This window comes from Microcaecilia unicolor, chromosome 2, assembly GCF_901765095.1.
Source record: "Microcaecilia unicolor chromosome 2, aMicUni1.1, whole genome shotgun sequence".
Lineage (NCBI taxonomy): Eukaryota > Metazoa > Chordata > Amphibia > Gymnophiona > Siphonopidae > Microcaecilia > Microcaecilia unicolor.
The window spans coordinates 281,798,567-281,942,745 of record NC_044032.1 but is presented as its reverse complement, the minus strand read 5'-3'; the positions used below and the strand labels follow the sequence as shown (position 1 = coordinate 281,942,745).

At 43.0% G+C, this 144,179-nt stretch overlaps 1 protein-coding gene across 5 annotated transcripts; it reads left to right on the top strand.

Moving 5' to 3' along the window:
• The first annotated feature begins 31,395 nt into the window (after window positions 1–31,395).
• On the top strand, window positions 31,396–142,971 carry HACD4 (3-hydroxyacyl-CoA dehydratase 4). 5 transcript variants are annotated; one of them, XM_030194213.1, is made up of 8 exons: window positions 31,396–31,445; window positions 87,402–88,075; window positions 111,038–111,144; window positions 124,506–124,633; window positions 130,771–130,883; window positions 133,653–133,759; window positions 139,418–139,549; window positions 142,158–142,971. In XM_030194213.1, the coding sequence occupies exons 2-8, from the start codon at window positions 87,933–87,935 to the stop codon at window positions 142,232–142,234; spliced, it is 807 nt and encodes a 268-aa protein (XP_030050073.1). In that variant the 5' UTR covers window positions 31,396–31,445; window positions 87,402–87,932; the 3' UTR covers window positions 142,235–142,971. The 5 variants fall into 5 exon arrangements, with proteins under 5 accessions (XP_030050073.1, XP_030050076.1, XP_030050078.1 ...); XM_030194216.1 differs by lacking the exons at window positions 31,396–31,445; window positions 87,402–88,075 and adding an exon at window positions 103,695–103,833; XM_030194218.1 differs by lacking the exons at window positions 31,396–31,445; window positions 87,402–88,075 and adding an exon at window positions 104,270–104,289.
• The last annotated feature ends 1,208 nt before the right edge of the window (window positions 142,972–144,179 follow it).

Here is a 144,179-nt window from a genome sequence, read left to right as displayed (position 1 = left end):
TTTTCTTTCTAGCAGGATGTATGGGTTGTGGCTCCCTCCCAGGGAAAACCCTTTCTTCCCTCTACCTCTAGGAACTTTTCTTCATAACAACAAAAGCGTTGCCATAATGGGACAGACCAAAGGTCCATCAAGCCTAGTATCCTGTTTTCAACAGTGGCCAATCTAGGTTACAAGTACCTGGCACGATCCCAAAACAGTACAATACATTTTATGCTGCTTATCCTACAAATAACAAAAGATATGCACAGAGTGTATGAATGCAAATATAATAACCCTAAGGGCTATTGGCTAAGGTGAGGTAGAGTCTCATATATAATTCACGATAGTATTTCTTTCACTCAACAGGTGAATCTCTTATTCGTGTTCATTTCTTAATCATTGACTCAGCCTCCACCATCCTAAATCTGCTAGACAAAATGATATATAACTAGTGACTTATACAACACTCTTAATACGATAATGCACACTGCACTTATCTTAGGCAGGTTGGTGCGCTCTTAAACCCTGACAGGTCCAATTTTGGGTTCACTTTGTCAAGGGGGAGTGCCACCAAATCCGATTACTGCCTCGAACGTCTGTGTGTGCTTGCTTGCTCATATTCAATTATATATGAGACTCTACCTCACCTTAGTCAATAGCCCTTAGGGTTATTATATTTGCATTCATACACTCTGTGCATATCTTTTGTTATTTTGTGTAATTGGACAGAGTGACGGTCCATAATTGTTTGACAGTATCCTACAAATAAGCAGTGGATTTTCCCCAAGTCCATTTTAAATAATGGCTTATGGACTTTTCTTTTAGGAAAATACCCAAACCTTCTTTTTTTCAACCCCACTAAGCTAACTGCTTTTACCACATTCTCTGGCAACAAATTACAGAGTTTAATTACTTGTTGAGTGAAAAAATATTTTTTCCGATTTGGTTTAAATTTACTACTTTGTAGCTTCATTGCATCCCCTCTAGTCCTAGTATTTTGGAAAGAGTATAAAAGTGATTCACATCTATCCATTCCACTCCACTCATTATTTTAAGTACCTCTCCCCTCAGTCGGCTTTTCTCCAAGTTGAAGAGCCTTATCCACTTCATCCTTCCCTCATAGGGAAGTCATCCCATCCCCTATTGCCCTTCTCTGTAACTTTTCTAATTCCACTATATCTTTTCTGAGATGTGGGTGACCAGAATTGCACATAATATTCAAAGTGTGGTCACACCATGGCGCGATACAAAGGCATTATAACATCCTCATTTTTGTTTTCCATTCCTTTCCTAACATTCTATTTGCTTTCTTCTCCGCCACTGCACACTCGGCAAAGAGCTTCAATGTATTGTAAACGATGACACCTAGATCCTTTTCTGGTTAGTGACCCCTAATGTGGAACCTTGCATCACAGAGCTATAGTTCAGGTTCCTCTTTCCCATATGTATCACTTTGCACTTTCTCACATTAAACGTCATCTGCCATTTGGATGCCCAGTCTCCCAGTCTCGTAAGGTCCTCTTGTAATTTTTCACAATCCTCTTGCGATTTAACAACTTTGAATAATGTTTTGTGTTGTCAGCAAATTTAGTTACCTCGCTATTTATTCACATATCTAGATCATTTATAAATATGTTAAAAAGCAGTGGCCCCAGCACAGACTCCTGCGGAACCCCACAATCAACCCTTCTCCATTGAGAATACTGACCATTTAATCATACTCTGTTTTATATCTTTTAACCAGTATTTAATCCACAATAGAACATTACCTCTTATCCCATGATTTTCCAATTTCCTCTGGAGTCTTTCATGAGGTACTTTGTCAAATGCCTTTTGAAAATCCAGATACACAATATCATCAGGCTCACCTTTATCCACATGTTTGTTCACCCCTTCAAAGAAATGTAGTAGATAAGTACATAAGTACATAAGTAATGCCATACTGGGAAAAGACCAAGGGTCCATCGAGCCCAGCATCCTGTCCACGACAGCGGCCAATCCAGGCCAAGGGCACCTGGCAAGCTTCCCAAATGTACAAACATTCTATACATGTTATTCCCAGAATTGTGGATTTTTCCCAAGTCCATTTAGTAGCGGTTTATGGACTTGTCCTTTAGGAAACCGTCCAACCCCTTTTTAAACTCTGCTAAGCTAACCGCCTTCACCACTTTCTCCGGCAACGAATTCCAGAGTTTAGTTATATGTTGGGTGAAGAAAGATTTTCTCCGATTTGCTTTAAATTTACTACACTGTAGTTTCATCGCATGCCCCCTAGTCCTAGTATTTTTGGAAAGCGTGAACAGATGCTTCACATCCACCTGTTCCACTCCACTCATTATTTTATATACCTCTATCATGTCTCCCCTCAGCTGTCTCTTCTCCAAGCTGAATATCCCTAGCCTTCTTAATCTTTCTTCATAGGGAAGTCGTCCCATCCCCGCTATCATTTTAGTCGCCCTTCTCTGCACCTTTTCCAATTCTACTATATCTTTCTTGAGATGCGGCGACCAGAATTGAACACAATACTCAAGGTGCAGTCACACCATGGAGCGATACAACGGCATTATAACATCCTCACACCTGTTTTCCATACCTTTCCTAATAATACCCAACATTCTATTCACTTTCCTAGCCGCAGCAGCACACTGAGCAGAAGGTTTCAGCGTATTATTGACGACGACACCCAGATCCCTTTCTTGGTCCGTAACTCCTAACGTGAAACCTTGCATGACGTAGCTATAATTCGGGTTCTTTTTTCCCCACATGCATCACCTTGCACTTGCTCACATTAAACGTCATCTGCCATTTAGCCGTCCAGTCTCCCAGTCTCGTAAGGTCCTCTTGTAATTTTTCACAATCCTGTCGCGATTTAACAAGGTTAGGCAAGGTTTATTTATTTATTGCATTTGTATCCCACATTTTCCCACCTCTTTGTAGGCTCAATGTGGCTTCCCTTCATTAAATCCATGTTGGTTTTGTCTCATTAATCCGTGCTTATGTATATGCTCTCTAATTTTGTCCTTTATAATAGTCTCTACCATTTTGCCTGGCACCAACTTCAGGCTCACCAGTCTGTAATTTCCTGGCTCACTCCTAGAAACTTTAAAAAAAAATCAGTGATACACTGGCCACCCTCCAATCTTTCAGTACCATGCTTGATTTTAAAGATAAATTACATATTACTAACAATAGTTCTGCAAGTTCATTTTTCATTTCTGTAAATACTCTAGGATGTATACCATCCAGTCCAGGTGATTTGCTATGCTTCAATTTGTCAAATTTCCTCATTACATCATCCAGGTTTACAGAGATTTGATTCAGTTTCTCTGACTCATCAGCACTGAATACAGTCCATCCAGTCTGCCCAACAAGATAAACTCATTGTAAATGATATGTGATACTTTATATGTATACCTGAGTTTGATTTGTCCTTGCCATTCTCAAGGCACAGACCATAGAAGTCTGCCCAGCACTCTTCTTGTAAACATAAAGTATCCCTATCTAGCAAGATGATGGGATCAAAGCAAAAGAAATGACATAGAAGTGAATAACCTGCATGGAATGGCAGGTACCATCCTAAACAAAGGCACAGATCATCGACTTCAACTCTAGCCACCTTGCTAGGCAGACTGGATGGCCCATGCTAGTCTTTATCTGCCTTCTTTTTCTGTTACTATACAACATCACAGCCTAAAAATAAATGTTGTCCATATGTTTCCCCATAAGATGGAGATTTTTAAAAATGCTCTGCCTGAAACTGAAGCACAGAAGCAGTTCATAGCACTTATAGGCCTTGTCTCCCAGGCTATACAGTCTGCATTTTACAGTTAGGCTAGTCTCTCCAATCCTTAAACTGGCCTTCTGTATCCTCCACTTTCTCTTTCTATACAGTAGATTCTAAGCCTGAGGAGGAAGGGAAGGGAAGGGGAATGTTTATGGCAGTGCCTGTAGCACAATTATATCTTCTGCATTATCTTTTCCTAAGGATTAGACAGTAACTGGGAAAGCAAATAGACTTGCATCGGTTTTACAGTATGTAAGCAGATCTCCTAATCAGTTCTTTTCTCTTACAAGTTATACTAAGGTGTTGAGCCAGAGTTCTTCCCCTTGTGGTCTTTTGTCTGGCTCATCAGTGGAATCAATATAGAGATTCCGCTAGCTTATTATTCCCAACACTCACCTCCTTCACAGTTCCCTAGCCAGCAGATGAAAAGGAGTGGCCTAGTGGTTAGAGCACTGGTCTTGCAATCCAGAGGTGGCCAGTTCAAACCCCACTGCTGCTCCTTGTGATCTTGGGCAAGTCACTTAACCCTCCATTGCCTCAGGTACAAACTTAGATTGTGAGTCCTCCTGGGACAGAGAAATATCCAGTGTACCTGAATATAACTCATCTTGCGCTACTACTGAAAAAGGTGTGAGCAAGATCTAAATAAATAAATGGTTAGTGCTCCTACAGTATGATACACCTTAGCAGAAACAACAAAAGGAGATAAAGCAACCACATCCCTCTAGTGAAAAGGTAAAATAACCAACCAACTCAAAGTGCTTAGTCTATCCCAAAAGATAGACTGAAGGGTTAAAGAAAACCAACATTTATTCATTCATTCTTCTTCTACCAATCCAAAAAAGTGCTCTGTGGTGAACTGCTATTACAGTGTAAAATAAGTACATCACTAAAAAAAAACCACCCCCAAAACAAATATCAAACACAAATCTAAAATAATCAATGGTAAAAGCCCCTGATCATTAGGTCATCAATTTAAAAATCAACAATGAAAACTCTACCCTAACAGGAATCAATTATCCATCATAGTCCTTGCACTAAAGGCCAACAGTTTCCTGTATGGGAATCCTTTTCATTTTTACAAAATGATAAATAATTCTTCTCTAAGGCCTAGGGAAACAGGTCTGTGGAGTCTCTGACATCCAGGCTAATTTAAAGGTTGAAAGAACAAGAAGAGATTGCCTTGAGGAATGCAAAGAGCACGACTTATGCAATCCTCCAAAAGCTCTTTGTGAAAATCGCAGCTATTGTCTGTGAATGGAATTAAAAACTAAAATAAGTATTTTAAATTTAATATGGAAAATAGCAGCTAACCAAAGAAAACCTTTTAGTGTTCTAACAGTGGCAGCTAGCAATTACATGGGCAGTAGCATTCTGAATGAGTTAATACTATACACCTTAATCGATGAGTCAGCTAATTGCAGTATTTAATTCCTGTTAGAACTATGCCTGTATCAAAGACCTTATTTTAAATGGTGGGAGCAGATATGTCAATCTCCTCACCAAATGAAGTTGTAAAAACTCTTAAGGGTCATGTGATATGGTGAACAAGGAAAGGACATGCTTTTCTGTTGCTCCTTGAGTCCCGGCGCCATCCATCCCCACTGGCTAAAATTCTAAGTTGCAATTCATCAGTTTGAACTTTAATGATGTCTTGCTTCATCCTAGGTAACTTTTGAGGTGTGTTTCCCTAGAGTTATAGAAACAGAGAGAATGATAGCAGATTAAAAAAAAACATATGGTCTATCCATATCTATACAAATTACTAAGTTCTACAATTGCTTTCTCTCCATGCAGATCCTGTGTACTTGTCCCATGCTTTCCACACATCCATCACTCCGGGTAAAAAAACATTTCCTTAGATTACAATTGAGTCTGTCCCCTTTCACCTTCACCCTATGTCCCCTTATTCCAGAGCTTCCTTTCAATTGAAAGAGACTTACCTCCTATGCATTTATGCCATGAACATAAGAATAACCATATTGGGTCAGACCAATGGTCCATCCAGCCCAGTATCCTGTTAACAACAGTGGCCAATCCAGGTCACAAGTGCCTGGCAGAAACCCAAATAGTAGCAACATTCCATGATACCAATCCCAGGGGAAGCAGTGGCTTCCCCACGGAGGTATTTAAACATTTGTATCATATCTCCCCCTCCCCCCCTACTGCTTTTCTTCCAAAGTATACATATTGAGTTATTTGTCTGTCCCCATTTTCTTTATGACGAAGACTACTGACCATTTTAATAGCGAACCTCTGGACCAATTCCATCCTGTTTATATCTCTTTGAATGTGTGGTCTCAGAATTAAACTCAGGATTCCAAATGAAGTTTCATTAGATAGACTTAGAGGCATTATCACCTCCTTTTTCCTGCTGGCCATTCCTCTTGCTATGCACCCAAGAATCCTTCTAGCTTTTACTGTAGCCTTTTCTACCTGATTGGTACCTTAAGATCATCAGATATAATCAACCTCAAGACCCACACACCATGCACAGAAGTACTTCACCCCATATACTGTATTCTTAAGTTGTTGTTGTTTTTTTTTTTTGCAGTCCAAATAAAGTGACCTTTCATTTTTTAGCATTAAATTGTTGCTGACAAATTCTAGATCATTTTCAATCCTTACTCATGTTATCCACACCATCCAGGGTATCTACCCCCATCCCACTGTCTGTTGGAGTTCCCCAGGGATCTGTCCTTGGACCCCTTCTTTTCTCAATCTACACCTCTTCCCTGGGCTCATTGATCTCATCTCATGGTTTCCAGTATCATCTTTATGCTGCTGACACCCAGCTGTATCTCTCCACACCAGACATCACTGCGGAGACCCAGGCCAAAGTATCGGCCTGCTTATCCGACATTGCTGCCTGGATGTCCAACCACCACCTGAAACTGAACATGGCCAAGACCGAGCTTATCGTCTTTCCACCAAAACCCACTTCTCCTCTTTCTCCACTCTCTATCTCAGTCGATAACACCCTCATCCTCCCCGTCTCATCTGCCCGCAACCTCGGAGTCATCTTCGATTCCTCCCTCTCTTCTCTGCGCATATCCAGCAGATTGCCAAGACTTGTCGCTTCTTTCTCTTTAACATCAGCAAAATTCGCCCTTTCCTCTCTGAGCACACCACCCGAACTCTCATCCACTCAATCATTACCTCTCGCCTTGACTACTGCAACCTACTCCTCACTGGCCTCCCACTTAACCATCTATCCCCTCTTCAATCCGTTCAGAACTCTGCTGCACATCTTATATTCCGCCTGGACCGATATGCTCATATCGCCCCTCTCCTCAGGTCACTTCACTGGCTTCCGATCAGATACCACATACAGTTTAAGCTTCTCCTTCTTACCTACAAATGCACTCAGTCTGCAGCCCCTCATTACCTCTCTACCCTCATCTCCCCTTACGTTCCCACCCGAAACCTCTGCTCACAGGACAAATCTCTCCTCTCAGTACCCTTCTCCACCACCACCAACTCCAGGCTCCGCCCTTTCTGCCTCACCTCACCCTATGCTTGGAATAAACTTCCTGAGCCCTTACGCCAAGCCCCCTCCCTACCCATCTTCAAATCCTTGCTCAAAGCCCACTTCTTCAATGTTGCTTTCGGCACCTAACCTTTATACCTATTCAGGAAATCTAGACTGCCCCAATTTGACTGCCCTATTTGACTGACTGTACATTTGTCCTTTAGATTGTAAGCTCCTTGAGCAGGGACTGTCCTTCTATGTTAAACTGTACAGTGCTGTGTAACCCTAGTAGCGCTTTAGAAATGTTAAGTAGTAGTAGTACCCTATTTCAGAGGCAAAACTTACCAGACACCCCTTCCGTAATATCTCTTACAAAAATAATAAAAAGAATCCAACCAAGGACCAATTCCTATGGCACATTATTGGTAAAACCTTTACCCTCAGAGTAAACTCATTTATTGCCTTCCACTCGACCAGTTTCTAACCTAGTCAGTCAAAGCCCCTACAAGAGAAACTACACTGGTTACCACTCAAAGAACGCATCACATTGAAAGTATGTACCCTAGTACATAAAATCATCCACAGCGAGGCCCCAGCCTACATGTCTGACCTGATAGACCTACCACCCAGGAATGCTAAAAGATCATCTCGCACATTCCTTAATCTTCATTTCCCCAACTGCAAAGGCCTAAAATATAAACAAATGCATGCATCAACCTTTTCCTATATGAGCACGCAATTCTGGAACGCTCTGCCACGTAACCTAAAAGCGACCTATGAACTGACCAACTTCTGCAAACTGCTGAAGACCCATCTCTTCGACAAAATATACCACAAAGACCAATACATGTGAAACCCCCACACATATCTAGCCATGTTAAGAATGCCTATATCATATTACTATCATGATTTCCATTACCACGCAACTCAAAACACTTCTGTAACACTAAATGTCAATTCTCCTATCATTTCCACTACCCATGATATATTGTAAGCCACATTGAGCCTGCAAAGAGGTGGGATAATGTGGGATACAAATACAATAAATAAAAATAAATAAATAAATAATTTGGGGCCCATACTGAAGTCACTCAGCTTATTTATATTGTCTATTTGGAAGATAAGTCCATAAGTATCGTCATACTGGGACAGACCGAAGGTCCATCAAGCTCAGTATCTTGCTTCCTGTAGTGGCCAATCCAGGTAACAAGTACCTGGTGAGACCCCAAAAGAGTAAAATAAATTTCATGCTGTTTTTCCAGAATAAGCGTGGATTTTCCCAAGTCTACGGGCTTTTCTTTTAAGAACTTGGCCAAACCTTTTTTTAAACCCTGCTATGCTAATCAATTTTAATACATTCTCTGGCAATGAATTCCAGAGCTTAATTACACATTGAGTAAAGAAATATGTTCTTGGATTTGTTTTAAATGTACTATTTAGTAGCTTCATTGCTTGCCCTAGTCCTTGTACTTTTGGAAAGAGTAAACGATTCACATCTACCTGTTCCACTCCACATCATATCTCCTCTCATTCGTCTCTTCTCCAAACTGAAAAGCCCTATCCTCTTTACCTTTCCTCATAGGGATGTCATCCATCCCCTTATTATTTTGGTCACTTTTCTCTGTACCTTTTCTAATTCTGTTATATGTTTTTTGAGATGTGGTGCCCAAATTTGCACACAATATTCAAGGTGCAGTTGCACCATGGAACAATACAAAGGCAAAATAATATTTTTTGTTTTGTCCTCCATGCCTTTCCTCATAATTCTTAACATTCTATTTGCATTCTTTGCCACTGCTGCAGAGCAGAAAATTAATCATCAATAATGACACCTAGATTCTTTTCCCTGGGCGGTGACTCCCAATGTGGAACATTGCATCATGCAGCTATAGTTTAGGTTCCTCTTCCCTGGTGCATCACTTAACACTTGCTCACATTAAATGTCTTAAACCATTTGAATGCTCAGTCATAAAGTCCTCCTGCAATTTCTCACAATCCTCTTGTGATTTAATAACTTTGAATAACTTTGTGTAGTCAGCAAATTTGATCACCTCATTCATTATTCCCGTTTCCAGCAGTCCTAGCATAGATCCATGAAGAACCCTAGTATTTATCCTTTTCCGCTGAGAAAATTAACCCTTCTCTGTTTTCTATCATTTAACCAGTTCTTAATCCACAATAAGATACTGCCTCCTACCGCATGGCTTTTTAATTTCCTCAGGAGTCATTCATGAGGTACTATATCAAATGCCTTCTGAAAATCCAGATGTACAGTCAGTATCAACTGGCTCACCTTTATCAACATGATCTGATCACTTGTCTAACATCAATTCAAGAATGGGCTAAACACAACAAACTTTGCCTGAACCCAAGTAAAAACGAGCTTCTCTGGGTCCCTAACACAAGTGGATACATACCTAACATCAAAATCCCTTTTGGGAAGTATGAACTCCCCCTCAAATCACAAGTCAGGAACCTTGGAATACAGTTAGGTTCAACACTTACTATGATCCTCCAAATCCAATCAACCTTCAAGAGCTGCTTCTACTATTTGCGACAGCTACGCTGCCTCTCTCCTTACATCGAGAAGGTAAATCTTATCCCAGTTGTGCATTCCATGGTAACATCAAGACTGGATTACTGCAATGCACTATACAATGGTCTGACTACAAAGGGCCTGCACCAGCTCCACTTGATTCAGAATGCAGCAGCAAGACTCATAGAAGGTTGGAAGCGACGTGACCACATCATACCATTTTTGCAAAAACTTCATTGGCTACCAGTACAAGACAAGGCTAAATTTAAAACTCTGTCTGATCTTCAAGGCCCTGAAAGGAAATGGCCCTGAGTATCTGAAGAATAGGATGATCCTCCACACACCGCCAAGGACACTAAGGTCCTCCCAAGGACTTTCACTAACTACACCCTCTCCAAAAGACATTACATGATGTGATACCCGCAAGCGAGCCTTCTCCGGAGTAGCCCCCCACACTCTGGAATGCATTGCCTGAAAGGCTCCGCTTAACACAAGACTACCTCTACTTCAGGAAGCAGGTGAAAGCTTGGCTCTTCAACCAAGCCTTTAACGGAAGAAGTAACTAACTTGTTAGTCTCACTCACACACTCAAGGATTGACTCAGGCTGCACATACTGCAGCGGAACATGTTTATCCACTCTTACCCTAGCTGAGATAATATTTAACCATCTCTCTGACTTCACGTGCAACTTTCTTCAAATCAATCACCTTACTTTCTAATTCTTCCTACTTTCTTTCTCATCTATATGTTACAACTTTGCCTTGCCCTTCACTACCAATTATAATGGTCTAGTACATATTGTGTTGTCATTGCAAGTAGTATACCATGCCATACTTTGTATTGTTCGAATATTTTTACTGCTCTAATTGCCTCCTGTTCATGTTTGATCTACTCTTACTGTACACCACCTTGAGTGAATTCCTTCAAAAAGGCGGTAAATAAATCCAAATAAATAAATAAACATATTTATTCACTCTTTCAAAGAAATGTAGCAGATGGGGAGGCAACTTTTCCCTTGTCTAAATCCATTTTGGCTTTGTCCTATTGTTGTTTATCAACATTTGCTTATTTCTGATCTGATGAAGAAGGGTTACCTTTGAAAGCTAATCAAAAAATGTATTGTTTGTCCAATATAAAAGGTATCATCTTATGTTTTATTTTCTTTTATTTCTATTGATTACCTTCAAAAGTGGACTAACATGGCTACCACATCTCTCTACTCAAAAAGACTGAAACCAGGGAAGCACTAATCCAGAAATACATTATTCCTGCAGTAGTAATAGAAATTTAGGCGCTAGGACAAATTTCTGCTGAAACCAGGTGAGGTTCCCAGCACTCAATTTGGGCACACACCCCCAGTATTCTATAACACTGTGCACAAATTTTAGAAACCCTCCCTGATCCACCTGTGCACTTCCCATCACCATGCCCCCTTTTGGGTTCTACACTACTGTATTTGGTTGCACATTGTTATAGAATATCTAGTAGCAAAGTGTGCACTCATTTCCACATTGGTGCCAATTAGCACCCAATTGTTGGCACAAATTAGCTCCTTTGCATATTTTATTGGGCCCACATCTTGGTTTGATGCCCAAATATCAACATTGGGTGCCATATATAGAATATAAGGTTTAATGCACAACTCAAAAGAGTTTTATTTTACTTTTCACTGTGGCTTGGCTACATCTATGGAAGGCCCATGCCTCATGAGTGCTCACGTTATCACACCTGTGTAACCCCAGCCCTGAGGAAAACTCAATCTGGGCCTTACCTTGTGGCCCAATTGAGCAATAAGGTGGCCGGGGTCATAATTCCATTATAGTTCCGGACGCATCTGAGGCTGGAGTAGTCTTTTCGGTAGACTGAAGGGGCACTCGCCTGCCAGATAATGTCTACCAGAATAAGTAATCAATTCCACACTCAAAAGTATTAATCCAATGAACTTTTACTGAACAGTTCAATGTGGTTGCAAATGTCCATGGACGCTCAGAAAAGGACAACTTTGTGTATTATTTACAGGGTTTTTTTCTGTTTTAAATCACATTCTGTCTTCACACTTAATGTCTTCCCCAACTTTCTTTATGGTCCCATCCCAGACCTCAAAGACCCTCGGTAATCTGAGATCAGGACCTTCCACTTGTATGCTGCACAACTGTTCCTCTCAGATGGGATCATTTCTGACCCCTCCACTCACCATACTCCAGTCTCCTGCTCTTCCCCCCCCCCCCCCCCCTCCCAGGTGTCTTCCCCTCTGGCCTTACTTCATAGTCTCTCCCTTCCCTTCTTGTGAGGCGAGTTACTGATTCTTGCTTCTGCTCTGAGGCAGAAGGTGGCTACCATCTCTCTTCTGATTCAGTTCTTGAGTTCTGGGACTTCCTTGGCTCTCTAGGGTCTTGGCAGGAAGTTGGGTAATCAAAGACCCTTTCACTCCCTTTTCTTTATCTGCTGCTCGCCCCACCCCTTTATGCCAGGCTGAGTTGAAGCTCCTCCTTCTGGCACCTTCTCCCCAGAAACTATAGCCATCACTGGAGGCTCATGACACACAGGAAATTCCCAAACCTAAGAACCAGAAGGGGAGGAATTTCCTGGGTGTTAACCTCATTGTCTGCCAATTACATGTGTATCTAAATTTTCATTTTTCAAAATAGGTCTAATTACTATCATCTTCCAGAGCAAAGGTACTTCTCCTGTTAGGAGGTTTGAATTAAGCACAGAAAGAACAAAAGGATTTTTCGACAGCTTGGAAGGTATAGGGTCTAGGATAGAGGTTGTTGGATTAGTTTGGGAGAAAAAGGTTCTCTAAAGTAAAGGAAATCACTGGATTAAATTTTGACTAATGGGGAAGTTAGTTCACACTAATCTTCTGATCAGATGGTAGATAACACTAGTTCAGTATTTTAGGGTATTCCAAAGGACATTTGTTGTTTATCAGGGTCAGCAGACAGACTACTGTGAAGTCCCAGCTCCTCATCAATATTGTCAAATGGATTATATTACAGGAATTTTGGAAAATATTTCTGTAACCCAGAAACTGTAGTAGCAAAAAAAGAAGACTGGAAGGCCTTCCAATCAGCTGAAGGTACCTGGTCCATATTCTTTAAATGGGGAGGGCTTTAGCAATTTGAGAAGAGACGTAAGAACAGATAAAGAAGGCTTCTTTGCTTGCCTTCTAAAGAGTCTCAAGCCTGTATGGTACCATGGGTGATTATACCTGGCAGGATAGGTATGGTTCCTTAAAGGTGCCAAAGTGTATAGGGAACAGGAAAGCAACAAATTCCAATTCAAAGACTGTTCAGAGAGTGACTATAATGGAAATCACCAGGATATGAACATTCTGCAACAAACAGTTCAGGCTGTAGATCTTTCAGATTTCTCAGGCAATACGAATAAGGCAGTATGGTCCTCGAGGGTGAAAAAGATGGTCACTAGCATTTGGTCAGATCAAGGAAGGACTCTAGTAAAGATATTGAAAAAAATCTGTCTAATGTATTTGATTTGTAACCTGATATACCGACTTTAACTGACAAACAGAGCAAGGCAGTTCACAATAAAATAAAAATAAAAGCATAGAAAAAGAACTACAAAGTTTTAACAGGAAAGGTAATCAAACACTCCACTAGAGACAGACATAACTCTTCCCTGTCACAGGTAGTAGATGACCATAACAATGATATTCTATAATGTACAAGGTCAAATGTATATCCTAGGTGTCCTTATTTACACACATTACACACAAAAATACAGACTGCTAGCACTTATCTACGCATGTGTGCATGTAAAGTACTAGCACAGTGCCTAACCTTTTTTTGTAAGAAAAAAAGTACCAGTACTCATACGGAGCCAACCTTAAGGGCATGGTCACTATCTATGGCTCCACCCTCTATAGTAGCCTTTCAGGCAATGCATTTCACAGTGTGGGATCTACTCCAGAGAAGGCTCGCTTGCGGGTTACACATCGTGTAATGTCTTTTGGAGAGGGTGTAGTTAGTGAAAGTCCTTGGGAGGACCTTAGTGTCCTTGGCAGTGTGTGGAGGATCATCCTATTCTTCAGATACTCCCTCGGGGCCATTTCCTTTCAGGGCCTTGAAAATCAGACATAGAGTTTTAAATTTAGCCCTGTATTGTACAGTAAAACAAGTACTGCATTTCATCCTGGGCATAATTTTCATTTAAAAGCATTTTTGGCAAACATATCCCTGAGACCTTACATATGACACTGAAATAAACTTCTTATAGTTATTATATCTTGTGGCTATTTCTAATGTGAAAAAGAGTGGCTTAATGTTTTCCAGTGTGAGAACCCAGGGCTGGCTTATAACCAGGGCTTTTTTTGAGGGGGTACTTGGGGGTACTGAGTACCGGCACCTTTTCCATTGGCTGTTAAAATTGACCCATGGTCCCCAAGTTTTAATGAAAGAGCTCAGGCTCAACACACCAATTCTGCCTTGTCATAGGTTCTGTGACTGGTTGCAGGGGGCCTGGCTATTGTGGGGAGGGTCCCTCAGTGATTACCCCCACCCCTGAAGGGTGGCCTAGCATTTGAGTACCGGCACCTTTTTCACTAGAAAATGTGCACTGCTTATAACTAGGTGGTTGTCAAAGGCAGTACGAAAGCGGCTGTATTCAAAGCAAAAAAAAAAACCCAGATCCTGACAGCCCCAAAGGCTCAAATAACCGCCCGCATGCACACACATTTAAAAGCACTCTGTTCAGCCCGACTGGCCTGAAGATTCAAGAGTACATGAAGCAGAAGATCAGGGTGCCCAGCGCCTTCCACAATAACAGTGATGCAGAGGACTGGAAAAAGAAATGGCGTGACATGCATCACCCAGTCAAAGCCAAAGACAGTAGCAGGTCCCAACGTGCACAACAGCATGAGTTGCTGTTACAGGAAGAGTGGCAGGCTTTGGCAACCTTTGACAAGACATCACTGCAGAAAGTGAGCTGGCTGAATATGTCACCTCCTACACAGACAACACCTAAGTGCTGGTTATTAATCGATGCCCTTTGATCTCTGATTCATGCCTCTTTATGCCCTTTATTTCGGGCTCTTTTCTCTGCCTTACAGCCATTCGCTTTTGCTGTCCCTTTTACACCCCTTTTCTTGTGCTGCCTACAACTGGCTGCCCTAACAGCATCCATCTCCAGCTGCCTGACTGCTGCCTACCCTGCTTGCAGTGGCAGCAGAAAAGGGGCAATGGATCCATACACACAAGGCAAAGACAAAAACTAAGCCAACCCAAAATAACTAATTCCATAGTTGGAATACTAGAATTATGGGTCCAATATTCAGCTGGCAGCAGTCATTATTTTGCTGACCACTGAACCCCTGCGTTCCTCATACCTGTCCGGTCGGTCGCCGGACGAGGAAAGCAAATCCCAGAACTATGCCCTGCATGATCATATTCTCCCATCATGATCAGAATCGTTCAGACCCCCAGCCCTCTCACACTGAGGGCGCCAAAGAAAAGCAATACCAACACTGCATTGAACAAACTGATCCCAGAAGTAGAGCATTTCACATCATGGCCCCTATACAAAACTGAATATATATCGAGAGGGGATGACCCTCTAGACCCCGCGAGAAGCAGACCAACCTTGTCCCTCCGCATGCTGCAGACAAGGAAATCTGATAGCAGCTGACCCCAACTAAAGTCGACTGAAAGGAGAAACCGCACATAGCACTGGCCCACCGCTCTTTGAGTGCCACTGCCCGTGCCACCAACAACCATACAAGCAGCACCAGCCACGCCCCACAGACCCCAACTGTTGTACCACACCAGAATATTCCTGTGACATGACCTAGCGGACTGCGTCTCCCCAGAATGACCAAAGGATGCAGGTCCCAGAAGCGATGTACTGCGAAAAGCCAAAGAACATCCAAACTCAGGCCATGGTGCCACACACCAAAAGCCGGTACATGAAACACTGAACTCCCAGTTGCCCCACCGCACCTGTAAAAACATCTCCAGGGCTACCACAGACACTCAGTGCTCTGAAAAATCAATGTGATGAAAGCACAAAAACACCCCCAAAACTCTGCCACAGGCAAAGAGTCATCGGAACACCAGCAGACCGACCTGCGATAGAGACTAAGCATCGGGACAAGGCAAGGCCCATCGGAATGACATAGCCGGCACGATTAAGACCAGCCGAGAGCCACTGAACCATACACAATAGGGCCCCTCCAATTCCGCAGACACACTATTGCACACCGACCACTCAAACATGGCTCTAAGCAACCTACTACTACTACTACTACTTAACATTTCTAGAGCGCTACTAGGGTTACGCAGCGCTGTACAATTTAACAAAGAGAGACAGTCCCTGCTCAAAGAGCTTACAATCTAATAGACAAGTGAACGGTCGGTCCGATCGGGGCAGTCAAATTGGGCAGTCTGGATTCACTGAACGGTAAGGGTTAGGTGCCGAACGCAGCATTGAAGAGGTGGGCTTTAAGCAAAGACTTGAAGATGGGCAGGGAGGGGGCTTGGCGTAAGGGTTCAGGAAGGTTGTTCCAAGCATAGGGTGAGGCGAGGCAGAATGAGCGGAGCCTGGAGTTGGCGGTGGTGGAGAAGGGTACTGAGAGGAGGGATTTATCCTGTGAACGGAGGTTACGGGCGGGAACGTAAGGGGAGATGAGGGTAGAGAGGTAGTGAGGGGCAGCAGACTGAGTGCATTTGTAGGTAAGAAGGAGAAGCTTGAATTGAATGCGGTATCTGATCGGAAGCCAGTGAAGTGACCTGAGGAGAGGGGTGATATGAGTATAGCGGTTCTGGCGGAATATGAGACGTGCAGCAGAGTTCTGAACAGACTGAAGGGGGGATAGATGGCTAAGTGGGAGGCCGGTGAGGAGTAAGTTGCAGTAGTCCAGGCGAGAGGTAATGAGAGCGTGGACGAGAGTTCGGGTGGTGTGTTCAGAGAGGAAAGGGCGAATTTTGCTGATGTTAAAGAGGAAGAAGCGACAGGTCTTGGCTATCTGCTGGATATGCGCAGAGAAGGAAAGAGAGGAGTCAAAGATGACTCCGAGGTTGCGGGCAGATGAGACGGGGAGGATGAGGGTGTTATCAACTGAGATAGAAAGTGGAGGAAGAGGAGAAGTGGGTTTTGGTGGAAAGACGATAAGCTCGGTCTTGGACATGTTCAGTTTCAGGTGGCGGTTGGACATCCAGGCAGCAATGTCGGATAAGCAGGCCGATACCTTTGCCTGGGTCTCCGCGGTGATGTCTGGTGTGGAGAGATACAGTTGGGTGTCATCAGCATAGAGATGATACTGGAAACCATGAGATGAGATCAGGGAGCCCAGGGAAGAGGTGTAGATTGAGAAGAGAAGGGGTCCAAGGACCGATCCCTGGGGAACACCAACAGATAAGGGGATGGGGGTGGAGGAAGATCCATGAGAGTGAACTTTGAAGGTGCGGTGGGAGAGATAGGAGGAGAACCAGGAGAGGACAGAGCCCTGGAACCCAAATGAGGACAGTGTGGCAAGAAGTAAGTCATGATTGACAGTGTCAAAAGCAGCGGATAGATCCAGGAGGATGAGGATGGAGTAGTGGCCTCTGGATTTGGCAAGGAACAGGTCATTACAGACTTTAGAAAGTGCTGTTTCTGTCGAGTGAAGAGGGCGAAAACCGGATTGAAGCGGATCAAGGATGGCATGAGAGGAGAGAAAATCAAGGCAGCGGCTGTGGACTGCGCGCTCAAGTGTCTTGGAGAGGAAGGGTAGGAGGGAGATGGGGCGGTAGTTGGAGGGACAGGTAGGGTCTAGTGATGGTTTTTTTGAGGAGTGGCGTGACTACAGCATGCTTGAAGGTGTCGGGGACAGTTGCAGTGGAGAGAGAGAGGTTGAGGATATGACAGATGGAGGGGGTGATAGTAGGAGAGATGGTGTTAAGTAAGTTGGTGGGGATGGATCAGAGGAACAAGTGGTGCATTTTGAGGAGGAAAGAAGGCGGGCGGTTTCCTCCTCGGAGATATCAGGAAAGGAGGAGAAAGAGGTCTGGGTTGGTTGGTTGAGGGAGAGGGTTGAAGGGTGAAGAGGAGGAGGTGGCTTGGTAGTGAACTCAAGGTTGATCTTTTGCACCTTGTCGCGGAAGTAGTCAGCCAGTGATTGAGGAGAGAGTGACGGGGGGGTGGGAGCGGAGGGCACTTTGAGGAGGGAGTTAAGGGTGGCGAAGAGACGACGAGGGTTAGAGCTGAGAGAATTAGTCAGTTGGGTGTAATAGTCCTGTTTGGCAAGGAATAGTGAGGACTGGAAGGAGGATAGCATGAATTTGTAGTGAAGGAAATCTGAATGGGTGCGAGATTTCCTCCAGAGGCGTTCAGCAGATCGGGCGCAGGAGCGAAGGTAACGGATGCAAGGGGTCAGCCAGGGCTGGGGATTAGTACGCCTTGTGGGACGGGAGGTGGATGGTGCAAGGGTGTCCAGAGCAGAGGAGAGAGTGGCATTGTAAGCGGAGACAGCCTCGTCAACAGACTCGGAGGACATGATGGAGGACATGATGGGGGATTGGGATTCAATTCAATGCACAGCCAAAGTGGTACCAAAACAGGTCCTACAACCTGAACTGTGCCCAAGCGAATGCCCCCCCCCCCCCCCCGGCTACCTCCTGGAACTCCCAGCACGATGGCGAAGGCAGCACTCACAAACATGCCCATGAAGTGAAAGCCCCCCAAAAAGGGTGAGTCGAACCGGCTACGCCCGACCCCCCCCCCCGGGCAGAAAGGAGCTGAACTGTTCACAGGTGGCACAGGACAGTGAACCACCCAACGGTAGACACTCGACAGATAAAAGCCCCCCCCCCCCCCAACCCATAATCCCAAGGATGGGAAGGATGATGGGCGCACAGCCAACAACTGAAAGGCTGAGTCACTGCCCACTTCTGCCAAGTATCGTAACCACTCTGGTGTACCGGATACTCGTACAATCACCAGAATCGTACGCCACCAAACCAAGTTCCATGGGAATGCCTGCCGCAACTCACCCACCAAAATAGGTGAACAAGGTCATGGAGCCAGCCAGTATCCCGCAAGAGCGCGGCTAAGGGAAATGGAAGGATAAGCTGCCCGTCACCCCTGGCAGCTTATCCTTCCCTTTCCCATGCGCTCGCCCCCACCCCCCACAACTGAAGTACATCCATAATACCCTCCTCCGAACTTCCAGCAGCAATCGCCGACAACCTGCTCCCACAATTAAGAGGGGGCCACCAAAGCAGGTGAGCCTCTAGCCCATCCGAGAGGACAACAAGATACCGCCACAGAAAAACCCATTTCCTTTCCCCCACTACCTGAGCCTAAAACCCCGCACCTACCGAGAAGGATTTGTAAATCATGTACCACACCCAGATACGATAGCTCTAGCCGCCAAAGTCCCGGGGGGCCTGTACACCCTCAGCTGGCTGCTCAGCCCAATACCCGAAACACGTGAATACATGGATGCCCTCTGATCCTAGCATGTTATGTCCCAAGCTTTGGACCTGCGCCCATGATTCAGAAAGGGCCACGACATGAGCTGGCTGGTAGCCAAATCCCTCTCTAGCTGCACAGTCCCCGAAGGTGTGGACAAGACCCCCGAGGACAGGAAGAGAAGGAAGAAGTCAAAGAGGAGGAGAAAGAGCTAGGAGGAAGAATCCCTATGCCTCCTTCCCTTCCTCCTCATTTTTACCTAGCATCCTGCTCCTGCATAGGAGATTTTTTCATTACCAGCGCCTGAAGTTCCAGCACCTGCCATTGACATTCCTGGGCTGCAGCGGGGCCGACTCCAGCAGACCTCCCAGGATGCACTACTGTCACCATCACCGTAAGGGTTACTTCTTGAGCCTGTCCTGCGCTAGCCAGACCCCTGACATGGGTCGTCAATGGTCCAGGGTCCCCTCCTCCGGCTGACGGGGTGCTCCTCAATTTGCGTCAGGCAGCGCCCTCACCTGCTCCCGTTTCCTGCACCTGAAAAGACAAAAAGGGGACAGCAGCAACTCCTGCCCCCACCCTTGCCCCAGGGGATACCCCAATCCCCACTAGTGTACCCAGAGAGAGCCACCATCGAAATGCAAAAGGGGGGGGGGTGCGAACCATCTGGGCAGGGGTAGTGGCAGTGGCTGCCTACAGGGCCACAAACAAGTCTGCCATAGTCCCCACAAGAAAGGACCCCAACCCACAGGGGGCGCACCCAAAGCACTAGGGCTCCTTATTTACTTGCAATAAGGCATTTTTTACAGGATCTCCCTTCCAATCATCAGCAACAGGCAATCCTGATTAACTAGAAACAAACAGTCCTGACCCAGGACTTACTACTGCATAGCACTTCCAGGCAAATTAGCATGACTAGAGAGCACTTGAAAGATCCCCTCCCCTTTTCTAAGAGTGGGAATCAATCCCAGCAAGTGAAGGAGACAGGCCCCACACCTGATACTGCTGAAGAAACAACTGCCTCCAATTTCACAGAAGGATATGGCAGAAAACAGCAGGAGGAGGGAGAGAGCAGTGCAGCAGACCTGGAACCGTAGAGGAGGGAAGGAGTTCTTGCCTGCCCAAGAAGGTACCCACCTGCTCAGGACTCCACCCCCTCCCCCCAGATTCCTCCCCTGCAGCCTCAGTCCACCATTGAAGCTGCCTCTGAGAAACAGGAAACGCACTGATCCTCGGAGGGAGCTTGCTTTTCTGAGACAACATGTGAGCCATCTCCCTCCTGTGCCTGCCTAATCACCCAGCCAAAAGGCTCGCAGGCATCTGTCTCTACTCCACAGTGACCAATTGCTTCTGCCCGGAACCTATAAGCAACTCGCTTCCTGGACTGCCAACCAATGAGCTCGCCCTGGCAAGTTGTCCCAGCCTGCGGTTAATATGGCCCATTGAGACAGGCTCTCGGGATTGTCTTTTCTGGTGATTATTTTAGAAAGGTAACATATATGTCTGTAAAATTATCACAGTGAAAGCAATAACACACATCTACAGGTAGTCTAAGGCAGGAGCAGCTATGGGTGCAGGGCCGGCCATTATGCAACCTAGGCAGTCGCCTAGATCAGTAACTTCTTGGGGGCAGCCAAAAACAGCAGCAGCAGTCAAAGCAAAACAATAGATTCTGACAGTCACGCAAACTTAAACAATCACTTTAATTTGCATTTTTATAGGATGTTTGTGTGGTGGTCATGATTGTTGAATTTATCAAAATCTTTGGAGTGGAGGCTGCAGGCTGAGGACCTGACAGTTAATTGGGGGGGGGGGGGGGGGTAGGCTGACGATTCACCTAGGTGCCCACCACCCTTGCACTAGCTCTATATGTGTGTGTATGTGACAATACATGCACAAGTGCCAATCCTGTCCCCACTCAGCCTGCCCTCCTCAAAAAATGTCCACGCGTATATCCCATAATCGCAGTTAATGACTTCTCTGTATCCACTTGAGCAGCTAAAACCTTGGAAAGTGGAAAGCAGACTGCGGAGTACCACAAGGATCACTGCTATCACCAATCCTCTTCAACCTAATGATGACCCCACTAGCCAAGTCCTTATCCAACCAAGGCCTTAACCCTTTCATCTATGCAGACGATGTCACAATATTCATTCCTTACAAATCTAAACTGACAGACATCACCAACGAAATCAAGATCAGCTTGAACATCATGGACTCTTGGGCAAATGCATTTCAACTAAAACTAAACAAAGAAAAAACACACTGTCTCAACCTCTCATCCCTTCACAGCGCGGATAACCCCACAATTATCAGCACCCCAGATTACACCCTATCTCAGACAGCCTGACAATCCTTGGCGTTACAATGGACTGCAACTTAACACTAGAGAGCCAAGTGACATCCACAACAAAGAAAATGTACCACTCAATGTGGAAACTCAAACGCGTGAAACAATTCTTCCCGAGGGGAACATTTCGCAACCTGATACAATCAATGGTACTAAGCCATGTAGACTACTGCAATGGAATTTATGCGGGATGCAAAGAACAAACCTTAAAGAAACTTCAGACCGCTCAAAACACAGCAGCTAGGCTTATCTTCGGAAAAACATGATTTGAAAGTGCAAAACCCCTTCGCGAAAAACTACACTGGCTCCCAATCAAAGAACGCATTGCTTTCAAAATCTGCACTCCGGTTCACAAAATTATCTACGGTGAAGCTCCGGGATACATTACAGACTTGATCGACCTACCAACTAGAAACACATCCGAATCAACACGAACGTACCTAAATCTGCACTACCCAAGCTGCACAGGACTCAAATACAAATCAACTTAAGCGTCCAGTTTTTCCTACATAAGCACACAACTGTGGAACGCATTACCAAAAGCCTTGAAAACTATGAACAACCACCTAAACTTCTGGAAAACACTAAAAACTAACCTGTTTAAAAAGGCATACCCTACCGATCCAACATAAATGAATGATCTCTGCAACACAACAAAACTAAAGAACACAATGGACATAACACAACACTTCCGTTGTGCCACATGAACTTTATCTTACCACAACATCACTTTGTATTTGTTTACACCAGAGTCTGTAACACCTCTCTGGTACTATAAAAGCCACATTGAGCCTACAAATAGGTGGGAAAATGTGGGATATAAATGTAACAAACAAACAAACAAACAAATAAATAAATAAAACACTGTTCCACACGCTGAAGTCCATTATAAAATTACCTCTTAAATGTACAAGCATATAAAACTTTATTTTTTCATCTATAATAAATAACACATTTTGCACAAGGACCTAATTTCATGCAACTTTTGAAAGAAAAAAAACAGAGAAAAATTGTGAAGGTGAAATCTTCTTCAAATGATAATTTGAGGTGAAAGTGCTAAATGTAGGAAGGGTCAAAAATCCTACCCGGGTTTTGCTGCAGATTTTTTTTTTCTTTCCCCCTTGCAATTAAGCTGTTGATACACTATTTGTGCATCGAGTCTGCCCAGGCCCCCAACCCCACCCACCCATTTATGTCCTGCTTTAGCCCTAATGTTAAATCTGACCAGGACTGCTTCAGTATGTTTTTTAGCCTAATATAGATAAGTAAAGATCTTTTCCGAGAGCAAGTTCTGCCTGCAGAAATATGTTCCGTGCTTGAGTAGCAGGATGTAGATGAGGTCGGTCCAGTCTGGTGATGGGCCGCTATCACACTTGAACACTTTTCCTGGCCACTTGCTGCTCACGTGGGCTTTTGAAAGTTAATAAGCTGAGATCTGGTTAGTGCTCGTCGTCAACAGTCACCCGATGCCTTCAGGTTTGTAAAGCTGGATAAGCAGCCTTTCTGTAATCGCGGCTGCCTGTGTGCAGACATAGGGCAAAGAAACTTCCTGGTACCTTCAGACAGACATGCAGGCTAACAAATCAACATTTTTCTTTCATTTAATTTGGAACACGTTAATCCAAGTATGGATTGCTGCAGTAGATGTCCTGTGAAGCAAATAAAGTAAATCGTTTTCACTTTAGTGGTGTGAAAAGGGTCAAAAAGTCCTGCAGACCTCTACGTGTCTCTTCAGTGTCCCAGCTTTCCGAGGAGTACCTGAACTGGACCGGACCCCTTTACCCATCTGCCTCTTCTTCAACCAGTGCCCTAGGAAAGGGAAGCGAGCCATTCATTTCCAGCAGTCCATCTTATCCTGGGCACCCACCCGGCATGCTGTAAGTCCTGTTTCTCCTCTCCCCCCCCCCCCTTTTTACAGTCAGTGGGGGTGATGACCTTTGAGCCTGATAATAATGCCCCACCGAGGGGCCACGTGGTCAGCGTTCTGCTTACCTGCAGGTTCCGGTGGGCGTGTTACTACGCTTTCAGTTCGCCATGGGGGTGGTGGAAGGCGAGGAGGAGAATCAGTGTTAGACTTGGCCTTTCGCCTTCCTGCTAGAGATCTACTTCGCCCCAGATCCAGGGATCTGTACCAGCCCTCACCAGCAACCGCCGAAACCAGAGACAAGTGGATCTATGTTTGAAACTATCCCAGCAACGTACAGTTAGGTAATCTTGTGTTGGCTAGAAAACGATTTTAAAGAGTGCTCACTCGTTCAGGCATAAGAGGTTATTTTTTTTCTGTTATTTTTCTCTTTTTTTTTTATGTACTTGTAAAAAAAAAAAACATAGCTTCATTATCCACTGATTCGATCTTTATTCAAAGCAGAACAGCAAGTTTGCATCTGCCTAAGGGCTTCCTAAACAGAGATGGTACTTCAGGTTTCCTCAGTTTGTCACTGTGCAGGGGGTTGCACAGGTCAGACTGTGGAGACCTGACAAGATGACACTGTCTGTCAGATAAGCAAGGATCCCCCTCATCCTCGGAGGGAGGCATGAGGCACACTGGTCCTCCTTGGTTCACAACTGTTGCAAATTTATCAGGTCTTCATGTAAATAGGTAAAACAGATAACCTTGTTTGCTACTAAGATAGAAAGGACATGCATTACACAACAAATATTGGAGAATGGATTTAATTTAAGCAGTTTAAAAAGTGAGACATTATTTCTCTTATAGATATGATAGAGGTATATAAAATAATGAGTGGAGTGGAACAGGTGGATGTGAAGCGTCTGTTCACACTTTCCAAAAATACTAGGACTAGGGGGCATGCAATGAAACTACAGTGTAATAAATTTAAAACAAATCGGAGAAAGTTTTTCTTCACCCAACGCATAATTAAACTCTGGAATTCGTTGCCGGAGAACATGGTGAAGGCGGTTAGCTTAGCAGAGTTTAAAAAGGGGTTAGACTGTTTCCTAATGAACAAGTCCATAAACCGCTACTAAATGGACTTGGGAAAAATCCACAATTCCAGGAATAACATGTATAGAATGTTTGTACGTTTGGGAAGCTTGCCAGGTGCCCTTGGCCTGGATTGGCCGCTGTTGTGGACAGGATTGCGGGGCTCGATGGACCCTTGGTCTTTTCCCAGTGTGGCATTACTTATGTACTTATATAGATCTGGTTTTGTTTTTCATTTGACTGTTAGAATCAGGATTAGTACATTCGTAATTCTTTTTTAAGCACTGGAAAACCTTGCAAAAATTATTTTTTATACTCCGGGAAAAGAAATGAACTTTATTACCTAAGAATCCAAAGGCATTATAGTCCGATACAAATTGGAATTTATGATTAAGATCACCTAAATTGATATCATGCCTGGACTTCAATCATTGACATTTATTAATAACTAAACAAAAATGTGTAGAATTAATGTCAGCAAATAAGCTGCGGCTGAAACATTTTTTTTTGCTGTGGTGTTTTACACTCCTTAATTTGGGTCAGCGAATTTTATAATACTTGAAAGCTAGTAACTAAAGTGGTTAGGGTGGTGGACTTTGGTCCTGGGGAACTGAGGAACTGAGTTCAATTCACACTTCAGGCACCAGCAGCTCCTTGTGACTCTGGGCACGTCACTTAACCCTCCATTGCCCCATGTAAGCTGCATTGAGCATGCCATGAGTGGGAAAGCATGGGGTACAACTGTAATAAAAATAAATTATTAGTTTAGACCCCTGACAAGGTATCGCTTGCTGTTTCTTTGCTGATCGCTATCTGCATATTTCAGTGGACTGGCAGGATGGCCACACATCATTTCAGTCAAAACAGAATAAGGAAAGTGCCAGAATCTGCAAAGCACAGTCACACAACCTCCTTTTTTAAGTGACAAGATTTGTATCTAAATTGCTCTTTTTGTTGTTGTTAATGCTGTTCTGTAGAATTCTCTCCTGACATATGCTGACACAGGTTGCCTAGTTGAGCATTTCAGTCTTGTGCTGTACCCACCAGCTAGATTAGAATCAAACTTCAAATAGTAATATAACATAACATAATCCAGTATTTCTATACTAAGTGTTCACTGTGATTTACAAAATATAAAAATAGAAAAAACCTTCTATGAAATTAAAATAAGAATGCTGCTAGGACAGTATATGAAACCTTTTAAACCTTTGATTAATAGTCCTTAATCTGATGTAATTTCCAATGTTTTGCAGCCTGAAATGGCCAAATAGTTAACTATTCTCTTGTTTCTTTTTCCTTTAAAATTGGGAAATCAAAAAACAACTGCATTAGTAACATCAGAAATTTTGAGAGTAGAGAAATTTGAACCAAAGAATACATATATAGTGGTGCGTTTTCATTTAAAATCTTAAACAGGAGACAGTAAAAAAAATTGTAGCTTCAACCAGACATGTTCGATATGCAATAATTCTATCCTTCTTAGATAAAGAAAATATCAAACGTACAGAAGTATTTTGAATAATTTGCAGCCTTTTTGTTACTGCTTTTTGGACAGTCCAAGTAGATAATAACTTTACAGTAATCAGTTTGAGATAATAATAGTGCTTGAACCAGAAGTCAGAACGCCTGCTTCCTAAAACATTTGCAAATTCATCTCAGTTTCCCACTTTACCTTCCACCCCTCCCTCCAAAACTGTTTAATTTAGTAAACTTGGGATTGTTGAATATCTGAGGCCTGTTGTCCCCACAACACCCACGTCTTCAAATTTTTATTTAAAAAAACGCTTGCTCAACCCATTTCAGCCCAGGTGCTTTGACTGTACTAAAGTTAAATTTCCTGTGACACTTTGTTAGACCCTATATGTTGTTATGATTGTGTTTTATTTCTTCTGGTTTTGTTTGTTATTTGGTACTATTTTAGGATACACTGGAAATGTTGCTAGTATTTTTTACTGGTGTCGGCTAATAATATTACGACCAGATAGTTCCACTTCCACGTACTGCTGTCTTGATTTAGGTATATTAGAGAGACTTTACAGTGGGGATTGTTGGGAAGGAAGGACAGGATAAGTGAAAAGTACATTTATTACTTTCTGAATTAATTTCAGGAGAACCTATATTCACCTTTTCTCAAATACTTTCCATAAATAATGCAAGATTTTTCCTCCTAAATCGGCAGCAAGTATCACCCAGGCAGAAACCTAGCAAATGACAAAACTAAGAATTGTAGGCAATTATCTCAAAAAAATATCAGGCAAAACGTGTGCATTGAGAATATATTTCTAGGAGCTTAGTGTAAAACAATTTAGATAGGACTAGATATTTTGTGAATATTTCACAATATGCAAACAATCCAGTTTTTTGCACCATTTCAGGTCTGCTATGAATTTTCACATTTTTCTAGTGGGAATGTAAAATATAATTCCAATGGGAATTATGAAAATTCACCTCTAAACTGTACAAGAGTCGTAAGGATATGTACTTAGGTAGTATTGTGTCATTTGTGCTGGTCTCTTAAACATTACACAGGATTTAGAGGGGTGATTAAATCCTCCAGTCTTGCGCATCGTAGGATATTTAGAAATATTAACATTAATAATAAGTGTTTAGACTGATCTAGCATCTAGCGTCTTGTTTCCTACGATATCTTTGGAAGGAGAATTACCAAAAGCATTACCATAGTTAAAGCAGTGCTTTTTAGACAAAAAGAGCTCTAAATAATCCACCTAATATGCATGTGAATGTTTATATAGCTCACTTCTTAAAGTAGAATTCCCGAGAACAGAGTATGGAGAAGAGTTAGGAATTACATGCTTACTTCAGAAACTTCAAGTGTATGCCTGTAACTTAACAAATGTTAAATGTGCCTCCACTTAATACGGTGTCACCTCTAAGGTAAACTAACTCTGTGTGTATATCTATCTATCTATATATATATATGATATGAAGGAAAAACCTCAAAACTTCTTTTCAGCTTATTAAAAAAACTGTTTTTGCTTAATTCAACCAGTCATTGGCTAAAAAAAAAATCCTCTTAGAAGTTCTTTCACAGAATATTTGGATGGTCCATGATATTTCCTTGACAACACTTTGAGAACTGCCAAAACACTGACCAATGTCAAAGATAGACCGATTGTTTCAGAAAAATTGGATTAAAGATTTTGCTATAAAAGTAGATTTGCTGTCTGTCAAGAGGGAAGGTTTTTTAGCCAATGAATGGATTAGTCAAGCACAATTTTTTTTTGATTAATGTTGGAGAGAAGTTCTGAGGCTTTTCCTTCCTATAAATATTTATTTATTTATTTATACTACAAATAAATAGTAAATATTTATTAACACTTGGAGCTGGGACCAACTCGCCTGTGCACACCATACCCCCCCCCCCCCCCTTATACCCTTACACTCCTTTCCAGTATCCATATTACCCCAACAAGACAATTCTCACACATGTCAAATAACTTGATAACACACTTATTGGGAATAGCAGTAGGCTACAGCTTAGTTTATTAATCAACCTTTTACATTGCAACATCCTTCATAATACAAAACACCCCAAGCTACAGCCATATAGGAATATCCAAAACCCCCACCGCTGCTCGCCATGTCATCAAAACAGCCAATCCGCTTCCAGTCCATTGCTGTCAATCAACTTCTTTCAGCTCCGCCTTGTCACCAAGAGCCCTGCTGCAGGTGTGGACCTCCACACCCGTGAACCGGGTCTCCTGACCGTCCAATAGCCTGGCTCATCCCCTGATGAGCCACCAGCCCTGTAGCTTGAGTTTTTCCTCACAGGGGACTTTGACGCCCATCAAAGACTCCCCCCTCCCCCACAAAGAACCAAGCTGGGGCCTACATCAGCCCAGCCAGACCATGTCATACAAACCACCCTTAGATATCATGTAAAATTGTGCCACCCAATGCCAGGGAAATGCCACCGTCCACATTGAACAGGCCAATACCAACTTGTTCTTGTAGAAGCTGACTGCTGCTCCCTTCAAGCAACAAGACTCGACTGCGTCCACCTCATCAGGAGTAATATACAAATTGGAGAGAGAGCCCAAGCAAGGCCAACGAACACCTGGAGCCAATCCCCCACCAGTCAAAAGGCCCCGAAGTAGCCCAAGGTGAAAAGTAAAATTACCTAGAGCTGGGCCAGCTGCAATCAGTCATTCCCCAGAGAGAAGACAAAGGAATTCCCAACCTGACTCCAGCAAAAGTAAGAGGGCAAATACAGCTGGAAAAAGGCCCTACCTGCCAAGCTCTGCCTTGGCTGATTAACCTACAGCCGACCATGCAAGCATCAGTTACCGCCCCCAACGCGGAAATAGTGGGATTTTCCCCGATATGTCAGGTCACAACACAAAAATACAACAAACCAATATTCCGGCAGTACCCTCAATCCACCCACCAAGCAGAAACCAGGGGGGCTACAGAACCCCCAACCAGAGAAACCACAGGCCAGGCTACCACGCAGGAGGCCATCCCCAGCATTCCATCAAGAACCACTGCGGCCCTCATGCCTGCCTGGTCGGTCGCCGGACAAAGCAAGCAAATCCCAGAACTACGCCCTGCATGATCATATTCTCCCACAATGATCAGAATCGTTCAGACCCCAGACCCCCCCCCCCCCCATCCCCCTCACACTGAGTACCTGAAAGTTAATTGCAGGGGAGGGGGTGTAAGGCTGACGATTCACCTAGGTGCTTACCACCCTTGCACTAGCTCTATATGTGTGTGTATATGTGACAGTGAGAAAAGTGCATAACAGATGCACAATTGCCAATCCTGTCCCCACTCGGCTGCCATCCTCCCCCCCCCCCCCCAAAATGTCCAAGCGTATATCCCATAATGGCAGTTAATGACTCCTCTGTATCCAATTGAGCAGCTAAAACACTGTTCGACATGCTCAAGTCCATTATAAAATTACCTCTTAAATGTACAAGCATATAAATCTTTATTTTTTCATTTATAATAAATAACACATTTTGCCCAGTGTAGGAAGGGACAAAACCCTACCCGGGTTTTGCTGCAGATCTTTTTTCTTTTCCACTTGCAATTAATCTGTTGATACACTATTTGTGCATCGTATCTGCCCCACCCCACCCACACATTTTATGTCCTGCTTTGGCCCTAATGTTAAATCTGACCAGGACTGCTTCAGTATGTTTTTTAGCCTTGTGGATCACTGAAGGTAAAAAAATAAAATAAATAAAATATAGATAAGTAAAGATCTTTTCCGAGAGCAAGTTCTGCCTGCAGAAATATGTTCCCGTGCTTGAGTAGCAGGATGTAGATGAGGTCGGTCCAGTCTGGTGATGGGCCGCTATCACACTTGTAGACTTTTCCTGGCCACTTGTTGCTCACGTGGGCTTTTGAAAGTTAATAAGCTGAGATCTGGTTAGTGCTCGACGTTGCCAGGGCTGTGGGTTTCCCGCACAATTGGGCGGCTTCCCGCGACCGGTTGCAGGCAATTTTTTGATGACTGCGTGTTGCAGGAAATTGGGCGGCATTTTCGCGGCTGCTGTGCGGGTTTGGGTGCTTTTCCCGGCCGCCGGGCAGCAGGTTTTTTATTGGTCCAGAAGCCCAGTATTCCCTAATTTCCCTCCCCTCTTCAGCCTGCAGCCCACCTCCGCGGGGCTTCTATTGGTCCAATTTGGACCAATAGAAGCCCCGCGGAAGCAGGCTGCAGGCTTTTCTTAAATGCCTGCAGCAGCGGCCCACCCGCCTTTATCTACCTGTTGCCGTCTCCTCCTCACCAGCCCGCGGTTCACACGCCTCCTGCTCCCGTTCCTCCTCCTCTTGCGCCGCCAGCGGCTTCTCCCCGGAGCCACCGAACCAGAACCAGGCAAAGATGGCAACCAAGATCCCCAGCACTAGGGCAGGCCAAATGCTATTCAGCGCTGTCACCAAAGAGCCCCGACTCCCCGGGGGCTGAACCGGAGACTCCCCGGTCGCTGCCATCACGCTGCCAAAACGCACTACCAGCATGGATGTAGCGAGAAGGTATTTTATGTACGGGGGAAGGGAGAAGTGGGCAAAGAATATGGGGTGATTAGGAAGGAGCTTTCTGTGTTTGCGCCGCGCTCAGCAGTCTGGAAGCAAATGTGCCATATGGAGCTGGGGCGGTGGGGAATGAGTCAGGCTATGGGACTCTCTCCTCTCTCTCTCCACGGTCTCCTCCATCCCTCTTGTGGCCACTGCGGTCGCCATCTCTCCCGCGCCCTACACCTCTTCCCCCCTTCACCCGGAAATGCACCGCTATCCAGCCCCTCCCTCATCGCTAGACAACCTCCCATAATGGAGTCCCATTCTCCAAAGAAAGTTTAATAAACACAGGAGGAGATAGCAGGAGGCCGCCGCATGATGACGTTGGAGCCCGAGGCGACGTCGGGGGCGGGGAGTCGGGGACGTTAATGACGTCGGAGGCGATGTCGGGGGCGGGGATGTTAATGATGTTGGGGGTGGGGTTGATGATGTCGGGGGCGGGTTTTGATTTTGTGTGGTTTGGGGCTGGTTTTGGGCGGGGAAAATTTTTTAAACCTGGCAACCCTGAAGTAAAGCTGGATAAGCAGTCTCTCTGTAGCTGCGGCTGCCTGTGTGCAGACATAGGGCAAAGAAACTTCCTGGTACCTTCAGACAGACATGCAGGCTAACAAATCAACATTTTTCTTTCATTTAATTTTGAACACGCTAATCCTTAAAAAAAAAAAAAAAGTATGGATTGCTGCAGTAGATGTCCTGTGAAGCAAATACGTTTAGTCAGTAAATCGTTTTCACTTTAGTGGTGTGTAAAAGGTCAAAAAGTCCTGCAGACCTCTACATGTCTCTTCAGTGTCCCAGCTTTCCGAGGAGTACCTGACCTGGACCGGACCCCTCTACTCATCTGCCTCTTCTTCAACCAGTGCCCGAGGAAAGGGAAGCGACCCATTCATTTCCAGCAGTCCATCTTATCCTGGGCACCCACCCGGCATGCTGTAAGTCCTGTTCTCCTCTCTCTCTCTCTCCCCCCCCCCCCCCCCCCCCCCTTTACTGCAACATACAGTTAGATAATCTTGTGTTGGCGAGAATACACTTTAAAAGAGTTATCACTCGTCCAGGCTTAAGAGATTCATTTTTCTGTTATTTTCTCTTTTTTTATGTACTTAAAAAAAAAACAGTTTCATCATCCATTGATTCGATCTTTATTCAAAGCAGAACAGCAAGTTTGCATCTGCCTAAGGGCTTCCTAAACAGAGATGGTACTTCAGGTTTCCTCAGTTTGTCACTGTGCAGGGGGTTGCACAGGTCAGACTGTGGAGACCTGACAAGATGACACTGTCTGTCAGATAAGCAAGGATCCCCCTCATCCTCGGAGGGAGGCATGAGGCACACTGGTCCTCCTTGGTTCACAACTGTTGCAAATTTATCAGGTCTTCATGTAAATAGGTAAAACAGATAACCTTGTTTGCTACTAAGATAGAAAGGACATGCATTACACAACAAATATTGGAGAATGGATTTAATTTAAGCAGTTTTAAAAAAACAAGAGACGTTTTTTCTGTTATTAATTATTAAACAAAAATGTGTAGAATAAATGTCAGCAAATAAGCTGCGGCTGAAACATTTTTTTTTTGCTGTGGAGTTTTACACTCCTTAATTTGGGTCAGCGAACTTTATAATACTTGAAAGCTAGTAACTAAAGTATTATTAGTTTAGACCCCTGACAAGGTATCGCTTGCTGTTTCTTTGCTGATCGCTATCTGCATATTTCAGTGGACTGGCAGGGTGGCCACACATCATTTCAGTCAAAACAGAATAAGGAAAGTGCCAGAATCTGCAAAGCACAGTCACACAACCTCCTTTTTTAAGTGACAAGATTTGTATCTAAATTGCTCTTTTTGTTGTTGTTAATGCTGTTCTGTAGAATTCTCTCCTGACATATGCTGACACAGGTTGCCTAGTTGAGCATTTCAGTCTTGTGCTGTACCCACCAGCTAGATTAGAATCAAACTTCAAATAGTAATATAACATAACATAATCCAGTATTTCTATACTAAGTGTTCACTGTGATTTACAAAATATAAAAATAGAAAAAACCTTCTATGAAATTAAAATAAGAATGCTGCTAGGACAGTATATGAAACCTTTTAAACCTTTGAATAATAGTCCTTAATCTGATGTAATTTCCAATGTTTTGCAGCCCGAAATGGCCAAATAGTTAACTATTCTCTTGTTTCTTTTTCCTTTAAAATTGGGGAAATCAAAAAACAACTGCATTAGTAACATCAGAAATTTTGAGAGTAGAGAAATTTGAACCAAAGAATACATATATAGTGGTGCGTTTTCATTTAAAATCTTAAACAGGAGACAGTAAAAAAAATTGTAGCTTCAACCAGACATGTTCGATATGCAATAATTCTATCCTTCTTAGATAAAGAAAATATCAAACGTACAGAAGTATTTTGAATAATTTGCAGCCTTTTTGTTACTGCTTTTGGACAGTCCAAGTAGATAATAACTTTACAGTAATCAGTTTGAGATAATAATAGTGCTTGAACCAGAAGTCAGAACGCCTGCTTCCTAAAACATTTGCAAATTCATCTCAGTTTCCCACTTTACCTTCCACCCCTCCCTCCAAAACTGTTTAATTTAGTAAACTTGGGATTGTTGAATATCTGAGGCCTGTTGTCCCCACAACACCCATGTCTTCAAATTTTTATAAAGAAACGCTTGCTCAACCCATTTCAGCCCAGGTGCTTTGACTGTACTAAAGTTAAATTTCCTGTGACACTTTGTTAGACCCTATATGTTGTTATGATTGTGTTTTATTTGTTCTGGTTTTGTTGTTTGGTACTATTTTTTGATACACTGGAAATGTTTCTAATATGTTTTACTGGTGTTGGCTAATAATATTCCAACCAGATAGTTCCACTTCCAGCGTACTGCTGTCTTGCTTTAGGTATATTAGAGAGACTTTACAGTGGGGATTGATGGGAAGGAAGGACAGGGTAATTGAAAAGTACATTTATTAATTTGTGAATTAATTTCAGGAGAACCTATATTCACCTTTTCTCAAACACTTTCCATAAATAATGCAAGATTTTTTCTCCTAAATAGCCAAATCAGCGGCAAGTAGCACCGAGGCAGAAACCTAGCAAATGAGAATTGTAGGAAATTATCTGAAAAAAATATCAGGCAAAACGTGTGCATTGAAAATATATTTCTAGGAAACAATCCAGTTTTTTTAAACCATTTCAGGTCTGATAATGAATTTTCACATTTTTCTAGTGGGAATATAAAGCATAATTCCAATGGGAATTATGAAAATTCACCTCTAAACTTGTACAAGAGTCGTAAGGATATATACTTAGGTAGTATCGTGTCATTTGTGTTGGTCTCTTCAACTTTACACAGGATTTAAAAGGGTGATTACATCCTCCAGACTTGCATATCGTAGGATATTTAGAAATATTAACATTAATAATGAGTGTTTAGACTGATCTAGCGTCTTGTTTCCTACGATATCTTTGGAATGAAAATTATCAAAAGCATAACCACAGTTAAAGCAGTGCTTTTTAGACAAAAAGAGCTTTTCTAAATTATCCACCCGATATGCATGTGAATGTACACATAGACCGAAGGGTTGGAAGGTAAAGTTTGCCTTTTTGGAGAGGATACTAAGATTTGTAACGGAGTGGACACACAGCAGAAGAAAGGAGGTGTTGATGCCCCTGTATAAGTCGTTGGTGAGGCCCCACCTGGAGTATTGTGTTCCGTTTTGGAGGCCTTATCTTGCTAAGGATGTAAAAAGAATTGAAGCGGTGCAAAGAAAAGCTACAAAAATGGTATGGGATTTGCGTTACAAGACGTATGAGGAGAGACTTGCTGACCTGAACATGTATACCCTGGAGGAAAGGAGAAACAGGGGTGATATGATACAGATGTTCAAATATTTGAAAGGTATTAATCAAACAATCCTTTTCCGTAGATGGGAAGGCGGTAGAACTAGAGGACATGAAATGAGATTGAAGGGGGGCAGACTCAAGAAAAATGTCAGGAAGTATTTTTTCATGGAGGGAGTGGTGGAATGCCCTCCCGCGGGAGGTGGTGGAGATGAAAACGGTAACGGAATTCAAAAATGCGTGGGATAAACATAAAGGAATCCTGTTCAGAAGGAACGGATCCTCAGAAGCTTAGCAGAGATTGGGTGGCAGAGCTGGTGGTGGGAGGCGGGGCTAGTGCTCGGCAGACTTCTACAGTCTGTGCCCTGAAAATGGCAGATAGAAATCAAGGTCAGGTATACACATGAAGTAGCACATATGAGTTTATCTTGTTGGGCAGACTGGATGGACAGTACAGGTCTTTCTCTGCCATAATCTACTATGTTACTATGTTCTTAAAGTGCCATTCCCAAGGACAGGGTATGGAGAAAAGATAGGAATAACACGCATACTTCAGAAAATTCAAGTGTACGCCTGTAACTTAACAAATGTCAAAACTGCCTCCACAAAACGGTATCCTCTCTAAGTTAAACTCTCTCTGTGTATGTATATGAAGGTAAAACCTCAAAACTTTTCTTGAGCATATTTAAAAAATTGTTTTTGCTTAATTCATCCAGTCATTGGCCAAAAAAAAAAAATCGTACTAGATGATAAGAATGATTTGTAAATCGTGTACCGCACCTGGATGCGACAGCTCTAGCCGCCAAGGTCACGGGGGGGGGGGGGGTTGTTCGGCCCACTACATATACTACCAGTGCCCCCGCCCCCAGTACCTGAAACATGTGAATACATGGATGCCCTCTGATCCTAGAATGTTTTGCCCCGAGCGCGGGATCTGCACCCATGATTCAGAAAGGGCCACCAACATGAGCTGGCCCGTAGCCGAATCCCCCTCGATCTGTGCGGCCTCCGGTGTGGACAAGACCCCTGAGGAGAGGAAGAGGATGTCAAAGGGGAGGAGAAAGAGCTAGAAGAGAAGGAAGAATCCCTATGCCTCCTTCCCTTCCTCCTCGTTTTTCCCTTGTGTCCTGTTCCCGCATAGCAGATTTTTTCATTACCAGCTCCTGAAGCTCCAGCACCTGCTATTGACATTCCCGGGCCACAGCGGGGCTGACTCCAGCTGACCTCCCAGGATGCACCACTGCTACCATTGCTGTAGTGGCTACCTGTGCTGGCCAGGCCCCTGGCAAGAGCCGTCGATGGTCCAGGGTCCCCTTTTCCAGCTGTGAGGGTGCTCCTCAAATTTGCGTCAAGCAGCGCCCTCGCCTGCTCCCCTGTTTCCTGCACCTGCAAAGACGAAAAGAGGACAGCAGCAGGACCCATCCCAATAACTGCAAAGAGGGGGCAAACCAGCCCGGTGTGGGGGGGGGGGGGGAGTGGTAGTGGCCAAGAACAAGTCTGCCATGGTCCCCATGCAATCAAAACACTAGGCCGCCTTATTTACTTGCAGTAAGGTTTTATACAGGATCTCCCTTCCAAGCCTCAACCAGCACCAATCCTGCTTATCTAGAGACAAACACACGCCTGACCAGGGCTTACTACTGCATAGCATTTCCTGGCAAATTAGAGTGACTGGAGAGCACTTGAAGGCTCCCTTCCCCCTGTCCCATGGCCAGAATCAATCCTGGGAAGTGAGGGAGACAGGCCCCACATCTGATACTGCCAAAGAAACGACGACTTCCAATTTCACAGAAGGACATGGCATAAAACAGGAGGAGGATAGCAGTGCAAGAGACCACCCACCCACAGAGGAGGGAAGGAATTCTTCCCTCCCCCCCCCCCCGGATTCCTCCCCTGCAGCCTCCAGTCCACCATTCCTGAAGCCGTCTCCGAGGAGAGGAAAGGCTCTGGGGCCTGTCTTTTATGTCTAAAGAGAGTTGAAAACACATTGGTAACTTATGGGTGACACTGTTTTAAGTAGACTAGTGTGGGTAAAATACCCCGCTTCCTATAATTGTTTGATTGCATGTAACGTAACCTAGAACCTTTTTTTCCCCCAAAGCGCAGGTGTTAAATGCAAGTGCAATGTTTTCCTGGGCTAATTTTCAAGGTATGTGTGTGCTTACATGTAGAAAATCCAGCAAGATCTATATTAGTTTGTACCTGGGTTGTTATAAAAATTTTCCCCATAAGTGTAGGGCTTTATCCCCCTTTTTAATAAAAGATGGTGTTGCATTATACTATACGCTGGTTTAAAAAAGGAATGAAATACTTCAGGCTCCATCTGAATGATTTTTGCCTTGGTATAATTTGTGATGGGCTGGAGAGATCTGCTAGAAGCCCCCCTTCTCAATGTACGTTATTAAAGTGAAACGCATCTTGGGGACCCTTGGTAACTGGCGGTACATCCTGGTTTCCTTGCGTAAAGGAATCAGTGCCAGAGGAGGCTGGTTTCAATATTTTTACAATGAATAAAGTTGTCTTCATAAACACAAACGTGATGTACCACCAGGTTTAAATCTGGCACCTAAAGAATTAATTGAGATTCCTAAAAATAAATGAAATGTCACCCTTAACTACTACTAACTGTGGGGGTCTTTTACTAGGACAGGGTAGCATTTTTAGCTTGTTGTAGAAATCAGCTGGTAGTAAATGTCGAGACACCCTGCTGATTTCTATTGCGAGCTTAAAGATCCCCTGTAGTAGTTAAGGGTGTACTAATAATGCCAGTATAAGTGAGAGTGGGATGTTTGACCATGGGAATACAAATCCTGGAGACAAGAATCTTAAAAAGTTTGTTTATTGATGAAAAGACTCGACACAACTGTTGTGTTTCGGCCGTCAGGTTTGCATCAGGAGTCTATAATGCCAGACCACAATCAAGGGCCTAAAGCATAAACCTTTTTACTTCTCACCCTGTTTCATAGATAGGAATTGACACTGTTTTGGCTCAATTTGTGTCCTAATAGGCAAATTCTTAGGCTGTATAATAGCTTTTAGCCACACAGCTTCATTCACTTTCATCCACTACTTAAAGTTAAGCTATTTTTCATTTATTTCATTTCTTTAGCTCACGCCTCTTCCAGTAGAGCTCAAGCTGAGTTACATTCAGGTCCACTAGGTATCTCCCTGCCCCTGGAGGATTCACAATCTGAGATTGTACCAAAGCAATGGAGGGTTAAGTGACTTGCCCAAGATCACGAGGACCCACAGTAGGATTTGAAGTGGGCTTGTCTGGTTCTCAACCCATTGCTCTAACCATTAGGCTACTCCCAACGTGTTCATCTGCCAAAGTTAATGTGTAATTATTTTAGCAATTAGTTATTTATACAGTCTAAATAGAATTCAGCAAGAAAAATCACAGGAGACGTTTTTTCAAAAAACTTCACTTAAGTTTGTGCTTCTATGTACATTGTCCCCTGAAAAATTCAACCTACAGAAGTCACATTTTCACGATGCATAGAAAAGTTAGAAACCAAAATAGTAAGTTCCCATGAGGAAATCTATGGATCTATCCAAAACTGAAAAAAAGCGCACAGCCTTTCCCATTAACTGTAGGGATCTAGCAATAAACTTATTTTTTTTTTTAGAAGAAAAATGCTTTCATGTTTTACCCTGCAATTGGTTTCTTTTTACTAAAATGACCATTACTTTTTTTTTTACCAGTCTTTTTGAGAGTTATACTCTCATCTTCACTGTATGATGCCTGAACACCACTCACACAAGTTGTCACTGTTGTAAAAACAAAATGGTATTACTTAACCATTTGCTGGCCTTTGTGCTATGTGATACAAGAAACAAAATATCCTTCCACCTTTCAAAGCCTATTCTGGCGGTGGGTGAAGGGATTCGACGAGATGCCAAGACTGAACATGATGGCTGATGAAACAAGACAAGGTCATTATCATGATGGGGGTCAAGTGACAGGGGAAATTTGCTTTAAGGAATGTGGAATGTAAAACCTGCACCGTCTATCCAGTCTACCCATTAAGTTAAACCTGGCTGATACTGGTAGATAGCGCCTGCCAGAAAGGGATTGCTTGTAGTGAGGGGTTAATATTGGGGAGAAACCATTCAAAAAATATTCACATACAGTATTGATCAGCATAGGAAGCACTTACGATGCTTACACACACAGGAAAAAGATGAGAGCGACTTGCTACTTCTTCCATTAAAGGCCTGGTTGAAGAGGCCAGCTTTCACCTGCTTCCAGAAGTAGAAATAGTCTTGTGTTAAGCAACGCTTTTCAGGGAGTGCATTCCAGAGCGCGGAGGCTACTCCGGAGAAGGTTCGCTTGCGGGTATCACATCGTGTGATGTCCTTTGGAGAGGGTGTGGTTAGGGATACTCCTTGGGAGGACCTTAATGACCTTGGAGGAATGTAGAGGGAGATCCTGTTCTTCAAGTAATCTGGGCCATTTCTTTTAAGGGCTTTAAGGATCAGATAGAGAGTTTTAAATTTAACCTTGTATTGTACTGGCAGCCAGTGAAGGTTTTATAAATATGGTACTTCCTAAAAGAGATTTTGGTGTCATGTGTGTCCACTTGTGCTAGGGACCCATAGCAGCTCGGTTTTACTTGGGCTTAGGCAAAGTTTGTTGGTTTTAGCCCATTCTTGATTAGATATACAGAAAAGGATGTCAATGCACTGGTTACGTGTGGCATGAAAATCCATTTTAGAAAAATAAAGATCTATTCGACACTATCAACGGGTCAAAGCAGGCACATAAATGTTGTGTACCTGAACATAAACATTTATCTTAATCATTTTAGAAACATAAATATGTATTTTCCTGAAACTGTCACAGAGCCCAGTATTTCATGCTTATCTGGCTTTTGGGGGGAAACATCAAACCAGTGGCGTTCCTAGGGGCGCTGACACCCGGGGCAGATCGCCGATGCGCCCCGCCCCCCGGGTGCAGCGCAACACCCCCCCCCCCCCCCGGCGAAAGAACCCCCCCCCCCGGGTGCATGCCGCTGGTGGGGGGGGGGGCCACGCGCCTGTCGGCTCTTCGTTTCTATGCTCCCTCTGCCCCGGAACAGGAAGTAACCTGTTCCGGGGCAGAGAGAGCATGAAAACGAAGAGCCGACAAGCGCGTGGCACCCCCCCAGCGGCGTGCACCCAGGGAGGACCGCCCCCCCCCCCCCCCCTTGGTACACGACTGCATCAAACACTGGGACAACTTCCCCTAATCCCTATAATAGAATGCTGCTCAATAGGATCTTTTTTTCTGTAAATTGATGTCACTCTGTTAGGACTTGGACGTCCATTTTCCCTAGCCGTTTGCACATTTCTCTGTTTTAGACATGCACATCCCAGGTTTTTATAATCACAGCTTAGAAGTTTTGTTTAAGGTAAACAGTTAAGTGCCGGTTTATGCATTTCTAAAATGAGAATGGAGCTTCTAAAATAAGCACCTCTATGAGTACTTTTTCCCATGACAAACAGAAGTGCTCCCAAAATCTGGGTTAGGAAGTATACTTGTGGATTTTCAGAAGTATGGGGAAGTAAAATTTTCCCAGAAAAACATTGCACAAATTATCAGGTGTAATTGCATGCAGGTACTGTAGTTTTGATAGTTTTTAATGATAAAATACATATGTATTTTCATATTGAAAACTGTTAAGTATGTGGGTAATGACTTACACATCTGAAAAGGAGAGCTGAGCACTGATCCCCGACAGGGTCCCAGGTTTTTATATTTATTACGGTTCAAAGAAATGTTTCGGTTTTATATGTACCGTAAAATGAGAGCTGTTTATTCATAGTATACCTCCAAAGCCATTAGGCGCAGTGTGGATGAACACAGACGAAGACCGAGGCAGCTGAGATACTGTGGAGCAGACTAAATCAAACCTGGAACAGTGTTAGGGGTGATTATTCAGCAACTTCTTTTAAGGTGCATATAAAGCTGAAGAGAAATAGGAACCAACAACAACAAAGGTGGTCTAAAGAAGAGGGAACAGCCTTGGGTATCTATGCGGGATGCAAGGATCAAATCATAGAGAAACTTCAGACCGCCCAAAACACAGCAGCCAGGCTTATATTTGGAAAAACACGTTTTGACAGCGCCAAACCACCGAGAGAAAAACTGCACTGGCTACCAATCAAAGAACGTATCACCTTCAAAATCTACATGACTGTTCATAAAATTATTATGGCGAGTCACCAGGACAGACCTCATAGACCTGCCAACCAGAAACACCACAAAATCTGCATGATCATACCTAAACCTCCACTACCCAAGCAGCAAAGGACTCAAATACAAATCCACCTAAGCAACCAGCTTTTCCTACCTAAGCACACAACTATGGAACGCATTACCAAAAGCAATAAAAACTACGCTCGACCACCTAGATTTTTGGAAAGCACTAAAGACAGACCTGTTCAGAAGAGCATACCCCACCGACCCAACATAAAAATGCCTGTTCACCTGCAACACAATGAAACCAAAGACCGTAACAAACATTACTTGACTCTTCTTCCCCCTTTTCCTCTCTAAGTTCCCCCAACTGTACCTACCATACATGTACTTCATTCTACCACAATATCACTTTGTATTCATTCATACCATGTATTTGTTCAGACCGTAATTGTTAACGGTTATATGTAAGCCACATTGAGCCTGCAAAAGGTGGGAAAATGTGGGATACAAATGTAACAAATAATAGTAATAAAAGTGCCTTTATTTGAGAGAGACCCTTGGCCAAGTTTCGACAAACTGCCTTCATCAGGGGTCTAAAATTGTATATAAAAATATAAAATTAAAAAAATTTGAAGACAAAAATGAAAACAGACCAAATATAGCATAGATAAAGGCCAGGTCGGGTATTTCTGCAATAAAGGCACCTTTGGATACCCAAGGCTGTTCCTTCTTCTTTAGACCAACTTTGCTACTGTTGGTTCCTGTGTTGGTTTCTGCGCAGTGTCTACTCCTTTGTTGCATATAAAACTGAAACATTTCTTTCGACTGCAATAAAAAGAAAAGAAAAAAGAGATAAAAGGTGATAGCGCTTTATTGGACTAAGCATACATATTTGGGCGGTACGCCCAACACAGGTTTGCCACATGCTAATCTTGAACTATTTCCAGCCTGAATGCGGGCACCGGTGATAGTTCCAGCCCTGGCATGTGCCATTTGCCTTGCTGTGGAAAATAGCTATTTTCCAGCATGGTGCTAACCTGGCGGTAATCGGGCAGCACCACGCACTGCCTGGTTACCACTGGGTTAGCTCAGGAGCCATTAACTCCATCTCAGTGGGTGGCATTAATTTCTCTCTTTCCCCCCCCCCCCCCCCCGGCATGGCTACGCAGTAAGTGAAATCTTACCGCACGGCTTTTGCCATTTTTTGGCCTTTTTACCTGCTGCAGTATAAAGGATTTCCGCAGCTAGTGCAGGGCCCTTTTTACTGCAGTTGGGAGGAGTGGCCTAGTGGTTAGTGCAGCGGACTTTGATCCTGGGGAACTGGGTTCAATTCCCACTGCAGCTCCTTGTGACTGTGGGCAAGTCACTTAACCCTCCATTGCCCCAGGTACAAAATAAGTACCTGAATATATGTAAACCGCTTTGAATGTAGTTGCAAAAAAACTCACCTACACCCTACACCCCCCCCCTCGGGTACTCCGTTCTGTTGATAAATCTCTCTTATCTGTCCCCTTCTCCTCTACTGCTAATTCCAGACTCCGTTCCTTTTATCTTGCTGCACCTCACGCCTGGAATAAACGTCCCAAGCCTGTACGTCTAGCCCTCTCTTTGGCCGTTTTCAAGTCCAAATTTAAAGTCCACCTCTTTACCACTGCTTTTGACTCCTAACCACTGCTCACTTGGCCTGTCCTTTTATCCTCACCTCTTTATTCCCTTACCCTTAATTGTTCTGTCTGTCTGCCTGTCTTATCTAGATTGTAAGCTCTTTGAGCAGGGACTGTCTCTTTTGTGTATGGTGTACAGCGCTGTGTGTGCCTTGTAGCGCTATAGAAATGATAAGTAGTAGTAGTAGTAGTATATCAAGTCCCATTTCCCTTTCCCTATTGGAGATTCTGTTGCTGCTATTGGAGATTCTACATGGATTGTTGCTATTCCACTTGCAACATTCCATGTAGAAGCCTGTCCTTGCAGATCAGCAATGCGGCCGCGCAGGCTTCTGTTTCTGTGAGTCTGACATCCTGCCAAGGACAGGCTTCTACATGGAATGCTGCTAGTGGAGGAGTAGCCTAGTGGTTAGTGCAGCGGACTTTGATCCTGGGGAACTGGGTTAATTCCCACTGCAGCTCCTTGTGACTGTGGGTAAGTCACTTAACCCTCTATTGCCCCAGGTACAAAATAAGTACCTGTATATATGTAAACCGCTTTGAATGTAGTTGCAAAGTACCATAGAAAGGCAGTATATCAAGTCCCATTTCCATTCCATTTCCAAAAGGACCCCTAACTAATTAAGTTGCACACAGATCTATGATCGGTGCACAAGTTTTCACACCCAACTTTGATTGACCTATATAGAATCGGGCGGGGCATGCTTTGAGGGGCACTTATACTAAGCTGTAGGGCCTACGCATGTGCCAGAACAAGACTACTGCCGGGCTAGCGTACCCCCCAGGCAGTAATTCTGGATTTGGCGTGCACTCATTCTGGAGGTAGAAATTTTTTTCTACCACGCACGGCATTTCTGGCAGTAATCAGCAGTTGGCACGCACCAAACAGTTACTGTACATGTAGCACATAAGCCCTTATTGCTAGCTCAGTGGGTGGTGGTAAGGCTCACGCCATAAATAGGCACACACTAGTTTCAATTTTAGCGCATGCCCATTTAAAAAATGCCCTTTTCCCCAAACACGGTACAAAATGGTCCAGCGTGCGCAAGAGCACGCGCCTACACTACTGCAGGCCATTTTTTTTTTACTGCAGCTTAGTAAAAGGACCCCTGAAGTATTAAATTTTGTTTGGTGTGTGTATCACACAGCACAAATAATGAGTTTCCAAAAGTCATTTACCTGGGTATATGGGCTATTTGAAAATTGCCCACTTTTTCTGCAGGTAACAGCATGCATTGATGGTTCTTTGAGGTTGTGTGATTGTCAGGATCTATAGTTTTCGTTTGACTGTAGTTGCGTTTTGCTGCCCCCGGAAGCAGATGCCCTAGGCGACTGTCTAGTCTTCCCTAATGATTGGACCAGCCCTGACTTGAGTTTATTTTTGGTGATTTTAAATATTGAGTTTTGCAAACAGTTTTAGAATAGGCACTCTAGCAGTTGATTTCAATCATTTTTAGTTAATGTTTTATTATATATTTATCACAGATGGTCTGTGGAGCTCTGTGCATTTCCTGTTCCGACAATGCTTATTGTTGCGGCCCGCTAGGGGTAGTACTGACATTCATGTGGCCCTCTGTGCAAAAAGATTGTTCATGCTTATATTAGCCACCATACTTTGCTTTTTGGTCGGGACAGCAGAAAAATAAAAATCAATCTTGTAACCAGTGTTGATGATTTACGTGCTGCCACCCTGTGAAAAGACCTTCATAGTATAGAACTACTGGTCAGCGCAATGTTGTATCTGCCATGTCAGTCCTTGTTAATGACGTTTTCTGTGTATACTTCCTATGGTCTCATGGGCCACATAAAATTCAATGGCACTTACTGATGTTTTTATGCTTCAGGTAACTATTGTTGGAGTGGAGGAGTGGCCTAGTGGTTAGAGCACTGGTCTTGCAATCCAGAGGTGGCCAGTTCAAATCCCACCACTGCTGCTCCTTGTGATCTTGGGCAAGTCACTTAACCCCAGGGGCGTAGCTAGACCTCGGTGGGAGGGGGGTCCAGAGCCTGAGGTGAGGGGGGCACATTTTACCCCCCCCCCCCCCCGGCGCCGCTGACCCCCCTCTGCCATTGCCGACCCGCAGCCACCTTTCATGACCTCTCGACCCCCCCCCCCCCTCCTGCCGCAAACCCTCCGCTGCCTACCTTTGCTTTTGCTGGGGGGGGACCCCAATCCCCGCCAGCCGACGTCCTCTTCGTCCTGCAGTCAGTGCAAAAAAGTCTTCGTTCTGTTGCATGCTGTCGTCGGGAGGGGGTCCAGGATGAAATCTATGGGGGCCCAGGCCCCACGTAGCTACGCCACTGCTTAACCCTCCATTGCCTCAGGTACAAACTTAGATTGTGAGCCCTCCTGGGAGAAATATCCAGTGTACCTGAATGTAACTCACCTTGAGCTACTACTGAAAAAGGTGTGAGCAAAATCCAAATAAATAAATGGCAGGCCACAGGTTCCACTGAGATCATCAGAGCTCCTAATATCTGCCCTGATGGCACACTGCAATTAAACTTCTTGGCTTCCAGTTTCAATCACCGTCCTTTCTAGGAGGTTCTCAAGCTCCTTCACATTGTATTTAGGGCTTCTGTTCTCAGGTGTGTGTATAAGTTGTACATTGAAGTATTTATTTTCCAGCTAATTAGTGGTTCTTTAGGGATCCAAAAAATCAGCACTTACTGATGTTTCATGCTTCAGGTAACTATTGTTGGGCACCTTTTCTGATGCAATCAGGTGTATTTGTGTCACTTCAGAATCATCAGTGCAGTAAAGGCACAAAACATTGGAGGATGCAAAACAAGCCAGGGAGGGGTCAGAGACTATTAGGGGGAATGGCGTTTTTCTGGTGTTTATCCAATAAACCTGACCTCTTTGCAGCAGGGTGTTTATTAGTTAAAACATTTAAAATCTGAAACCCTTATTCTGTTCTTATCTGGTGTCCGTTTGGCACATGCTCAAGTGGGTCCTTTTTTTTCCAGTACTAATAACCAACTTTTATATGGTTTTCTTTGCTTTATATTAGGGAGGAGTAGCCTAATGGTCGTGCAGTGGCCTGAGAACCAGAAGAACCGGGTTCCGTTCCCACTGCAGCTCCTCTTGATTCTGGGCAAGTTGCTTGGGGGCCCTTTTACTGAAGGGCGGTAGGGCTACCGCCACAGTGCATGGCAAATCGGCCCTACCACCAGGCTACCGCAGGAGCCCCGGCAGTGGTCTCTGCCTCTGCCATGCTTCAACTCTGGTGCTAGAAAATACATTTTTATTTTCTAGCACTTGGGGCATGCCCAGCTGTAATCGAGCAGCGCTGCTCACTGCCCGGTTACCACCAGGCTACCGCCAGAGCCTTTACTACTACCTAAATAGGAGGTAGTAAGGGCTCCCTCAGTAAACGGCTGAGCACCAATGCCTTGGCTTAGCACAAGGCCATTTACTAAAATTAAAAAAAACTTTTACTGGGCTGTGGTACAAGGGGGCCATGTCACATGGCAAACCTGAGCACCAGCCTCACTGCAGTTCTGACTGTGATTATTTGGCTTTTCTGTTAGAAAATTGCTTATAAAATCTGTGAAAATAGCACAACAAGCAGAAAAAGCACAAAGTATGTAACAAAATAGTGCTCTTAACAAGTGTACTGATATAGCAGAAAGCATCTATTTCGGAAGGTTTTTTCAGGCCAATGATCTGGTTTAGCTCTATTGGTTGGTTTCAATCTAGGAGCTCCGTGAGGCCTTTTTTTCCTTCCAGAATTGAACAGGACCTTACATTGTTTTGTCTTTAACTCTATGCAGAACTACATTTATATATAAGCCCTTCCCATCCAGTGGAAATTCTATGTGATAGTATAGAATCTAGCGATTTTTGTATTTCCACACCCTACAATAACTTATTACTCTAGTGTATCCGTATCAAACCACTTTGATTGTGGCCACAGAAAGGTGGTATATCAAATCCCATTCTCGTTCCCTTGTGCAGAGTAAAAGAAATTTCATTTACTATACCCTTTCCTATCATTCAATTCATTTGATTATCTTTGGTTTATTTCAAGAAGCACAATAAATATTCAAATAAAAGAATAATTTAATAAAAGCTACTCTGCAGGTCTCACTTATCTCACCTGTTTTGCAGATGGGACCAGTGTGATCCCAGTCACTCCCTTCCCTCCCAGATCTTGTTTGTAAAATGGTAGCAGCCCTGACGTCAGCACCATTTTGTTGTACAGCTGTAGACAGGTAGTTATTAGAGACAGAGGTTATGTACGGATCCTCCTGTGCAGTAACTCCAACTGGAGTGCCATAGTTCAATGCATATCATCGCTAATCTGCTTTCACCGTCACTCTCTGTTCTTCTGTAAGAAATGCACCTAGGTCTTAGCTGCTGAACAGAGAGACCTGTCGATTTTCTTCCAAACTGGTTTGACAACTTGATGCAATCTGGAAATTTCTTTGAAGGTTTGTCAAAAAGAAACTTCTTTCGGATTTTCAAAATACTAGAAGCAGATTTTGTTGGCTTGATGATCCACTTCAAGTTCAAGTTCTTTAAATCTGATTAAAATATTTTGAATTTCTTTTAGTTTTTTTTCCCCTAGATTCACTAGTAAAAATCTGACCAGTTTCCCTAGTGGATGCGTGGAACGTTGAAAACTTTCACAGAATTTGGACCAAGCTGAAATTTTGCCAGATTGAATCATAATTTGAGCTGTCCAAAGAGCTGTGCGCCTACATCTCCTGCCTCTCCTCATTCAGTCTGCCGTGGGCAACATTACACTTCAAAATTGAAGATTAAAATGTGAACAAATCATAATGTCTTAGAAAACCACTGGAGAAGCTGGTAAACTGTATTTTGAGGTTCAGAACTGGTCAGTTTGGTTTGACCTAAGGAAATAGTTGCTTTATTATGTCATATCGCACTTATGCTAGTTGAGATCATTTTTATGCCTCTTTTCTGACTCCATGTGCAAGTTTTCCTTGTTAGCCACCCTTAACTCCTGTTACTCTATCTCATCTGCCTTTATGTTCCACCTATATTTACTTCCTATGCTGTCTATTAAGATGTTCTAATGTGCGTTGTGTTGACATTCTAAGTAGTATACTATATACTATATATCATAATGTGTATTGTTATTTGAATTTGATTTGATTTATTAATTTTATATACCACCTTTTACCAAAGTGTAAAGGCAGATTACAACCAAAAATAACATTAATATATTATGTAAAATAAAACAATATTACCGCTAAAACAATATTAAAATCTCAAAAAAAAAATACAAAATCAAAACACTACTAAAATCACTTATCCCCCCATTTATTAAGCCACACTAGCGGGTGCCATGTGCTAATGCTGACACAGCCCATTCAAAGTGAAAATGGGCTGTGTCGGCATTAACGCACAACAGCTGCTGCTAGCACGGCTTAGTAAACAGAGGGGGGGTATATTTTTATGCTGTAATTGTTTGATGCCTATGTTCAATTTATACTTTCTGTAAACCACCTTGGGTGAATTTCTTCAAAACGGTGTTAAGTAAATCCTAATAGATAAATATTAACTATATGATCCTGCTTAAAGAAGGAAAATATTACATGTATAACTCTGTACCGAGACTGCTTTGAAGCATTTTAGAAAAATCGTGTCATAAAAGCCATGTCTAGAGGTTTATTTACATATTTAGATCAAGAATACTTAAATCAACTTCCTATTTCTAAAACATGGTCCAATTTAGACAATTACTTATGCAAACAAGTCTCATAGGTGGTTCCTGTTTGATAGTAGTGTGATTCCATGCTTGTTTGCTTGTATTTTACCTTTGTACTGTTGTACTGTGAATGGAAAACAAAAATGAGGACATTATAATGCCTTTGTATCGCTCCATGGTGTGACTGCACCTCGAATATTGTGTTCAATTCTGGTCACCACATCTCAAAAAAGATATAGTGGAATTAGAAAAGATGCAGTGAAGGGCAGCGAAAATGATAAAGGGGATGGGACGACTTCCCTATGAGGAAAGGCTAAAGCAGCTAGGGCTCTTCAGCTTGGAGAAAAGACGGCTGAGGGGAGATATGATAGAGGTCTATAAAATAGCGTCTGTTTACTCTTTCCAAAAATACTAGAACTAGGGGACATGCAATGAAGCTACAGAGTAGTACATTTAAAACGAATCGGAGAAAAGTTTTCTTCACTCAACGTGTAATTAAACTCTGGAATTCATTGCCAGAGAATGTGGTAAAGGCGGTTAGCTTAGCGGGGTTTTAAAAAGGGTTGGACAGCTTCCTAAAGGAAAAGTCCATAGACCATTATTAAAATGGACTTGGGAAAAATCCACTGCTTATTTCTGGGATAAGCAGCGTAAAATATTTTGTACTTTTTTGGGATCTTGCCAGGTATTTGTGACTTGGATTGGCCACTGTTGGAAACAGGATACTGGGCTTGATGGAACTTTGGTCTGTCCCAGTAAGGCAATACTCATGCACTTATGTATTTTTCAATAAAAATTTCATGGACAAAAAAAAGGCACCTTTCTAACAAAAACAACCACAACAGAGAGACTCTCTGCTCCATGCTTTTGATCCTTGGTAGTGTTTTCTCGACATTTTGAAAGTATAGGCTACATTGCTCTTAATTATTTTTGAGATGGTAATGCCTGTTTGCACAGAAAGGACAAAGAACACCACCCAGACTGTGTTTCTGATACTGATGGTTGGCTACAAACCCACTCTTGGAAGCCCATTGTGCTTTTTTCCTTTGGCATTTTCCTGTTAACTCCAGTTATCAGTGACTATGTCTCATTGCATAAAATGGACCCTGTGGTAAAATAGCATAAGTTAGTGTAAAAACACAGTGCGTTTTTTTTCTAGCGAAAAAGGTGCCGGTACTCAAATTCCAGGCCATCCTTCAGGGGTGGCGTGATCACTGAGGGACTCACCCCACAATAACCAGGTCCCCTGCAACCAATCACAGAATCTATGACAAGGCAGAATTGTTGTATAGAGCCTCAGCTCTTTCATTAAAACTTGAGGTTCATGGGTCAATTTTAGCAGACAATGGAATAGGTGCCGGTACTCAGTACCCCCTCAAAAAAAGCCTCTTAACGGTAGCTCACAGTGATAACTACACTCCTCAACTAGTTATTGTGGGACAAACACAGGTAATTTAAGTCGCCTTTTCCTTTGGAAACTAGGCCATAGAGTGAAATGGACATAGGGTGATCATTTCTGTTGGTAAAACATTTAAATCCAGAGGAAACAAAGGCAGAAGTTCCCAGTAGGGTAGAATTTAAACGTGTTCTAGTTAGTGACAGCAGCTCATTAGAAGTCAGTTAATTATACCCATTGCTGTGTGGGATATATTACTGCTTTTCCAAATTAATGTGTAAATGAACTGTGATCATTTAATACATCACTAATGGTATAAAAATGGAAACTGAAGGCACATTTCAGTCTTAAGCAATATTTTTATCAAGTTCTGTGATATTCACTATCTTTGTTGAGGTTTGTTTCACCGGTGCATGACGTTTAGTGATTAAGATCCTGTTTTGTTACTTTAACTTATGCAATATGTTGCCATTGCAAGCATTAGTGGTTGAAGTGGACAGTGTTAAATATTATAAGTGTTAGTTATAAGAGAGGAGTAAGCAGCTACATCCTGTACTCTATTGAAAGAGACACTGGGCAGCGGCAGGGAGGACATCTCGTGTGGGGGAGCTAATTTCTTGGGAAGGAAAGCACAGCATGTGAGTTCCTATTGCACAGCTACAGTACTGGTGTTGTGGTGTGAATGTAATCCACCTGCGACTAGGTTTTGAGAGTTGAACTCCCTTCATCAGCAGTCAGCTGCACTGATTTGATTAAAAGAGTAGAACTCATGAAGCTAATGGAAGTTAGCCCAGTAACTGGAGGTGGAGGAGCAGCCTAGTGGTCAGTGCAACAGACCTTGATCCTGGGGACATGGGTTCCACTCCCACCACAGCTCCTTGTGACTCTGGGCAAGTCACTTAACCCTCCATTGCCCCAGGTACAAATAAGTACCTGTATATACAATGTAAACCACTTTGAACGTAGTTGCAAAAACCACAGAAAGGCAGTATATCAAGTCTCATTCCCTTTCCCTGGTTTGACATTTTTCTATCTAGCTAGATCACTAATTCTGGAGATATACCCCCTAATTCTATAAAAGCTGCCAAAAATTGCATGCACAAATTTGGTACCCCATTTAATTTATTTGTTTAGATTTTGCTCACACCTTTTTCAGTAGTAGCTCAAGGTGAGTTACATTCAGGTACACTGGGTATTTCTCTGTCCCAGGAGGGCTCACAATCTAAGTTTGTACCTGAGGCAATGGAGGGTTAAGTGGCTTGCCCAAGATCACAAGGAGCAGCAGTGGGATTTGAACTGGCCACCGTCTGGATTGCAAGACCGGTGCGCTAACCACTAGGCCACTCCTCCACTCCATAATTTCATTAAATAACAAACTCATTAGCACCAATAATTGGTTTCCTAACAAGCAATTATTGGCGTTAATTAGATTTAATTGGAATATACGCCCATAAATTTAGGCATGAGATCCACACCTAAATTTTATACTCGAGTTGAAAAAGGGGGAGCAGAAATGGGAAGGTCATGGGCAGAACGAGGATGTGCCTAGCATTTATGCGTGTTCTTATAGAATAATGGGGGAAACGTGCCTAATTTAGGCATGTACATTTGCACCAGGGGCATAGCCAGACTTTGGCAGGAGGGGGGTCCAGAGCCCGAGGTGAGGGGCACATTTTAGCCCCCCCCCCCCGGCGCTGCCAACCCCCCCTGCCATTTCTAACCCCGCCCCACCCGCCATTTTTGACCTCTCCGCTGCCGCCACCACCACCTTTGACCCCCCCAGCGCCAACCCTTTTGACCGCCTCTTCCCGCCACCGCCATCGGGTACCTTTGCTGGCGGGGGTCCCCAACCCCCACCAGCTGAAGTCCTGTTCTGCGCGGCCGCATTGCTGATCTGCAAGGGCAGGTTTCTGTGAGTCTGACATCCTGCACGTATATGCAGGACGTCAGACTGACAGAAACAGAAGACTGCCCTTGCAGATCAGCAATGCGGCCGCGCTGGAGAACAGGACTTTGGCTGGCGGGGATTGGGGACCCCCGCCAGCAAAGGTACCCGACTGCGGGGGAGGGTTGGGGCGGGATTGGGGTCGAAGGGGTTGGCGGTGGGGGGGCCAGGGCCAAATCTACGGGGGCCCATGCCCCTGTGGCCCCACGTAGCTACGCCCCTGATTTGCACCACATTTCAGTTGGTGCAAATGGCCATGTCTAAAGCTAGGTGTGATCCCCGGGCATAAGCGCTATTCTATAAACCGTGCTTAACTTTAAGTGTGGTTGATAGGATGTCGCTTTTTTCAGCACCATATATAGAATCCACCCCATAGTCTTAAATGCCTCTATGTGCTGCGCAGTTCAGTACTGTGCAAAATATTATGCACATGAGACTACCAAACCACAGCTGAGGAACCACCCAGCTGCCTGAACTGTTATGATTGAGAAGAAAATGCTGAACGAAGAACTTTGCTCCAGATATTTCAGTCATTTATGTGACTCTGGCATTTTGCAGAATAAACAAATGAATGTGAATTTTGGTTTTGTGTGGCTTTATTTTTCTCCCGATGGGGAGGTGGTAATTTTTCTAATGAAAAATGTAAAAAAGTTTATCATTTCTATTACTTGTCATTTTTATACCGTACTGCATCATTTGTTTTGTTCTAATAAATTATTTTTAATTGAATGATATGGGAGCATTCGTAATCTAAATCTTGTGCTCACCTACAGCTGTTTGAAAATGTGGGTGAATGAAAGGATAGGAAAGTCTGGTTGTCGGTAATGATGTCTTGCTATTATCCATCCTGTCATTGCTTCCAGTGCTTAAATTAAACGTTTCTGCTTCAGAGAGATTTTTCTTTTTATTCCGAATACAACAGAAGATTTTATGTATTTGTCAAAAGCCTAAAACACAGCCAGTAGTTTACCAAAATATGGCTGTACCGATTGAACAGAACTTGTTAATGCTTTCCGTGGGTTTTGTTTTGATAATTTGTTTTCTCTTCAGGTACAAGACCCAACTGATTCTTTTATTCAGAGCTGGAGAGGAGGCAAGATGTTGGCATAGCTGTTGTGTTACGAGCCTGCTATGCCAATGTATTGCCATCTTTCTTGTCTATTAGCAGCCCTGCAAAGCTTTCTTCAGTCCAAGGCTGGGACATACCTTACAATGTAATGTTTTATAGATAAATAGACATTACAAGAATATACAGTATTCTGCCGTGTTTTAAACGTACAGTTTGCAATTAAATGTTGAAACAATGTCCGAGGTTCAGTGCAAAGTGGAGAGACACGCGGCCACGCTGGAGGCAAGGATATGGCTGGCCGCCACATCGACCAGTGAGCCAGGCTCCGTAGCTGGAAAGGCATGGCGGGGAGACGAAGCCTCTACTTGGTTGGATTCAAGGCTTGGGTGCTCCCTAGGGGTGATATATTGATGTATTCAATAAAGCTGTGGCCATTTACTCCCAGAAAGAACTTGTATTCTGTTTGGTCATTGTGTGCCTTCTGTGTGGGGTGCTTTATGTATAGGGTGGGGAGCGAGAGTGTGTGCAGCCTGCCTATGTTACAAGGCTGGGACTTACCTTACAATGTAATGTTTTATAAATAGATATTACAAGAATATACAGTATTCTGCCGTGTTTTAAACGTACAGCTTTGCAATTAAATGTTGAAACAATGTATGAGGTTAGGGGCCATGTGATTAGTGACATCATCATTAAAAAGGTGCAATTTTTAACTAACAGTATACACTTATTTTTAGCACTTTCATTATTTGTGCACTTTCTATTTCATGTCTGCCGCCACTAAGCTCTGTATTTTAGATCTAGAGCGATTCCTCCTGCCCACATCTAACCCTTTCTAACCTAATATTCATTCTGGCTTTTAAGTTTTGTCTCCATTTTCCAGACCAAACACTCAAGGGCAGCATCTTGTAGAAAGCTGACCCCGTGATGTTTTATATAAACGGACTTTTTTTTGTTTCGACGGGGGAGGGGTTATTCTGAGAGAAAAGCCGCCAGTTTGCACATGATCCTAACTGGTGTGAAGAGGAGAGCTCCAGACCCCACCTATTCCTGTTGATCCTGAGCAGATAACCCAACATAAAGCAAATATTGCTGGTTCATAGACTGGGGCAGTATAGGCTAAAGATGTCATTATCAGCTGTCAAGCACGGAAGTGCAGAATGCCCTATACAGAAGAGACAAGCAGAGCAGTTGCCTTGCTATCTGCATCTCTTTGGAAATAATCAGATTACTGGCTGATTATTATGAATAATAACCCACTCAAGCTTAAGATCGTATTTGAAAATCACAACCGAGCCTACGCCTTATAGCCGACTACGTCGGGCTGGCTGGGTGGCGACAGTGAAGCTTTTTTCTCCATTTAATTAGATTAATTTGTCTACATAAGAGTGTGAGTGTCCTACACTAGTATTACACAGCTGGTGTGAAGTTGTGTTGTGATTATTATGAATAACAAAACTTAGCTTTAGGGTTCTATTGAGTGTTATCTGGTGTTAGAAATTCAAATACTAGTATACCATTCACACCAGTATCTCATGACATGCCCTTCTACTCATGAAAAAATATAATTTTTTAATGTTTTTTAATATGCAGTGCTCAGTATGTGCTATTGTGACAATTTACCATAGTGCACGGTGACAGCATACAGCACAACTCTAAACCATCACAGCACTGATCCTGCCTGCCTGCCTCCTTTTAAAGGAAAATTCAGATGGAATCAGTGTGTTTTTTCTAGCAAAAAAGGTGCCAGTACTCAAATGCCAGGCCACCCTTTAGGGGTGGGGTGATCACTGAGGGACCCACCCCACAATAGCCAGGCCCCCTGCAACCAGTCGCAGAATCTATGACAAGGCAGAATTTGTATGTAGAGCTTGAGCTCTTTCATTAAAATATGAGGACCATGGGTCAATTTTAGCAGACAATGGAAAAGGTGCCGGTACTCAGTAGCCCCTCAAAAAAAGCCCTGGATGGAATTAACAGTCCTTTAAGGGTAATTTAGATGAAAATGACACTTATGCTGCCCCATTAAATATCCCCCGTTTTTGACCATACAGGCCAGGCTCATCCATAACAAATTTTGCCTGTAAATCTGTAATGCTTACATATAATAAAAGGAGGTGTAGTTAGAAGGCCAGATTGCACGTCTTGAATCTAACCAGTAACCACTACTGCACTGTTTGCAAAGGGAGATATGTGTCTTCCAAAATAAATCGCAGAGGAGCCAGCCTGGCAGCAACTAAGAAACCCGAGCATTCCCGAACAACCGGGAGTTTTTACAAATTACTGTATTGAATATTAAACTATGCTAAAAATATGTTTTTTAATTGTATGTATAAGTTAAAATTAATATGCAAAAAGCTGAGAATACACGGTTACATTTGTTGCTAGCCTGGGTAAAGAGGATACATGTTATTTCTCCTTGAGCTTGCAACAGAAGTGCTTAAAATCTATTTTTCTTACGTTTTATCTATATTGTCTTTTGTTATTTGTTTCTCAGCTATTTATTTATTTATATTTTATGCAAGTCGTGTCTGTCTGTCACTTAACCCTCCAGTGCTCCAGGTACAAAACAAGTACCTGTGTATATAATATGTAAACCTCTTTGATTGTAACTACAGAAAGGCGGTATATCAAGTCCCATCCCCCTTTGTTTTTCCTGGCTGTTCTTGAGTACAGGTAAGTCACTAAACCACAGCCCTAGATGGTCCCGAGCTCTGTGTTTCTCTGCATCTTCAGCCTTTGTCATGCTTATTATTTAGGGAGCGCAGATAGTGAACATTTTTTAAAATCCTTATTTCTTTCTAAAGTATTTTGATGTTGGAAACCTGGTACCCTGAAGTTTGTTGTTATAACGACTGTAGGTTATAACAGTGGGAAAAAATGTAGACTATATAATTTTCATTGAAAAATCAGCAGATGGCAAATTTGCCAAATTTGAAGCTCTGGACAAAATACTTAAAAAAAAGTACAAATAAATGGATATGCTTATCCCCAACACAAACAAATGAAGCTATTTCTGTTGTGTTATTTTGCATATATAATTTTATTCTTTCCTATTTGACGTTGGAGTACTTTTCTATTTTCCTAAGACAGATTGCAAACCTCTTAGACTTGCGTGTCAGACAAAGAATCAAGTAAGTACGAATAAATCACGGCAGGAAGAAGTTGAATATATATACATATGGATATTTCCTGATATTGAACGGTGAATTGTCCAGGTTTAGATTTAGAATGGCGTGAGAGAGCTCCAAAGGGCTGTTTGGGAGAAAATGACACATACACATAAGAGACAGCTCCTGCTCGGTAGAGCTCACGATCTATTGAAGCTGAAATTTGTATTCTAAAATTGAAATATACCAACACAGAAAGAGTTCTTATGTTAGCCAGATGTGTTAAATACACGTTCATTCGGAACTTATTCCAGATATACCATGTGTTATATAGATCGATATATAATTTGAAAGCATGTGTATATATATATTTTTTCTTGTAGTTAATGATGGATAAATTGGATTATCCTATGATAACATCACTGACAGTACACTGTAAATCAGATTTTTCAAGAAGTAAGCATGTTTTTCCATGTAATCCTATCCTCAGCACATCCTAGATTAAGAATTTATTTTATAACATAGACAAAATAACAAACACACACAAAAAAAATCAGGCCTACCTTTTTATTGGACTAGCTTAACACATTTTTTGGCTCGCTTTGGGGTGCAGGTTTGATTCCCTCTGTGGCACCTTGTGACCCTGGGCAAGTCACTTAACCCATCGTTGCCCCAGGTCCAAAAACTTAGACTGTGAGCCCACTAGAGATAGAGAAATAGCCTGCATACAATATATGTAAACTGCTTGCTTGTACCACAGAAAGGTGGTATATGAAATCCATGGCCCTTTACCCTAACTACTACTACTACTTATCATTTCTAAAGCGCTACTAGATGTACGCAGCGCTGTACACTTGAACATGAAGAGACAGTCCCTGCTCGACAGAGCTTACAATCTAATTAGGACAGACAAACAGGACAAACAAGAGATAAGGGAATATTAAAGTGAGGATGGTAAAATAAGGGTTAGGAGTTGAGAGGGGGGCAGATGCTGCTGAATCCTGGGTGGGGAGAGAAGTGTGAGTGGCAGACCCGCAAGCAGAACTGGAGGGATCACATGGCTGGACAGATTCAGCTTCAGTAACTGGAGAACAAGGCCAGTGCCAGGCAGACTTCTACAGACTGTGCCCTAAAAATGGCAAGGGCAAATCAAGATCAAGTATATGTATGTAGTATATCATTATACCTTATACTATGAGTTTATCTTGGGCAGACTGGATGGACCATATGTGTCTTTATCTGCCGTCATCTACTATGTACCAGCCCTATAAGGAAGGGAAGGGGGATGGGACTCGTTATACCGCCTTACTGTGGTTACAATCAAAGCAGTTAATATATCATATACAGGCACTTATTTTGCACCCACGGCAGAGGAGGGTTAAGTGACTTGCCCAGAGTCACAAGATGCTGTAGTGGGAAATAAATACATAAATAAATTGAATACCTTTAATTATGATTAAAAATTTAATTGAAATGCAGACCTAATAAATATACATACATAAATACACACACATACATATGGCTGCATATTTAGCATGGTTTTCAACACAGCGCATTAAAATTTTAACTTGTGTTAATTTTAACACATTAATCGCATTCCACCTCCCCCTCCCCCTCCCCCCCCTTTGAACTTGCCTGTACAGATGCAGCGGTAAGCACATGCTGCTCTCTAGCTGGAGCCTTCCCTTTCTAGCGTCCTGCATCCTCTGATGAAACACTCCCTCCCTGGGGTACAAACCCTAACTTTTCAAAACTTAGGGAAGCCAATCCAATAAAAATATTTTAACCTTTATTTTCATGCTTTCAGGTGCATTAACACTGTACCCTAACCCTTTTTCAATTCTGCGCATAATTAAACTTTCAGATCTATATTGTGTGAACAAAGAAGTGGCAGCCTAAATTTCTATGACAGAGTGAGATGTACAAAAGTCCCCGAAAACCCCCGTTGCTTGAAGATCCTCGGTAAAAGTTACCGAGATGAAAACAGTTAAGTGATTCTCAAAGGGAATCGCATGCAAAGGAGCTGCATTAACTTTCTGCATGTAGCTCAAGCCAGTGCATGCGTAGGACAGCCAATCGCTAAGCGTGGCTGCTATGCACATGCCCAGAACAGCCCTCCACAGTGTTTCATGGCTTTCAAGCTGCATGTATGAAATCTGTAACGTTTTTCCCCACAGCTTTCTATGATAAACCACACCTCACTGCTACAACCTCCCCCACCTTCTATACTTCTCCTATGCTCCGTCGAGAGGCCACTGTCATGCTACAGCAGCTCCTGAGCTCATGTAAAAATTTCCGCGTAAAAGGTAGGGGTTCCTTTTTCTGCATTGCTCGGAAATGGCTGTGCATCGCTTGGAATGCACATTTGAATGGTAATCGATTCATTTGCAAACAACGCCCGTTGGCTGCTACCGCGAACGAAAAACAGCCCGCAGAACCTCTGTGCATTTCTCTCTGAAGACTATGATCGTTAAAACAGCTAGAACTGGTCAAAAACGCACGTTGCTGGTCCAGTAAGTATTGTGATCTGCCCCCTAACCCCAATTGTGCCTTGAATAAATGATCAAGTCATTCTGCTGCTCCTTTGGAAAGAGAGGCCCTATCCTCTTCAGTGTTGTGGCCCTGGCAAAAAAAAAAAAACCTCCATCATACAGATCTCAAGGAAGCACTGAGCGAGGGGAGGAAGGTGGATAAGGAACTGCTCTGAGTAGCTGGTGCTAATATTTACTTTCAAATTATCTTGTGCAAACAGAACAAGAAATAAGGGGTTTATCTGTCGACTTCAGTTTTGTTAATTATTTTATGAGGGTAGCATGAGAAGGTGAGGCAAATATTTCAGGCCAAAGTCCAAATTAAGACTAAAAAAGGGATCAGTTTTCTCTTCCTTTCTGAACTCCTCAGCAAATGCAGCAATACTTTTCTCTCTCTCTCTTTCTTTGTAAGTGCTTTAAAAGAACTGCTTCAGAGTGACTTAACACAGCTAATTCTGCTTTGTAAAAAAAATAACTGATCCGTTTGTTTTTACAGATGGCAATAATGTATTTTTAAAAATAATTATAAGCTGATTAGTTATGTTAAAATTTCAAATAAAACCTATTTTGGTATATAATCTCTTCACTGGGTACTGATAAAGTTGGCGTGCAGTAGTATCCTAGCTTCATTAATAGATTCATAAGAGCTTTTTCTACATTAATTATTATACCTGTAAGAAGATCACAAATACAATCTGCACCTTATTAGGGATGATACTAGTGAAATCATATCTACTATAATAATTTGCACCTCCAACATTCTGAAGCTGACTACGTGGCACACTGAAGTGAAGGGTTCATAAGGTTCGTCAGTCCGTCACCATCTCTCTCTGTCCCGCCCTCGCGTCAAAATGTGATGACGTTGAGGGCGGAACAGTGAGAGGGAAGGGCACGATGCAGAGTTGCCAGGCAAAGGAACGCGACATCACACGCATGAGGGTGTCATCGTCCCTCCCTCCCTCCCAGTTCCAGGCCCCCTCCCTCTGATTTTTAAAAGTCATCTTCACTTACCAAGTCAGGGTTACGGCGGCCGGCAGCAGCGGTAAAACGCTCTCAGCTGTGGTCCCACCCTCATTTCCTGTTTCCGCAAGGGCGGGACCACAGTTGAGAAAGAGAGAGAAGGGCCGAGCCTGCACGCGTTTTACCGCTGCTGCCAGCCGCTGTAACCCTGACTTGGTAAGTGAAGATGACTTTTAAAAATCAGAGGGAGGGGACCTGGAACTGGGAGGGAGGGATGACGACCCTGGAACTGGGAGGGAGGGAGGGGGGAATGACGACCCTGGAACATGGAGGGAGGGGGGCCCCTGGCACACACTCTCAATCTCACACACACACTCTCTCTCACAGACACACTCACACCCAGTATCACTCTCTGTCACACAGACACACTCGCACATTCACTCTCTCTCACATAGTCACTCTCACAAAAATACACACTCTGAGGAAAACCTTGCTAGCGCCAGTTTCATTTCTTTGAGAAACGGGCCTTTTTTTACTAGTTTTACAATATTCTGAAGGTTAATATCATTACAATCTCTCCCTTTTTGGTTTTTTTTTTTTTTTTAAATCCCCAAAGCCACATTAGTAATTATGAGCAGGGTGATAAGGTATTTTTCGTACTGAATCTTTCCTACCACCAATGACTACAAGTCTTTGGGGGGCCCTTTTACAAAGGTGTGTAAGGACCTACACCCATTCAGAATGCACCAATTCAGCATTACTGCCCGGCTATTGCATTCCCCAGATGGTAGTTCCGAATTTGGCACATGCCAAAAACACGTAAACAGCAGAGGGCGTATGCTGCATGCTTACTTTCTGGGTAGCGCGTTGAGACCTTACCGCTAAGTCAATGGGTGGCGATAAGGTCTAAGGCCAAAAATGGACACGCGCTGGTTTTCATTTTGCTGCACATCCATTTTCCGGCCCCTTAAAAAAATGGCCCGGCACATGTCCCAAAGACGCGCTCGCACTGCCGCAGGCCACTTTTTGCCGCGGCTTAGTCAAAGGGCCCCTGGGTTAGGACCTTTGCCAAACCCCACTGCAAGCAGCATGCCCTGTGAACCGAGAGCACAATATAAGCAGCAGCACAGAGGGTATTTTTAAAATAAGGCTATGACCTTAAAAATAAAACTGCATACATTGGGAAAATGTTAAAAATATGAAATATGACAGGACAGAAACGAGATCAAATTACAAGATCAGAAGAAATTGTGAAGTCTAGCAGGAATTGCATGTTTAAATAGAGTGCAAAATAGTAGATTAGTTGCTTTCTTAAAATATTATTTTAATGGGGAATTTTGTTTTAAATGTTAACTCATCCTTCTGGCAACTTTCAACAACACAGGAGAACATAAAGGGGATGAGATTTGATATGTCACTTTTCTGTGGTTACAATCAAAAAGCACTTTATATTTATGTACAGGTACTTAATTTTGTACCTGGGGCAACGGAAGATTAAGGGGCCATTTTACTAAGCTGTGCTAAAAGGTGGCCTGTGCTGTCACTAGCACTTGGGTTTTCCTATGTGCTGAAGCCACCTTTAGTGCAGCTGTAAAATGGCCAAGTTTTCATATCCTCAATTAACGGCCATGCGCTAATTTCCCAATTAGCACGCAGGGCCACCAAGAGACTGGGTCGGAGCAAGGCCGCCCCCGGGGCCCTGCCCCCCCCCCCCAAGGTTGCCGCTGTCGCTCCCCCGTCCCCCCCCTCTGTCCGCCACCGGGCCAGGCCTCCTGCATTGAAATCACAGGCGATCTGCTGCTGCCTGCAGCGCTTTCACATGGGGGTGAGAGGCGCTGTGATTTCAATGCAGGGGGCCCAGTCCGGTGGCGGAGGGTGGGTGAGGACTGCGCCGCCTGACCCCCCTTGGAGGCCCGGGCCCGGGAATTTTGTCCCCCCTGTCCTCCCCTCCCATCTCGGCGGCTCTGTTAGCACATGAGCCCTTATGACACCTATTTAGTAGGTGGAAAGGCTCATGCGCTAATTGGTAGGCACACGCAATTTAGCTGTGCTAATCGATTAGCGCTGGGCATACCTACTCTCTGCCCACAAAAATGCACCCAGCACTAAAAAAAAAAAAAAAAAACAGGTCCGAAAGCATTTTTTAGTGCCAGGGAAGTGTGCACAGATGACAGAACTACAGTATGCTTGAGCATGCCCCAAGGTAGAGCATTTTGGCACATGGGAAGCATGCATTAGTGCTCACCCCTAGGTGACTACCCAGAGCCACAAGGAGCTGCAGTGAGCATCAAACCCGGTTGCAATGGTTATCAGGCCATAGCACTAGCCATCAGGCTATTCTGGAATACTACATCTTCTGATTATTTAAAAAAAAAAAAAATTAAGGTACAGCATAATACAAACATATATTGCTACATGGGCAAAATATGGCTTTAACGAGTTAGTATCCCAGAAGCCCTCCACGGAAGAAGCTCTTGTTCCACCTGCCCTCTCTTGCAGATCGACGAGTGGGGGAGGGAGGGATATGTGGAGGGGCATAGTCGAACAGGACGCCCAAGTTTTCCAGAGGGCGTCTTCGCAGGATGTCCCCGCAAAGGGGCGGGAAAACCCATATTATCGAAACAAGATGGGCAGCCATCTTTCATTTCGATAATACTGTCGGGGATGCCCAAATCTCAACATTTATGGTCGACCTTAGAGATGGTCATCCCTGATTTTCGGCGATAATGGAAACCGAGAACACCCATCTCAGAAACGACCAAATCCAAGCCCTTTGGTCTTGGGAGGAGCCAGCATTCGTAGTGCACCGGTCCCCCTCACATGCCAGGACACCAACCGGGCACCCTAGGGGGCACTGCAGTGGACTGCAGAAAAAGCTCCCAGGTGCATAGCTCCCTTACCGTATGTGCTGAGCCCCCCCCCCAAACCCACTCCCCACAACTGTACACCACTACCATAGCCCTTAGGGATGAAGGGGGGCACCTAGATGTGGGTACAGTGGGTTTCTGGTGGGTTTTGAAGGGCTCACATTTACCACCACAAGTTTAACAGGTAGGGGGGAATGGGCCTGGGTCCACCTGCCTGAAGTGCACTGCAGTACCCAATAAAACTGCTCCAGGGACCTGCATACTGCTGTCAAGGAGCTGGGTATGATAATTGAGGCTGGCATAGAGGCTGAAAAAATATTTTAATTTTTTTTTAGGGTGGGAGGGGGTTAGTGACCACTGGGGGAGTAGGGGGAGGTCATCCCCGATTCCCTCCGGTGGTCATCTGGTCATTTAGGGCACATTTTTGTGGCTTGGTCGTATAAAAAAAAAGGACCAAGTAAAGTCGGCCAAGTGTTCGTCAGGGATGCCCTTCTTTTTTTCCATTATCGGCCAAGGACGCCCATGTGTTAGGCACGCCCCAGTCCCACCTTCGCTATGCTTCCAACACGCCCCTGGGAACTTTGGTCATCCCCGTGATGGAAAGCGGATGAGTGCCCAAAATCGGTTTTCGATTATGCCGATTTGGGCGACCCTGGGAGGACGCTCATCTCCCGATTTGTGTCGAAAAATGGGCACTCGTCTCTTTCAAAAATGAGCCCAAAAGTGAAACCTGCAAACTACTAACAAAAAAGGTTTGAGCAAATTCCCCACGAACAATTCTAAATCCAATAAATTCCTCAGATTATTGTAGAGCGTTTTCCATTTTAGCAGCATGTGAAAATGAAGGCAGCCAAAGGATTGTTAAAGGGATCGGTGCTTGGAAGTCAGATGCATTTTTTTCCCCCTAGGATTTCGGGGATGACCTTGAGTAAAGTGGTCTGGTACCTTAGATTAAGACCCCCCCCCCCCCCCCCCCCCCCCCCCCAGCCGTGACGAAGCCAAAGCTTTGCTTCTTCATAGTTGAGGTTTCAGAACATACTTATAGAGCAAGACTATTTTTATTCTTTGGTTGTCATTAAAATCTAGTTTGCAGTTATCTCTTCCAGTGGTAAAACAAAGGCTCAGAGTGGTGACAGTTTGGCTTCCTGAACGCCAAAGCTGAATAATGGGCGCGCTGAGTCATCCCTTCGCTTTCCTGCCAGGCAGGGCGAGGGCACAGTGCATGCCAAGGTGGAAGTGGAGCCACACTGCCTCTCACGCACATTCCGTGCACAGAGGGCTGGATGATGGATCCCCGCTTTGGAGCAGGAAGTGCAGAAAGGATGCAGAAATGCCAAGTCACCCAGTTGCAGGCTGGACTGGATTTGTGAACACTCCACCCTGGTGCATTATTGAATTTGCAGCACTGATTTCAATGATCAGGATCAGCCACTGCAAATCTCATAATGCTGTAGAATGTAAACTCAAAATTAGGATTGGCCACCAACTCCAGCCTGGAACTGGGTAACTGGGCACCTCTGAGAATTATTCAGGGATTACAAAACAACAAGACAACTTTATCTGCTGCAATCGACATGCTGCAGTTGCAACTGCTTATGTTGCCAGATGGAAAAAATTGTTCAGCCCAAAACTGCACAAACTCAATTTCCATATGAGTGACTTCATTAATAAATATTAATGAGTCAATTTACATATGAATGACATCATTAATAAATATTAATGCATCCACTTGCATACAAATAACATCATTAAGCCCGCCTCCACTGGCCGCGGCCACGGGAAAACTGAGCCAACCTGTGGCCGGTGAAAAAAAACGCAGGCTGGGCAAGAAAAAGCCACCAAAATCCCGCAACCCGAACACGGAGTGAAAAAGCCGCAGCGGGTCGCGGAAAAGAGCCCAATTGGCCAGGAAACCTGCAGCCCTGGCAACACGTCTGGCATTTCCAACATTTGGCTAAGGGCCAACAAGAACCAGGCTTGGTGGACTCCGGCAGCCTCTTATTCCCCTCCCCCTTCCTAGCAACCCGGAGTCGGACGCTAGAGAGTGTAAACGCAAGGCAATAGCACTCCAGGATTCGTTGGTACACAGGCGCATGCGTGGTGACAGGAGGCCGGGGGGGGGGGGGGGAGCAGAAATCGTAGGCCGGAGACGGAGCGGGCGGGGCCTCACCGTGACCAGGGCCCGGGCGCCGGGCGGGGTTTAAACACTGCACTGACCAGCATCGTGCTAAGTTGCGTTCGGCACTGACAGTTCTCCTTCCCGCAGGCTTTGCTGGCATCCTGCCTTGACTTGTTTGGGAAGAGAGCTCAGCGGGGCGCGGGAGTGTTTTGTACTTGTGCCGGTCGCTCATCCGCACCGGGAATCGAGTTGAAAGTGAAAGTAGTTATCACGTGGTCTCTTCCAAAAGGAACTCGGCGAGTCCTTAGCTACTGCTAAGGCGACAATATGCACATGACAAACTGTATCCAGAGACACCAAGGCTGGCCCAGCCCAGTTCTGGAGAATGAAGGCAGAATGAGTGAAATTTTCTCAGGCCCCAGCCAAGATATATTCCAATCAATAAATTGAAAATAAAATGATTTTTTTCCCACCGTTGTCAAGAGATGTCAAGGGTGGCCCATCCAGAACAGAATCCCTGCGCACTATGTCTTCAACACACAGGTAGACTGTCCCTTCATTATTGAAGCGCTGAAGAGAGACTGCAGTAGGTCCTGAAAGTATAAACTGCTTTGTGAATTGAATGAGGAATAAATGAGAAGTTTTGTACAAGTTTTCAATAAACAATTTAAATGAAGGGAGAGTCTACCTGTGACATGATTGCTAAAATAAATCTAAAATAAATTTATTTTATTTTTGTTACATTTGTACCCTGCGCTTTCCCACTCATGGCAGGGGCAGGCAATGGAGGGTTAAGTGACTTGCCCAGAGTCACGAGCTGCCTGTGCCGGGAATCGAACTCAGTTCCTCCTCACTTGGCAAAAAAGGCTAACATAAATTTAAGAGGCAAGTAAACAGGAGGCAGAACTCCATTACCAGCTAAATTTATACCATTCAGCCTACTTGAGTTTTTAAATAACCCAGATTTGCACAGTAAAGGTGAAGATAATTAACTTTAAAGCAATCTTCTGCAGAAATTCAGTGCCACTTTTCCCCCTTGCCGCTGGTAACGGTACTGCTCCAATTGAATCAGCCCGCCTTGGGGCTTTGTGCCTTCCCTGTAATGTGACCCACTCTCTCAGAAACAGGAAGAGAGTCAGTCAAAAAAACAAATCAAAGGTGAAAGGGAATAGTCCCAAAGGACACAGGCAAACTAGAAGTAAGAACTTCTCAAAAGTTTATTTGCCAGAGAACAATGATAATCCACAATATAGTGAAGAGGCAACCCAAGTGACCCTGCACAGGCTGCGTTTCGGCATAAGAGCCATCCTCAGGGGTCTAAAACATAATACATAGTAAACTTACACCTTATAAATATGTAACATGGGTAAGTGAAAATAAAATGAAAATAATATATAAAGCAAATAAAAATAACCTGAAGTAATAAAGAATAAAAAGAGAACCAGTAGAAATGAAAATCAGTAGAAGTGAAATTGTGAGAGTATACACAGAAAATATGTGAGTATACTAAAATAATCATTTATGAGAATGTAGTGAAACTTGTGTCAAAAAATAACGTAGGGTCCCTTTTTCTAAGGTACATCCAAAAGTGGCCTGTGCTGGTGTAGGCGCGTGTTTTGGACATGAGCGCTGGTCCATTTCCTGAGAGTGCCTGGAAAAAAGGGATTTTTAAAAAATTGTATCGGAAAATGGACGTGCGGCAAAATGAAAACCAGCGCACGTCCATTTTCGGCCTAAGACCTTAATATCACCCATTGACTTAGTGGTAAGATCTCACTTGCTAACCAGGTGGTAAGTGTCTCCAGTGCATGCCAACTGCCGATTACCGCCTGGTAAGCGCCCTGCAGTAGAAAATAGAAAATATTTCTACCGTGTGTTTTGGGCGCGCACCAAAAATGGAATTTTAGTAATAGTAATTACCACCCGGGGCATGCGGTAGCTGGGTGGTAGTGCCAGTTGGATGTGCATAGGTGCCTACGTGCCTTCATAAAACACTCCCTAGTAATTATGCAGTGCATAAAAAAACGACAGACTCATTTTAGTGTTGCTAAAAAAAACCAGACTCAATTTAGTGTTGCAAATATATAGATATATATTACATCTTAAAGAAGTATAGCAGACTGGCAAAAATATTACATCCAAACAGAGTGTGCTTAGACCAGTGTAAAAACAGATACGCATACCACTCTAGGTAACTCCACTACTCATGGTCAATATGGATTTTCCAAAATGCAAACCAAAGTGCTAAGGAAATAAAAACACTCTTTTAAAAAAAAATTTATAGTTAATAAAAATGGCTTTTGGTTAAAACAATGAACTCTGCTATCTGGGGACAAATTGGATTCCCCAAAGCCACAAAAATTGTAGTTTGCCTGTGTCCTTTGGAACTGTTCTTCTCTTCTACCTTTGTTTTGTGCTGACCCTCCTTTTTGTTTGGATCAGTATCCTTGTTTAGGACTTGACAAGGCCTTTCAACCCTGGGATGATGTTTTCAGTTTTCCAGGAGATCATCTTAATGCTCTACTACAATCTCAAGTACCCATTACAGAAGGTGATGACACCACACTTTCACTTTTGGACCGTTGGTCCAATTTTATTCAGCATCAAAAGGATGCCATCAAGTATGATTTACATTATGCATTCCTTCTGGAATATTGTAGACAACAGAGGATTCCCGAGGACTCAGGATAATGAAAGACCCTACCATGTTCCAAGACGACCAGGCATTTCTGGACAGATGGTGCAAGATATTAAATAAATGCTCATTGGACTTGATAATATTGCTGATAGAGACAACTAAAAGTAAAACTGATGGCATTAAAAGCCAACTTAAATTAGAACTTGATTCTTTACAAAAAGATGACAATCATTTCAATACAGTTATTCAAGAAGTGAATATACGCAGTAAGTGTTTCAGACAGGAAATTAAGAGAGGAAAAATCGATAAATTTAAACACGATGTAGATGATTATTGAAGAGGCCCCATTTACCCGTGGCCTATTTCTAGAGCTAAATATCAAATAAAAAAATATAATAAACCGCAACCACACACAGAACCACAAGGTATAGTTAAAAAGAGAATCAAATCAGTAGGCAATATGAATCAGACAATAGACAACACGAATCAAAAAAACAAAAATGACATATTAGTACATGCACAGTTACACCATCGGAACAGGACACACCTCTTGATAAAGTAGCTAGGAAGGAAGAGGAGTCGAAAAAGAATAAGCAAGTCTGATGAGGATTTATTCACATCTCCTCCTAGTTCTTCACCTCACATAGAACACCCTAAAAGGTTTTTAAACCAACTTTGGAAGAAAGTTCCTTTCCAAACAGAACGGCGGATTTCCACCCCAGGATCAGACCACTAAGAGCACAGATTTCACTTTCAATTCAAAGGAAGAGGACGGGGAAGAATATACCAACGGTGGTAGAGGATATTCCTATTTTCAATTTCTCACAGATTGCTCTAACAGAAACAGAAGAAAAAGTATTGTAGAAAGGCCTTTCTTTTGCATCTACATCCACATATGATCCCTTTCAAACCAAACTGACCTTTTCAAATTTCAGAGAAAACTTCAGATCAAACATTTCTTTTCCACTACAACAACAACATCTTGTCAAGATCCATCTGTAGTTAAAAAGAATTCTAAATGGATACCTCCCGGTTACACTGACCTGATGATCAAATCTTTCTGTGAAGTAGTTCTTAGAGATATTAAATAATTAGAAAATAGTAAGAAAAGACCCCCCCCCCCTTTTACAACTTGAATAAAGAGGAAAATAAGGCCCTACACGCTTTGTCGTCAAATACCAATATCATCATCAAACCATCAGATAAAGGTGGCGGTATTGTAATTATGGATGTGAGGGGCGTGGGGGAGTGCCACAGCTGTGAAATGATAGGCAAAGCACTGGACTGCAGAAATGTACATATCATACAGATAAATATTTGTGCACTGAATATACATTTGGCAATCCCCAGATACACACCTAATGTGCACAACGTGGTAATTGGATACTGCAGTGCATGCCCTGCTCCTTCCTATGTTTGCATGCATCTTTTTCAGAAACACTGTTTGCAAATAATTTGTTTACTGCATTGGATGTAAGAGGATTTTTTTTTCACAACTGCTCTCATGAGAAGGGCAGAGTGGTTTACCATACTAAAATTTAGAAATTAGAAAAGAATGCTAAAATTTAGATAGGATAGAATCCAATCAAACTAAACTCAAATAAAACAATAAAATCAAGCAGTAAAAGGAAGAGTAAAAAGATAACAACAGGATTCACGCCCAGTCTCAAGACTCCGACAATGCCTGTTGGAAATACTAAGGGAGTCTTTTCCTAAGGCGTGCTTACGTTTTTAGTGTGCGCTAAAATTGGATGCAGGCTAAACATTAGAGACACCAATGCATTCCTATGAGCGTCACTAACATTTAGCGCACGCTAAAAACGTGAGCGCTTTAGTAAAAGACCCCTTAAGTGTTTTATCCAATCATACATGAAAAGATTGCTCAGCAATTAAACATAAAGGTAACCAGTGGTGTAGGAAGGGGGGGGGGGGGGGGCGGGAGGGGCAGTCCGCCCCGGGTGCACGCCGCTGGGGGATGTCGGCTCCGCTGGTTCCCCAGGTTACTTCCTGTTCCGGGGCAGAGAGAGCAGGGAACCAGCGGAGCCGACGCAGCTCCCAGCGATGTACACTCAGGCCGGACCAGCCCTCCCGCCCGCTCCCTTTCCTACGCGCGTGACTGGTAAGAATGCATTCCTGGGGGGGGGGGGTGCGCCGTGCTTCACCCGGGGGAGGGGGTGTGCAGCGGTGAACCGCCCTGGGTGGCAGGCGCCCTCGCTACGGCACTGAAGGTAACTCACTGCACAATTTAGGAGCCAAAAAAAAACCACCACTGAATGTCATGTAGATTCAAAACTCACATGGCATGGGGAAGGAAGGACTATATGATGATCATTAAAAGAGCATAAAGTTTGCACCAGGACATATGGAATAGTCACTGCAGATGATAAGAAGGAATACCTGCATACAGTGCTTTATGTGCCAGCGAAAGAATCTTAATCCTAAATTGCATAGGAAGCCAGTGAAGTTTGATAAGCAGTAGAGTAACTCGGTCGTACTTTCACATATGACTGACAAAGCAAGCTGCAGTATTGTGCAGACATTGAAGCCTTTTCAATAGTGTTTGAGCAGTGCCAGCATACATAGCATTGCAGTAATCTAGTTTAGAGATTAACATAGCATGAATAAAAGTATGTAAGGAAGAATAATAAAAATATTTGTGAAATGAAAACGAGAGACGCAAAGGCAAGAATCCATTTTGAACAGTGGCAGAGACCTGTTTATGATATGACAATTCTGAGTGCACAATGATACCACAATTTTTAAATGATTAACCAGCTGTAAAGGAGTGGTAGACTAAACAGGAGGAATAGGACTGTCCCGTGATCTAACATGCAATAGTTTTGTATTGATTCAGCATTAATCTATGACAAGAAGGCCAAGCTTCAATCACCTTCAAACAGGACTGGAGTAGAATCAGGTTCAGCTCAGATGATGAACGATAATAAATTAAGAAAATATCATCTGCATATGAGAAGGTACTGATCACAAAACTCTGAATAAGAAGGGCCAATGGACTGAGAAAAACATTGAACAAAGGGAAGAAGAGGATAGATCCATTGGGTACACCACAATTTTAATAACATGAAGATGAAACAGATGAAGATGTTATTACGGAAAAGGAATGACTATGAAAAAATGACTTAAAACAACTAAGTACCAAACTTGCTAATCCAATATCTGACAAGCAAGATAATAGGAGAAACTAATCTACTAAATCCAAGCAATTAAAAGATCAATTAATACCACAAGGGCCAAACATCCTTGATCCAACATTGACTGTATTTCATTTACAAGGGAAGTTAGGACAGGTTCAGTGCTATACTCCGCTTGGAATCCTGACTTCATGGGTGAAGAACCAACATTTGTTGAACATAGGAATGAAGTTGGTTAAACACTATTTTCTCAGTTAACTTAGATAGAATGGGTGAATAATTAGTAGAATCAGTAAGATTAAGTGAAGAACGTTTCAGAGTGGGACACACTACAGCATTTTTCCAGGGAGATGGAATAGACACAGAAGACAAACTGAACAATTAATAACAGAGCCAATGGAAGAAGCCCATGAGACATTTAAGCCAAGAGGAAGGATGGGATGGGAATTAAAGCACAAGTGGTCATTTTAACAATAGAAAGCAACTTACCCAAATAAGTCAAAGAAGGAGGTTGGAATGAAGACTATCATAAAGGCAGCCAGTACAATAGAACAACCCAACGCGTAATTAAACTCTGGAATTCATTGCCGGAGAACGTAGTGAAGGCGGTTAGCTTGGCAGAGTTTAAAAAGGGGTTGGACGGTTTCCTAAAGGACAAGTCCATAGACCACTACTAAATGGACTTGGGAAAAATCCACAATTTCGGGAATAACTTGTATAAAATGTTTGTACGTTTGGGTAGCTTGCCAGGTGCCCTTGACCTGGATTGGCCACTGTCGGGGACAGGATGCTGGGCTCGATGGCCCTTTGGTCTTTTCCCAGTATGGCATTACTTATGTACTTATAATAGTAGCACTGTCTGAGGAAGATTCATCCAAACCGGTATCTGTAATTATGATAAAAAGGGGCATGTGATTTTTCTATTTTGGAATAGAAATGTTGTGCCAAATCTTCAGCATTTGGTGAGTTCTCTAAACTATTAGTAGGAGCACTAGAAAAGAGTGAAAAAGGTTTCTTGGATGGATTAGAAGAGATATTAATATGTGCAAAATAAATTTTTTTGCAATCTGTAGAGGTCATGTATAAAATTGTTGTGCGTTCTCACATTCTAAGAGAAGTTCAGGAGTTTGATACTATGTGCTGGACTTCAGTACACGCCCCTACACTTTTAAACCAGAGGCACTGGATAGTGAAGAGATTTGCGAAAGGTCATAAAGTGCAGCAGTGGGATTTGAACTCTTGCCTCCCTGGTTCTCAGTCCATTATTCCTCCACTCAGAGCAGAAGTGTGCTATGGGCTCACTGAATACACCTCTCTCATATGTAGATTGCAAAGTTCTTGGTACCCTATTTATCAAAATAAATAAATAAACTGTATCTCCCACTTATTTTCTTCTCTAGGAAAGGAGTGTGGTAGCCGTGTTAATCCACTCTTAAGGTTATCAATAGAAATCAAACAATGCTTAAGACAAGATTCAATTTACATAGACATCACATGAGCAATACTGGTGCCAGCAGGGTTCCCACGCCTGTTGGTCAACATTTTATAGGACCAGGACACTGTACCAGTGACTTCACAGTGAGAATCCTGAAAGGTAACTTTAAAACCATACAAGAACGTAAGACCTTTGAAGTCAGAATGATTGAATATTTTAACACCCAACAGAAAGGACTTAACAAGGATCTGGGGTTCCTAGCCCATTATAAACCATAAAGCTGTATGTCTCTGTAGATCACCCCACCCCTATCCACACCCATCCTGTTAGAATATCAATGATATGCTTTGATGTCCCCATGCATACCTCCTACCCACCCCCATCCTCCCACCCTGTCAGACTGTCATAGTAATGCTTGAATGCTAGATAGGATTTTATATAGTGCTGGGGAGGAGACGGCTGTCTTGGTACATGTGGGTACTAATGACATAGGAAAATGTGGGAGAGAGGTTCTGGAAGCAAAATTTAGGCTCTTAGGTAGAAAGCTGAAATCCAGATCCTCCAGGGTAGCATTTTCTGAAATGCTACCTGTGCCACGCGCAGGGCCCAAGAGACAGGCAGAGCTCCAGAGTCTCAATGCGTGGATGAGACGATGGTGCAGGGAGGAGGGCTTTAGATTTGTTAGGAACTGGGCAACATTCTGGGGAAGGGGGAGCCTATTCCGAAAGGATGGGCTCCATCTTAACCAGAGTGGGACCAGGCTGCTGGCATCGGCGTTTAAGAAGGAGATAGAGCAGCTTTTAAACTAGAAATGGGGGGAAGGCCGACAGTCGCTCAAAAGAGCATGGTTCGGGATAAGGTATCTTTCAAAGATATCACCATAACAGGGAAGATAGAGTATCCTGATAGTGAGGTTGCAAAAGAGATTGTAGTAGATCGGGTATCTTTAAATAACAATAAAAATCAGACAAAAGATTGCCAATTAATACTGTCAAGTACTAAGCATGATGTACTTAGGAACAACAAACATAGTTTGAAATGTCTATATGCGAATGCCAGGAGCCTAAGAAATAAGATGGGGGAGTTGGAATATATTGCACTAAATGAAAAATTAGATATAATAGGCATCTCTGAGACCTGGTGGAAGGAGGATAACCAGTGGGACACTGTCATACCGGGGTACAAATTATATCGTAGTGATAGGGTGAATCGGATTGGTGGAGGGGTAGCATTGTATATTAACGAGAGCCTTGAATCAAATAGATTGAAAATTCTGCAGGAAACAAAACACTCCTTGGAATCACTGTGGATTGAAATTCCATGTGCAAAGGGGAAAAGGATAGTGATAGGAGTGTACTACCGTCCGCCTGGCCAGGACGAACAGACGGATGCGGAAATGTTAAAGGAAATCAGGGACGCAAACAAACTGGGCAACACAATAATAATGGGGGATTTCAATTACCCGCATATAGACTGGGTTAATGTAACATCTGTACACGCAAGGGACATAGGATTTCTTGATGAAATCAAGGACAGCTTCATGGAACAGCTAGTTCAGGAGCCGACAAGAGAAGGAAAAATACTAGACTTAGTCCTTAGTGGTGCTCATGATCTAGTGCAGGGGGTAACGATACGAGGGCCGCTTGATAACAGTGATCATAATATGATCGGTTTTGATATTGGCATTGAAGGAAGTGAAACTAGGAAATCAAGTACGCTAGCGTTTAACTATAGAAAAGGTGATTACGACAAAATGAGAAAAATGGTGAAAAAAAGACTGAAAGGAGCAGCTCGCAGAGTAAAAAACTTGCATCAGGCGTGGATGCTGTTTAAAAACACCATCCTGGAGGTTCAGGACAAATATATTCCACGTATTAGAAAAAAGGGAAAAAAGACTAAACGTCAGCCGGCGTGGCTAAACAGTAAGATAAAGGAAATCATTAGAGCCAAAAAACAATCCTTCAGAAAGTGGAGAAGAGAACCAACTGAAAGTAACAGGATAGATCATAAGGAATGCCAAGCCAAATGCAAAGCGGAGATAAGGAGGGCAAAAAAGGACTTTGAGAAGAAATTAGCGTTGGAAGCAAAAATACATAGTAAAAATTTTTTTAGATACATTAAAAGCAGGAAACCGGCCAAAGAGTCGGTTGGGCCGCTGGACGAAAATGGTGTTAAAGGGGCGATCAAGGAGGACAAAGCCGTAGCGGAGAAATTAAATGAATTCTTTGCTTCGGTCTTCACCGAGGAGGATTTGGGGGGGACACCGGTGCCGGAAAGAATATTTGAAGCGGGGGAGTCGGAGAAACTAAACAAATTCTCTGTAACCTTGGAGGATGTAATGGGTCAGTTCAGCAAGCTGAAGAGTAGTAAATCACCGGGACCTGATGGTATTCATCCCAGAGTATTAATAGAACTAAAAAATGAACTTGCGGAGCTACTGTTAGAAATATGCAATCTGTCCCTAAAATCGAGTGTAGTACCGGAAGACTGGAGGGTAGCCAATGTTACTCCGATTTTTAAGAAGGGTTCCAGAGGAGATCCGGGAAATTATAGACCGGTGAGTCTGACGTCGGTGCCGGGCAAGATGGTGGAGGCTATTATTAAGAATAAAATTGCAGAGCATATACAAAAACATGGACTGATGAGACAAAGTCAGCACGGATTTAGTGAAGGGAAGTCTTGCCTCACCAATCTAATGCATTTTTTTGAGGGGGTAAGCAAACATGTGGACAATGGGGAGCCGGTTGATATTGTATATCTGGATTTTCAGAAGGCGTTTGACAAAGTGCCGCACGAAAGACTCCTGAAGAAATTGCAGAGTCATGGAATCGGAGGTAGGGTATTATTATGGATTAAGAACTGGTTGAAAGATAGGAAGCAGAGAGTAGGATTGCGTGGCCAGTATTCTCAGTGGAGGAGGGTAGTTAGTGGGGTCCCGCAGGGGTCTGTGCTGGGTCCGTTGCTTTTTAATGTATTTATAAATGACCTAGAGATGGGAATAACTAGTGAGGTAATTAAATTCGCCGATGACACAAAATTATTCAGGGTCGTCAAGTCGCAGGAGGAATGTGAACAATTACAGGAGGACCTTGCGAGACTGGGAGAATGGGCGTGCAAGTGGCAGATGAAGTTCAATGTTGACAAGTGCAAAGTGATGCATGTGGGTAAGAGGAACCCGAATTATAGCTACGTCTTGCAAGGTTCCGCGTTAGGAGTTACGGATCAAGAAAGGGATCTGGGTGTCGTCGTCGATGATACGCTGAAACCTTCTGCTCAGTGTGCTGCTGCGGCTAGGAAAGCGAATAGAATGTTGGGTGTTATTAGGAAGGGTATGGAGTCCAGGTGTGCGGATGTTATAATGCCGTTATATCGCTCCATGGTGCGACCGCACCTGGAGTATTGTGTTCAGTACTGGTCTCCGTATCTCAAAAAAGATATAGTAGAATTGGAAAAGGTACAGCGAAGGGCGACGAAAATGATAGTGGGGATGGGACGACTTTCCTATGAAGAGAGGCTGAGAAGGCTAGGGCTTTTCAGCTTGGAGAAGAGACGGCTGAGGGGAGATATGATAGAAGTGTATAAAATAATGAGTGGAATGGATCGGGTGGATGTGAAGCGACTGTTCACGCTATCCAAAAATACTAGGACTAGAGGGCATGAGTTGAAGCTACAGTGTGGTAAATTTAAAACGAATCGGAGAAAATTTTTCTTCACCCAACGTGTAATTAGACTCTGGAATTCGTTGCCGGAGAACGTGGTACGGGCGGTTAGCTTGACGGAGTTTAAAAAGGGGTTAGATAGATTCCTAAAGGACAAGTCCATAGACCGCTATTAAATGGACTTGGAAAAATTCCGCATTTTTAGGTATAACTTGTCTGGAATGTTTTTACGTTTGGGGAGCGTGCCAGGTGCCCTTGACCTGGATTGGCCACTGTCGGTGACAGGATGCTGGGCTAGATGGACCTTTGGTCTTTCCCAGTATGGCACTACTTATGTACTTATGTACTTATGTACTTATGTTTTCACTTATATACACTGTCAGCTAGCACATTTGCTTATTTCCGATCTGAGGAAGAAGGGCGACGTTCAAAAGCTAATCAAGAAATGTATTAAGTTATGTCCAATAAAAAAGGTATCATCTTATTTTCTTTTCCATGTTTTATTTTGTTTGATTTCTATTGATAACCTTCTCTAGGAAAAATGTGTAATGCATCCTCACTGAGGTGCTAGCTAGGTTGTACTGTAATAATGGGGCAGCACTGCCACTCTGTGGACAAACTGAACTTCACATGAATCATCCAGAATTAATTTTATTTATTTATTTATTACATTTGTACCCCACATTATCCCACCTATTTGCAGGCTCAATGTGGCTTACAGAGTGTTATTATGACTTAGTCATGAGAGGATATTAGATATAATCGGTGGTAGGACGAAGATATTTGAAGAAAGAGAAGGGGGTGTTAAATAGGGTGATGTAGGAGGTGTAATTAGTTGTGTAGGTAGGTTGTGTGGTGATTTGTGTCTTTAGAGGTTCTTTTTGTAGGCTCTGTTGAAGAGATGTGTCTTCAATGATTTGCGAAAATTGCTTAGATTGTCAACCAAAACGTCTATAAATATCATTGTTCATACATAAAGATGAAAGAAAATCATTGTAACATGAAAAAGCACATTTCATTGTGCTTCTTACTTTAACCATTTACATAGCAACATTTTAGTGCCCTGCCTGTTCCTACTGTCTCAAATAAATGCATATCATTAAGCAGGCATCCCAATGTACCAATGCATTCCAAGTAGGATTACTGCTGAAATCTGTGTGTTAGTGGAATTTTTATGATTTTGTTCCATGAATTGTTTATCAAGAAGCAGTAAATGACCATTCCCACCAGTTACATTTGAAGAGCAAGCACAGTACAATGCAGGAGATCCAAGTTTGATTCCTGAATCCAGTTTCTGCATCTGAGGCTGGATGGAGCAAGGAGATGGTGCTGAGGCAGTGTTCACATCCCATTAGGGAACAGAAGATGTGGGAGTGTGAACTATACAGCACATTCATGGGCCAATGATCAGAAGCAAATGTAGGCGCTAGAGGCTGTTAGCGCCGTACTAGCACCTGCATTTGCTACCACCCCATGATCAGAGCCCCTGACTGCGTGAAACTATGTGCTCGCGGGCTCTGAACGCAACTAGCATGCAAATGCATGCAAAACAGGGCTAAACCTATTCATCCCCAATGATCAGCGACCAGCACACCAAAGACTGGCTGTCTGGCCACGGCAAACCCTACACCAGCTTGGAGCCGACGTAAGGGTTTGCAGACCATTGGGGAGGAATGGTGAGCCCTGTCCAGCATGCATTTGCATGCTAGTTGGCCCCCATTCCCCCCATGCAGCAGCCCTAGCAGGAACCCCGAGCTGAGCCGACCCCCCCCCCCTCCAGCAACAGGGGGCTGGAAGTCCGTCGGACCTCCGGTTCCCCCAACCCAGGCTCGGGAGGCTGGAGATCCAGTGAGTCTCCAGCCCCCCTAACCTCCCCAGCATCCCACCAATGTCCCTGATGGCCACGTGGGCCACGGGTAAATCCTTCCACCCACCTGATGGTCTATCGGCCCTTCTCCACCCCCCTACCTGCAGATGGAGGAGGAGGGTGGCCTCCCTCCTCTTCCATCGGTGCCGCCTGGAAAATGGCGGCGCCCAGCCCTAACCAGTGAATCCTGAGGCACTGGGTGAGGCTTCACACCATATAAGGGAGAAACTCGGCAGCGCCAATGGAAGAAGAGGGAGGCCACCTTTCTCCTCCATCTGCAGGTAGGGGGTTGGAGAAGGGCTGCTAGACCACCAGGTGGGGGGACTTACTCTTGGCCCACTGGGCCACCAGGGACATCGGAGGGATGCTGGGGGGGTTGGGGGGGCTGGAGACCACCAGATCTCCAGCCCCCCCAAACCTGTATCACAGGGGTGGGTAGGTTGGGGGGACCGTGATATAGCTGGTTAGCCACTATCCCCCCAAATTTATATAGTGTGACTTTTGTTGTGAGTGCAAATCTGAGCGTATTCTGATTTGCGCATGCAACTCAATTGGTTAACAAGACAATCGGCACCGATAATTGGACATTATCATGCAATTATTGGCACTAATTAGAATTTACACACACTACTCACTAATCACATTCTATAAAGTAGTCCGCATAAATTCTACATGCAGAGGACCCACAGCTATTTTGGGAAGCTGCTAAGGCAGTGTTGAGGGGTAAAATCATAGGTTATACAAAGTCACAGGAAGTGGCAGCAGAAATTACAAGGCTCGAAAATCAATTGAAAAAAGCACAATTGCTGTATGCGCAGGACCACAACAAAGTGGTCAATAGATAGTGCTGGGGAGGAGTCGGCTGTCTTTGTACACATGGGTACCAATGACATAGGAAAATGTGGGAGAGAGGTTCTGGAAGCCAAATTTAGACTCTTAGATAGAAAGCTCAAATCCAGATCCTCTAGGGTAGCATTTTTTGAAATGCTACCTGTTCCATGCGCAGGGCCCAAGACACAGGCAGAGATCCGGAGTCTAAATCTGTGGATGAGACGATGGTGCATGGAGGAGGGTCTTAGATTTGTTAGGAACTGGGCAACATTCTGGGGAAGGGGGTGCCTATTCCAAAAGGATGGGCTCCACCTTAACCAGGGTGGGACCAGGCTGCTGGCATCGGCATTTAAAAAGAAGATAGAGCAGCTTTTAAACTAGAAATGGGGGAAGGTTGACAGTCGCTCAAAAGCGCATGGTTCGGGATATCACCAAAACAGGGAAGATAGGGTATCCTGATAGTGAGGTTGCAAAAGAGACCATAGTAGATCAGGTGTCCCTAAATAAAAATAAAAATCAGACAAAAGATTGCAAATTAGTACTGTCAAGTACTAAGCATGATGTAAATAGGAGCAACAAACACAGTTTGAAATGTTTATATGCGAATGCCAGGAGCCTAAGAAATAAGATGGGAGAGTTAGAATATATTGCACTAAATGAAAAATTAGATATAATAGGCATCTCTGAGACCTGGTGGAAGGAGGAAAACCAGTGGGACACTGTCATATCGGGATACAAATTATATCGTAGTGTTAGGGTGAATCGAATTGGTGGAGGGGTAGCATTGTATATTAACGAGAGCCTTGAATCAAATAGATTGAAAGTTCTGCAGGAAACAAAACACTTCTTGGAATCACTGTGGATTGAAATTCCATGTGTAAAGGGGAAAAGGATCATGATAGGACTGTACTACCGTCCGCCTGGCCAGGATGAACAGAAGGATGCAGAAATGTTAAAGGAAATTAGGGATGCAAACACACTGGGCAACACAATAATAATGGGTGATTTCAATTATCCATATACTGACTGGGTAAATGTAACAACGGGACACGCTAGGGAGGTAAAATTCCTTGATGAAATCAAGGACAGCTTTATGGAGCAGCTAGTACAGGAACCGACGAGAGAAGGAAAAATTCTAGACCTGTCCTTAGTGGAGCGCATGATCTGGTGCGGGAGGTAATGGTGCGGGGGCCGCTTGATAACAGTGATCATAATATGATCAGATTTGATATTAGCTTTGAAGTAAGTATACTTTGAGGCATATTTTCAAAGCACTTAGCCTCCCAAAGTTCCATAGGTTTCTATGGAACTTTGGAAGGCTAAGTGCTTTGAAAATATGCCTCATAGGAAATCAGACACGTTAGCGTTTAACTTTAAAAAAAGGAGACTATGATAAAATGAGAAGAACGGTGAAAAGAAAACTTAGAGGAGTGACTGCGAGGGTCAAAATTTTACATCAGGCGTGGATGCTGTTCAAAAACACCATCCTGGAAGCCCAGGCCAAATATATTCCGTGTATTAAAAAAGGAGGACGGAAGACCAAGCTATAGCCGGCATGGTTAAAAAGTGAGGTGAAGGAAGCTATTAGAGCTAAAAGAAAATCCTTCAGAAAATGGAAGAAGGAACCGACTGTAAATAATAAGAAACGGCATAAGGAATGTCAAGTCAAATGCAAAGCACTGATAAGGAAAGCTAAGAGGGACTTCAAAAAAAAGATTGCGTTGGAGGCAAAAACACATAGTAAAATTTTTTTTAGATATATTAAAAGCAGGAAGCCAGCAAAAGAATCGGTTGGACCGCTAGATGACCAAGGAATAAAAGGGACGATCAGGGAAGATAAAGTCGTGGCGGAGAGATTAATTGAATTCTTTGCTTTGGTCTTCACCGAGGAAGATTTGGGTGGGATACCAGTGCCGGAAATGGTATTCGAAGCTGACAAGTCGGAGAAACGTAATGAATTCTCTGTAAACCTGGAGGATGTAATGGGGCAGTTCTACAAACTAAAGAGTAACAAATCTCCTGGACCGGATGGTATTCATCCCAGAGTACTGATAGAACTGAAAAATGAGCTTGCAGAGCTATTGTTAGAAATATGTAATTTTTCCTTAAAATCGAGTGTGGTACCGGAAGATTGGAGGGTGGCCAATGTAACACCGATTTTTTTAAAAGGTTCCAGAGGAGATCAGGGAAATTATAGACCCGTGAGTCTGACGTCGGTGCCGGGCAAAATGGTAGAGACTATTATTAACAACAAAATTACAGAGCATATTCAAAAGCATGGATTAATGAGACAAAGTCAACATGGATTTAGTGAAGGGAAATCTTGCCTCACCAATCTGCTACATTTCTTTGAAGGGGTGAACAAACATGTGGATAAAGGGGAGCCGGTTGATATTGTGTACCTGGATTTTCAGAAACGTTTGCCAAAGTACCTCATGAAAGACTCGAGAGGAAATTGGAGAGTCATGGGATAGGAGGTAGTGTTCTATTGTGGATTAAAAACTGGTTAAAAGATAGAAAACAGAGTGTAGGGTTAAATGGTCAGTATTCTCAATGGAGAAGGGTAATTAGTGGGGTTCCCCAGGGCTCTGTGCTGGGACCGCTGCTTTTTAACATATTTATAAATGATCTAGAGATGGGAGTAACTAGTGAGGTAATTAAATTTGCTGATGACACAAAGTTATTCAAAGTCGTTAAATCGCGGGAGGACTGTGAAAAATTACAAGAGGACCTTACTAGACTGGGAGACTGGGCGTCTAAATGACAGATGGCGTTTAATGTGAGCAAGTGCAAAGTGATGCATGTGGGAAAGAGGAACCCGAATTATAGCTACGTCATGCAAAGTTCCATGTTAGGAGTCACGGACCAAGAAAAGGATCTAGGTGTCGTGGTTGATGATACATTGAAACCTTCTGCTCATTGTGCTGCAGCGGCTAAGAAAGCAAATAGAATGTTAGGTAGTATTAGGAAAGGAATGGAAACCAAAAACGAGGATGTTATAATGCCTTTGTATCGCTCCATGGTGCGACTGCACCTCGAATATTGTGTTCAATTCTGGTTGCCGCATCTCAAAAAAGATATAGTGGAATTAGAAAAGGTGCATAGAAGGGCGGCGAAAATGAAAAGGGGATGGAACGACTTCCCTATGAGGAAAGGCTAAAGTAGCTAGGGCTCTTCAGATTGGAGAAAAGGCGGCTGAGGGGAGATATGATAGAGGTCTATAAAATAATGAGTGGAGTGGAACGGGTAGATGTGAAGCGTCTGTTCATGCTTTCCAAAAATACTAGGACTAGGGGGCATGCGATGAAGCTACAATGTAGTAGATTTAAAATGAATCGGAAAAAAGTTTTCTTCACTCAACGTGTAATTAAACTATGGAATTCGTTGCCAGAGAATATGTTAAAGGCAGTTAGCTTAGCAGAGTTTAAAAAAAAGGTTTGGACGGCTTTCTAAAGGAAAAGTCCATAGACCATTCTTAAATGGACTTGGGGAAAATCCACTATTTCTGGGATAAGCAGTATAAAATGTTTTGTACATTTTTGGGATCTTGCCGGGTATTTGTGACCTGGATTGGCCACTGTTGGAAACAGGATGCTGGGCTCGATGGACCTTTGGTCTTTCCCAGTATGGCAATACTTATGTAAAGATAATTTTGTGTCCATACAGGTGGCATTAAGTAGCTGCATTCATGAGCAAACTAACAGAAGCATGCTTTATCAGCGCTATAAAATATATCGGTTTGGAAATAACCCTGGACGTTTGTTTGCAAGGCTGATCAAAAACTGGGGAGGATCTAGGCCGCTTTGAAAGATCCGAAGGGGAGATTGACCAATAGAAGCGACCGTATAAAATTGATTTTCCATAACCATTTTCAATCCCTATATAGGGAAGAAGGCACCATCAGCATTCCCCTAATACAAGATTTTATAGCACAGTTGAACCTCCCAAAACTAACCCGATCTGGAGAGGAACTGCTAAATGCACCGTTGCAGGCCCAGGAACTTCAATTAAGAATTTGCGCCCGCTAACGGCCCCTGGGGCCGATGGGTTCTCAGAAGCCTTGTATAAAATTCTACACATTTCATTATTAAAACCATTAATGACTTACTTCCAATCAGTGATAGAATTAAAGGAGCTGCCCCCTCATGCGAACACTGCCCTAATCACTATACTGCCAAAACCAGGAAAACCGAAGGATGAGGCAGATTCCTACCGACCGATCTCCCTCATTAATTTAGATATAAAAATCTTGGCCAAACTGTTAGCCAACTGGCTGGCAACACAACTGCCTAACTTGGTAGGAGATGAACAGGCTGGATTTGTGAGAGACAGGCAATCCGTAAGGAATGTCAGGAAAATTCTGATGGTAATGGCATATACTGGGAAGCCGGGTCAACACACAATCGCAGTTAGCCTAGACACAGAAAAAGTGTTTGACAAAGTGAGGTGGGAATACATGTACCTGATATTAGAAAGGGCGGGCATCGGGGGGTGGTTTTTGGATGCCATTAAAACTTTATACCATCACCCTAGGGCACAAATCTTAGTGAATGGAGAACGCACATCACAATTCCAGATATAAAGAAGAACTCGCCAGGGCTGCCCCCTATCACCCTTACTATTTGTGCTTTGCATCGAACCCTTGATTCGAAAAATAAATCAGGATGGGCCCATCAAGGGAGTGGTAATGAGAAGGCAAGAAGTAAAAGTATTGGCTTTTGCTGATGATCTATTTCTTACCCTGACGGATCCAGAGACCTCGCTTTCTAACTTGCTTAGTGATACATATATTTGGTCAGTTCTCTGGATTTACTCTAAATTTGGAAAAATCCAAGGCCCTCCCAAATGAGGAAAAGGTGAGGGGGGGGGATGGAAGGGGAAATTCCCTCTCAAATGGGCAGACACAACTCTTAAATACCTAGGCATACACTTACCGGCAGAACTAACCAAATTGTATTCTGTGAATTTTCAGACCTTGTTATCTGACACTGCTAGACAATAGCAGATCTGGCAGGCTTATCCTATCTCTCTATGGGGACGGGTTCATCTTATTAATATGATAATTTCCCGATGGTTATACACATTTCACATGCTGTCATTATACTTACAAAACAGAAAGCTGAGGCAGTTTCACAGATTGGTGCACATGTTTTTGTGGAAAGGGAAGAAGCCAAGGTTACCCATGGAGATCATCCAGACTCCCAAGAAATTTGGAGGGATGGGATGAACATTACATACTTGACAGTTGCATGCGAGATGAGGCATATAAATGATTGGCTTAGGGGGGTGGAGAAATTCTCGGCTACATCATTAGAAGGTGGTATCATCCACCCTATACACCTGAGTCATATCCTCCACGCTACCAAATCCTTGCCATCTGGAATTTTTAAGGAGTTTCCAGTGTTTCGGGCAGCAAAGAAAGCACGGAGATGGTTATATCATCATTTTGGATTTTCGGCATCGGAGACCCCATTCCTCTCCATTACCGGAAACCCGGCATTTCCACCAGCAATGTACGGGGGGACCCTTTCCACTTGAGTGAAGAAAGGCCTGAGGTACCTGTATAGAGAGGTGGGGGGGAGGGGAAAATTAAAACCTTCACTGAACTGCAAGAGGAACATGCTTGCTTCAAACTCATTTTTTTGCCTATATACAATTACAACATTATCAGGCTTATTTTTGAAAGAGAAGGGCACCCATCTTTCGACAGTCCTTCTCTCAGGGTCGCCCAAATAGGCATAATGAAAAGCCGATTTTGGGCGTCCCCAACTGCTTTCCATTGCGGGGATGACCAAAGTTCTCGGGGGGGTGTCGGAGGCATAGCGAAGGTGGAACTAGGGCATGCCTAACAGATGGGTGTCCTCAAGCGATAATGGAAAAAAGAAGGGCATCCCTGATGAGCACTTGGGCGACTTTACTTGGTCCATTTTTTGTTACAACCAAGCCTCAAAAAGGTGCCCGAACGGACCAGATGACCACTGGAGGGAATCGGGGATGACCTCCCCAGTGGTCACTAACCACCTCCCACCCCGAAAAAAAAAACAACTTTAAAAACTTTTTTTGCCAGCCTGAAATGCCATACTCAGATCCATCACAGCAATATGCAGGTCCCTGGGGGAGGGGGGGGGGGGAGGTATGTGTGTCTCAGCGGAGGCATAGCGAAGGCATGGACGTCCTTCTTTCAAACATTTTGGATGTCCTGAATTGCCCCCACCCCCACAGGGATGGCCAAATTTCAAGGGAGTGGAGGAGTGGTCTAGTGGTTAGAGCATTGGTCTTGCAATCCAGAGGTGGCCAGCTCAAATCCCACTGCTGCTACTTGTGATCCAAAATAGAAATAAATAAATGGGGTGTCGGAGGCATAGCACAGGCATGGACATCCTTCTCATAGAATACAATCTAAATCAGTGGTGTGGGCGGGGGCCCTCCCATTTATTGCGCAGGCCCACCCAACAGTAGCACATGTTTAGCAGTAGCTACTAGGGATACCAATCTCTGCCGGCTGAAGACTTCCCCCTGATGCTAATGCAAATGCTACTCTTCACGATACCAGCACCTGCACATGCTTGTTTTCAGCACATGCCTGCTGCAGAATGCCAAGGTGGAAAGAAGCATTTTCTCACCAGCTGAGATTTTTTTTGTGGTGGGGGAGGGGGGAGAATACTTGTTGCCCACCCACTTCTTGCCTAGGCCCACCCAAAATCTGTTGTCTGGCTACGCCCCTGATATTCTAAATATGACAAATATCTAAAATCTCTGATGTATATGATTATTTATTGAGAGGAAAAGCCTCAAAATCTAGAGGAACACTATCGCTGAGTCATTAGCATGAGGAGGTCCTCTAAATCATCATAGGCAAAAAAACTTCTTTTTTTATATATATACGCTAGTATGGCAAATCCGCTCAAATACTGACATAGAAAAAACAGTGTGAATTTTTACTAATTGGTTACTTTTCTTTTATATTTAGCAGTCTAGATTTTGAGGCTTTTATTTTATTTTTGTTACATTTGTACCCTGCACTTTCCCACTCATGGCAGGCTCAATGCAGCTTACATGGGGCAATGGAGGGTTAAGTGACTTGCCCAGAGTCACAAGGAGCTGCCTGTACCTAAAGTGGGAATTGAACTCAGTTCCTCGGTTCCCCAGGACCAAAGTTCACCACCCTAACCACTGGGCCACTAAATAATCATATACATCAGAAATTTTGGATATTTGTCATATTTAGATTGTATTCTATTTCTCCTTATATCCTTGCTTGCTCTGTGGTGGTTTAGATCCTTCTCATAGAAACATCCACATTTTGGATGTCTTCAACTGCCGTCGCAGGGACGGGTGCATAGCGAAGGATGTCCTTCACCCATACTCTAAAAAAAAAAAAAAAAGACATCCCTGATGAGCACTTGGACGTTTTCACCAGGACTTGTATTTTTCTAAGGTTGTAGATGGCAATTTATTTAAGGTAGTAGACGACTATTATACATGCAGCTTGTCTGCATGTATGAAGCCGTCTTTGGCATGCACAAATCGTGTGCAAATGAGCTAACAGTAAGCAGCTCATTTACATGCAATTTCCTTCATGCATGCTCGTTCCTTTCCGAATCGCTAAGGGATGGGTAAGGGAAGGACATTTTCCGTTCAGTTAGTCCACTGCAGTGCCCCCTAGGGTGCCCGGTTGGTGTCTTGGCATGTCAGGGGGACCAGTGCACTATGAATGCTGGCTCCTCCCACGACCAAATGGCTTGGATTTGGTCGTTTCTGAGATGGGCGTCCTCAGTTTCCATTATCACTGAAAACCGGGACAACCATCTCTAAGGTCAACCTAAATGTTGAGATTTGGGCGTCCCCGACCGTATTATCAAAACAAAAGATGGCAGCCCATCTTGTTTCGATAATATGGGTTTCCCTGCCCTTTCTTGGGGACATCCTGCGAGGACGTCTTCAGGAAAACTTGGGTGCCTCGTTCAATTATGCCCCTTTATGTAAACTCTCTCCAATGGACTGATCTAACAGAAGATGTACAGGAGGTCCTTTCTGAGGCACTCACCTTGGGAGGAACACAGGGAGTACCTTTATCGTATCACCACAGACTTTTACAAGACAATACACCAGATATTCGCTATAGAGAATTGGCATCTGCTTGGTCACTTGATCTGGGAACTGAGGTAACTTGCACCATGTTACAAAATTCCATTAGGTCAATATATCAGCAAGTGATTTTGATTCAACACAAAGAGACGATGTACAAGTTTATCATGAGACTGTTTATTTCACCAAAACGGGCGAGACAAGCTGGGTTTGGGGGGGAAGGCAAATGCCCAAAGTGTGGGAAGGAACGAGCGCACCTTGGGCACATGTTTTGGCATTGCAAGTCCGTTTGGATCTTCTGGGACTCCTTAATAAAAATGATATCGAGGTGGTGGAACCAAAAAATGGAGGTCATCCCAGTGTTGCTATTTGGGCACTGGGAGGAGGGGGGGATCCTTCAGTGGAGGACTTCGCTCTTTTCTAAGATATTCAGTGACATTTGGCCTTAAGGCCATACTATGTGTTTGGCTCCAGTCCTTCCCTCCCAGTTTGCAGGGTTGGAAAATGTACATGATGGAACAGTTGAGGATGGACAGACTGGGTATCTCTGATTTAGATAGTATAAAAGGCCACTGGCTCATAACAACATGAGAGCCATTTTGGTTGACATTAACTCACCAGGCACATAGCCGACTGCTAAATTAAGAATTAATTAGTTAATACAAGAAATGTTTTCATATCCCCCTCTCAGTTTTTTTTTTTAGCATAAGGGAAGTTCAGAAGGGAGGGAGGGCAGGGGATTGGATTAGAATGCTAAATGCAGTGTATATTTGTACAACTTTGTAAAATTGAGAAGTACAGTCAAGATTGTAAACATACAGCTGTAAGCCCCAGGTAACCCGAGGGAGATTGATGGTCTGCAATTTACATATGTGCATTGTATTGCTTTGTTGCAGGGGCGTAGCCAGACAACAGATTTTGGGTGGGCCTAGGCAAGAAGTGGGTGGGCACCAAATGTTCTCCCCCCCCCCCCCCCCCCCCCCCACCACCACCAAAAGATATCTCATCTGGCAGGAAAATGCTTCTTTCCACCTTGGCAGTCTGCAGCAGGCATGAGCTGAAAACTGAACATGCGAAGGTGCCAGTATCATGGAGAGTAGCGTTTTCATTACCATCAGGGGGAAGTCTTCAGCTGGTAGAGCTTGGGATCTCCACCAGCTACCGCTAAACGTGTGCTACTGTTGGGTGGGCCTGAGCCCTAAGTGGATGGGCCCTGGCCCACCCAGGCCCACCTGTGGCTACGCCACTGCTTTGTTGATATGTTCAAACAATAAACAGATTTAAGCATAAGATAAAGTTTATTCAAGATTTAATAGTACAGTAGAAACAGATTATTATCCATCAATAGAAATGAGTGCTTGTAGCAAGCTGTTTTCAACCAAAGGAGTCCAGATATTTCTGCAGATCTTCTGGATCGTCAAATGATTTGGTGGAGTTATACAATGTAATCCTCATTCTGGAAGGATATAAGAACCCAACTGCAGTCCCACTGAGTTTAGTCTATCTCTCATGGCCAGAAATTTCTTTCGACGTTGAACTGTATATTTGTTGAGGTCTAGAAAAAAACATGTTCTTTGTGCCTTTGTGTAGGAGAGGAGCTTTAATTTCACTTTTTGGAGCATAGCTAATTCCTGGGAACATTTTAAGACTTTAAGAACAAATAAGTGCAGGATTCTGGGGAATCGACGTATAAAGTGACTTGATGTCCAAAGTCACCAATAAAACCCTGGTGCTGGTTTAGGGATTGAGAAAGGGGGTAATACCTGGACTATTCAGAGAGTGTTGTGAACATGTCTGAATTGAATGTTATCAACCGGAGGATGGCTGTTTCAGTGGTGCATTTCTGATTACAGATATCAGCATAAGCACGTGGGCAGTTTCCTTGAAAAATCCAAACACGGCGAAACGGGACCCCGTCGGAACACCAAGATAAGTGCTTGATGCTTTAAGACCAAAAGTTGTGATATATTGAAAGAATGTAAAAAAAATTATAGAGTGCATTTCATCAAGGAGGTTTTTAGCCTATGAAGATATCACCCCGCAGACCAGAATGCAATAAACTCTGGACCAGGGATACAGAGGCTTTTTCCTCCATCACAGAGTGACAATTATTACCACATTGCTGCAACCACTGTTGGATTGTATTCTTGACACCAGTTCTGAGGTCTTCCGGGTCTTTTTGAAGAGTCAAGAAAGTTTTGCACTTGCGCTGAAGTTTGGTTATGGCTTCTGTGTTTTTATCACATTTGTGTGATATTTCTCTGGTTTGAGTTTGAGTCAATATTAGTTGAGATTTCAAACTGGTGGTTTCCTCTTTTGATTCTAAAAGAAGAGCATGATAGTTATCTTGAAGCATATCTTTTACTGAGAGTAGTTTGTCCATTATGTTTTCCAGGCACACCTCTGGATCGGTGATCTGTGCCATTTTGGCAGGGGACACCGGCGCTTGTTTCTGTCCTTTGGGAGCCGGCTGTAAAGAAGACTCTGCTTCTGCTTTACTGGATTTGCTTGCCTTATCTTCACAGAGGTGTGTAAAGGTTGCTTTGAAAGTTGTTGTAGATTGATCAGAGTTGCCAATATTTCTAAAGTGTTGTCAGGAGCAAAGCTATCAGGTGGACATCTCTGGTAAGGCTCACCAGCGCCCCTTCATTCTTTGTTTTCTGATGGTAATAGAAACAAAAAATGTAATTTAGCTAGGAGATGGTCTATGACTATTAAAACATTTTAAATCCAGTCATTGGGATGAATAGAAGCTGTGCAGCTTGGGCAGTGCAGTGACCAGAGTTACTTCTTGTAGCTACACATACTTCTATTTATTTAAAAAAATTATAACCTGCTCAATCCATAATGTTCTAGGGCTGCAGCTCGATTAAACGTTTTAATCACAATTACTTGCACAATTAAAGGCAATGCATAGCCAGCGGTCCTTTATGGGGGCACACATTTCCTCTCTCTCCCCACTCTCCCCCCCCCCCCCCCTGCACAATTAGATATCATACCTTTTGTTGGCGGGGATGCCAAAGCCCTGCCAGTCGAAGAAATCCACTGCCTAAGTGGCCCCTTCCTCCTTGTCCTGCCTCAGGAGCAAGGAAACCAGTGAGGCAGGGTGACTGAGAGTAGGGCGCAGGGGGGCCAAAATTCCCCGGGCCTCCAAGGATCTACAGATGTTATAGATTCTCATAGTCACAGGTAACTTGTCCCATAATTTCAGTCCCCAGACTTTAAAAGTTGACATATGATACTCATTTAATACTCATCTGATCCGCTCTCCTTTTCCCCTCTGCTCCCTCCATTCTGACCCCCCTATCCTCTCCTCACCTCATCCATTCTCACCATCCTATTTTCTCCCCTAACCCCTCCATTCTGACCCTTTCCTCACCTCTTCCATTCTCTCCCCCCCCCCCCCCACACACCCTCCATTTGACCTCCGCTATTTTCTCCCTCCAACCCTTCATTTTGACCCAATATTTTTTAATTACTCTGCCCACCCCACTGGATGATAGGAGAGAACTCTATTGTTCCCAGCTTTTCCTCTGCTCCTGGTGTACTTTTATTTCAGTAAGTTTTGTACAACCAAAGAACTTTGCAACCTAAGCTACTATCCATATCATCCACCTCTAAGTATAGAACTAATCAGGAGGAGTCTCACCAAGAAGATGAGTCTATGTGAGAAGGGCATGAAGGAGAGTTTTCTGATCTTGGTGTCCCAGGTTCATTTGGTCTCTCTATTTTACCCGAGGGTCCCTCCATGGAAGCATGGACGGATCATGATTTTTCATCTCTTTTCGAGATCACAAGGAACCTGGAAAGAGAAATGATAGAGAATGTTATTTTTTAAATTTTATATGAGGCCTGGACTTCAACTGCATGCTCCTAATCCCCTTCTTCCACCCATAAAGGGGGGGGAGGGGGTCTAGGGTCATACTTCTCCCTTCTCTGAATCTCAGGCATTCCTACAGGGCCCCATAATATATTGCCCCATCCAGCTCAGGGTGGATGTTGAGGTGTCTTATGTTGCAGGTGGTCTGGTCTGTCTTCCATAGAGCAGGTGCTTGTCTTGTCTTGCAGCGCAGCATATGCTTATCATACTCAGGCTGTCCTTGTATGCATTAGAGAAGATTCAGATGTTTCAGGTATCCTGTTGCAGATGTTATGCCGTTCAGTAGAACAGATACTTGACACGGAGATATCCTGTCTTGAAGTAAGTTCTTATGGTGTTAAAATTAATTTTTCCTGTATTAGAGGAGACTCTGCTGTGCCAGATATTCAGTCTTTCATTACAGTAGATGATGAATGTTGAGGTGTTCTGATATGCAGTAGATGAGATGTTGTGGATGTCCTTTTTTTCAATAGATACTTTACATAAGGACATTAACCTTTTCTGTAATTGAAAGTGATGCAGATGTCCTTTCTTTTAATTCTAGTGGGTGCTGGACTTTAAGATATCTTGTTTTCCAGCAGAATGGATACTGGGATTTGTAGTAAGTTTGGTCTTGCAGGTGTTCTGCCTTTAGGTGCTTAAGTTTAAGTTGGGCTGTCTTGCAGGAAGGCAGGTGCTTATATTGAGGAGAGCTTCTCTGTTAGAGAGGAGATTCTGATGATTGATATATTGTGTCTTTTATTAGAGTGGATATTGTGCATCAAGAGTCTCGTCCAGTAGGTTCTGTACATGTCCTGGTCTGCAGCATGCCTTAGGTTCTCCACTCTTTTAGTAGAGCAGGTACTGTGACATGGAGTTGAGTTTTTTTGCCTACAGGAGCTGCTCAGATGTTTCAGGCAGATGCAGGAGGATGGACGAGCAGATGTTAATGCCCAAACAGCGATGGTATGGCTGGTAGATGGGACAAGCAGCCAATGGATAGCTTGCCTCCAGGATTGGAACAGTTTCTGGGACAAGGGAGAGGAGGATTGGGTAGGAGGCTTGAGGAGAGGATGGCAGGGCCTAAGATAGGCAGATGTTGAATGCCCAAACAGCGATGGTATGGCTGGGAGATGGGGCGAGCAGCCAATGGATAGCCTGCCTCCAGGACTTGACCAGTTTCTGGGACAAGGGAGAGGAGGATTGGGCAGGAGGCTTGAGGAGAGGATGGCAGAGCCTAAGAGGAGATGTAGTGGCTGATGGTATATTCACCCCTAGCGATGACAGGGCTAGGGGGAGGCCAAGAGTGAAGGACCCCAGATGGAATTCAGGGGATTCCATTCACACATCTCCCTCTCTCTCTTCCTCCTTCTCCGCCTTCTCCTCCTCCACAATGTCCTCCAGGAACATGGGACTCATGCTGCTTTCCCCCCCGGTTTGCATAGGAGGTTGGGCAGACTCTTCCGTTTGGCCAGGGGCCATCCGTACTTGAGCTGTGTAAAAGAGATGAGAGAGAAATAAAAAATGTTTTAGGATAGGGATGTAGGAATTTTATGAAGACCTCAGAGACCACTAAGCTACACTCAGGTATAGGAAAACAGTTAAACGGAGACACTAATGCAGCATTAATCCGATAAGCTACACTGCATCTTACCTGCCCATGGCAGCATGTCCCTTGCCAAGTCCATTTGGGCAGCTGGATCCTCGATGACAGGGATCTCTTTCACACTGCTATCCATTGGCCAGTCCGGTAAGCTTCTTCGCTCCTCCAAACTAACAACCTCAAAGATGGTGCTTAAGGTTGGAGAGAAGGAACGGAGAAAGCTCTCTGGACTGGCTCTCTCCAGTCTCCCAGCGTTTGCTGTTTTATCTGTCTCCTCTTCAATTTCAGGAAAAACCCTGCTGGGGCATCCAAAAGTACAACAATTTAAGCAGTTGCCCATGGCAAAAAAATGAAGTTGCTACTTCCCAGTATCCAGTTAGTAACAAAGAGGAGCTGCCTCAGTGGTCCTCAAGCCTGCTGCCAACCTGCTGATGTCACAATGGTAGCCCTTCCCCCACTCAACAAATGCTTATGCTCATAATACTGATGTCACTGCACCTGCCCCTCCCACTCAGCCAGGGATCCTGCCCACATTATAGATAATATCTTATGGGTGGACTTACCAATTCTTGACCTTAGCTTTTCTATTAATATATTCATTTTTATTATCATTTGAAGATTATCGAATCCAATTAGCATGACAGAGGTTAATCTTCAGATGATCCTGCTACAATGCAGATCTGAGCCTTCCAGAAGAATAATAAGGAAGGACATAGTATTGTGATTGATTGAGGGATGTGGTAGAGTTGATTTGAAGGGCAATTGGCCCATGTCCCTGGTACGAGTTCCATACCATTTACCCCACTAAAAGAATGACTATTGCTTAGTTCTGCCAGGTCCCTGTGCTGTGCAGCTAGAACGTACATGTCATAGTGTGTTCTTTTTTATTGCACCTTCCACATGGAATTCTCGTCCCTTGTTAATCAGAAGCAAAATGTCTCTAAAATTGTTTAAGAGTAAAGTAAAGACCTGCCTTTTTCAGAAGGATTTTGAGGTTACTTAGACTTGTTGGGGTTGGAATTTAGCAGAACAAACAAAATCAAATACATACTTCTCTCTAGTGTAACAATCAAGAGGAATTAGTCCTGCAGCTGGAGATATTCTGGATGATATGCTGCAGGATTACTTCCCCTTCATTCAAGTATTTATGTATTGCTTGGACCTAAGTGGTTTACAGTTTTATTTTACAGGCATTGGGTCTGTCCCCGGTGACCTCACAGTCTTACATTGTAGTATTGTTGTACCTGGGGCAACGGAGGGTTAAGTGACTTGCCCAGGGCCACATGAAACTGTAGAGGGAATTGAGCCTGGCTCTCCAGGATCTCAACCCACTGCTGACCATCAGACAGCAGCAGGAATCAATTCCAGTTACCCAGGTCCATAATCTGTTGCACTAACCATTAGGCCATTCCTCCACTCCCATGATTATTACACTAGAGAGAAGTCTGTACTTGATTTTGCCTCTGCAGTCATTTGGTGAAATGTGGCCACATCAGGAATAAGTATTTTGTGTTGAATTACATTCTTGGTACAACTTCTAATGTGTGTTGTTCTGCTGTTTGTTCTGTGCACTTGCATTGCAGGTTTTCTGCTTCTCTTGTTTTTCTTCGACTCTCTTCATGGCTGGAATTTAGACAGCATGAACCTGAATTTTGTTCTTTATATCCGTTCTCTTTGTATGCTTGACTTTAACTATCTTATTCTTTTATGTGAATTTTAGATTATATACCATTTTTATCTGCCTTGTGGTTGTTAAAAGCAGTATAGCAAGTTTTAACAGTGGCCACCTCAAATCCCACTGCTGCTCCCTGTGACCTTGCGGAAGTCACTTAACCCTCTATTGTCTCAGGTACAAACTTAGATTGTGAGCCCTCCTGGGAGAAATATCCAGTGTACCTGAATGTAACTCACCTTGAGCTACTACTGAAAAAGGTGTAAGCAAAATCCAAATAATAAATAATAGAAATAATAATAATAGCAATTCAGGTCAGGGAGGTGATATTGGTGGATTGTTCACTCTAGTGTGCGCGCATGTCTGTACTTATGTGTGTGTAATTCTCTGTAAGCTTCCATATGTAACTTTGTGTATGCATGTGTGAATCTCTGTGTTTATCTGTATGTGTTTATTTGTGTTAGCTTAGCAGGGTTTAAAAAGTTTTGGCTACTTTTTTATAAGAAAGGTCCATAAGCCATTATTAAGATGGACTTGGGAAAATCCACTGCTTATTTCTAGAAAATGCAGCATAAAATCTGTTTTTCTCTTTTGGGATCTTGGCAGGTACTTGTCCTGGATTGGCCACTGTTGGAAACAGGTTATTGGGCTTGATGGATCTTTGGTCTGACACAGCATGCCAATGCTTATGTTCTTATGTACAAGACTAGGAGACACTCAATGAAGTTACATCTAAATACTATAAAATCAAATAGGAGGAACATTTTTTCACTCATCAAATAGTTAAGCTCTGGAACTTCATACGGAGGATGTGGTAACTGCAGTTAGCATATCTGGGTCTAAAAAAGGTTTGGACAAGTTCCTGAAGAAAAAGTCCACAGTCTGCTACTGAGACAGACATGGGGAAGCCACTGCTTGCCCTGGGATTGGTAGCAGTGGCGTAGCCACAGGTGGGCTTGGGTGGGCCAGGGCCCACCCATTTATGGCTCAGGCCCACCCAACAGTAGCACATGGTGGGAATCCCAAGCACCGCCAGCTGAAGATTTCCCCCTGATGGTAATGAAAATGCTACTCTCCATAACACCGGCACCTGTGCATGCTCAGTTTTCAGTGCATGCCTGCTGCCAAGGTGGAAAGAAGCGTTTTCCCACCAGCTGAGATAATTTGTTTTTTTTTTTGGGGGGGGGGGGGGGGGAGAGAGAGAGAGAGAACACTTGGTGCCCACCCAATTCTTGCCTAGGCCCACCCAAAATCTGTTGTCTGGCTACGCCTCTGATTGGTAGCATGGAATCTTTCTCCAATTTGGGTTTCTGCCAGGTGACCTGGATTGGATACTGTTGGAAACAGGATACTGGGCTAGATGGACCATTGGTCTGACCCAGTATGGCTATTCTTATTTTTTTATGTTCTTAACTGAGGGTGTGGCTTTTGTGGAAGTCGTGTTCACGGACCCTGGGAGAAGTCAGCCACAGTTATTATGCAATAGACATAAAAACCAGCTCTGTGGGTACAGTGGCTGCTGAGCACCCCCATTACTGAGCACACTCCTTCATCTAGGTCCAGGGAGGGGTAATTAGTATTGTATTTGGCATCTCCAATCATTTTTAAATGTTGTTACTTATTGCAATACCACACCTAGAGGGCAATTCTTTAAAAGGTACCTAGAGGGTACCTATTTGGAGCCTTCTTTCCTTTATAGAATACTAGCATGACAAACATATACCTGCATGTGTGTTTCAGGCTCATGCCTAGATCTGAGTCAATGGGGGAGTTCAGACCTGGGAAGTTGTCTCCTGGTTACTTGTCCTTGTCGGATGAATGTTCTTTGTCTTCTTTTTACTGCTTGATGTGTTTGGGGTGCTAGACGGATTGACTGTCCTGTTGGTTTGTGTTAGCAAGATTGGTTGAGGTTCTTTCCTATACCTATTGGCGTTCCTTTCTTGACTTTGATTTAGTTTTGTACACCGCTTGGATCCACTGGCTTGGCACAAGTGGTATAACAAGATTTTAATAACCATAAACATCTAGGAAATACAACTGTAACATAGTATTCTAAAAGTGATATGCCTCTATGGGTGCCCCACCCATTCTCTCTGCCCAGACTTTGTCCGTGTGAACACTCACCTGCAAAGTACATACTGTCAAAGATATTAATATATTAATAGCAGAAGCGTAGCTAGGTTGTGATGCCAGGGGGAGCAGAGAGGCGTACACGTACACCTTACAGGCACACGCACGCACTGCGTAGCTGCGACGGACTGCCTGAAAAATAGACACCATTGCTGTCTGAAGTCAGTTTGGGGGAGTATGTAGCTGAATTATCATTTATGTGCCCTATGCCATGTTGTGGGCGTATTTTGTGTGGGACCAGGGAAGGCCCAAAATCAGGCCATCCAACAGCGTTTACGGATCGGGAAGAAATATCCAAGTTTAAAAGGGACATCCAAAGTTAGACCTGTTTCAGTCATGTCCAGGGTACAAAAAGGTGATTGAGCACACTGGAGGGATTAATGTATGACACCTCTTTAATTCCCCAGTGATTGCTAACCCCCTGCCTCTCTTCTGAAATTGGAACGGAAAGGGGATACCTGCAGAGGCATAGATAGGGGGTAAAAGGGGAGCAGCTGCTCTCCGAAATAGATTTTGAATGAAACAGCACCTATGAATTGGTCCTTCAGCCTCACACTCTCACCTATTTTACAAAACATCTGCTTCCCCTGATTTCAAAACCTGGCTATGTCTCTGGTACAGCCCCAGTAGCAACATTCCATGCTACTGATCCCAGGGCAAGCAGTGGCTTCCCCCATGTCTATCTCAGTAGCAGACTATGGACGTTTCCTCCAGAAATTTGGCCAAACCCAGATATGCTAACGGCTGTTCCCCCAATCCTCTGGCAATGAGTTCAAGAACTTCACTATTCTTTGAGTGAAAACATATTTCCTCCTATTTGTTTTAAAATTATTTCCATGTAATTTCATTCAATGTCCCCTGATCTTTGTACTTTTTGAACGTGTGAAAAATCGATTTACTTTTACCTGTTCTACATCATATTCCCCTTCAGCTGCCTCTTTTCCAAGCTGAAGAGCCCTAACCTTTTTAGCTTTTCCTCCTATGAGAAGAGTTCCGTTCCCTTTATCATTTTGGCTACTCTTCTATGAGCCTTTTCTAATTCTGCTATATCTTTTTTGAGCTATGGCAACCAGAACTGAATCTACACATCTATAGATGCTCTCACTATATTGTAATGGATAGCGGACTTATTTACCTTAAATCAAATTTTAAACCTCATGAGTCCAGGGTGCCTACAGAGATGGTCTCCCCTTTAATAGACTCATCATGGGTTTCATAGAAGCCTCCGAAAAACCAACCACAGTGTGAAAAACTCCCCAAAAGGGAAGTAAAAACACTGTAGCAAAAAAACAGAGGGATCTATTTTATATATATATATATATGAACAGTCCCCTATCCATAACCATATATTTAAAAAAACTGGAGAAATTTCACCATAATTACAAAAACGTGTGCACCACAGGTGAAAAAAGAAAACCGTCACTTAGCTTAACCACTGGACCAACGACTAACTCATTTCGTAGTTAGACCCAGGCAGGAAAGCTCTGACATTTTGGTCATACTACTACTACTACATATAGTGGACACATTTCCTATTGGTCATAAAGCCATGAGGTCACTGATATATTGGTCACAAGGACTAATTGTCATTAAGACATTTGGTTCTATAGATTTAATATTGTTACATGGGCTTCTAGTAGGGATTAGGCTTTGATCTTATTCCAAGTAAATGTCCTTTATACAAGTTATTGTTTATAATAATTGAATCCAAATTGTAAGTGTCTTTGAAGTCTTTCAGGAGTACCGATAAGGCGCATATTGTTATGCATGACTATTGATGAACTCTTAACTTATTTTGAACACAATTAAATCAGAGGCCGACAATGATGGGATCGTAGTAATGCATATGCACGCTCACTTTTTAGGATGGAAACATGGAATCAATACGAATCAGCAGCAGATGGGCTGGCATTTGGTTTGCAAGCTCTCTTCCAGTGCAGCCATCCAACATTTTGGACGTTTATGACTGGATTACAGAAGGATCACATTAACAGAAGGCATTATTTCTGCAAGGATCATCAGATGTTGGCACCAGTGATGCGCTATTGTTTACTGAAAAAGCGTGTGCAGAGAGCAGTTGCAACATGGTAAAACTGATATAGGGGCTCACTTTCAAAACAGAAAACATGCAAACTGCTATTTTTGAACACACATTTTAAGAGGAGTGGCCTAGTGGTTAGGGTGGTGGACTTTGGTCCTGGGGCGCTGAGGAACTGAGTTCGATTCCCACTTCAGGCACAGGCAGCTCCTTGTGACTCTGGGCAAGTCACTTAACCCTCCATTGCCCCATGTAAGCCGCATTGAGCCTGCCATGAGTGGGAAAGCGTGGGGTACAAATGTAACAAAAAAAAATATGAAGTACATCCAAATCACAAGGGGACGTGTTGGGGGCAGGATTTGGGTGTTCCCAAAACTGGGATGTTTTTCTGCTGTAATGGAAAAAAACCCAAAAACGTCCAGGTCTAATACTTAGATCTGCTTCAATCATGACTAACCCACAAAAAGGTGACCTAAATGACCAAATACTGAAGGGGATTAAGGCATGACCTCACCACCCCATACTACTCCAGTGATCACTGACCCCCTCCCAACCCCCAATGATGTGAAAGAAACAGTACATACCAGTCTCTATGACCACTTAAGATGCAATGGCCAGTCCTATTGGAGCAGTAAGCAGGTCCCTGAAGTAGTCTCGTAATTGTTGCAGTGCACTGTAGAGAAGGGGACCCAGGTCCATATCCCACCCTAACTGTTAAACTTCTGGTGGAAGGTGTGAGCCCTCCAAAACCCACAACAATTTATTGTACCACATTTAAGTTGACACCTGCAATGGTGTGCAGTTGGGAACAGTAGGTTTTTTGGTGGCTTTTGAAGGTCTCACCATAGAATATTAGGGGATAATGATGAGGAGATGTGTACCTGAGACTTTTTATGTGAAGTTCACTGCAGTGCACCTTAGTGTACCTCTCTGCTCTGCTGGGATGTCTGTGTGCCAATGGCTTGTTTTTTGTGTATGTGTGTTTTTCCCTTGGACATTTCTTTTTCTGAAAATAGTCCCCAAAAAATAAAAAATAGACATACTGAACACAAAAGCATCTAACATACGGCCGTTTTTGAAACAATAACACACTTTTCTGGTTTGAAAATAACTATGTTTGCCACTGGATTTTTGGATGCATTCACAAAATGTCTAAAATTGGATATAGATGTCTATCAAAAATGCCCCTCCACATCACTTACTTACGTAGTATGGCATCTATATCATAAAATTGATACTGCGAGAAAAAAATTGAGTTATTATTGTGATATGGTCTGAAATAACATATTGAATTTACATTTTACCTAGTCTTATTATTTTGTATCTTTTGTACCTAATTATTGTCTGCCTTTCTGTCTTTAATATTTATTGTTGTATGTCATGGAGGGGCATAATCGAAAGGGGCGCCCAAGTTTTCCTGAGGACGTCCTCGCAGGACATCCTGGTGAAGGGGCGGGGAAACCCGTATTATCGAAACAAGATGGGGGTCCAACTTTCGTTTTGATAATATGGTCGGGGACGCCCAAATCGCGAAATTTACGCCGACCTTAGAGATGGTCATCCTTAGAGATGGTCATCTCCGATTGCTGCATTAAACACCATCTTAAGAGGTGGTGTTAAGTGCAGCTGTGTATCATAGCCCACAGTGACTCCTGCCTTGATCCTCCCCCCCCCCCCCCAACATTTACCACTCCACTCAAGGGCCTCTATGGAACAACATCCTGCTTCACCTGTCAGCTGGGCTCTGGCTTCAAAAGGTGCACGTGTCTGCTGCAGCCCATATTTTAATGGGCTAGTGGCAGGAAGCCTTGCGGGCACGCCCAGAGTGACATCATGTCCCAGCGTCTATTCTAGCCCTGTTTAGTCTCGTCCAGATCCAATTCTTGCCCTGCCTTGCCTTCCTTGTCTGAACCCAGTTCTAGCCTTGTTTCCTAGTCTTTTCTAGCCCTGTCTGGGTCCAGTTCTAGCCGTATGTCATGAAACGCCTAGCCACCTGCCTGGGTTTACCCTGTGGCCAATTACAGGGTCTATCCCCGGCACTAGGGTTACCATATTTGGTCCCCACCAAAAAGAGGACACATGCCCCGCCCACATTTCATACCCCACCCCACCCCGTCACATTTCACCCCACCCCTTTCACCCCTTCCCCTTACTCTACTGCCCTGGTAGTCTAGTGACCTCTTCGGGGCAGGAAAGAGCCCCCTCTTTCCTGCCCGGAGCGCTGCCCTGCATCCTGTTCCCCTTGCAATGCTGAGTGCTGACGGTGCCGGTGCCAATTCAAAATGGCCGCCGAGTTGAAGCGGCCTTGTGACACTTCAGCTCTTGGTGGCCATTTTGAATCTCCCTCTAAAAGTTTAAATAAGAGCAACCGCCATGACTCTTTACTGGGGTGCATATTTAAGGACAGGACTTTTGAGAGCTCTGACTAGTTTATATGATGCAGAAGATTTTTCTCCCCCTTATGTGTCTTTTCTACGCAATTTGTAACTTCTCTTTTTCTCATGCAGTGTCCTTTTGTGATTATAATGCACTTTCTATAGATTCAGACCAGCTTGGGAGGTGTTTCTGGCTTGCTCTCAATTTCATTCTACAATGTGACACAGTTCAGCTGGTTTCAGTTTAGTACAAGGGTGGGAAATGCAACCTCCTGGTATATAAGAGCTACTGGGAAAGAACAGGGAGCCTAGTAGTAGACATTGACTTGTTGGTTCAGGACAAAATTTGCCTGAATTACAAAATCAATTTTTACATATTACTGAGCACAGAAAATTCTTGCCATGAACAGAAAAGATATCACTATTGAGAATTCGAGCAACAGCAACTCAACGGTCTCACTTTTCCAAAGTGTCATTCAGCTTCAAAGGAATGCATTCAAATTTTCTCATTGGGAGCTACAAAATATTTGAGGGTTGGTTCTTGCAATTTGCTGAAAATAATGCTAGTGCGCTAAGGGGCTGGAATCAGCATGTGCTAAATGTGTGATCTAAGCTTTAGTATTATGTTGTGAGCTCTTGCTTATATTTGTATTGAAAACCAATAAAAGAAATTCAACTTAGATTTTCTTTTAGATTTCATTGCTTTATGCTTGTGGTCTAGCTTTTATTATGGGGAGCACAACGTTTATAACTGTTTTCTATCCCAGATTGAATTCTTGCCTTTCTTGAGCTCATGGTGAATCATACTACAGTTCTTGTAAAATATACCTGTCATTAAGGATCTTAGCTGGGATATAGACACCAGTATTTCAAGAGATTTGGAGGTGCCAAACACAATACAAATGACTTCTCCCTGGCTACAGTGAAGGAGCTTACTCAATACTGGGTGTACTCAGCACCCAGTGACACCCACAGAGTTGGCTTCTATGAGGTGAGGTGAGGTGAGGTGAGGCGCCTTCAAAACCAAGAACAATGGCAGGAGTATTAGTTATTGTAAAGGCAGATGCTGTGTTGCATTTTTCCCTACAACGGAAACTTCATGCTGTATCATCTTTTGTCATTTGTCACATCTCTGGTATAGAACAATATTAAAAAGAATTTTTTCATAAAGAATGTTGTAAAATCCTGTTATTTTGGAAATAGCTGAAGAAATGAAGTTTTCTTTATCATTAGAGGTCCTTCTTCTGCCTCTTGAAAGCGTCTGAATTCTTAATCTTGAAAGTTATTATCTTGGCATGCCAGCTGGTTGTAGGGTCACCATTTCCTTTAGCTGTGGCTAACCTACATCCCAGTTTATCCCACTTGATGTGAGGTGACAGAAATATGGAAACGTATGACTGCTTTTAGGAAATGGTGTGCTGAAATGCTACAGTTCAATTAAGAGAAAAAACCTGCAGTGGAAAGAAGCAGGGCCTAGTCAGTGATTTTCTGTGAGAGGGGACTTCTTTTATTTATTTTTAATAGTTCATGACGCACAATTGGATTGAGTTGTTCACAATTAAATTGTGGGCATAAAAATCACCCCAGTCCTTATTCTGATCCAAACCAGCAGTTACAATCAGGGTAAAAATAACTTGGACTCAATTTACCCCAAGACAACTGAGCTTATACTATTATTGTTATTATTATTATTAACTAGTAAAAAAGGCCCGTTTCTGACACAAATGAAACGGGCGCTAGCAAGGTTTTCCTCGGAGTGTGTATGTTTGGGAGAGTGTATGTGAGTGTGACTGTTTGAGAGTCAGAGTGAAAGTGTGAGTGTGTGTGTGAGAGAGTGAGTCTGGGTGTGAGTGTGTTTGTGAGAGTGTGTGTGTGAGAATGAGAGTGTGTGTAAGTGTGTATGTGAGACACAGTGTGAGAGAGAGTGTGTGTGTGTGGGCGAGAGAGAGAGAGTGTGTGTGAGACACAGATTCTCTGTGAGAGTGAGTGTATGAGACCAAGCGAGTGTGTGAGTGACTGTGTGGCACATAGAGAGTGAATGTGATACAGTGTGAGACAGAGTGTGTGAGAGTGAGAGTCAGAAAGACATTGTATATGAGAGAGAGAGTGTGAGCCCTGCCCTCCCAATCCATGCCCATCTGTCCCCTGCCCCCTCCATTCATCCTTTTCCAGCAATTCCCCTCTCTCCCTGAGCCCTGCCCTCCCAATCCATGCCCATCCATGCTCCTCTGTCACCTGCCCCCTCCATTCATCCCTATCCAGCAATTCCCCTCTCTCCCTGAGCCCTGCCCTGCAATCCATATCCATCCATGCCCATCTGTCCTCTCCATTCATCCCTATCCAGCAATTCCCCTCTCCCTGAGCCCTGCCCTCCCAATCCATGCCCATCCATGCTCCTCTGTCACCTGCCCCCTCCATTCATCCCTATCTAGCAATTCCCCTCTTTCCCTGAGCCCTGCCCTGCAATCCATATCCATCCATCCATCTGTCCCCTTCATTCATCCCTATCCAGCAATTCCCCTCTCTCCCTGAGCCCTACCCTCCCAATCCATGCCCATCCATGCTCCTCTGTCCCCTGCCCCCTCCATTCATCCCTTTCCAGCAATTCCCCTCTCTCCCTGAGCCGTGCCCTCCCAATCCATGCCCATCCATGCTCCTCTGTCCCCTGCCGCCTCCATTCATTCTTTTCCAGCAAGTCCCCTCTCTCCCTTCCATGACCCCCCCTCGCATCCATGCTCCTCTCTCTCCCATGTCCCAGCCTGGCCCGCCCTCTTCTCCCCCCCCCTTCGCATCCATGCCCCCCCTTCGCATCCATGCTGTCGTTTCTCCCCTGCCCTCCCGCTCCCATTGTTCAACTTTACTGCCCACCCTCTTGTCTCCCCCCCAACATCCTTTTTTTTTCTTCTTTTTAAATTTACCTCCGTGGCGGAGGATGACGTCAGAAGAAGGCGGAACACAGCGAAGGGAAGGCTAGACGTCGGGAGCGCCGCCTCCTTCCCTGACGCTGCGCTGCCGGAATTGTTTGGTTTTTTTTCCGCCCTCGACATCATGACGTTTGACGCGAGGGCGGGGCAGAGACGGCTGGCTGGCTTCACACCACGAATCCATGAACCCTACAGGGAGTGTTTGAGTGGCTTCAGAATGTTGTCTTCAGAACGTTCATGGTGCGTTTTATTATATTAGATAACTGGTTGCACCACCTTTAGCAGCAATAGTAGCAATCAAATACTTCCTATAATCAGTCTTTCACATCACTGTTGAAGAATCTTAGCCCACTCTTCTTTGCTAAACTGCTTTAATTCAGATACATTCCTAGGTTTTCATGCATGAATTGCTAATTTCAGGTCCTGCCACAGACACTGTATCCAGGGGTGTAGCTACGGGTGGGCCTGGATGGGCCCAGGCCCACCCAGTTTCGTCTCAGGCCCATCCTCACCTTCTCCCACCCCCGCCGTAGCGCTGCCTCCTCTCCTGCACTTCGCGGTGTCTGTCTCCCACCCTCACGGCAGCGCTTTCAATTTGCTATCAGCGCTGCCTGCCTGACAGCTGACAGACGCGACGCGACATCCTCCTGCTCCGGGGCCTTCCCTCTGCCGCGTTGATTCAACTTCCTGTTTACGCAGGGTGGATTGCACGCAGCAGAGGGAAGGTCCCGGAGCAGGACGTCGTCACGCCGCGTCTGTCAGCTGTCAGGCAGGCAGCGCCGATAGAGCGCTGCCGCGGCAGTGGAAGACGGAGACCATGAAGTGCAGGAGACGAGTCAGCGCCACGGTGGGAGGTGAGTGGAGGCAGCGTCGATAACTTAAAGGTGCTGTGTGCTGCGTGTGAGTGTGTGTGTGTGTGTGTGTGAGGGGGGGGGGGGTTGGAGTTGTAGTGCCCACCCATCCAACCCGCTGGCCCACCCAAAAATTGTCTTCTGGCTACGCCACTGACTGTATCTCTTCTGAGTTCAAGTCAGGATTTGACTAGGCCAATCCAAAACTTTCTTTCTCCTCAGCCATTCAGATATAGACTTGCTTTTGGTGTTGTGGATCATTGTCTTACTGTATAACCCAGTTTTAGCTCACAGCCAGATGGTCAATTGGTTGATTGAAAAACTAAGGGGCAGTTACTTTTTCACATAGGCAATATGAGTTTTGGATAATTTTGCACTGTGGATTGGCTGATGCCGCGGATTGAGGACTAGCTAGGGTTACCATATGGCTCCAGAAAAAGGAGGACGGATTGAGCCAGCCGGGTTTTACTTCCATTGCTTTCCATTGAAAGCAATGGAAGTAAAACCTGGCTGGCTCAATTACTTCCATTGAAAGCAATGGAAGTAAAACACCCACTCTTCTCCATTGCTCCTTGGAAGTTACCCCTCATGTTTACTACTCTAGTCTGGTTGCTCTAATTTGCCGACGCTGCTCTCCTCCCACTAGGGCAGGGCATGCTCTGCCTTCCTCCTGTTGCAGTGAGAACAGCTGCAGGGCTCAGTGCTGTGTCCTCCTCTCTCCTCCAGGCACAGGAGAGCAGTGCAGCTCCTTCCTACAGGCCAGGAGGACCGCTTGCCCAAAAGTACACACCCACTTTATTTAGCACTGTCCTGCAATCGCCTGAGGCAAGAAGGTAAACAAAGTACTTTATTTCTGTTTGGGGAAGTAAGATGGTGCCGAAAATGAATGTTTCTTTCCTACTTCTCTTTATGGCTGCGGTGCTAATGCTATGAGTTGCAGCTGGATGACAGGAAGAGAAGTAGTTCTTACTTTTGAGTGCTTTAAATCTTCCGGATAAAGCTTAGGCAGGAGGAATTTAACTTTTGCCAGGCAGTGGACACTACTTCAACTACAGTTTCCACCTTAGCATAGTTGGTTTTGTTTTTTTCTTTTTTTTTTAAACCTTGGGTCTTAAAGTGAAATGTGCAGTTCGTCTGATGTTGTAAAGCGTGACGGTTTCTGCTTTAGTTTAGCTACCAGAGCTGTAAAGAAATAGTCCCTGTAACTCTAGCAAAAGCAGGAGCCCTCTGCATTTAAAAGGTTAAAGAACATGAATTAGAACTGCTTTTCTGCAAAGTGTAGTAAAGAGGTAACTGTCTTTTAAGTTGATGTTTCTACTATTTCTACTGCCGTAATGTCCTTTAAAAAAAAAAAAAAAGGGGGGGGGGTGAGATGTTGAACACTTTAGCACACAGAAAGATGGGGAATTAAGCCAGGTCTGGAAAAGCCTCCGTGCTGGCTGGTTATGCAGGGGGTCTCAAGTTATCTGCAGCAGGGCCCATAGGAATAAAATGGGCCCTACTACAATAACTCGAGCTAAGCCTTAATAAAAGACACCCCACCCCCCTGCAATCTCTTATCTCTCTTGGAGTGTTCAGTCATCATGTGCAGATGTGAAAATGTAAGGACAGGAAAAATTGCTAAGTGTTTTATAGTTAAGCTTCTGTGCTCAAATATGGAGTGCCACAGGGATCTGTATTGGGACCGGTGCTATTTAACATATTTATAAATGATCTAGAACATGGAACGGAGAGTGAGGTGACTAAATTTGTAGATGACACAAAACTATTCAAAGTTGTAAAAACAAATGCAGATTGTGAAAAATTGCAGGAAGACCTTAGGAAACTAGAAGATTGGGCATCCAAATGGTAGATGAAATTTAATGTGGACAAATGCGAAGTGATGCACATTGGGAAGAATAATCTGAAGCAATGCCAAAACAAACCATAGCGGCATGGTTTGCAGTGGGTATAACAATTTTGGTACCATGATCATCTTTTTTTTAACTCTTTATTTATAAATTTTTTTTCATTTACATCAAACGATATAAAAATCGGCAATATCAGCAAAAAAAATATAAGGAAATAAACAATACATCATTATCTAAAGTAAATAGTATTTCAAATTTGTCCACTATTAATTGAGTCAAGATACTAGGAAATCAAATATTAACAATAAACACATTATTTAAACGGAAGGGACATAGCAGATATTTGCAGCCAACTAAACAGCATTTCTAACTAGGGAGGCAAAACTCCAGGTACATTAGCACTCTGCTTGGAATCGATAAATTCTAGTAGCTTCGAGGGGGTAAAGAATATATAGTTAACAGATTCAAAGGTAATATAACATTTGCAAGGAAATTTAAGCAAAAAAGTGGCACCCATTTTAAGAACTCTATTTTTATAAATCAAAAAATCTTTCCTCCTCTTCTGCGTACTCCTTGCCAAATCTGGAAATATTTGTATTCTTTGACCCAAGAAGATATCAGTCAAGTGGCGAAAGTAGAGTCTCAAAATATTATTTCTATCCATTTCTAAAGCGAAAGTCACAATCAATGTTGTTCTCTCTGTGATAACTTCTAAAGAGTTCTCTAGAAATTCTGTCAAGTTTAAATCAGGTGAAGTTTGATCTTTTGGAGGTTTAGAGACACCCATAATATATTGGGTTCTCGTTATGGGGGGAAAACCCTCCATTGAGATTCCCAATATTTGAATAAAATATCTTTTAAGCATATCTATAGCTGGTACTAAGGGTGATTTTGGAAAATTAATTAACCTAAGGTTATTTCTTCGAGAGTTATTTTCCAAATTTTCCAATTTCTTTTCCTGAATTTCTTTTTCTTTAGTTAAGGAAAACGTTAGATTTTGAAGTTTTTCAACTTCAGCCTCCATCTTCAAGACTTTTTCTTTCTGTTCTTGTAAATTATTAAACAGATTATCACTGGTTTGTTTTAGTTCCTTAATTTCTCCCTTTATGGAAATATTCATTTGAAGTAGTGTGCTATTGACCCCTTGAATTGCATCCCATAATGAATTCATAGTCACCACTGTTGGTTTTTGTAATCCACCATTGTTCCCGATAGTAACACTCCGGGGAGCAGGAGCCTCGACCCGCAACTGCTCCTGCATTGCTGTTTCTTTCCCCGGGGTTGAGGTGCCTGACGGTCCTCCTCCCAACGGTGTTGCGAATAACATTTCCAACTGCCGTGGTCCCTCAGGCACTCTTTCGCTTCCGGGTTGTGGTGGAACAGTGTGAGAAGGAGGACTCAACGTCGCTCCTTCAATGCTGCGGTCCGTATCCAAAAAGGTCGAACCCGTCGAAGCAGAGATCCGCTCGCCATAGGTCCCAATTCCAAAGACCTCCAAAGTCGGCTGTCGAGAGGTTGGCGTCGTCGGTGGAATCGTGGAGGTAGGAACCACCGTCTTCCCCTTTCTCTTCCCCATTTTAAACGGAGAAAAAGAGAATTCCCTCGGTAGTCTAACGATGGGTCTCGGGAGCTTAGGAACGCACATCCGTTACTGACGCCATCTTGACTCACCATGATCATCTTTATCAGTGCCACCCGACCCATCAACGACAAAGGAAGATCTCGCCACTTTGAACAAAGAGCATATATAGACTCCAGATGCTTCTGTACATTGGCCGAGTACAATGTTGCCTGGTTGGTGCTCAAGAAAATGCCCAAGTACCGCATAGGTGGTGAAGTGGGAGGTATGGTCAGTTCCTTATGCCATGGTGCCCAGTGCTAATAGCTCCAGTTTAGAGCAACATGTATATGCTGGAAGAGAGGAGGGAGAGAGGAGACATGGGAGAGAGGAGACATGATAGAGACGTTTAAATATCTCAAGGGCATTATTGTACAGGAAGTGAGAAGGAAAACTCTGGAACGAGAGAGTATACGATGACGTTAAGAGGGAACAGGCTTAGGAGTAATCTAAGAAAGTATTATTTCACAGAAAGGGTGGTGGAAGCATGGAATGGCCTCCAGGTGGAGGTCGTGGAGTCGAGGACTGTGTCAGAATGTAAGAAGGCATGGGATAAGCATGTGGGATCGCTTAGGAAAAGGAAGAGTTAGGGGTTTCAGAGGATGGGCAGACTGGATGGGCTATTTGGCCTTTATCTGCCGTCATGTTTCTATGAATCATAGTTACCTGATGCTAGGGTCCATCTTAGGAGCCAGCACTCAAGAAAAAGATGTAGGTGTCATTGTAGACAATATGCTGAAATCTTTTGCCCAGTGTGCGGCAGCGGCTATAAAAGCAAACAGGATGCTAGGAATTATTAGAAAAGAGATAAGTAAGACCAAGAATATTATAATGCCTCTCTATCGCTTCATGGTGCAACCTCACCTAGAGTATGGTGTTCAGTTTTGGTCATCGTTTCTCAAAAAATATAGCAGAATTAGAAAAGGTTCAAAGAAGAGCAACCAAGGGGGATGGAACTACTTTCACGTGAGCAAAGGCTAAAGAGGTTAGGGCTCTTCAGATTGGAAAAGAGATGGCTGAAGGGGAATATGAATGAGGTCTATTAAAATCCTGAGTGGTGTAGAAGGGGGAGAAGTGAATTGATTTTTCACTTTCAAAAAGTACAAAGACCAGGGGACACTCGAAACTACATGGAAATAGCTTTAAAACAAATAAGAGGAAATATTTTTTCACTCAAAGAATAGTTAAGTTCTGGAACTTTCTGCCAGAGGATTTGGTAACAGCAGTTAGCATATCTGAGTTTTAAAAAGGTTTGGACAAGTTCCTGGAGGAAAAGTCCATAGTTTGTTATTGAGATGGACATGGGGGGAAGCCACTGCGTTCCCTGGGATTGGTAGCATGGAATGTTGCTACTAATTGGGTTTCTACCAGGTACTTGTGACCTGGATTGGCCCACTGGTGGAAGCAGGATACTGGGCTAGATGGATCATTGGTCTGACCCAGTATGGCTATTCTCTGTTCTTAATATGGAGGAATTGAAATGTACAGGGACGCTTTTGCCTTCAGGGTAAGGGATAGAGGAACAGTCAGAAGCCAGTGGTGGAAAGAGAGAAAACAGCTAGCTAACATGGTAAAAAGCCCTCAAGGCAGGGGTTGAATATTATATGTAAGAAAACTCATAAACTGCATTCTCTCCTCACATCCATTTCTAAAACTGATAATAAACACAAGATTCTGGACCTGGTTTGGGTAGCCCAGAAAGAAAATATACCCTTACTACTTTTCAGTCTCAACACCAAAAATGGATTGATAGAGGGCAATGTATTTAAACTACTGGAAATGGATTGGTAGAATATAAAATTAGCATCACATCATCAAAAAATAAGCTAGCAGTGACCAGTCCTAGAGTGTCCCAACCTAATATTAATGTGGGAAATTGAAGAGAATTGTAAGGTGTTGGGTTTTAAAGTTAACTATATGATGTCTGAGATCAGTCACAGAGGAGGAGGAGGAGGTAGCTGTATTATCGTTTCCCCCCCCCCCCCCCCCCCCCCAGTTTCAAGAAATAAAACAGGGATTATGTTATTTGGGAGAGCAGTTGAATGTATCACAACAAATGACTTGTCTATTCTTTGCCAAGTCAAATCCCATGGAAGGTTATTGCAAAGAAAAAGCTACTCAGGTTTATTTGGTAGGGTAGGCCACCAAGAGTCTCAAATGTAACATTGATGACAGCCAGATGGGATGGGAGGTAGAGTGGTACTTTCTAGCTTTCCAGTTAGGGACTGTCATGGAATGGTATAGGGGAAATAATGAAAAGCAGCAAGTTGGGCTGGAAGGGTCAGAGGTGGAGAGGAACCCCCTTATGTGTGATCACTTGGATATTTTGGGGGAGGGACAAAATTCAGCTTGTGTTCATCCTAACAGTGGAGGAAATTGCATGCAAATCTCTCTCATGAATATTCATTGTAGATATCCTGAAAACCTAACTGGCTGGGGTGCCTCCAGGACCAGGTTTGGGAATCACTGCATTAGGACAACAGTAAAGGTTTGGGATTTGGTGAAAAATCAATTGGATGGTAATAGTGCCATTTTAAAAGGTGGGGAAAAAGGGGTTTATCAACGATGTCAAATTGTGGCCATTTGAAGAGCGTCAGATACTCTATTCAGTGCAGGTGCAGGACATTTGAGCATATCATCAAGTTAAACATTTACTTTCAGAAAAGATGATTAGGGAACAGGGGTGTAGCCAGACAACAGATTTTGGGTGGGCCTAAGGAAGAACTGGGTGGGCACCAATTGTTCTCCCCCCCCCCCCCCCCCCAACCACCACCCAAAAAATATCTCAGCTGGTGGGAAAACGCTTCTTTCCACCTTGGCAGTCTGCAGCAGGCATGTGCTGAAAGCTGAGCATGTGCAGGTGCCAGTATCATGGAGAGTAGCATTTTCGTTACCATCAGGAGGAAAGTCTTCAGCTGGCCGAGCTTAGGATCCCACCAGCTACCACTAAACGTGTGCTACTGTTGGGTGGGCCTGAGCCCTAAGTGGGGCCCACCCAGGCCCACCTGTGGCTACACCACTGTTAGGGAAGCTTTTGAGAGGTTATGCTATGTACACAGCAGTCTAGTAAGGAGTTAGTCTCCATGCTACATGGCCTACTATGAGATGGGCAAGAAGTATGCCATACCTTTATTGTAATCAGGGAAGAAAGATTTTCAGTATGTACCGGAGCTCTGGAAGATGGTACAAAGTGTTATGTTGGTGGTACCTTACTCTGGTTAAGATTGAAACATTTGCACCCCAACTGCTCTGACAATGTTAGAGGGGATGTGGAGAGCAGGGACCGTGCTTCATGCATGGTGGTCCTGTCCTGTCACCAGGACTTAATGGCAGAAAGTACGTATGTGGAGTAGGGACAATTTAGGTGAAGTACCTTGGGATTACAAACATCTACTTTTCAGTGTATCCATACCCAGTGCACAGAAGAGCCAGAATAAATTGTTTGGGTTCTTACAGCTACTAGGTATTGGATTTACAGATGCAATACATCAGCCCCCAGTTTGGGAATCTGGTTCAAATAGTACACAAACATCATTGATTGTAAAGCTTTCTGCAGATTTTAAGCACAGGTCGCCATTAGGGGAATGAGAGAAAGTGAAACAAGTCCCTTGACCAAACTGGAAATTAGGACAAATACTGGCTTCAATGGATGGGAGGGGTTAACAGAAAGGACCCTGGGTAAGGAAAGAGGGGATCGGTGGTTAGTGGCTCTATCTAATCTCTATTTTGGTTTTCTTTCTGGAATTTCATTTTGCTATAGAGGATTTGTTGGGAACACTATAAGAGAGGTGGCTAGGCTTCTAGGGGAATGATAAAGGGGTGATTATCTTACTTGTGAAGAAAGCCTAAATAGGTTGGGTCTTTTCAGCTTGGAGAAAAGGTGACTGAGAGGGAATATGGCAGAAATTTATAAAACTATGAGTGGAGCAGATCCTTTAAACAAGAAATGTTTGCTCAGAACTTTTCACTAATTCTGAGCTCTGGGAGAGCTGTTCCATCCTGGCTTAGTGCAAAGAAGTAACGCAACATGTGTTTTGATTACATACTGCTTGCCAACAAAGAATTTGGAGACAGGCATGTGTAAGTAGATGGGAAGGGAATGGAGCAGGGAGATTTTACAATTAGTGAGTCCACATAATGAAGTATATGAGTGTTACTAAGTACGCATATTGACTGGTATATTTTACAATTAAAATCATTCATAAGCACGTACACTATTTGGTACGCAGTAGAACACAGAAGTATGTGTTATTAGAAATATCCAATGCTTACAAATATTTGCAGCCTACCATATATGAGATTTGCCTGGCTGAGTTCTGGATGGACTGCTGATAAAACTAGGCACAGTCACTCAGGGAGATGACGTGGCAGTTTTCTTTAAGATGGACAGCCATGTCAGACCTCTTGACTCGGTGTCCTGCCTATTTTTCCAGCAGCTGTAATTTAATTTAAGGTATTATATAGCTGTTTTCTCATCCCTTTAAGAATACAATATCAGGAAAATGAAAATCTCTCGGGGAGGGGGGGTGGCTTTTTTAAAGTGTCATAAGCATTTTTTTTCTATCACAGGAGGTATAAAATGAAGAACTATCTCTTCATCTATTATCTAATCCAGTTCTGTGGACATTCTTGGATATTTACGAATATGACTGCACGGTTCTTCTCATTTGGAAAAGGTAAAATTGTACATATCTCAGAAGTGGTACACTTATACAGATTACCCACCCATGCTACCTGAAAACTACAAATACACCACATGAAAGTAGATGACAACCTCAAGGCCCATCTCATTGCCCATTTTCTCTTCTTAGTACAGTACTATAGACTAGGGGTGTGAATTCATTATCACACATCTGGTTTGTTAGTGTGCCTTTAAAATATTTAGGAGCCCTTTTACTAAGCTAAATTAGGCTCCAACATGTGCCTTACGCAGCTTAAAATGGTATACCATGAGATGCGCCCACATGGAGTGCTCCCACTGCCCCACCCTTGGTACACCATTGGTCATTGTAAATGCATTTATGTCTAGATTTTCCTATTTCTTCCCATTTTTCCTTATTTTAAGCTTTTGAAGAAATATGCATCTCTAAATGCTGATGTAACAGAATGCCAGAAGCGCAATTCCAAAAAATACATAAAGTCTATAAAAATAATTACTTTAAGAATTGCTAATGCTGTATGACATGAGTTGCATATGAGCAGTATGTAGAGTGTGGGACTTTCTTCAAAGAAATAAATGTTTAAAAACCTACTGCCCAAGGCTAGTTAATGCTGCCTACCACTGCTGCACTCACCCCAGACATACATGAATAAATTAAGTAATACAACAACCAAAATTGTCCTATTGTGGCATAAATTAGGGCTGCAGCTTTGTTACCTATTAACATATAATATATAAATCTATAACATTCATTTCACCAATATAACATAAGTACCCCCAATACAAAGTATAATACCCAACTCGAAGCTACAATATAAACCACAATTCCCCATCCAATAGTGGTGGTCCGCGGTAATGCAGGACCTCTAATTACTACATAAGAACAAAAGCATTGCCATACTGGGACAGACCGAAAGTCCATCAAGCCCAGATTCCTGTTTCCAAAAGTGGCCAATCCAGGTCACAAATACCTGGCAAAATCCCAGAACAACAAAACAGATTTTATGCTACTTATCCTAGAATATGCAGTGGATTTTCCCAAGTCCATCTTAATAACGGCTTATGGACTTCTCTTTTAGGAAATTATTCAAACCTTTTTTTTAAACCCTGCTAAGGTAACTGCTTTTACCACATTCTCTGGCAACAACTTCCAGAGTTTAATTACAATATTTTCTCTGATTCGTTTTAAAATTACTACTTAGTAGCTTCTTTGTGTGCCCCCTAGTCCTAGTATTTTTGGAAAGAGTAAACAAGCAATTCACATCTATCCACCCAGAATTTTATAAACCTCTATCATATCTCCCCTGAGCCATCTCTTCTCCAAGCTGAAGAGCCCTAGCCGTTTTAGCCTTTCGCATAGGGAAGTCGTCCCATCCCCTATATCGTTTTTGAGATGCGGTGACCAGAATTGCACACAGTATTCAAGGTGCAGTCGCATCATGGAGCAATACAAAGGCATTATAACATCCTCAGTTTTGTTTTCCATACCTTTCCTAATAATTCCTAACATTCTATTTGCTTTCTTAGCCACCGCTGCACATTGAGCAGTGGGTTTCAATGTATCATCAACAATGACACCTAGAGGTAGATGCACTAAACGTTTTTCATCGTTAAATGAGCCCTCAGGGAAGAATTTCCTATCCTTTCCATGCACTTAAGCCTATTTTCCGACGACAGTAGCAGCTAACGAAAACGGAATGGAGATGAGCAATTAGTGTGAAACCCCATTGAAACGACATGCACTAACCTTTTCCGATTGCCTTTACGCAGGAAAAAGGCAGGAAAACTAACGAGAGGTCTGGACCTCTCGTTAGGACAGCTCCGTGGCAGGAAAAAGTGTTAAGTGAAAAAATAAACAAACTTTGAGCCAATCCCAGCGCATTAGCAGAGCTAAAAGCGCTGTGATTGGTCCAAAGGACCTCAGAAAACACATAAAAAAATAAAAATAAAAAAAGGATCGGGAGGGGGCAAGGGCGCTCATCAGGAGCGTCCTGTACGGACGGCCTTGCCCCCCCCCCCTCCCCACTTTCCGCCGCTCCCCCCACCCCGAAAAAGCAAACTTCTAGAAGCCCCTGCCCCCCTCCCTTCCTCACTACTCTGTCACCTCAGCTCCGCCTCCCGACATCCTCCGTCCGCGCCCCGCCCCCTTTTGGGGTCGTCGCCGCCATTCCCCTCCTCCATCGGGCCCCCCTTCCTCTTACCGGGCCCGTGCAGCGCTGCACGGGCAAGAAGAACGCTGAATCAGCTGATGCCTGCCTTCGCGATGGGCGTCTTTCTCCTCCTGGGCCCGCCCCTGTCTGACATCAGTAACCTACGTAGGTTACTGACGTCAGACAGGGGCGGGCCCAGGAGGAGAAAGACGCTCTATCGAAGCTAGGCGAAGGCAGGCATCAGCTGATTCAGCGTTCTTCTTGCCCGTGCAGCGCCTTCGGACAGAGGAGAGAGGCGCTGCACGGGCCCGGTAAGAGGAAGGGGGGCCCGATGGAGGAGGGGAATGGCGGCGACGACCCCAAAAGGGGGCGGGGCGCGGACGGAGGATGTCGGGAGGCGGAGCTGAGGTGACAGAGTAGTGAGGAAGGGAGGGGGGCAGGGGCTTCTAGAAGTTTGCTTTTTCGGGGTGGGGGGAGCGGCGGAAAGTGGGGAGGGGGCAGGGGCTGCTAGAATTTTGCTTTTTCGGGGTGGGGGGAGCGGCGGAAAGTGGGGAGGGGGCAGGGGCTGCTAGAATTTTGCTTTTTCGGGGTGGGGGGAGCGGCGGAAAGTGGGGAGCAGCGGGGGGGGGGGGGCAAGGCCGTCTGTACAGGACGCTCCTGATGAGCGCCCTTGCCCCCTCCCGACCCTTTTTTTTATTTTTGTTTTTATTTGGGAGCCATGTGCTTGCGATTTGACTGTGTTTTGACTGTTTGTGGCATGCGCAGAGCAGCTAACATAACGCTTGGCTGCTCTGCGCATGATTTGGGGGCCGATTAACGATGTGTATTGTGATTCTTTGATACATTGTACGTTTCACTACCGATCTCAGCATGTGTGACTTTTTTTTTTTGGTGCATGTTTCGTTATTTTAAAATCGTTAGGGACTTTAACGATTTAGATTTTTTTACGTTTGGTTGCTGCATCTGCCTCCTAGAGTCTTTTCCTGGGTGATGACTCCTAATGTGGAACCTTGCATCATGTAACTATGGTTTGGGTTCCCCTTTCTCACATGCATCACTTTGCAATTGCTCACATTAAAAGACATCTTCCATTTGGATGCCCAGCCTCCCAGTCTCATAAGATCCTCTTGCAGCTTTTCACAATCCTCTTTGATTTAACAATTTTGAATAACTTTATGTCATCAGCAAATTTAATTACCTCACTAGTTACTCCCATCTCTAGGTCATTTATAAATATGTTAAAAAGTAGCGGTCCCACACAGACCCATGGGGAACCCCACTATCTACCCTTCTCCATTGAGAATACTGATATTTAACCCTACTCTGTATTCTGTCTTTTAACCAGTTTTTAATCCAAAGTGGGTGGGCCTGGGCCCACCCTTGGCTACGCCACTGCTTCCCAATCACATCCAATCACCAAAAATCAGGCGCTGCGCGCCCTTCAACTTATATCAAACTGGGAGCTCCGAGTAGCAACACCACCAGACCACAATCCACCACTTTCCCAGACCATACTGAGCTAACTACCCCAGGGAGCACAGTGGGACTCTAAATGAGAAGAACTCCTGAGCGAACACGGGATGTGCAACCACCGAAACCACCATCAAAGGAGCGCAAACCATCCTCACACCACTCTTCCACACTTTCCCTTTACTGGATTGAAGGAGAGCAGCAACCGACCCCTCTAGGCTGCCGACAAGGACTACCAGTTCTCTGTACCCCATCATCAACACAGACCAACGATCAAGCATCTGCGGGACATACAACAAACAAAAGAGGTAAGAGCTAACTGGAAATAATATAGAAACCACTGCGTGTATACGACAACCAGAAGTCATCACCCCAAATTCGTCACTACCTACAACACTGAAGGCAGCAAGCAAACAAGGTAGGCAAAACACTATAGCCAGAGAAAAAGATCTAATCTTTAACCTAAATAGTGCTACAAGCAAAAAACCAAACAAAAGGCAAGCAAAAGTGCTGCAAGCAAACAAGGCAGGCAAGACACTGCAGACAGAGAAATAGATCTAATTCTTTAAACTTAAACAGTACTGCAAACAAAAAAGGAGCCGGACATTATCTTACCTCTGCCCAACCTCAGTGTCACAGACCAGAACCAGCCATAAATCAGAATTCATAAAAAAATTACAAATAGAACCATACAAAACTAATCCTAGGATTACAGATCCTGGCCCTAATACATACAATAGATGCCCTATCCCAAGAAGAACAGAATATCATCCCCATAATACACTCCCAATATAGGACGAACAGATTAAACTACTGTCATCAGATCAAAACCAGACCTTACCATGGAAAATCATCACCACACACACAAAAACAGAAAACAGGAGAAAAGAACCCATACGCACCCAACATATCGATCACACATCAACTAATAAATATTCCATTAATACCCGCCTTTGACGAAACCTTTAAACAGATCCAAATAGGATATATAAATGCTAGATCAGTAATAAACAAAACGGAAACCTTAACAGACTGGATTACTCAGGACAACCTAGACCTAATATTCATCAGTGAAACGTGGATTCATAAACAAGATGACCCCCATAATCCTTGACATCTGCACTCCACGATACAAAATCAACCATTGGACCAGAACAGGTAAAAGAGGAGGAGGCATAGCCCTAATCTACAAATACGAATTCATTTCAGAACCTATTGCGGAATCCATTAATACACAACTTGAAATTGCCGCAGTTTACAAAACAAGACCTTCCCAGCTCACCTGACTTGCATCATATTATATTGACCACCAGGAAATTGGAAAGATGACCAACCAACTCACATGGACTTTATATCAAACACATGCCTCGCAAATCCTAATCTACTATAATAATTTGCACCTCCAACGTTCTGAAGCTGACTCCGTGGCAGACTTCAGTGAAGGGTTCGTAAGTCTGTCACCATCTCTCTGTAGCACCCTCGCATCAAAATGTGATGACGTCGAGGGCGGAACAGTGAGAGGGAAGGGAACGCTGCAGAGTTGCCAGGCAAAGGAAAGCGACATCACATGCATGAGGGTGTCGTCGTCCCTCCCTCCCTTCCAGTTCCAGGCCCCCTCACTCCGATTTTTAAAAGTCATCTTCACTTACCAAGTCAGGGTTACGGCAGCCAGCAGTAGCGGAAAAACGCATGCAGGCTCGGCCCTTCTCTCTCTCTCAGCTCTGGTCCCGCACTTGCAGAAACAGGAAATGAGGGCGGGACCACAGCTGAAAGAGAGAGAGAAGGGCCGAGCCTGCACGCCTTTTACCGCTGCTGGTGGCCGCCGTAACCCCAATGAGGTAAGTCAAGATGACTTTTAAAATTGTAGGGAGGGGGCCTGGAACTGGAAGGGAGGGAGGAAGGGAGGGACGATGACCCTGGAACTGGGAGGGAGGGAGGACCCTGGAACTGGGAGGGAGGGACGGAGGGGGGGGTGCCTGAAACTCGGACGGAGGGGGGGACGACCCTGAAACTCAGAGGGAGGGAGGAAGGGGACGACCCTGAAACTCGGAGGGAGGGAGTGGGGGGATGACCCTGGAACTCGGAGGGAGGGGGGGATGACACTGGAACTCGGTGGGAGGGAGGGGGAACGACGACCTTGGAACTGGGAGGGAGGGAGGGGGGCGCCCCGGCACACACACTCAATCTCACACATACAGTCTCTCTCTCTCACAGACACCCTTGCACCCAGTCTCACTCTCTGTCTGTCACACACTCGCACATTCACTCTCTCTCTCTTACACAGTCACTCTCACACACACGCTCTCAAACATACACACTCCGAGGAAAACCTTGCTCGAGCCCGTTTCATTTCTTTCAGAAACGGGCCTCTTTTACTAGTGTAATAATAGGAGATATAAACCCTCACCTAGAGGGCACAACCTCAAATGACACACTAGAATGCAAAGAGTTCTTACAAATGTGGGACTTCCACTGGGCACAAGTCAACCCCACACACATAAAAGGCCATGCACTGGATCTATTAACAAACTATCCAGTGACCGAACCTTTTCAGTAATGGAACAGCAATGGAAAAGCGTACCTTGGTCTGACCACTTTAAATTAACTATGACCTTATGCTGGAAGAAGAAAGGTCTTCCCCAAACGCATGAACGAGCCTTATATAAAACAAGAGGTAAAATAGCCCCCCCAAATATTTTGGCAAGAAATATATAATAACAACTGGGCAGCAAAAACCGATTCAACTGACTTCTTCACTGTTTGGGACGAACGATGCAACGATTCTCAAAATAGCGCCCGTATGTACAAAATCAGCACAAAAACGTAATAAAATACTCTGGTTTAACAAAGAACTAAAAATTCTAAAAACGCAAACTAGAAAATTAGAACGAAACTTGAACCCCCCCCCCCAAAAAAAAAAAAAAACCGAACAATCACTATAGGCCTGGAAAGAAAGTAAAACATAATACAAATATAAAATAAGACAATCCAAAAGAAACTTCTACAGAGAACAAATAGGCACAGATTACAAAGACACAAAGAAATTATACAAACTAATAAACAACTTAACACCAAAACGGTAATTACACCAAATGCAAACCTCCTACAGGCAGACAATCTTGCCAAATACTTTGAAGGAAAAATGACCAATCTACACAAGAATCTGCATCAGGGAAATATTATTCCAGAAACCTTCATAAAACGAACTAGATCTGAACCCAAGGGAATACCCGGCAGACCGTATTTGGAATAACTTCACTCATCTAAGCACTGAAATAATAGCTCACGCACTCAGAAAATTCTCCTCCGCCCATTGCCAACTTGACACCTGCCCCAACTATATAATGAAAAACCCCCTTAATCAATCCATCACAGAACTCACTGATCACCTTATTTATCTATTTAAAAAAAGGCCTATTCCCACAGGCCAGAGGAAATATCCTACTAACTCCAATCCCAAAACACACCAAAAAAAAAAGAAGACGACACCTCAAATTATAGACCAATAGCATCCATACCCCTAACAAGCAAATTGACAGAAGGCATAGTCGCCAAACAACTAACAGAATACCTCACTGATTTCAACATACTGCACGAATCTCAATCTGGTTTCAGTCCTCAGCACAGTACAGAAACAATACTAACCACACTCCTGACCAGATTCAAGCAGGACATAGCAAGGGGTAAAAACATCCTCCTACTCCAATTTGACCTATCAAGCGCATTCAATATGGTCGACCACCACATACTACTGAGAATCCTCGACAAGATAGGAATTACAGGAAAAGTACTCTCCTGGATCAAGGGATTTTTGACATCCAGAACATGCCAAGTCAAATCAAACTCAGATATGTCTCCACCTTGGAAAGCAGAATGTGGAGTACCACAAGGATCACCACTCTCACCTATATTATTCAACCTAATGAAGACACCACTGCCTAAATCTCTATCCAAACAAGGCCTCAATCCATTTCTCTACGCAGATGGCATCACCATCTATATTCCCTTCAAATAGAACCCCACAGAAATCACCAAGGAAATAATAAACAGCATGACCATCATGGAATCCTGGGCATCGGCATTCAAGTTGACCAGATTCAAACAAAGAATTGCAACCGGCAACAATATACTCCTCTTACAATTCGACATGTCCAGCGCCTTCGACATGGTTGATCATGAAATCCTAATACACATACTTGAATACTTTGGCATCGGAGGAAATGTCTTGAATTGGTTCAAGGGGTTCCTAACCCTGCGCTCATATCAAGTCACATCAAATTCAACCACGTCCAAGGCATGGATACCTGAATGTGGAGTCCCACAGGGATCACCTCTCTCTCCAACTATATTCAACCTAATGATGATCCCTTTAGCAAAACTCTTATCAAACCATAACCTCAACCCGTACATATACGCCGATGATGTGACAATATACATCCCATTCAAACAAGACATCAAAGAAATCTCCAGCGAAATCAATAAAAGTCTACACATCATGAACACATGGGCAGATGCATTCCGCCTGAAACTGAACGCAGAAAAAACCCAATGCCTGATACTCACCTCCCAATACAACACAACAGAATTCAACGTGATAAACACACCTAAAACTTCCAATCTCAGAAACGCTAAAAATCCTTGGAGTGACTATCGACCGCCACCTAACACTCGAAACTCACGCAAACAACATAACCAAGAAGATGTTCTTCAGCATGTGGAAATTGAAAAGAATTAGACCATTCTTCCCAAGATTCGTCTTCCGCAGCCTAGTGCAATCCCTCGTCCTTAGCCACTTGGATTACTGCAACTCATTATACGCTGGCTGCAAAGAGTAAATACTAAGGAAACTTCAAACAGCCCAGAACACAGCAGCCAGGCTCATCTTCGGAAAACCTAAATATGAAAGGGCAAAACCACTACGAGAGAAACTACATTGGCTTCCACTCAAGGACCGCGTTACTTTTAAAACTTGCACACTAGTCCATAAGATCATTTACGGTGAAGCCTCAGCGTACATGTCTGATTTAATAAACCTACCACCTAGAAACGCCAAAAGATCATCCCGAACTCACCTCAACCTTCATTACCCAACCTGCAGGGGCTTGAAATACAAGACGATACACGCGTCAACCTTTTCCTACAAGAGCACGAAGTCTTGGAATACATTACCACGCAACCTAAGAATGATCAACGAACAAGCCTCCTTCCGTAAACTACTGAAGACACACCTGTTCGAACAAACTTATGGAAAGAGCCAAAACACATAAAGACCACTCACTGTCCACAATGCAATACACATCCACATCTGATCCATCATCCCTTTATCCAGTCAACCATACATTCGTCCACGGAACTATGTATACTATATGTCTAGGCGCCTAATAATGCCCTTTTTTCCCATTGTCTCTTTCTAATGTTTCTATGTTGTTGTCCCATTGTTATACTACCAATGATATTCGAATGCCTCGCACAACTCTGCTCAATGTAATCCATAACTTAGTTGTAACAAATGTATTTCTATTATTCAAGTCTTATTGTAAGCCACACTGAACCCGCAAATAGGTGGGAAAATGTGGGATACAAATGCAACAAATAAATAAATAAATAAAGTTAAAACTCAATAGAGATAAAACCCAATGTCTCATTCTCTCATCCCAATACAATAATGTTCTCCCCTTGGCAATTAACACTCAGGGTTCATCCTTCCCAATCTCAGACCACTTGAAAATCTTAGACATAACAATTGACCGCAACCTAACGCTAGAAAGCCAAGCTAAGAACACGACCAAGAAAATGTTCCACACTATGTGGAAGCTCAAACGTATAAAACCTTTCTTTCCCAGAAATTCATTCCGCAACATGATCCAAACCACGGTGCTAACCCATGTAGACTACTGTAATAGTATTTACGTAGGCTGCAAAGATCAAATCATAAGAAAACTACAGATAGCACAAAACATGGCTGCCAGACTCATCCTCAGAAAAGCATGCTTCAAAAGCGCAAAACCCCTCCTAAGAAGCTTACATTGGCTTCCTATTAACGTCCGCATAACATTCAAAATATGTGAAATAGTCCACAGAATCATCTATAGACTCGCACCAGAGTACATGACGGAACTTATCGATCTACCAATAAGAAACATGACGAGAACAGTAAGAACCTACCTAACCCTTCACTACCCCAATTGCAAAGGTATAAAATACAAATCTTCACATGCCACCAGCATCTCCTTTATAGGCACACAACTTTGGAACTCACTACCCAATGACCTGAAACTCACAGAAAACTACCTACAATTCAGAAAAAAACTGAAAACACATCTTTTCAAGAAGTCTTTCCCCCCTGGATCTGCCTAATCCCACACCACCATACATCACGAAAAGTTCAGAAATGGAAAACAATACTATTAACCTCTCTCACAATATGCTAATATATCAACCTAAGCGTTTACTGTACTTCTGTATTATGTATTAGACTTCCACAAATCTAAATTTTGTAACCACCTTTTTAGCAATATGTAAGCCACATTGAACCTACCATACAATGGGAAAATGTGGGATACAAATGCAATAAATAAATAAATAAAGACTGTTAGGGGCATGCTTAGCATATCCACAACAGTACCCGCATTATGATTATTCACAACTAGTGTGGATGCGAATACTGAATCTTCTTGAGCCATGCAAACTGTACAAGTGACATTCAAGCTCATTTTCAAAGCACTTAGCCTCCCAAAGTTCCATAGAAACATATGGAACTTAGCCTCCCAAAGTGCTTTGAAAATATGCCTCAAGGTGTAATAAGTACTGTGTGTTAACTACAATGTGCTGTTTCCACCCTCTAACACATAATAGAGTTAATGTAGAAGTGAGCGCACACTACCTGTAATGCCAGCCAGCACGGTAACACTTAATGCACTTTAGGGATCCCCATTCAAAGGTCTCGCTGAGCTATGGAGGCCTAATTCCATCCAATAAGTGCCACTGGATGTCACTTACACATGGCTGATTCATCCTGCTTTTCTATGGAGATGGCACACTCTCCCTGTCATGCCTGCATGGCAATACTTAACACTTTAGTAAAGGGCCTCTAAAAAAATAAATTTCAGTAGTGGGAAGGTGCAGTTACTCCATGAATTGGGAGTTCTAATGGCATAAATATTCTACAAATTTGGTCTGAATCATAGCTTTTCCCCCCCCCCCCCCCCCAAAAAAAAAAACTTTATTTCACTTGTCAGCCCTGCAGCGTAGGCCTTTCTTAAACTAAGCAGCAGAAGAATCTGATGTTGAAGTGTGCCCTGATGAATGCATGCCAGGACTGTTCAGTAAGAAAGGAATGTATGCCTGGATGGGAGTGAACATGATTTCCTTCTCACATCCCACGTGACACTTCCCCTTCTTTCTGTAGATGTGTACTTGGCTCCAGCACTAATGTAACTGTATTCTTAACTGAGAGTTGCACATCTTAAATGTTTTCTTGTTTACATACTGTTGCTAGCAGCTTGTGGCTGTTTCTATGCTTTTGGACTACCTCAGCTATTCATCCAGTGGGGCGATTATCTAAATGGCCTACACTCCTGCACACCTGCCTGACACTTCTGCCTGTGAGGATTACACCAATAATAAGTACAAAAGCCTATGGAGGTTTTTGCTTTGTTACCCCTGGAAAAGATGTCTAGAAACTGCATCTACTTTTCTTAGACGGAATTTTCCCACTGGAAAGTATGTGTGACACTGCTTCTGGACCAGCAGGTAAAAGAATAGGTGTTGCTTACCAACTGACAGAGTGGAGAATTGCCCTGCTCCCTGCTGTCCAAATGCTCTATTACTCAGAGAAAAGGTTTTGATTACAACACACACTGAGAGGCAACTGATCCAGTGCAGGAGTATGAAATTCTAGGTCATTTTATGTATGTATTATTTGGAAGTTGCTTACAGTTACCAGATGATTGCCATACACATTTTAAAATAAATATTGTTTTATTATATTTAACTAACAATAGCTGGATTGCGAGACTCATGGTGCTGAGTGCATTCATCTCATAGTGGTGTGATTTATTCCAAAACACTAAAAACATCGAAGTTACGGTTCTCATAGAGAAATATGTGACCCGCTGAGCGAAAATGTAAAAAGTGGGGTATGTGATTTATTTAAACCACAAGATAGAGGGCTATCAACTGAATAATCCTACTAAATTTCAGCCTCAGCTATGGACTAATCATGTTTTAAAAAAATATTTGTTAATAATAAAGTAATTGACCACAGAAATCACATACTCCACTTTAGACGCTTGCAGTTTTTAGGCTGTAGAACATGAAACCCATCAGTTGTGAAAAAAAATTGCATAGTCCCATTCTACTGACGCTATAATACACAAAACTTTCAAAAATGAGAGTTGCTGCTCCAAACTTTTATAGCCTTTATCTCTGTTATTTGTAACACACATTTTGGTACCTTTTCGCTCAGTGGGTCACTTATGTTTCAGAAAGCTGCCAAGTGAATAACAAAACTGTTGCTGAAATGAAGGTGCACAACGGTGTATTGTACAAATGGTTATTTCCCTAGTTATCCTACTAAATGCTTCATTTTGGGGCCCTTTGACTATGCTGCTGTAAAAGGGGCCCTGCGATGTCCTCATTATGTGGATTTGCCGCATGGCAAGGCCCCTTTTACCACAGCGGGCTTTTGTGAAAAAAAGGAAATGGTTGTGTGGTAAGTATATACTTGACGCGTGGCCATTTCCTGGGGGAGCCCTTACTGCCTTCTATTTAAGAAACAGCAGGGGCTCCCGCAATAACCTAGTGGTAACCAGGACCAGGTAAGCCCCTGGTGGAAAAAATAAAAAATAATTTCCGGTGTTCTGGAAATGGTGCGTAGCACTACCGCTGCCTCCCGCGGTGAGCCGGCGGTAGTGCTGGATTGTCGCCATAGGCGCCCCATATAAGAGGCTTGGGGAGGCTAGCCCAGTTGTGACCTTCGCCGCCTGCCTCCCGCCCCCCTCTGAAATTTAAAACTTGATACCTGCTCGGGGTTAAGGGAAGGCGGCGTCGGCAGCAACACAGCACATCAGCACCAGTGAAACGCGTGTTGGTTCAGCGCTTGAGAGACAGAACAAAGGGAAGCTGAAGGCACGCCGAGCCAGCACGCGTTTCACTGGTGCTGACGTGCTGTGTCGCTGCCGACGCCGCCTTCCCTTAACCCCGAGCAGGTATCAAGTTTTAAATTTCGGAAGGGGGGGCGGGAACTGGACCTGGTGCTTGGTGGGAGGGAGGGAAGGAGGAAGGCCTGATGCTGGGTGGGTGGGAAGGAGGAAGGCCTGATGCTGCTGGGTGGGAGGAAGGAAGGAAGGAAGGCAGGCAGGCCGGCCTGATGCTGGGTGGGAGGGGTACCTGGTGCTAGGTGGGTGGGAGGAAGGGGTGCTTGATGCTGGGTGACAATTATGGGTTTAAGCTCCGCCCCAAACCCCGCCCCAAACCCCACCCCCTTTAGCCTCCCCAAACGGTTGGGCCACCGGCCACCGACCGCCTATGATTGTCGCACAACAGATTGGTGGTTAAAGGGCCCCCTTTATGATTTCTGATATTAACTATATAGGGATTTCCTTTAAATGGCATATTTTAAATACCATATACCCAGGAAGAAAAAGTCTACTGCTGAAATGCTTTTTTAGAGGTCAGGACTTAGGTACTCTACTTCTTCACCTGTGGTTTGCACTTTGCAGCAACTGTGCCTCTTGTGTGTTTTCTGTGAACCCAGATGCTTTTGCTGATACGTTCTACGCCATGGGACTCGTGATGCGTGTCTGTCAGTCATTATCTGTGCTGGAACTATTGCACATTCTCTTGCGTATTGAGCAAAACCACCTGTTACCAAGATTTTTGCAGGTAGGTGAAAATTTCCTAATACAGAAGAACAAATCAGTTGATTTTGGTTGCTGAAAGAAAGGAAAGACGTGAATGGTTATCCTTGTTTCTGCACCAACTTTCCAACTGTAGCATGGATTTGCACCACGTAATATGCTTCTATATAAATCAAGGATAATGATCCATTAGAAAGGTTTTGGATAGTAATCCTATTTCATGCTCAGTTTGTCCATCTCGTCATAAATTGAAAAAAAGAACAAACACACAGTGGAGATTTTCTCTTCTACTGAATCTCTCTACTTGAAAAAAAAAACCCAAACCATCAAAAACAATGGTTTTTCACCTCTGCATTATTTCTCTGTTGTATTGAGTGTATGCGCTATATTTTTGGCAAACTGTTATATTTTTATGATTTTTTTTGGAGTGGAGGAGTGGCCTAATGGTTGATGCAGTGGGCTGAGAATCTGGGTACTTGGGTTAAATTCAAACTGCAGTTCCTTGCAACTCTGGGTTACTCCCTTAACCCTCCATTGCCCTAGGTACAAAATAAGTTACCTGCATATAATATGTAAACTGTTTCCTTGTACACAGCTGTTCAAGTTGCCATAATTTCCTGAGAGAAGCAGTTTTTACCATATTTATTTATAGCATTTATACCCGGCTCTTTCCCGCTCGATAGCAGGTTCAATGCGGCTTACAAGGTATGGTACAGAGTATCACAGAGATAAAACAAAGTATGGTACAACATATCACAAGGTAAACCAGTTATAGAGAGTAGGCCAATAGGACGAGACATGGGGGAGAGGATTGGAGTATGGGTGGTGCTGGTGGTGTGGATTAGGTTCGAGATTTAAGTTGGGTTGGTGGGGTAGGCTTGTTTGAAGAGGTAAGTTTTCAGCAGCTTTCGGAAAGGTAGATGTTCATTGGTTGTTCGGATGTGTCGAGGTATTGCGTTCCAGAGTTTGCTGCCTATAACGGAGAAGTTGGATGCGTAGTAGGTTTTGTATTTGAGGCCTTTGCAATTGGGAAGATGAAGATTGAGATATGTTTGAGAAGATTTGGACCCGTTCCTGGCTGGTAGGTCGATCAAGTCGGCCATGTAGCTTGGAGATTCGCCATGGAGGATCTTGTGGATCATTGTGTGGGCTTTGAAGTTTATGCATTCTTTGATAGGGAGCCAGTGAAGTTTTTCCCGTAGTGGTGTTGCACTTTCAAATCGTGATCTGCCAAAAATGAGTCTGGCTGCTGTGTTTTGGGCGGTTTGGAGTTTTTTTCATGATTTGGGCTTTGCAACCGATGAAGATGCTGTTGCAGTAGTCGGCATGGGTGAGTACTGTGGATTGTACTAGATTGTGGAAAGTTTTCTGTGGGAGGAATGGTTTTACTCTTTTCAGTACCCACATCATGTTGAACAGCTTTGCCACTAGTTGAACAGTGCAAGCCCTGCCTTCTTGGTGACATCATCGGCATCCCCACGTAACATCTCTGAATAGTATTTCAGCAAGCCTTTTCTGAGGCATGCTGCCTCAGGTGCACCACTGAAGGGGCATGCCTAAGAGGCATTTGGGGATATAAGAAGGGTCATGGACTGAAGTTTGGAAGAACAACTTTGATAATTGAGGAGGAAAATGCCCTGGTTATTACTGTTATTATAATATTATGTGGGGTTGGTAGGGGATCGAAGGTCAGATGAAATAGGTGTTGTGAGGGACTTGGCAATTCCTACAGTACAACGTGGAATTTGGAATTTGTGGTGTATAGCTATGAGAAATGTTAATAATTTAGTTGATTGTTTAGCTTTAAATCTACAAGTCCTAGAAGTGATTATGGGTAATAGATCCCATAAGAAGAGGATGAAATTAGAAGATAGGCACAGGTACTTAGTTTATCCTTTAAGAAGTAATTTAATACTTAATTGAAGAGGATTATGAATCAATTTAATGCTTGTATTTTAATGTGAGGTCTGTATATAATAAGGCTTTTTTAATTAGAGATATGATCAGTGATAGGCTTTTATAACAGAAACATGATTACCAGATCATAATTCACCACGTTTTAGAAATATGCCCGTCAGGCTATAAAATATTGCATTGTCCTAGAAAGGATAGGAAAGGAGGAGGGTTGGCTATTATATATAAAGATTTTTCATACTTAGAATGTTAGAAAAAATTAGTTGAACCAGGATTGGAAGTAATGATTTGCCAACTCTTTCCCTTCTTTTTAAAAAGGATGATTTACGAATAATATTAATTTATAGACCTTCATGGAGAAACACGTTTTGATATTATTGCCCATTAAGCTATTGCATTAGATATGCAAGCACTAAATGCTAGAGATGCCCATATGTTCCTATGGGTGTGTCTAGCGTTTAGCATGCTAATCATTAGTGCAAATTAAAAATGCTAGCACACCTTTGTAAAAGACCCCCTTATAGAATCCAAATGATTCAACCGTTAAAACTTCTTTTTAGATTATTCGAGGCAGTTTGATTTAAAGTTGAATTGAGATAAGGCTACATATAAAGAGGGTCATGTTTTGGATTTTTTTTAGCTTATACTAATAGAAGAGGAGGAATAGGTTTAGTGGATCATCAGAAGTGAGAGTCTGTAGTTTGGACAGATCACTGTTTGTTAGACTTTTACTTAAGACCCTTTAGGAGTATTAAGCAAAAGTTTGTAATTGCAACTAGTAAAATTCTATTCTATTCTGGCTTTTCTATCCCCCTAATTTCCCTTAATGAATCATAGTGGGTTACAGCGGATACTCAGTACACAGACAAGTATCATATATCAAAATATTTCTTAAATAAAAAAGTTTTTAAAAACTTCCTAAACAAATAATCCAAAATATCCCGAAGTTGAGTACAGATAGAGTTCCATAATAAAACGTCTTTGTCAAATCGTATTTATTGAAGGAAGGGCTAAATTTGAAGAATAATGTCTATAAGTAGGTCGAGTTAATGATGAATACGGAACTGAAGTAATATGGTCGGAATGGGCTACAACCAGACCTCTTAAAGTCCACTCTTGCAGCAATAGGCAGCCAATGAAGATCCCTAAACAGTGGTGTTACATGTTCAAATTTCTTACAACCAAAAATCAATCTTGCAGCACAATTCTACAATAATTGGTCTTTTAAAAAGAACCTGCTTAATGCCAGCATACAAAGAACTACAATAGCCCAATTGTGGCAAAATTATGGCCTGTACTAGCAGTCTAAATTGTGCGGAAAGAAAGAAAATCTTATGGCTATGAACTGTCATAGTTTGGTAAACACCCTTTTACACAAATTATCAACTTGGTGTTTGATAGATAGTTTGTGTATCCAAAATAAAGCCTAATACACTAGACGATGCTGGGGTCTTTTGGCAAAAGGTGGAGAGAGCATTGGATTTACTAAAATGTCAGCCTGATCAACAATTACGGAATTGGAATAAGGCGGTGATTTCCACTTTGGATGACTTAGCACCAGTTAAAACAGGAAGAAGCAGAATCTTTGGTTTACAGAAAGCTTAGCCTTAATTCAAAAGAACTTTAGAAGGCTAGAAAGGACTTGGAGTAAAACTAAAGATCAAGATAGCTACATAAAGCAGTGGCAAGAAATTAAGTTATATATAAAAAAAGCTATTTTGGAGGCACAAAAAGATTATTTTGAACGAATGATAGCTGAAGCCAATAACTCTTCAAAATGTCTTTTTCAGATAGTTAAATCATTAATGTCTACAGATAAGGTTCAAATGATTTCATCAGAGATGCAGCCTAGTGCAGAACTGGCAATATTTTTCAGACCACAATTGATAAGGCTTTTTGTAATTAACCAACGTCTTCAGTTGTTTGTGCAGATGGAAGAGAATAGTGATAAGCTTCCATATGGAGATCGGTACTAGAATCAGTTTTCTATGGTGATGGTAGACACTATAGATCCTTATTTGAAGAGGTTGTCAAAGAAATCAAGCTTTTTAGATGTTTGCCCTTCTTATTTATTGAAATGTGTGCCTTTGAATGTTGTTATCTGGATAATGGGGTTGGTAAACACTGTTTTAGGTAATGGGATTTACCCCTCAAATTCAGCTCAAATCTTGTTAACACCAATTCCAAAGTCAATAGGGGCAGATCTGCCTAAAGCTGAGAATTTTAGACTGGTTGCAAGCATTCCGTGGCTAGTAAAGCTTTTAGAATTTGTAGCACAAATACAATTTAAGGATTTTATATCGAGGTTTGAGATTTTACACATTTCACATCATGGTTTTAGATCATTTCAAAGCATGGAAATGTTATTGTTAGAGTTGAAAACAGAAAAAGTTGTCCTTAAGTAGAGGGAAAAAAATGATTTTGTTGCAATTTGACATCTTGGCGGCTTTCGATGCAGTTGATCAAGGGCAGCTGTTGGGTAGATTGAGTGAGTTAGGAGTTGAGGGAATGGTTCTGAGTTGGTTTGGGGAATTTTTGCAGAAGAGATCATATAGGGAAGGATTGGAGTAACCGTTTGTGGAGTTCTACAAGTTTCCCCTCTCTCGCCATCTCTGTTTAATATCTATTTGATAAGATGGGAGATGCTTTGTCAACATTAGAAGTTTTGTTTTCTCATATGCCGATGACATTTTCTTTGTTGTGTGCAGCACTGGAGAAATATGAAGATACTATGGTCTTGTTAAACGAGGTAATTGTTAAGACCGATTGTTGGGCAAAGAATAATTTTAAAAATTAAAGTAATGTGGTTTGGAACATATGAGTTATTGCCTACAAAACATCTGGACAGAGGAGAAGTGTTAATTGGCGATCACTGTAAGGTATTTGGGGTCATTCTGGACTCGAAGTTGTCAATTGAATTACAAGTAAAAGCGTTGATAAAAATTTTTTTTTAAAGGTTAAGGCAACTAAGATCAATACGTTGTTTTGCATCCTCATGTTTCAGATGTGTGAAACAGGCTATCTTAACTTCCTTATTATATGGAAGTTGATCAGCAAGCTGCAATTTTTGAATATAGCAGCAAGACTGATTCTTGGGCTAGGTAGGTATGACGGGCTTGCCTCATTCTTGCAAAAATTGCATTGACTCTCTATTGTTGGGTAAAATTTAAACTGGCTTGCTTGAGTTTTACATTTTATATGGTGATATTCCCATTTTGCACATGCCTGGGAAGGTGAGGGGATAGTTGGAGGATTTCCTTTGGGGGGTGGTCACTCATTCCTCAGGGATGATTTTAACTCTGTTCTTGTATTGTCTCTGTTTGTCTTTTCAAAGTCCTCCATAGCCTACTTGAATCCACCATCGTGGGTAGGGGAAGGTTCATATTGTTAAAAGTTTGATGACAGCCTTTATACTTTTTGTATTGTCTGATAATTGATTCTTTGTACATCCATATTGTTTGCTATGTTGTTTTTGCTTGGTCATCAATAAAAATGTTGCAACATATGGTGATAATTCCAGTCATTCAGTTCATTATTTGGATATTCCATTATTTTTCAGCTCAGCAGGTATTGTTTAAAATTAAATTATCCATCCAAAAGGAAGGTACAGTGTAAATCTTTTTTTAGAGTCTTCCTACTTGTATCAAGGAGTGAAGTTTGGAACTCATTGCGCCTTTGAGTATTTGGCAAATTCAGATGTATCTCGCCTTCCAAAAGGCTCTAAAGACTTACCTGTTTAAGGAAACATTTGAGCAAGATTGTCCATAGTAAATAGATGTATAGATTTTTTTTTATATAAGATGACAAAATATTGTTATTCTCCTAATATGTATGATCTATATTAATGTGATCCACTTAGAATTTAATTGGAATGTAGCAGAATACAAGAACTACATAGCGTAGCATAAACCACTTTGATTGTAGTCACAGAAAGGTGATATATCAAATTCCACCCCCTTTCCCTTTTTATGTTGCTTAGTTCACCAATAAAGAGATTATTAAAAAAATATTATTTGCTTTTGACAAAATTATTTCCTGGCTATTGACATCACAGAAATTACTTAACCCGCCAATCTCCAGGATCTTTACCCCGTTTTTATTTGTATTGGTTCTTTGAGGATTTACAATGGGATATTATACTGTGCTGCAGGTTTGGATAGAAATGTATTTATTTGCCACTGCGGGTTGCCAATCAAGTGGAAGATGGCACTGCAGTTGCTGAAGTGTTTCCTATATTTTGCCTTTCAGGTTACAGAGAGACTGGTGATTTTGTTTGTAGTGATTTCCAGTCAAGAGGAAGTGCAAGGAAAACCCATTGTGTGTGTTGTGTTCTTCCTTTGGAACCTGTGGGACGTAATTAGGTGAGAAACTCAACCTAAACAACTATTTTATTATACCAGAAGTACACCACAGCAGGGAATTTTTTAAGACAAGGTCAGTGAGAACACATTTGGACCTTTTCGATAGTCAAACAAAGATATAGCCAGCATCAGCAAGACTATCAGCTGACCAAATCTGGACAGCCAGTGCAAATGTGTGATATCGGCCAGTGAATCTTCTCAGGAGTAGCCCCCACACTCTGGAATTTACTCCCTGAGAGACTACATATAACTCGAGACTACCTCTACTTTAGGAAGCAGGTGAAAGCCTGGCTGTTCTCCCAAGCCTTTAATACATAGGGTGACTGACTATACACTCACTCCGTACCAGGACTAGCTTGCAACACACACTGTAACTTAGATCAGTTCCTTATATCTTGTTTAACTGTAAAAAGAACTTGCCTCAAGTTTAGCCACCCATTTATCCCAACTGACTCTGTACCATGTATCTTGTATCCTCATCCTTCTCGATCTATCTGCTGCTTTTGACACTGTTGATCACAGACTACTCCTTGATAAGCTGTCCTCACTTGGATTTCAGGGCTCTGTTCTTTCCTGGTTTTCTTCTTATCTCTCCCAGCGTACCTGTAGTGTATACTCTAGTGGATCCTCCTCTACTTCTATCCCACTGTCAGTTGGTGTACCTCAAGGATCTGTCCTGGGACCTCTTCTTTTCTCCATCTATACTTCTTCCCTTGGTACTCTGATCTCATCCCATGATTTTCACTATCATCTTTACGCTGATGACTCCTAGATCTACCTCTCCACACCAGAAATCTCAGCTGAAATCCAGGCCAAAGTATCAGCCTGCCTGTCTGACATTGCTGCCTGGATGTCTCAGCGCCATCTGAAACTAAACATGACCAAGACTGAGCTTCTTATCTTTCCCCCTAAACCAACCTCTTCTCCTCCCCCATTCTCTATTTCTGTGGATAACACTCTCATCCTTCCTGTCTCATCAGCTCGTAACCTTGGGGTCATCTTCGACTCCTCCCTCTCCTTTTCTGCACATATTCAACACGTATTCAACAGACTGCTAAAACCTGTCGTTTCTTTCTCAATAATATCAGCAAAATTCGCCCTTTCCTTTCTGAGCACACTACTAGAACCCTCATCCACACTCTTATCACTTCTCGCTTAGACTATTGCAACTTGCTTCTCACAGGTCTCCCACTTAGCCATCTCTCTCCTCTTCAATCTGTTCAAAATTCTGCTGCACGACTAATATTCCACCAGTGTCATTATGCTCATATTAGCCCTCTCCTCAAGTCACTTCACTGGCTTCCTATCCGTTTCCGCATACAGTTCAAACGCCTCTTATTGACCTATAAGTGCATTCACTCTGCAGCTCCTCAGTACCTCTCCACTCTCATCTCTCCCTACATTCCTCCCCGGGAACTCCATTCACTGGGTAAATCTCTCTTATCTGCACCCTTCTCCTCCACTGCTAACTCCAGACTCCGTTCCTTTTATCTTGCTGCACCATATGCCTGGAATAGACTTCCTGAGCTGGTACGTCAAGCTCCATCTCTGGCCATCTTCAAATCTAAGCTAAAAGCCCATCTTTTTGATGCTGCTTTTAACTCCTAACCCTTATTCACTTGTTCAGAACCCTTATTTTATCATCCTCACTTTACAATTCCCTTCTCTCTTGTTTGTCCTGTCTGTCCTAATTAGATTGCAAGCTCTGTCGAGCAGGGACTCAAGTGTACAGTGCTGCGTACGTCTAGTAGCGCTTTAGAAATGATATGTAGTAGTAGTAGTCTCCATCTATATATCTGAACTTGGCCCCTCACCCATAGGAGCACCCCCAATATTGATAAAATGCCTTGTATGTGTCCAGGGAGGGGTTATTTCCACTGGGGTTAGCACCCCCAATAATGTAAAAAAGGTGGCTCCTATGCCCTCACCTATATGGCAAACTGTATTGTAGAAAGCATTGATATTATACCTATGTTATTTGAATGCTCTAATGTGTGCTTATTAGATATTTCATTAGTATTATGCTGTCATTGTATTATATCTCTGTTATTTGAATTTCAGTGCTGTCAAATGTGTATATTTTTGATCCTATTTCATGGTAGTCCTGTTATTAGGTTTCAATATGCTGTTTTCAAGTTTACCTTATTTATTGTATTTATGTTTATACTTGGTCATTTTACTATTGTTATAGTGTTAATAAAATTGTAAGTTTTATGTTAAGCTATACCAGTTGTACACCGCCTTAAGTGAATCTCTTCATAAAGGCAGTTAATAAATCCCAATAAATTAAATAAAAGTAAAATGTGGCTTTGTGATGAACATGTTAATGAACAAGCTTGTTTTCAAACATATGCTTCATATTCTGGACCCATTAAATTTGTTCTACAAAGTATGACATCTTTAAAACATATCACAGTGGGACTCATTTACTAACAGTTAACCCTGAACTGTCTACCGCATGGCTCATTGGATTCTTATGGACAGTGCAGCAGATAGAGTGTGCTAACCATTAGTAAATGATCCCCAGTATGTCAAAACAAAAAGGTTTCCTTAAAGTGCATTATTAAGATGCACAGGATCAGGATTTTAAAACATAATTACAATATGGATCACTTAAAATATCCATGTGTTTATCTTAGGGTCCTCTTCCAGTCTTAGTCTCAGGTCGTTGGCGGTCTTCACTCATGCCAGTATACTTTTATTTCTACAATTTATTTTAACTTTTAACAGAGAATTCCAGTATCCACCTTTTCCCTCCTCTCTGTGCAGATACACATATGACATGTTATTAGTGACAGGAACAAAATTCCCCAGTCTGACATGGATCAACCAAACGTTCTGGATGCTTGTAATTCCTCTGTCAGTTCTAGCTGAAGGTAAGCAGGAAGGACATCTTATTGAAACACTTAAAGGCAATCCCTTATGTGGTAGGCTGACCCCCTAATGGTGCATTGTGACACTGCTAGGGGTCAGGCACCAACAAGATAATAGTGAGAGGAGTAGGATGCCAATGGACACCATGCTAGACCAACTAAGTATTACTGGTCCCAGGGGAGGTGGGAGAGTGACAGCACAGAAGGTTCTCTAGTTAAGGTGCACCCTTGAGGTTGTGCACACATAGCCTCAGGAGTAGGGTGGCTGTTGGGCTCACTTGAACCATGAGTCCTCTAAGATGAAGTGCAGAACTTCACCTCAAAGAGCCCTACTGCTCCAGTGTAGGATCTTTTCCTTCACCCTTGAGCTGAAGTGTAGATTCTGCACTAACCTCGTAATTCTATAAAAGTCACCAATAACTGTGCACATAAACTTGGACGCACACCCAATTTATGCATGCAATTTAATTGAGAGCTAATTAGCACCAATTGGCACTAATTATATTTAATTAGCACTTGTGCACCAAAAATGTATGCATGATCTGAAAAAGGGGGTGTAGAAATGGGATGGTGACGGGGACATCCCTAAAATTAACACATGTTATAGAATAATGAGGATACGTACCTATATTTGCACCACATTTCAGTTAGTGCAAATGGCCATACCTAAAGTTAGGCGTGATTCCTGGGCTTAAGCGCTATTCTCTAAACTGCACCTAATTTTAAGCGTGTCTTATATAATAGTGCTTTTTCGGTGCTGATTTCTTTTTGGCACCATATATAGAATCTAGCCCTAAAGGGGAAGTAAATATCCATGTCAAAATTTAGCAAGAGTTTTTACATCAGGAGTAATTTCTGATTTGGCAGGTTTGCATGCAAACTGTCCTTTTGTGCAATAGTTATACTGTGGACTTTTCTGTACTAAAACATGTACTGTCTCAGGAGTAAGATTAATGCAGAAACATGGAAAATAAACTGCTGTGCCAAAAGATAGGTGCAGCTTGTTACATAGGCCTTTCAGAGAGTTCCCAGATATATGTGCTACTTTTTAAAGAGGAATCAGGAGTTAAGAAGTCAGAGTGCTAATAAATAAGGTTATTTGGCAACCTGACTCCAAGCAGTAAGACTGAATGAGCATTGATAGGGGTCAGGTGGCACCATATTTACAGTGGTAGCTGCAGGCGCAGAAAAGAATGGGGATCGCTCCTGATACCAACATCTTTCAGAACCATCAGGTAAATAATGGTCCCAGGAAGGGTGGGGCTGGCCCTCAATTTTTGGGTGTCTTAAGGGGCAGGGCTTTAACACGGGGACTTCTGAAACATGCATACCCTTGGATGGGAAGAGGTAAGGAAGTGCTGGGCCACCATAGGAGAGCTGAAAATTTTTTATTTGGGTCATGCCACTGTTGAACAAAATTGGCCCTTTTTTTCCCCAATAAACTCTAAAGAAGTAACCAGAGAGGTGTAATTTTTAAGCCTTTTCTGCATGCTCATTTTGGCTTTAGAGGAGTAGCCTAATGGTTAGTGCAGCGGACTTTGATACTGGCGATCTGGATACTATTCCCACTACAGCTCCTTGTGACCTTGGGCAAGTCACTTAACCCTCCATTGCCCAGGTACAAAAACTTAGATTGTGAGCCATCTAGCAACAGAGAAAGTACCTGCATGCAATGTGTATAGTGCTGCGTACATCTAGTAGTGCTATAGAAATGATTAGTAGTGCTTTGTATGACTTTGCATTGCAGCAGCTCATTAATGCCAAATTTAAATGGACTTTGGATGACAAATTACTACTACAAAGGGGTCCTTTCATTATGGTGCGATAAACACTAGCATGCACCTACCACACCATAAAATGGCTTACCATGGGATGCATCCTGAATTTTCAAATCTGCATGTGCAAACTGCGCGCTAAAAAGTATTAATTGCAGAAGGGGTGCATCTGGGGCGGAAAGTAGGCGTTTCTGCGCTAATCAGCACATCTACCATGTGTTAACTGATTGGCTGAGGATTAGTGAGTGAGCCCTTACTGCCTACACACACTAATATTTTAATGGCCACATATTAATGGCAAAATTAGTGCATGGCCATTAAAATAAATTAGAAAAACTGACCATTTTCCAGCTGTGGTAAAAATAGCCTTTGTGATGCTGCTTTTAACTCCTAACTCTTGTTCAGAACCCTTATTTTATCATCCTGACTTTAATATTCCCTTATCTCTTGTTTGTCATGACCCATAAAAATTTAAAATACAAATGGTAGGGAGGTAGGGATATATAGTGCTATGATGGTCAGGGTATTGGTGCTAAGAGTTATTCACTAGTTCTACAATATACACCCAGTACTAAGCACTATCACAAATACAAAGAAGGATCTTTGATAATCTATAATATAAAGACAATCAGATTAAATTTTAACTGCCAGACCCTCAACCACTCTTCTAATGTTCGGAGATCCCTTCTCATCGTTTCTACTCCCTCCAGGGTATCCACTCTATTGGCTATTTTCATGCCATCCGCAAAAAGGCAAACCTTTCCTTCCAACCCTTCAGCAATATCTCCCCAAAATATATTAAACAGAATAGGCCCCAGCACCAACCCCTGAGGAACTCCACTGCTCACCTTCCTTTCCTCTGAGCGGATTCCATTTACCACCACTCTCTGCCACCTGTCGGTCAACCAGTTCCCAATCCAGTTCACCACTTTCAGTTCTAAGTTCAACCCTTTCAGCTTATTCACGAGTCCTCTGTGGGGGGACTATATCAAAGGCTTTGCTGAAATCCAAGTAGATTACATCTAGCAAACGTCCTTCATCCAGTTCTTTGGTCACCCATTCAAAGAAGTTAATAAGATTTGTTTGGCAGGATTTTCCTTTGGTAAAGCCATGTTGCCTCGGGTCCTGTAACCCATTGGCTTCTAGAAAGTTAACTATACTTTCTTTCAGCAGTGACTCCATTATTTTTCCTACCACCGACGTTAGACTTACCGGTCTGTAGTTTCCCACTTCTTCCCTGTCTCCATTTTTGTGGAGAGTGACCACATCCGCTCGTCTCCAGTCTTGTGGTACCTCTTCCATCTCTAAAGATCTATTAAATAATCTTTAAAAGGTCCTGCCAGGACCTCTCTGAGCTCCCTCAGTATCCTGGGATGCAGCTCATCTGGCCCCATAGCTTTGTCCACCTTCAGATTCTCAAGCTCTTTCTTCCGTCAACGGCAAGGTATCTACTCCATTCCCAGATGTTCCCTCGGCAGCCAATCCCAGTCCTCCTCCAAGATTTTCCTTTGTGAACACCGAAGAGAAATAATTGTTCAGCACGTTCGCTTTATCTTCATCACTCTCTACATAGCCATTCTCATTATCTTTCAGTCTCGCAATTCCATTCCTATATTTTCTCCTTTCTCCAATATAACTGAAAAAGGTCTTGTCACCTCTCTTTACATCTTTAGCCATTTTTCTTCCACTCATGCTTTCGCTAGCCGTATTTCCCTCTTCGCTTCTTTGAGTTTAATCCGATATTCTTTTCCATGATCCTCTCATTGCGTTCTTTTGTATTTCTTGAAGTTATCAATAGAAATCAAACAAAATAAAATATGGAAAAGAAAATAAGATGATACCTTTTTTATTGGACATAACTTAATACATTTCTTGATTAGCTTTCGAAGGTTGCCCTTCTTTGTCAGATCGGAAATAAGCAAATGTGCTAGCTGACAGTGTATATAAGTGAAAACATTCAAGCATTACTATGACTGTCTGACAGGGTGGGTAGGAGGTATGCATGGGGACATCAAAGCATATCATTGATATTCTAACAGGATGGGTGTGGATAGGTGAGGGGTGGGGTGATCAACAGAGAAATACAGCTTTATGGTTTATAATGGGCTAGGAACCCCAGATCCTTGTTAAGTCCTTTCTGTTGGGTGTTAAAATATTCAATCATTCTGACTTCAAAGGTCTTACGTTCTTGTATGGTTTTAAAGTTACCTTTCAGGATTCTCACTGTGAAGTCACTGGTACAGTGTCCTGGTCCTGTAAAATGCTGACCAACAGGGGTGGGAGCCCTACTGGCACCAGTATTGTTCATGTGATGTCTATGAAAATTGAATCTTGTCTTAAGCATCTGGCCTGTTTCTCCAATATAGCATCCTTCGTTACATTTTTTACACTGAATGATATATACCACATTGGAAGATGAGCAAGTGAAAGATTCCTTTATGTTGAATATCTTTCCTTTGTGGATGACTGTGGGGTCCTGTGAAATATTTTGGCATAGTTTGCAACTGGATAAATTACAGGGAAGTGTGCCCTTCTGTTCCTTTTCAGTCTGTGATGGAAGTTTAAGTATTTCTTGAACAAAGCCTCTTTTGCTCTTATTTTTTCAGCTACTTGTTTGGAGAACCGTATAGGCTTCCTACTTCTCTTGTTTACTTTCCTCGCATAAAGATCAGTCGCCATATTTATAGCAGCCTTTAGCTTGGACTACTGTTTTTCCACATCTCCTATGCCTTCCCACGCCAACAGCTCCTTCTTCAGGTATTCCCCCATTTTATCAAAATCAGTACGTCTGAAATCCAGTACTTTTGAGTTTCGTGCATCCGCAATCCACCTGTGCTCTTATATCAAACTATACGGTGTGATGATCACTATTACATAGGTGGGCACCCACCCGGATATTGGAAACACTTCCTCAATTCGTGAGCACTAGATCCAGCATCGACCCTTCCCTCGTGGGTTCCGTCACCATTTGTCTGAACAAGGCACTTTGACAGGCATCCACAATCTCCCTACTTCTTTCTGATTCCGCAGATGAGACGTTTCAATCTATGTCAGACAAATTGAAATCTCCCAACAGTAGCACCTCCCCTTTCATACCAATCTTTTGAATATCTTCTATCAGATCCTTGTCTAACTTCTCCGTTTGTGCAGGAGGTCTGTAGATAACCCCCGTGTGGATACAGGTTCCGTCTTCTCTTTCCAGGATGATCCATAAAGCTTCTTCCTTTCCTCAGGTTCCCCACATTTTAGCCGCTCTGATATTATCTCTCACATACAGTGCCACTCCTCCACCTCTTCAGCCCTCTCTATCCTTCCTAAAAAGATTATAGCCCGGTACGGTCACTGAAACACATTTCCAGAAGTTTTGTGCTATTTTTCACACAGGCTACTTTTGCAAAGTAACTTAACCTTTTAGCACAAGAGGTTCAGAATGACTTGCTTTTTTGACTATAGGGGTCTAGATATATTTCGTATATATTGTATTTATCTATGCAGCATATTTTATATTGACTAAAAGAAAACTTTAATGGATAAAAAAAGATCATTAAACCCATTTATTTTGGGACTGATTTCATAAGAGGTTGTCTATGTGAGGAGTCCTAAAAGGCACCTATTTTATAATGGTAACATGGATGCCTGTGTGCCTTTTATAAAATACACTCCTAGAGCCAACTGTAATAATGCATAACCTACATTACACATAGCCACATTGAGCCTGCAAATAGGTGGGGGGAATGTGGGATACAAATGCAATAAATATATATAAAAGCATTTATAATTTCACTCTTTATGTATAATCTATGCATTTGTTTGAATTTGTAAAGTTAGGGATAGACACTTGTTTATTGCACTCATCAATGTTTCATGCATCTTCTGAAATCTGTAGGTTTTACCATTTATGAATCGCTGCCTTATTTTGAGGCCTTTGGTACTTACTCCATCAAGATGCCTTTCCTATTTGATCTATCAATCTATTTTCCATACATCCTGAAAATATACTTGGTCTTACTTCTTGTGGGTAAGTTTTCCTCTCTAAGATGTTTGGTACAATCAGTTAATATTACAGCAACCTAAAGTACAGTAATAGTCTACTGGCATAGAAATGTAAAGAAACCTACATGCACACTTTCCAGCTATATTCACATATTCCGAGAAAAGTATTTTTCATTCTGCCATACCTGGCAAAACCAAAGAAATGCCTAAAATGATTTGCAACTATACCATACCCTATTCAGAACATATAAAAACAACATGGGACCATGCCTGTGTTTATGTGCTGATGTACTATGCCACTTTGCCAGTGTTTTTCAACATTTTTACAGTTTCTTACAATTTGATCTTACATATTTGTAACAGTCTTTGGGAAAGCATGGCTAAAGTCGTGCATCAATTCTGGACTTTAAAGCTCAACTTGTTTTTTAAAATTACTATTTAAGCTCTCACAGTTTTAACTTCTATCACCTTTTTTTTTTCCACACGAAAGGATGGGGTTTGTACTATTGTATTACAAACTGCTCTTACAGAATTCATTTAAAATCTTATTTTTTGTTTCTGCTGACTTCAGTCATGTTTTCCCAGACATGGTCACATTTATAACTTTTTAAACAATGTAAATTTTACCGAACCATTCTGGAACTCATACAATTTTCAAGAGTACCACTGTGTTTTGGTGAGTGCTGCTTATTGGGAAATCTGGACTTTCTATTGGTTGCAATATTTTGTATTGGACTTTCATAAAAATACTTGAAAAACGATTAAGGTGTCTGTTTACTGAAGTGAGGTAAGTTTTTATACTTACTATGCTTTACCAACCTACCAACCAAAATTAACATGCAGTAAGTAAAAAGACTGTATATCAAGTGTTGGGGGCACATCTAACATGTCTCCTGTAGTTACCACATATTAAGTTTATTTATATTAATGCAGATACATGTAATACCACCTCTAGAGGAGGTGTTAAGTGTACCTATTGTATCTGCACAAGTGACAGCATGCGCTAAGTATCACGTGCGAACTGCACTATGCAGTCCATGTCCAGTCTCTGCCCATACCCTGCCTCATCCCGCACTAAGCAAGGGATTTTTAGCATGCTGTCTTTAGCGGATGGTAACCATTAGCACAGTCTGGTACTAATGATCAGTGAACACTAAATCCTGGGCTAATTGCTTAGTGTACTTTAGCATCCGTGGCCCAGACCACAGAAATCACATCTGTAGAAGACACTATGGGGTCCTTTTACTAAGGTGTGCTAACAGATTTAGCACAAACTAACAGTTAGTGCATGCTGAGAGCCCCTTTTACAAAGGTGTGCTAGCAATTTTAGCATGTGCCTTAAATATGCGTGTGCTAAATGCTAGAGATGTCCATATATTCCTATGGGCACCTCTAGCATTTAGCGGGCTAAAAATGCTAGCGCACCTTTGTAATAGACCTCTTAAATGCTAAGAAGCTCATTTTCTACCTATGGACTTCTTAGCATTTAGCGTATGCTAAATCCATTAGCACAGCTTACTAAACGGACCCTTATGTAGATTACAACTCATATGTTATTAATTCAGGTAATTTTTATTTTATTTCAATAAATGGTATCACAATCTACAAAGAACCTGCTATTTTTAAAAAAAGTGTTAATTACTTGGCACGGTCTAAAAATGCATGGTGAACTCAACTGTATAATGCTGTATTTGACTGGATTATGCAAGAGCACTGCAGTACCCTGCTAGTGTTATCCATTTAGAAAATGGAAAGTGAACCCTTTTGAAGACATGTGTAGTAGCCTGTCAACAATTTAATACCACTCCCCCCCCCCCCCCCCCCCCCCCCCACAAAAAGAAAAACCTTTTAGATTTTCAGTTAGGACATTAATAACTGGATCATGAGATGTTCTTGATGATATAAGAGGCTGTAACACAAGGGTCCTCACAATTCAGTCTTCGAGGTCCACAACCCAGCCTGATTTTCAGGATTTCCTCAATGAATATGTATGAATAAATAAATAGATCCAGTGGACAGCTACTTAATCAGAGCATCTTTCTGTAACCTGAACATGACAAGTACCTGATCTAAATATAAGTACGTAAGTATTGCCATACTGGGAAAGACCAAAGGTCCATCAAGCTCAGCATCCTGTTTCCAACAGTGGCCAAACCAGGTCACAAATACCTGGCAAGATCCCAGGACATCCATCTTTTAGACTTGGATGTCCCTTACCCTTTTGTTATTGGAGTTGGATGTCCATATTTTGGGCCCTCCCTAGTCCCACCTGGACATGCTGCAGTCTTAGAGACTTCTGTATTCTGCCTTTGTAAAATTGAGATTTGGACATCTAAATGCCAGTTTTTAAACGTCCAAAACAAGAGTAGAACTTCTATTAAAAAAAAAAAAAAACCCAACTTAGTGGGTGTATCGTTTTGTGCTATATTTGTAGTAAGTTGCTTGAAAATAGATCTCAAACATATTCATTGGGGAATCCTGAAAACCAGGCTGGGTTGTGATCCTCAAGGACTGGATTTAAGGACCCCACCTTTACTGTTCAGAGTGATCATTAACATAATTGTGAAATGTATAACTGAATATTAATACTTTACTGTATCCATCTAAAATTTACAATTTTATTTTCTATCTAGGTATGTACTTTATATGCAGGCACCTTTACTTGGAAAGAAAAATGTACCAGAAAGCCCATAAAGAGAAGAAAACTTAATGTTATATATATACACAAGTAGTATTGTGGGGACATTCTTGAATATGCTGCTGTGGGCACATGACTGGAATGTGTTTAATTATGACAATGCAAATTAGTGCTCATGTTTTTGTAACTGAACAAACAATACAAAATATTAACCAGTCACAAAACTTAATAATGCACTTCACAACAATGGATCCGCATGTAATCCTCTATTTCTCATGCTCACATACTGAAGGGGCCCTTTTCCTAAGTGGCAGTAAGCACTACTGTGGGATCCGCTCAGGCATCCCATGGAAGTTCAGGGATTGGCATGCACTAAAAAATAGGTTTTATTTTTTAGCATGAGGGCATGTTTGGAGGTTGAGTAGACATGCCCTGCACTAATCGGGTAGTGCGGGTAAATCACTGCACGCTGCCCGATTAGCACGGGGTTGTCAGGTGAGTCCTTTCCGCCTAGTAAATAGGTGGTGGTAAGGGCTCACCTGCTAATTGTGAAATTAGCACGTGGCCATCAGTGAGGAAATAGAAATGGTGGCCATTTTACAGCGGTGCTAAAAGTGGCCTCAGCACACGGGAAAGCCCCATTCTACCGATACCACAGACCACTAGTATAACTTAGTTAAAAAGGGCCCATTAACATATAAAATTTAGCTCTGTGGCCAAAATGCCACTGCAAGAAAACTATTTCATTTAACATGTGGAGTGCAAACCTGTGCTGACTAGTGATTAAAAAAGCAACTCAATAACTACAGGCATGAATGCAGCAAAAAAGTGTCACGTAACTGGCACAGTATACAATTGCTTGCGGGTGTATGTGTGGGTGAAGCATGAGTGGCACATGGGCTTTTCTCTCGCTTATGTGCCCAACTTATAGAATTCTATAAGTTGCATGTAATCCTTGCTGCACTTAGGAGTAGCATTGTTGGTGGCTGGATAAAGTGCCGTTCAGTTCATAGTCAATGGCATAGTTTGCCACGCAACTGATTCAAGCAGTGTTTGGTTTATCCCAGCAACATGTACCAGTGAAGAAGAAATTAAACTTTTAGGCAACACTGGGGCATACTTTAGACTCCTGAAGCAGGCTCAGTAGGCCGAAACACGGCCTTTGTCGAGTCTTTAATAAAGAAAGTTGTGGTATCATTACTTTTAATAGTGTGGTTTGTGTCACCTCTGCTGTTTCTGTGCTGTTTACTTAGGCACACCCATTTATGCCTGCTATAGACCTGGCGTAAGTGAGCATGCCTACATTTAGGCACGACAGTGCGGGTTTACACTAGTATTTTGTAAAAGAGTCTGGGCAGCCAGATGTTGTTATCGAAATGGCACTCCTTATGCTGCATTGAGGTGACTACATCTAAGTGCTCCTTTATAGAATTGCCCTCCAGTGCTGGATTTAACTCATATTTATACTATGCTTTTTACAGTGCTGTGAGCAGTCTGGCATATGTGCTATAGTTTCCCTTGCATGGTGCACCAATCCACTGTCACAAAGCACTGTAGAATCCTTTTACAAAGCGGTGGTAAGCCTAACAGAGGCTTACCGCTCGCTAAAAGGGAAGTACCGTCGGGCTATCGCAGCAGCCTGGCAGTAGTTCCCACCCCCAGCGCGCATCATATCCGGCACTACAAACATATTGGTTGATAAGGTAAAAATGAAGAATGAAAAGGTAAAGCACGATGAGCCCAAATCAAGATCTTATATTAAGTTGGGTCGGGCTGCAAGAGGCAGCCAATGCTGTTCTTGCAGAAGTGATGTAATAAGATCAGAGGATTTACAATTAGTTGATTGAGGAAACTAGCACACAGTAAGAAAGTCAATTTATTCACTTTCTAAATGTCTGTGTAATATTATCTCTTTTACACACTAAGGTATCATGTTAGTTATTTCCTTAAACATTTGTAAATACTTTTTCTGCTGCCAACATCTATTATTAGATACGTAAATGTATACATATTTCCA

Coding starts and splice junctions, on each gene's coding strand:
- HACD4 (XM_030194213.1), top strand. CDS start 87,933: ATGTTTTCCAGGCACACCTCTGGATCGGTGATCTGTGCCATTTTGGCA. Junction 111,145..124,505: donor GTTCTTCTCATTTGGAAAAG/GTAAAATTGTAC, acceptor CTGTGAACCCAG/ATGCTTTTGCTGATACGTTC. Junction 124,634..130,770: donor TGTTACCAAGATTTTTGCAG/GTAGGTGAAAAT, acceptor TTTGCCTTTCAG/GTTACAGAGAGACTGGTGAT.